We start from the raw sequence: 121,896 nt of genomic DNA, 5'->3' as shown, positions 1-121,896 counted from the left end.
TAGCCTGCTTGTCGCCCCTCCCCTCTCCGTTCCCGCGGGATTGGAGTAGCTCTGGGTCGCTGACGCCATCCTCATGCCCCTGGTTTGCATGGAGCATGCGCCTTCTCCTCACTTCCTCTCCAAGAGCTAGTGGAGTAAAGCTACGCCCAGGCCCGCGTCCTCCCGTGCAGGAACTTCAGCACCCGTGGAGCGGACAGCGCCCGCTGCACCTGCTCACCTGCTCAAGGCGCGCATCCTCTCCAGCCCTGAGCCCAGCTCCTTTCCCTCCCCGAGCCCAGGCTCCGGTCCCTGCCAGCTTCTTACTCCCCTTCTCATTCATAACAAAAGCTACAGCTCAGGGGCCCAGCGCCAGGCTCTTGCCAACAGAGAGCTGAGGAGCACAGAAGAATGGGGTTCCTTTGGACCGGCTCTTGGATACTGGTGTTGGTGCTCAATAGCGGCCCAATTCAAGCTTTCCCCAAACCCGAAGGCAGCCAAGGTAAGTGGACATTTCTCTACTTCTGAGCTCTCTTTCATTTGGCCCAGCAAAGATAAAGCTTGGCGTGACCCATGAGCTCTAAATCACCTTGCCTAGTTTTTCTAACCAGATCTTATCCCTGCGTATTGACAGAATCATTTTGACTTCAGAGAACAAAGATGGATTTTTCTCCTTCACTTTTTAAATAATAGAGCAATAACATGGGCTGTTTATAAGGATCTTATTTTGGAAAAGGGTGCAAGTGCTTGTTCTTAAAGTGATTTGGAATATTTTCCTAAGATATTGTATTCATTACACATGCAGGATATTCTGATCTCTTTTAATGTGCCAGCAATGGTCATCAAATTTTATTATTTCTAATTGAAAAGAGTTAATAAGCCAAGAATTAGAATTATATGTTAAATTTCTGATCAGAAAATGAAAGTGTGATTGCATTTAACTCAGGAAATGCAGTAATATAATAAGCATACCAACATTGATACTCATCATGTATACAACTGATAATCTTTGCTAACATACATTTTATTTCATAACCACCCAGAATTATTTCTCCAAAAGTTTTTTTTACTGTTTATTTTAGCAAGAAACATATCTTACCACCAAGATGTACAATTAAATTTATATTTATGTGTATTTATTCTAGACAAACCTCTGCATAATAGAGAATTAAGTGCAGAAAGACCTTTGAATGAACAGGTAGGTCAGATGTGAAATTATAACTGCTTTGTCATTTTATTCTCATTATCATTTATTGTAATTCTGTTGTGATATTTTGGCCATTTTGAATTTACAAACTCTGGGAGATTAATAAAAATTGACAAAAATTAAGATGAGAAATCTAATTTCAATAATTACATGTTCTCAAAGTTATGTACCTTGAGTTCTGTATAATATATAGAGCGTCCACATGATGATAATCAGTGAGATCAATACTGTACCCATTCATAAGATTGCTTAATTTACTGAAGTGTTGCATGGTTTGTTTTGTTGTTCTGTTTGAGACAAAATCTTGCTGGGTAATCTTGATTGGCCTACAACCCTTGATCTTCCCACCTCATCCTCTTGAGTGCTGGGATTATAGGCACATGCCACCAAGCTTAGTTGAAGATTTATCTTTTGTCAATATTACAAGAGAAAGGAATTAATACTTAAAGTACACCAGCCCTTCGTTTTATCTCATTTAATCCTTGTAGCAGTGCTTTATACCTGCATTTTACTAACAAAGCTAAATCTCATAGAGATTAAATCATTTGGCTTGTTGTATACTTGGTAAGTTGTGAAGCACTGGTTTAAAATGAGGTCTATCTCCTGTTTGTTTCACAGATTGCGGAGGCAGAAGCAGACAAGATTAAAAAGACATACCCTCCAGGTAAAAGGAAATCACACTGCTGTTCAGTTAAATAATGTAGGTCACGGGATTCTGATCTAAAATGGATGTGTTGGGCTTGGAACTTTTCTTCCAGAAAGCAAGCCAAGTGAAAGCAATTATTCTTCTGTCGATAACTTGAACCTGCTAAGGGCAATAACAGAAAAGGAAAAACTTGAGAAAGAAAAACAATCCATAAGAAGGTCCCCGTTTGGTAACAAATTGAATGTGGAAGATGTTGATTCAACTAAAAATCGAAAACTGGTTGATGAGTATGATTCTACTAAGAGTGGACTGGACCATAAATTTCAAGGTAAATAATTTAAAAGATGCTTTGCTACCTTTTTTCCCCTCATTTTGAGTTTTTCATTACATAGTAAGAAAAGGTCACATACTTTCAAAATATATCTAATATGCTCATAACCTTTCACTTGTCAAGTCCAAAGCTGACATAAAGCCAACATTTACTGGTAATATACAAAAAAAAAAAAAAAAAAACCCACACTCTAGAGTCTCAATTTTCCCCTTTACTAAAACACGTGTGGTGGCTCTCACCTGTCATCCCAACACTCAGGATGCTGAAGAACTGTCACAAGATTGAGTCCAGTCTGGGCTACATAAATTACCAGGCCAGCCAGACTCCATAAAAAAAAAAAAAAGCAATAAAAGTGATGATGATGATTAGTTTCCTTACTGATACTTTGAAAAATTTTAAAACCTGGTATCTGTATTTATATTATTAAGTCCATTTTACCATTTCTGTTTATTTTAATAACTAGTACAAGTAAAATATTACTTCTTCAAATAATCAAATGGATCAAATATGCCCCGCATGGTGAGATGTCCACTATTCTCTTTTGACAGTCTTCTCATCCTACCCTTGTTCATCTAGCCATTCTACATCTCAGTTTTAACCCAGACTTCTCTGGGCTATAGACCAATTTCCTCCCTACTTAATATCTTGCCTTAGAAATTTCAGGTTCACAGAAAACTAAATGTATACCAGAGTCAACTCATGACCTCTGTCCTCCTCATAAATCCTCTTCAAAAGATCTTTCCTTTTTGGCTGATATTTATCCTTTTTTGCATGACAAAAATCTAGGATTGAACTAGTTGTCTTTTTTTTCTTACCTCTTCAATCCTAATCTTTCAAAATGTATTCATTTTGCTTCCCAAGTTATCACCCGTATTTTTACAAAAAAAAAAAAAAAAAAAAAAAAAAAAAAAACCTACTGTTGTCAGCTGGCACACGCCTTTAATCCCAGCACTCGGGAGGCAGAGCCAGGCGGATCTCTGTGAGTGCAAGGCCAGCCTGGTCTACAGAGCGAGATCCAGGACAGGCACCAAAACTACACAGAGAGACCCTGTCTCAAAAAAAAAAAAAAAAAAAACTACTGTTCTCAATCTCCACTATCCTCACCCAATACCCAATCGTGTCTCATTTGAACTACAATCAAATCTTTTACAGATCTCCCAGCAACCACTCCAGCTTTATTCAATCTATTTTTGATGTGACAACTGTAGTGGACTTTTTAATTTACAAATATAAAATACTGAAATATATGCATGCTGTTCCTTGCAGGGAGTGCTCAATATCAAACCTGGGGCCTCATGCTAGTCAGTTAATCACTCTGCCATTAAACTACAACCACAGAGCCCTTGAGAGCTTTTTTGTTGTTGTTGTTGTTGTTGTTGTTTTGGAGTTTTGGGGTTTTTTTGTTTTGTTTTTGTTTTTGTTTTTTGAGACAGTATTTCCTATAGAGCCTAAGCTGGTCTTAAATTCATGATCCTCCTGACTCAGTTTTCTGACTGCTGGGATTGCAAACATGTGCCATCATGACCAGCATGCCATTAGGTTTTTGTTTTGTTTTGCTATTTTGGTGTTGTTTGTTTGTTTGTTTGTTTGTTTGTTTGTGTTTGTTTGTTTTAGCCAAAACCTTTCGTATAGCTCAGGCTAGCCTGGATCATGAGGCTCCTGTGCCTCCACCTAGATGCTGGGATTCCAAGTTATGAGCAGAGCATGCCTTCTTTATTTTCCATAAATCTCTTTTAGAGGATTCGCATTTCTCTTAGGATCAAAACCAAAATCCTTCATATAGTTCCTGTCTTCATAGTTACTGTCAAACACTTCCAGGTTTGTCTAGCATCCATGATTGGATAGACACTTTGCCCCTTGCCTTCACTCAACTTCCTGTAGTTTGAACTCTTATATTTGTGACTGTAACCACTTATGATTGTCTTTATCCAAAACTACACCAAAAAGCTCACAGGAACAGAGACATTATAAGCCAGTGCCTGAATAGTTATTAATTCATTGCACGATTCTATAAATAAGTGAAGAAATGAAAGAATGTGTGAGGGAATAAGTGAACTGACGTAAGTAGGCCTTGAGAAAGTGAGACATTTTCAATTCTGCAGACAAGTGCTTAGAAGTGAGTACAGGCTTTCTTCTCTGTCCTTATTTTGTTTCATGGCAACAAGAGAATTATGCTGATTATCTCGGGGTTGGGGGGGTGACTCCCAATTAAATAGGACTTTCACAGAACATCATAGCCTGAGGAGAGTTTAAATGTGTTGAGCGGCTAGAGGCAATGATTTATGTTTTGCTACTTGGGGAATTTAAATCTTGAATCTACTTTTTAACCTAAGGTATGTGGACCAGAAGCAAATAGACACTGGGCATAACTGCATAAAAAATAAATTTAATCACTCTGGTTGAACAGAACATTTGGTTTAATAAAGCAAAAAAGAATGTAATATCTGCCTGATTTGATTAGTCACACTGGTTGGAAGCCCAGCAGAGACACGGATTTTCTTGTGACTTGACCACTAACTCCAGCAGCTACTTTTTAAATTATTCATTTTACTGCCGGCTCGTAGGTTTACAACTGTAGGGCTGGTCCTTGCAGCTTCAGGCTTATCCCAGGATTTACTTTAACTTTACTTGAGATCCTAGGGAGACTGAGTCAAGGGTCTTAGAGAGAATGTTTTATGGATGAAGGTCTAGTTTCCTTTCAGAGTCTACAAATCCTAGAGCCAGAAAGCCAGAGAGTCTGAACCCAATGAGACATCCGAATAGACCATTAGCGATGTGCAGGAGGCAGAATGAGGGAGAGTGTCTTTGGCAGGCTATGCTCTCAGACCCAAAACCGTCTTTAAGGAAGCTCCAAATTCAAAATTTTGTCTTGCCAATTTCTCCTTATGTGATTTATGCTCCTTTGTGTGTTTGGAAGCAGAAATTGATCGTGTAATTCCTACATTGCGGGCTATGAACTAGATAACAAGCTCTGTGCATCCAGAGACCATGCTGAACCCAATCATTACTCGATCAGTGTCTGGCAGATATTAAGACTTGAATTCAATTTGACTGAAGAAATGAATTCTGAGTGTTAAATGAGATACTAGATACAGCCTTCACTCTACCTCTGGTGTCTGGCACATATTAAGACTTGGATTTAATTTTACTGGAGGAATGAATTCTAGGTATTAAATGAGATATTAGGGATACGAACTATAACAGGGAAGATAATGGCAGGGCACAGGCCTTTGATGTCTGTGTATAGAACACCGTGGCTGCCTGAATGTTTAAAATTTGAATCCACGCTGGCTTCTTTCTGAGGCTTCACACAGGGAACATAAAGCACTCCTTTGTGCGCAGCTGGGAAATCAGCGTGAGATATTCTTCTCATTTTCAAAGAGCTTGGGGGAAACCGATGGAAGGTAAGTGCAGTGGCCAAGTGCTTCACTTTTAACTGCAGCTCTCAAAGTTCCATAGTGGGAGATCTGAGTTCCTGGCTAGAGAGCCGGGCGGCGCAGCAGAGGAGGAAGACATTTCTTCCGAGTTACCAGCATTCTCCCCGTTGGGAAGTAAATGAGCTGAAAAACAGTCATCTAGGTCCTTTTCCAGCTTCAGCAGGCAGCCAACATTCTTGCTTCCTCAGATCCTAAGGGAGAAGCGGAGGGGGAAGTAAATTCTTCCACCTCTGCAGAGACGGAAGACGACTCCCCAGGGCCTGACTTGCAACCTACAAATGGAAAATTCAGGCTGAAGTGATAGAGAGGCTGCGCTCCTGAGAAACAGATGAAGAACTCGACTTCCAACCAGACAAGAGGGGAACTAATTTTATGATTCTTGTCACCCTGGCACTTGGGTCTCAAAGGGCTCGCAGCTGAGCAAGAACTCAGCCTTTCATCTTAACAAGGCTGTGTCCAAAAGCAGGAGAAGGTGTCTGCCTGAGGCTGCAGATGCCACCGTCCCCATAGTCTAGAGGAAAGGCCATGCCATGGGAGAAATTCCCTGGCCAAATCCCCGAGGGCCTTAGAAGAAAAGGGCAGAATTGGAATGAAACTAAGTTGTTCTTTCTTTGAGGGAAAGTGATAAAGATTATATTCTCAGTGCTGGGGGTAATGGTACATGCATTTCATCTCAGCACTCTGGAGGCAGAAGCAAGCAGATCTCTGTAAATTCAAAGCCAACCTACACAATGATGCCCTATCTCAAAAAATAAAAGCATTATTCACAACATATCCGGCAAGGAATTCAATTTCCATTTTCTCCGGAAGATAATCACAATTCCTTTTCTTAAAAATCTAAATCCACTATGCATAATTACAATAGCACACTCTTCCATAAACTACTGATAGATTCAAAAGGTGCATTTAACATCTTATTTCATCTGCTCCTTATACTTCATTAAAATCAAACTAAAGATACCCTTATTACTCACATTCGCTTGTTTTATTGTTTTTTTCAGTACTGGGATTCTAACCCAGGGCTTTACAAAGGCTAAGCAAGCACTCTACCACTGAGCTAAGCACAGAGCCCAATACCCTTATTATTTTCCACAGTGATCTAGGGTTGTATAGAGAACAAGAGGTATCACTGGGCTAAACTACCGATCTTTCCCATCTGCATCTATGTGATGGGGAGAGTTACGCTTTGGAAATTGGATCTGCTCGATGCGGTATAGATTTCTGGGATTCTTATATGGCTGGAACAAGGCATCCTTGCCCTCATCCCCTTTCTCCCTCACGGTATTGGATGTCATTGTCATCCTCATTGTTCTTGTTGTTTAGAGTTTGAGTTTGTTTCGTTTCGTCTGAGACAGGGTCTCTCTCTCTCTCTCTCTGTAGTTCAGCCTAGACTCAAACCTATGGCAATCCTCTTGCCTCAGGCTCCCAAGTGCTAGGACTGCAGGAGTGGAACCATCCCACGCAGCCCCGTTTCCTCACTCAGAATGATGTCTTGCTTTAGTCTGAAGTTGTGCTGCCAAATGAATTCCCAGGAAAACTAAGGACATATATTCACAGGCTTCTCTGCAAAATTCGAATGTTGTTTATGCAGATCTCCTGATTTATCTCAATATTTTTATTCCAAGCTCATAAAATAAGTTCCCTGTCTTTTGGAGATGGGGGTTTATTTATTGTTATTAAGCTCTAACATTAAGCTTTGTTACATAGAGGTACTCTAGCAGCCAGTCATGGCACTCCATGCTTGTAATTTCAGCACTGGAGAGGCAGAAGCTGGAGCATTGCTGAAAATTCCAAGTCAGCCAGGGTGACGTAGTAGGACGCTATCTCTAAATAGATGAATGATAAATGAGTAAATGATAAATAAATATAATAAGAAATGTTTAAGTATTTCAAAATGTATAGGCTATAATATGATGCATAGACTGGGTCTGTACTCGCCATGACATGAAGCTGTACTTGCTCTGTCTAGATGACCCAGACGGCCTTCATCAACTGGATGGAACTCCTTTAACTGCTGAAGACATTGTCCACAAAATTGCTACCAGGATTTATGAGGAGAACGACAGAGGAGTGTTTGACAAGATTGTTTCTAAACTGCTGAATCTCGGGCTAGTAAGTTGTTTGCATGAGAGCAAACTGAGTTCTTAGAACCCAGTGTCTTCTTAGTACTTAGACTCTGCAGTGTCTTCGTAATTTAGGTAACCGAATGTTCATGGGGCACCAACTTGGTACTGGACTCCAAAGGATTCCCTTGAGTTCATCAGAAGAACCAGATAAGCACACACACCCATCACACAAGCTGTTTGAGAGTCATATGAGCTTCGCAGCTTGCCAGAGAATGGCATGTGCCCAGTTGGAAGTCAGGACAGGTTTCAGAGGAAGAGGTGTTTAAAATGAGCTGAGAAGAGAAGTCAGGATATAACCAGCAGAGGCAGAGGATGTGTGTGGCAAAGCCAGAAATAACACCAGCAGAGGCTTGCAGGGTGTGTTTGAGGAACTCTGGGCAACTGAATCTCCCCAAGTCTCAACTTGGCTGCTCAGCCCTGACACAGCCAAAGCAGGTTTTACTGAGGTTCTTACTTTGCAGTCACAAGGGTCATGTAACCAACCATGGGACCTGAAGCTGTAGAGCAGCATCCTTCTGGTGTCTCTCTAAGGAAGCATCCATAGGGTTTCAGCAAGTCGCACAGACAGTTTGCATGAATAGCCTACTTCTTCCTGGAGTGCTGGGCGGTCATGGTCACAGCTTGCATAAGAAAGGATTGACTGTTGCAAAGAGAAGTGTCCTCGATTAGGAGTGAAGACTGCACTTATCTGTGGGTGTAAGGACAAATGTCTGGGTTGTTGTTAGAGATTATGCTGGTTTAGTAAAGTTGTGGTTGTAGGTTCTCCTCCAGTATCCATGACTTCACTAGCACTGAATAGATAGCTCGGTTTCCAGCACCAGGTATGGTTTCCCTTTTGCTGAGCAGTCTTAAGTCTGATTAGAGAGCTCTTCGTTACTGTGAAGGCCTGCCTGCCACTACTGCACCCTTAGGGTAAGTGTGCCATGCTGGTCCTTAATGTAGTTCATAGGAGTCCTAGCTGAGTAGGGCAGTTGGAAGCTTGGACTACGGAAGCTTGCATGGTGCCTGTATGTTCAACTGGGGTTTCATTCTATCTTAGCCAAAAGGCCAAGAAGTGATTCAACTCGAGTTCAGGTGTCTGTTTGTTTATGTCTAGGAAGGGGAATAGCAATTATATATGCTTTGTCTCTTTATAACAGATCACTGAAAGTCAGGCACATACTCTGGAAGACGAGGTAGCAGAGGCTTTACAAAAATTGATTTCCAAAGAAGCCAACAATTATGAGGAGGCCCTGGATAAACCCACAAGCAGGACTGAGAATCAGGCTGGAAAAATACCAGAGAAAGTGGTATGTACCAATGTGTTAGGAATGTGTTCATGGCATGGGCATGTGTGTGTATGCTTTTGTATTTCTGTACAATTAGTGTCTTACCTGATGCCAAATAAAATTTGGAAAATGTAGCATTTTTAGCACACTGGAAACATATATCATACGATGTAAGTATTTACACCATCCCAATGTGCTGGAACCAGAATTCCATAGCTTTTTTGATATTCAATTTCCATTTGCAATAAATGTTATCATCTACTCCCAGTGCATGTGTGTGCATGTACATGTACAGAGAGAGAGAGAGCGAGAGAGAGAGAGAGAGAGAGAGAGAGAGAGAGAGAGAGAGAGAGAGAAAGGATAGCTCAATCCTCTGCACAGCAGCCTCACACCCCCAGTCTTATCCTTCCTCTGTTCTAGGCTGTGCTCTTACACCTGCCCCTTCCCCTTTTCATTGGTTCAGAAGCCTGTCTATCACCTTTTATCTGGGCTTGCCATTCATTCTTATCCCCCCCTTCCTGGACTTCTCTCTGCAGTTCCCTCTTGGAATCAACAGAACTACTGTGATCTTTTTCTCCTCCTTCAGTCCTCTTTATAATTCTGGAGAGATGGAGCATAGGAGGGTGTCAGATCCCTTGCCTTGCTTTTGATTTTCCTCCCCCAGAGTGCCCAGACCCGAAGCTCCCTCCCTAGCACCTCCAGCCCCCTCTGCAACACAAAGCAAGGCTATCTAGAATGTGACACTTCTGTTGTTTGCTTTGGGTTTAGTTTTTCTCAGAAGGTGGTTGTTTGCTGGGTCTCACATGATATGTAAGCTGGCCTCAGATCAGTGGCAAATATGCCTTCTGACCCCCTAAGTACTAGGCTATAGGCATGAACCACCACATGCGATGTGGTAATGTTTGTGTGGGGTTATGTTTTGTTTTGGTGTGTATTTGTGTTTCTCTCATGTAGTCCAAGCTGGCCTTGAACTTTCTGTGTACCCCAGGTTGTCTTTGAACTCTAAATTAAATCCTTCTGCCTCCACTTCCCAAGTTCCCAAATGCTTGGATTACAGATGTGTCCCACCAGGCCCTGCCTGCAGTGACTCTATTTTAGAAGGGCCAGAAAGTAAGATTGGTTCTGTACTACTCCAACAAGGCCACACCTCCTAATAGTGTCACTCTCTGGTGACCAAGCATTCAAATCTATGAGCCTGTGGTGGCCACTCCTATTCAAACCACCACACTTTCCCTATTCATGATGGAACAGATGTACAGTTGTGATTTTTCACAACCCTTCGCTTGTTACATTTATTCATTTCTAAAATGTCCATATGCTTGGCTTGTTACTCATGTCGTCTAAATACACTAATGCAAATAAAATATTCTTTCACAGTCCTGAATGGGGTGCTAAGAATGCCATGCTAATTTTAAAAGACACACTCTCCCCTCCCACAAGGGTTAAGTTGCAGTGAAGACGTAGACTGTCTTCAAACAGTGGTCATTTTCATGGCAACTGCATCGAGTGCTTGGAGAAAAGGCACCTGCTCTGCACTTAGGCTGAAAGACGGCTTCCCTAAGGAAGCAATTTGAGCTGAGAACTTAAAAGTCAAATAGGATTAACTTGTAAACAGGAGAGGTCACATGTGTGGAGTATCCAGGCAACAAAAACAAGGCCTTGTAGCTGACACAGAAAGAGAGTTGTGATGTGAGATGGGGGAGTAGACCAGACCATGCAAAGCTTCCAGAGCCATATATGGAGTCTGGTGCCTACTGTAAAAGTCAGGGGAAAATGCTGAAGGGCTCTGCCTTCATCCACTTGCCATTGCTACCAAAGAACACCTGGGACTGGGTAACTTATTAAGAAAAGAAACGGGGGCTGGAGAGATGGCTCATCAGTTAAGAGCATTGGCTTCTCTTCCAGAAGACCCAGGTTCAATTCCCAACACCCACATGGTGACTCACAACCTTCTGAAACTCCAGCCTCCGGGGATCCAATGTCCTCTTCTGGCCTCCACTTTCCCAGGCACACACATAGTGCACAGAGATACATGCAAGCAAAACACGCATACACATAAAAATAAATAAATCTTTTTTTTATAAGGAAAATAAATGTATTTAGCTCACAGCTTGGAGAAAAAAGCCCAAGATGTGACAGTTTCTGGTCAGCTTCTGGTGAGGCCATGTGCTGCTCATCTGTGAGACAGGAAAGGGGAAGGACAAGCAGATGTATGTGTAAGAGGCAGAGGGGCGCCAGTCACCTTTTAACAACCCACTCTCTCTCACAGTAGCTAGACTGCTACAACTAGCCCAGTCTTGTCAACGGTGGAGAGACACAGCCTAGCACAGCCACCAGCAACCCAAGGAGCACCCTTTCACCTAGGGACTCCACTCCAGGTCAAGTCAGGACCCTTGATGACAGCTCAGGAAAGAATCCCAGAACAAGCCAGAGTGAAGCAAAGGGAGCAAATGTAGTAACTGTTTAGACAGAAAATCACAGGGCAAAAAGACAGCACACACCTAAGGTATGAGTGCAGGCTCCCTGAGAGTCACGTTCGTGTGTCTTTACCATGGTAAATGTGTCTATGGCCCTGTGCCTTTTTAACTTAGAGTGCAAAAAGGATGCAGTTTTCATGTTTAAAATATTAAGCAAGCTGGGGCCCTAAGATGGCCCAGCAGATAAAGACACCTACTACCAAGCCTGGTGACCTAAGTCATCACGTGGTACGTGGTGGAAGCAGAGTGTCTAAAGTTGTCCTCACTCACATGACTGGACACACACACACACTCATACACACACACACACATACACACATGCGCCCATACACACACACACACACACACACACACACACACACACAATAAATAAATAAAAGTTTTAAAAGACTACGCAAGCTTACCATTAAGTGAAGTTTAAAAATACAGTAAAATATGTAAATTGGTTTTCTTTTGTAAAATGAACTGCAAGGTGGGTTTTTTGTTTGTTTGTTTGGTTGGTTGGTTGGTTTTTTTTGTCAGAGCTGAGGACCGAACCCAGGGCCTTGCGCTTGCTAGGCAAGTGTTCTACCACTGAGCTAAATCCCCAACCCCGCAAGGTGGTTTTATGGGGTGTGTTGCTTAGATTTAGAGATGAGAGAAGAATGCCAATTTGACAAAATTCTAGCCCTAGGCAAATGCCGAATTTGTTGCTTTTAACCCCCTGTTTGACAGGCCATTAACAGGCCATTATCTCTGTAGGCAGTTGGGGCTTCATCTGTTATGCTCAAGCTTCTTGACTCTGTCGGCCAGAAAGCCAAAGTAGATCCCAGAGTGAGCGAGGGCTTTCCTTCCCTTCTCATGGCCTCTTAATTGACCCTGTCTTCTGGCCTGCCTCAGTCTCTCAAGAAAGACATTGTACCAGTTACTTTTCTGTCTTTGTGATAAAAGCACTGCGATCAAGGCTGTTTACAAAGGGTTGATTGGGGCTCACAGTTCCAGAGTGAGAGGAGTCCATCACATTTCAATGAGGAAGCAAGCCAGCACGGGGCGGAGGCTGGAGCAGCAACCTGAGAGGTCATGTCTTAAACTGTAAGCAGGAAGGGAAGAGAAAAGTGGGAATGGTATGTAGCTTTGAAACCTCAAACCCCCAGTGACACACTTCCTCCAATAAGGGCCATACCTCCTAACCCTCCCCAGAAGGCACCATCACCTGGGAAACCAGGTATCCAAATGTCCAAGACTATGGGAAACATCTCATTCAGACCAACAGAAACATTAATCCATTCCTGAGGGTGGAGCCTACATGAACTTGCTACATCTCAAAGGTCCTACCTTCAACACCTTTTCGTTAGCAATTCAAGTTTCTTTTTTTTTTTTAATTTATTTCTTTTTATTTTATGGCATTGGCGTTTTGCCTGCATGTATGTCTGTGTGAGGGTGTCAGATCTCCTAGAACTGGAGTTACAGATAGTTGTGAACTGCCACGTGGGTGCTGGAATTGAACTGGGGTCCTCTAGAAGAGCAACAATGTTCTTAACCAATGAGCCACCTCTCCAGCCCCAGCAAATTAAATTTCAATGTGTTTTGAAATGTATAAACCATATTCAAACCATAGCAGGGGTGTGTGTGTGTGTGGTGTGTGTGTGTGTGTGTGTGTACAGGTGCATGTGCATGTGTACATGTGGGTATGTTGACATGTAGGCATGTGTACATGTCAGCATGCAGTCATGTGAAAGTCAGAGGACAACTTACGGTGCTATTCATCAGGCACCATCCCCCGAGTGTTTTGAAATAGGGTCTCCCACTGACTGGGAACTCACTAAGCAAATTAAGTTAGCTGTCATCAAGCCAAAGAAGTCTGCCTATTTCCACCTTCTTGGCACTACAATTACAAGCAGGTGCCACTGTGCTCAACTTTTATTTTTAATGTGGGTTCAGGCATCAAACTCGGGCACTTATGCTCATAAAGCAAGCACTTTACCAACCCAGCTTAGTCTCTGGCCTCCTTGTGGCAGATTTTAAGCAAAGGCTCCATAAGATCAAATTGATAGAAAGATACCTCGGTCCACGGAGTATAAGATACTGAACTGAGAAGACATTTGAGATGGATGGTATGCCAGTTAGAAAGTGGGGGGTGAAGGGCTGTGTGGACTAACATGGGTTACGGGAGAAAGAGATGCAAAAATTGCCGTAAGATTTGAAAGTAGAGCCAACAAGGATACTGATGGATCAGATGGGGGGGGGGGGGGAAATAAAGAAAAAAAATAAAGTAAGAAAATCTCTTAGATTTTTGTCTAGTCTACTGAATGGCAAATGAGCTTTCACCAAAATAGGAACAAAGATCAAGTCTGGAAAGGGAAAAAATATTATGTAACATCCAGACACAAAAGTCTCCTGGAAGTTCCAAGGTGTAAGTACAGTTATTGATGGACAGTCTGAAAAGCTTTCCTGGTCCACCCCACTCCACCCCTATGCACTGCGTGAATCCAAACTCTCTCCTCCTCAGTGAAAGGCACATGAAGGGGAACTTGGCCAAAGTGTAGACATCCTCAGTCTAGTCTCTCCTGAGCCACACCAAGATATTTTCTCAAGGTAGCTCATACCTAGAGCCTGCAGGATCTTGTGAAGGAGGAAGAACCCTGAGACTTCACATTCAAGGTCACCAGAAAGGAGAGAGCAGAATTGGAATTACATTAGTCCTAAACCATCTTTATTTATTTCTGCTGTAATTTTCCCCTCACTGAAGACTCCAGTGGCGGCAATTCAAGATGGCTTTGCTAGCAGGGAAAATGACGAAACAGTGTCTAACACCTTGACCTTGTCGAATGGCTTGGAAAGGAGAACTAACCCCCACAGTGAAGATGACTTTGAGGAACTCCAGTATTTCCCCAACTTCTATGCATTACTGACAAGCATCGATTCAGGTAACTGCCACTTTATGACCGTGAGGAAGGGAAGTGAGACAGTAATTCTTGGAAATGTGTGGGTGGTTTTCTTCCTGTTCGTGGTTCCCAAGTGCGGCTCCCTATGACATACACTGTTGGCTGGGAAAAGCATTTCACATCATTTTTTTTTTCTCAAAAGCAGTGTACTAGTCATGGAAAGAGTAATCAGGAAATATGGAGTTTCTGGATAATTTAATCTTGTTAACAGACAGTTCATTTATTTGTTCAATAAACAGTTATGGAACATCTGCTGTGTACAAGTACCCAAATCTGTCACAGGCTGAGATGAATCACCAGCCTGCCCTGACCCCGCTCAGCTTTCACTCTTAGTATAGCTGCTTTTTTGTTATCAGCCCTTTTTATTTTAATTATTTATTCATTCATTTTGTGTGTGGGCACGCATGCCACAGGGCACATATAAAAACTGGAGGACTGTTTTCTGGAATCAATTTTTTCTCTCTACTGCAGTGGGTCCTAGGGATGGGACTCAGGTCATCAGGCTTGGCAGCAGGTGCTCTGGCACCCATGCTGTCTCTCTGGCCCTTCACCTTTCCCTAATGTTCTTCTCAGCTTTAATGAGGTGTAATTAATGTGTATACCCCTATAATGCTAGCTCTTGGGAGGCTGAGGTAGAAGGATGACCATGAGCATGGGTCCAGCCTGGTCTGTATCATGAGCTTTAGGCCAGCTTTAGCTACATGGCAAGATCCTATCTCACACAGATACACACACACATAATTGTATACAATAGGCATAAACATGGAGTTTTGGTGCTCATCTGCACTGTGAAATGAACATCATGGTCAGGCCAATGGCTGTGTGTCTGTCACCCACACATGTAATTGCCACAGTCTCTTTTCTTATTCTTGTTATTGTAAGAATATGGCCTCCTAGCAAATTTCAAGTGTGTAATCCAGTGTTGTCAGCCATACTGACCAAGCTGCACAGACTCCAGATTTATTCACATTGTAGAACAGAAACTTGATACCTTGGACCAGCATCTCCCAGTTTTACCTAGTCCTGGGCAATGACATTCTACTCTCTACCTCTATGATTTAGCTATTTTAAATTCCACATACAGTTGTCTTTCTGTAAGCACAGAGGAGGTGTCAGGACCTCCTTTCGATACCAAAATCCACACGTACTCAAGTCCTTTATATAGAATAGTACAAAGACTGGGGCTGAAGCTCAGAGGTAGAGGGCTGGCCTAGCGTGTCCAAGGCTTGGTTTTAATTACCTGTAACACACGGGAACACACACACACACACACACACACACACACACACACGCACGCACACACTCACACATGCACATGCACATACATACAGAGGTAGGAGAGAGAGAGGTGGGGTAGGATATAGTATTTTCATATAATCATCTCACATCCTTCCGTGGACTTTAGACCATCTCTGAATTACATACAATGCCTACCACAAAGGAAGTGCTATGCCCATGGTTGTTATACTGTATTGCTTGGAGAATAATGGAAGAAAATGACCCTCAGGAAACGTGCAGTTATATTTTTTCTTTAATATTTTTGATCCTCGGTAAGTTGAATCCATGGATAATGAAGCTTCAGGGTTCGGAACCGAGAGAACGCTGTATCTGCCTTTGTGTCTGACTTGTTTTACCTCGTGTGTTTTCTAGGCACATTATCAAAAACAAAGCATCAAGACAAAATCCTGCCCATTGTATTAAATCTTTTTGCAAAGCTTTCATTTTCTCCCCTTAGTGGGAACTTTACTTGTACTCCTCTAAATTATTCAAGACATTGCTTACTAGACATTTTCTGCTTTGGTTTTTCCCGTGAGTTCACATGAGCATTGGGTGAAGGGAAGCCAGAGCCCAAACACATTTGGGAAATTGTTCTTTTTTAAATGAGTCCTCTCCAAACTCATCAGTCATGTGTGTACTGAGCTGTCTGTAGGATTTGGCTCCTGTTTGTCTCTGGTTAATCTGCCAATGATGAGTGGTCTTAAACTCTTCTGTTCCTGTTCAGGCAGATGCCCCGCACTGCCCCAAAGGCTTTTGCTGTCTCTATTGCAACCCCCAAGTGAACAATGGTGTAAAAATTTCTGGAGTTGTAATCTGTTTCCTCATAAAGGGATCATAGGATGAACTTCCATCCCTGGAGAATTCTGTTTGTCCTTCAGGTCCAGACACCGGCCAGATGGCACAGGCCTCTCTGCCTGAATCTGCAAGGCTGTGTCTGGGGGATTGGTTCTGAGCCGTCCTGCCCCATTGGCTGGCAAATGACCAGCTCAGAACCTGTGCCATTCTGGTGAGTCACTTCTCATCAGTGAAGGGCATCAGCATAATGCTAAATATACAGGTGCACCCTTGATCAAGGGACGGCCAAAGTCACTCATCATGCCTTTTCTAGGATCTCCCTAACTCAGCTTCCTCCCAACCTGTGAGTTTTATGGTATTTTTCAAATTCCATTGTGTGGAATGTTCTTTCTTTGTTTATCTTTCAGGTTGGTTTGTTTGTTTGTTTGTTTGTTTGTTTGTTTGAAGACACTGTCTCTTATATTCCAGGCTGACCTCAAACTCTGTATCAAGGATGACCTTGAACTTCTAACCCACCTGCCTCTAGTTCCCAAACGCTGGGACTGTAGGCATGTATCACCACATCTGGTTTATTCAGTGCTGGAATTTAAACCTCAGGGCCTTGAACATGCTAGGCAGGCACTGTACCAACTGAGCTATAATCTCAGCCCCAGAAGTAATCTCTTTTCTATTTTATTACTACAATATTTCAGATGAAATTAAAGCCCCATGGGGAAGTTAAAATGTACTCATTTCTAAAGTAGTTTTATACAGCTATAAACTGTCCTATATTCCCAATTGTGTCTTAGTTTTTGTTTTTGCAAGTTAAATGTTTGTGAGATTCGTTATAAATGAAGAGGGAGATATTTCAATAATTATGCTTTACTTCATAAATTGACAATGAAAGTTAAAACAATTCTCTATTAGTTGTCTTTAAATTATTTTTATTCCCATGGGGGCTGGAGAGATGGCTCAGCAGTTCAGAGCACGGACTGCTCTTTCAGAGGACCCAGGTTCAATTCCCAGCAACCAGTCACTGTGGTCACAAACAACCCTTTATAACTTCAGTTCCAGGGGATCTGCCACCCTCTTCTGGCCTCTGCAGGTACTGCGTGCCTGTGGTACACAAACATGCGGGTAAAGCACCTATGCACACATAAAGAAATATAAATATTTTTTAATTAACTCTTTTGTTCTTTTAACACAGAAAAAGAAGCAAAAGAGAAAGAAACGCTGATCACTATCATGAAGACGCTGATTGATTTTGTAAAAATGATGGTCAAATACGGCACCATATCTCCAGAAGAAGGCGTTTCCTACCTCGGTGAGAAGTCTGCTTATTTTTAATCATGGCCGTTTTCATTGTTCAAAACAAATTAAGGATCTGGCAATAATCACCACACTAATTTGATGATTTATGCCAGAGCAGCCCAGATCTCCGGGGTAACAGAATTGCTCGGCTTAGTGATGCATACAAATAAAATTCATTAGACATTTTCTACTTTTCATCTTAATAAATACAGCTTGAAGAAAAATCTTCTACATTTTTTATATTAAATCTTATTAGTGCTTTAAAATATTCTCCAGGGAGCAATTTTATTACAATTTAACTCATTAACTTTTTTTTTTTTTAAACTCGTGTTTGGTAGTCTGGATTAAATCCTGATTTTCCCCTCTGAGTACTGTATGGGGCAAAAAGAAAGAGTATTGGCTAGGAAAGCAGGAGCCTCACGCTGCTCTGCTGGAAGGTCCTGCTCCTTGCAAGGCTTCACTTCTTATATCTGTAAAATGAAGGATAAAACAACTCTCGGGTCACACTCCATCACTGAGGGAAGTCGGGGCAGGAACTCAAGGCAGGAACCTGGAGGAAGGAACTGATCCAGAGGCCATGGAGGGATGCTGCTTACTGGCTTGCTCTTTCTGACTTGCTCAGCCTGCTTTCTTAGAGCACCCAGGACCATTAACTCAGGCCTGAGACCATTCACAGTGAACTGGGCACTTCCATATCAATCATTTGTCAAGAAAATGCACCACAAGGCCAATCTGTTGGGGACATCTTTGCAATTGAGGTTCCCTCTGGCTAAATGACTCTAGCTTGTGTCAAGCTGACATAAAACTAGCCAGCACACACATGAGGCACATACAGGCAAAATATTCATACACATACACTAAAAGAGTTAAAATGTGGTTTCTCGGTTATGTATTGCAAGTGCTCAATTGATTGATTATTTTTAAGGGCTTTTGTTTCCCTGAGTACTTGTCACCACCCATGTGCTTTTGGGCAAGGTGACCTCATAGCCTCTTACTTGCCTGGGGCAAAGAGAAACAGATAGATGAAGAAATGCCACTGGTCAGCATGATCCAAAATCATTCAGCAGGAACCCATGATTTTCTACATAAAAACAGTTTTGCTGGTTTTATTTGGATTATTTAAAAAAGGCATATTGCTTGTAAAAAAAAAACATTCAAGGCAAAAAAAAAAGAAGAAGAAAGAAAGAAAAAGAAATGTAAAAGAAAGTTAAAATCACTCCTGATACCAATCCCCTCATAACATTTTGATTTACAGTCTTCCAGGTATCTTGTCTATAGGTATATATGTATACATACCTACGCTCTTTTGTCTTAAAAAGAAATATGTTCATGCTACAATTGGTGCTGTCCAGGCAACTCTATTCCTCTAACACAGTGGTTCTCAACCTTCCCAACACTACACCCCTTTAATACAGTTCCTCACATTGTGGTGACCCTCAACCATAATATTATTTTGTTGTAATTTTGCTACTGTTATGAATTGTAATGTAAATATCTATGTTTTCCGATGCTCTTAGGAGACCCCTGTGAAAGGGGTCACGATCCACAGGTTGAGAACCACTGCTGTACAGTAGAGTAGACATTGGTCAGGACAATGTCAACCATGTGACTTTGGGAATTCTGTGCTTTGTCATTTCTCCTGTGGAAACAGGTTCAAATATCGCAGAGACTTATGCATAAACAGCTGTTCCTGCTTCTACCTAAAGCGAAGTGTCCAACATGGTAACCACTAACCACAAGTTACTACTTAAGTGAAAAGTCATTAAAATTAAGTGCTTATTAGCTAAGCCAGTTGGCCAGGCACGGTGGCCCAAGCCTGTAATAATCCCAGCACTAGGGAAGCTAGGGTTAGGAGGATTAAAAAGGAGTTGGAAACCAACCTTGGCTGCAGGGAAAATGTCAGGTCAGCCTAGGGTAGAATGGGACTCGGCTTTGAAGGAAATGAAAAATAAAAATGAATAAATAAATAAAATCTAAGACAGGAGTGGTGAGGCACACTTGTGGGTGTGAACTTTAATATTCGTTTCTCAGGAAATTAAAGCATATTTCTGCTCCTCTTCTTCCTAGAAAACTTGGATGAAACAATTGCTCTGCAGACCAAGAACAAGCTAGAGAAAAATACTACTGACAGCAAAGGCAAGCTCTACCCAGGTAGGATTTCCTTAACTGGGGTAGGTTTTATTTTTCCTAGCCGTTAAAAAGAATAACTGGTTTTAGTGGTAAATAATGAGCCTCAGTAAACATTAATAAAGCATGACAGATTTTATAACATTTTAAAATCCTCAAATTCAACCATAGGAATAACCCCATGTAACTTTGGCTACTTTATAGCCCATCCTGGCAGAGAATTCATATTGCCACAAGCATGGAAAAGTTCTTTTGTGTTGGGGTGTTCTTTGTTGTTGTTGTTTTGTTTTTTTTGTTTTTGTTTTTGTTTTTTTTTTGTTTTTTTTTTTTTTTTTTTTTTTGCTAGGCTGGGAATTGAACACAGAGCCTCGGTGGGGAAGGCAGCATTCTACCACAAAGCCATACCTCTGGCGCTGCACTAGGAAATAACGTGGATTTGTAACAAAGACTCCTTGGGGGTGGCTGGTCACTAAACAGAGCAAATCCTCCATAAAGCCTCCATTCGGGTCGCTTTCTTAGCGACCACCATCCCAGGCCATCTGTCATCCCCCACTGCCCCCACATCTCCTCTCTCTCCTCCGGATTATCCCTCTGGGATGCTCTGCGCTCCTCCACAATGTGCCCCTTTCCAGCGTTTCTCTTCCACTCACAGGCCTGCTCTGCCCAGCAAACAGCACAGAGCTGAGCTGTGTGAAGAATCTTCCTCCCGAGGGAGGGAGGAACAAAAAGAGAAAAGATTGCCGGCTGTGGATTCGTATGTTTTAACCATTCTGCCCCCAGCACAGAAATTACACACATGTTGGTGATGCTGTAGTGTGCCCTTCAGAGTGATACTTTCATGCAGTTTTTTTTGTTTTTGTTTTTGGTTTTTTGTTTTGTTTTGTTTTTTTAATCTAGTTTTAATGCTAGGGCTCAAAGGCAGACCTTTATGCTTGCTGGTGGGCATTCTATCACATAGCTCCATGTTTAGCCTTTAAACAGGTTTTTTCTTTTGTATTTATTTGTCTTATGTATATGAGTGTGCGTGAGTGTGCATGTGTGTGTGTACAGATCAGACGTCAACATCAAGTGGCATCCTTACTGCTTCCCTCCTTGTTTTTTGAGATACAATCATTAACTGAACCTGGAGCTCATACATTTGGCTACATTAACTGGCCAGCAAGTCCAGAAATCCCCCTGTAGTTGCCTCTCCAGTGCCAGGAACTCAAGAGGTCAGAAGGTGGCAGCAAGAGGATTGGTAGTTCAAAGCCAAACTAGGCTACATGAGAACTTATCTCAATATATATATATATATATATATATATATATTCTTATTTGTAACCAAGACCTATATAGCACATCCCAAGTTGTCAACACTAACTAAATTAAGATAAATAGGGCTGAATGTAGTTGGTTGTCTTTACTCTTTTGCTCTTTTGGGGGCCCACCACCCAGCTCCCAAATAAATCACACACAGAAGCTTATTATTTCTTATAAATGCTCAGCCCTACCTTGACTTGTTTCTAGCCAGCTTTTCTTAAATTATCCCATCTACCTTTTGCCTCTAGGTTTTTACCTTTCTCTATTTCTGTATATCTTTCTTTACTTCTTTCTCTGTGGCTTCCTATATAGCTGGGGGGGGGGGGCTGGCCTTTGGAGTCTTCCTCCTTCTCTTGCTCCTCAATCTTTCTTGCCAGATTTCTCTTCCTATTTATTCTCTTTGCCTGCTAGACCTGCCTATCCTTTCCTGCCAAGCTATTGGCCATTCAACTCTTTATTAGACCAATCAGGTGTTTTAGACAGTCAAAGTAACACAGCTTCACAGAGTTAAACAAATGCAACATAAAAGAATGCAACACATCATTGCATCATTAAGCAAATGTTCCACAGCATAAATAAATGTAACACATCTTAAAATAATATTCTACAACAGCTGAGGGTATAACTCAGTGGTAGATCACTTGCCTAGCATACATGAGGCTCTGGGTTTGATCACCAGCCTAGGCTCTCCTTGGAGAGGGAGGGAAGGAAGGAGGAAGGGAAGTAAGACAAATATTCAGTTTTGATTGTACATGCCAGCTACTCTGAAGGCTGAGGCAGGAGGATTGCTTGAGCTAGTAATTCAAGGATAATATAGTGAAAAAAGCCAATCTCTAATATGTTAATAACAAAGCAAGACAAACAGTTGCTCTCTAATGACAATGTGGTCGAAGGAAGAGTACCCATGAAGAATTTGGAGTGCTGGGAGTCTGGGCCCAGCTTCTTATTAATTCGGGGGGCGGGGGGCACCGGCGACCATAAGCATCTCTTTCTTCTTGGGGCCTCTGTTTCCTCTTCTGTGAAATGAAGGTAGAGGGTTGGATTAGATAACCACTGAGATCCCTTTCAGTTCAAAAACTATAGTGTGACCTCAAACTGTATCTTTTCAATAAAGTTTGTTCTGTATTGAGAATTAAGGAAGGTAGGAAATGGTGTTATAACCACAGTGCACTATCTGATCACAGTGCCATCAGAGAAGAGTCACGAAGAAACAGACAGCACCAAGGAAGAAGCCGCCAAGATGGAAAAGGAATATGGAACCCTGAAGGATTCTACGAAGGATGATAACTCCAACGTAGGAGGAAAGCCAGATGGAGCCAAAGGTCTGGATCTAACAGCTCTGGGTTGGTGATGAAGTTGGGGAGGTAGAAGGTTTCAACACTCAAGTAGGGCGGTCCAAAACAAAGCCCCTTTCCCCACAGCACGATCTGCACAGTTAAGATTCACGGTGCAGGGTGATCCAACATCAAGCCCACACAGTGCAGTCTGCATAGTTAAGATCAGCATGTGGCACCTTTGCTTAAATAACAGTGTGTTTTTATGGTCTTCAGTCTTCTGGGATGACAAGTTGGTTTCATTCTTTAGTTGTGCTTGGGAAGGGATATTCATGGTTGAGGGAATATCTGCAGTCATTTATATATTTGTTTTAATGTTCAGTTTATAATCCTAATTTATTGAGCAATATTTATTTATTTATCTAGAGAAGAAAGGATTTATTGGGCTTACAGTTCCACATTTTGTTTAGTTGGTTTGGCTTAGTGTTTTGAGACACGTTAGTCCAGACTGATCTAGAACTCTATGTAACCCAGGCTGGCCTCAAACTTATGGCAACCCTCCTGCCTCAGCCTCCTGTGCACTAGAATTACGGGCATGAGCAATATTTCTTCAAGTTGTTTAATGGTTTTCAAAATAATCACAATACAACTTACTCAGGCAGGTTGTTCAAGTGTACAGGTTTAACAAAGCAAACTCCTTACTTACTCAAGAAGTGATGCGGCATGGAAATACCTTTAAGAACTTGATAAAAATCATAAATTCAATGCATCGATTTGCCTTATAAAAATAAATGTATTCATGGCCTACAAAATTCACATCTTCTTAGAATTTTCCAAGCTTTCCCAGAAACCACCCACCCTCCAGGAAAATGACTTGATGGAGCTTTAAATTCTAAATTGTTAAATCTTTTGGTTGGGGCAGGATGTGGATCCTGTGGTATACTCATGGTTTGAACCCCTTTTATTACAAGTTTCATTGTTACTTCATAGAAAAATTATATCCCCGTGCGTCAAGACCCCTCTTTTGAAACATTGCATCTTTATCAGAAGCTGCACAGAGATGTTGGCTCCTGCTTTACCTTCTATCCTTAGGAAATGTTGACCTCTTTGATATAATTGGAGCCCGCTAGTTCTTACCAGTGTCTCGTTAGTAGGTTCATTTGGGCATTTTATTCCTTGGGAAGAGAGGAGGGTGGAAGTGGGTCAGTTCTCTCTCCTGGAGGAGGGGAATTGGCACTCAGCTAAGTAGTCATCTGAGAACACAGCACTGGACTCTACATTGGCTTTGTGTAACTTTCCATGGTAATGAGTGGATGGGCTTTGCTTCTCCTTCCTATACTATGAGGTAATATGATTACCTGACCCCTCATGCTTAAGCCATAACTCTTTAACATTTTTTACATTTATTTATATATTTACCTATTTATTTATTGTGTGTGCACACAGGAACTCTAACACTCATGAGCACATATGCACATTACAGCACACATGGGTAGCCAGAGGACAGCTTGGTCTCTCCTCCTACCATGTGACATCCAAGGATGGAACTCATAGGCTTGACAGAAGTGCCCTTTACCTACTGAGCCATCTCATTGGCCCTGGGTTTGCTAACATGTTTTCAAGTTTTTTGAGACAGAATCTAACTATGTAACCTTAGCTGGCCTGGAACTCACTGCTCAGACCAGGCTGCCCTCAAACTCGCAAAGATCCACCTGTCTCTACCTCTCCAGTGCTGAGATTAAAGGCATGTGCCACCATGCCTGGCTATTACAGTTTTCTATTGTCCTTCCATTCTTGTCCATTAGTGATGACAATTTTATGGGAAAATTGGCACAGTGTGGCTGTCGGAACCCCTTATTATTCCACGGTTATCTTTTCAGCCCCCCATCTTTGCTATCTGCTAACAAGACATCCTAGAGCCACTCCAGATTTTCTTTTCACAAGACTTGAGACCAGTTCCCTCAAGGAATTCCATTTCCTCCCTCCCTCCCTTCTTTCCTTCTCTTATTTCTTCATGTGCAAAAGTCATATTCCCTAGGAGCACAGCAATCACACAGTAAGTCCTTTAACCTGTTTGGGTGCTGAGGATGACACCCTGTATTGCGGTGCAAGCATCCCCAGGCATGGGTGTAACATATCTCTGCTTTCCTATTTGTAAAGAAAACACTGTGAATAACGGAGCATGAAGGAAGTGATGGTACTGACTATGTAGAATGGGAGTGCGTGTTAGTCACCTTTCTCTCATCATAATAAAACAGCTGAGACTCATAAAGAGAAGGGTTGGTTTTTGGCTCACAGTTTGAAAGGATCCAGTCCATCATCTGTGGGTCTCGTTGCTTTGGGCCTGTGGTAGGTGGGACATTGTAGGAGGGCACTGGCAGAGCAAAATCACTCACTTCAAGGGGGAAGAACAAGGTAGAGGCTGGAGTCCCACCCTCCCCATTGAGTGTGCCCCCCACCACCACCACAACCACCTCTTAAAGTTTCCACAGCCCGCTATGGTGCCGCCCTGGGAACCTGCTCTGTAGCAGAGCATCTTCAGACTGGTGCTGGTGAGAGATCTCATCCTTTGTGGGCTTTCCATCTGATAGTGATGCAGGGAGAAGAGAGTAAAACTCCATCCATCTAGTGTTACTCTTCATATTCACTCTCCTGGGTCTTTAGGAAGGTGGTAGAAATTTAGGGTTTAAATTAGCTTCCTGCTCCACACAACCCTTGACTACATTACTCTAGGGTAAGAACAAACAAGTCCAGCATAGCTTAGAAAACACCAAATTAAACAACGAGTTAAGGACCAACGTTCACCTTTGTCTTACAATTGCTTGTTTGCGCTGTTTTTCAATGGTTATTTGGCTTCTGTTATAAAATCCAGTGAGGAACACCCACTGGCTGTATGCAAAAGTACATGCCTGGATGTGGTTGAAGACAAGACTGATGGGTTGCTACTTCTTTTTCTTTCTCTCTTTTTTCTTTTTCTTTCTTTCTTTAAATATAAGGTCTTTAACCCTGGTTGGCTTGGAACTCACTCTGTAGCCCAGTCTGGCCTTGTATTTGTAACAGTCCTCTTGGGTCAGTCTTCTGTGTGTTGGGACTAAAGACCTGAGCCACCACGCCTGGCAGAGATAGTTTCCCCCCTCTACATAGGCAAGCACAAGCCATACACATGCACATACATCCTACTTTTTGGTGAGCAGGCGTGTGGAGCACAGGCTTTTCTCAGGAGACAACATTGGAGGCACTGCAGAGTAGAACATAGACTAAGGTAATGGCCCAGCTAAAGGAAATAATTGTAAGGAGGACACACTGGCAAGAATGTTTGCGGATAGTCTCTTTTGGTTTGGGAGTATGAGGTGATGGTCCCATGTAATCACAGTAAATGTTTCTTAACCATGCCAAGCAGACTGTGGACCTCTGAGCAATATATATAGGACTAATAGTAACAACAACAATATCCTAGGTTTTTTTTTTTTTTTTTTGGTTTTTCGAGACAGGGTTTCTCTGTGTAGCTTTGCGCCTTTCCTGGGACTCACTTGGTAGTCCAGGCTGGCCTCGAACTCACAGAGATCTGCCTGCCTCTGCCTCCCGAGTGCTGGGATTAAAGGCATGCGCCACCACCGCCCGGCAATATCCTAGGTTTTTATCACTTCACTTTACAAAATATATCTACATGCATTTAGTTTCATGAAAATCCAGTATAGTGACTGCAGAGCCGGCTCTGTAGTGAAGAGCACTGGCTGCTCTTGCAGAGGACCAGGGTCTGGTTCCCAGCACCCACATCAGTGGTTCACCACCACCCATAACTACAGCTCCAGATGATCCAATGCCTTCTTCTGAGCTCCTCAGGCACAAGCACACTTGTGATATACCTTCACACAGACATACATAAACAAAAATTAAAACTTTAAGTAAAATTGAATTTTTACCACAAAAAAATAACACATTTTATTTATCAATGAATGAAAAATAATTCATTTTACTTTTGAATATAATTTAGACTGTTAAAACTATTGCTTTCTACGAGGACTCATATTTTCTTATTTATTTATTTATTTATTTATTTATTTATTTATTTATTTTGTATTTATTTATTTTGGCTTTTTAAGACAGGGTCTCAGCAAGTCCAGACTGAACTTGAATTTACTATGTAACCAAAGCTGACCTTGAAGTCCTAACCCTCCTGTCTCTACCTCCCCAATGTTGAGAACACAAATTTGAGTCACCACACCTGGCACAGATTAACGATATTTTTTCACATAATGATTTTTGATTGGTAAAGTATGATTCAATAGTTATTCCTAAATTTAGGAATATGCCAATAATGAAAATTTTATTCTAATTCTAACCATATCCAGAGAGTTGCTTAATTTTTCTCTAAAGACCAAAGGAATGCAGTTTAAAATGTTCCATTATCTAAGTGTTACCCTTCTGCCAGCTGGATGTGTACTTACTCACTTTCGATGTGTGAGTCACTGAAAGTATTTTTTTAATGAATTAGTTTATTTTTTATAAAATAACAGGGTGTTTTGCTTGTGTGTGTGTGTGTGTGTGTGTGTGTGTGTGTGTGTGTGTGTGTGTGTATGTGTGTGTGTGCAGTGCCCATAGAGGTCAGAGGTGGTTGTGAATCACCACCTGGGTGCTGGCAATGGAACCTGAGTCCTCTGGAAGAGCAACCAGTGCTCTCAACCACTGGGAAACCTCTCTGGCCCTTGAAAATCCTTTGAAAACTCATCCAAGGGATGAGCTAAGCATTGTAGCACCATAGGCTCATTCCAGCACTACCATTTGTCATGTTGCTAACCAGATAATGGAATTAAGCTGGAAAAGGTGGCCTCTGAAGTGATTTTCACCTAAATGTCTTCTCATTCCCTTCCCTTTTTTATAGAAGCCAGAAGAGTCAGATACTTAATTCATTAACTGACAACTGATGTGAATCCTCTTTCTTAAGCAACGTAAGAACATGCCTCCATTCAGGTCCCAAATCACTCTGTTAGACATGTGCAAAACAGAGAGTCTGGTCTTCTCCTCTGAGCCAGCAAGTGAGATGGGAGCTCAGACAAACCTGGGAGGCTTGTATCAACCCACGTTTCCGAAGGACATCAAAGGAAGTGTCTCCTCCTATGTAAAACCATAAATTGCCTTCCAGAACCCACCCCCAATTAACAAACCAGTAAAGCAACATGCAAGAAATGAATTGATTAATATAAGTGCTCATGCCCAGAGAGTAGTAAAACTGGGCCTTGAACCCATGACCCCTGACTCCTAACCCAGGCCTTCCAGTGTTTATAACATCATCTTGTGGGCATTCAAAATATTATCCCTGTGGAGAAGTAATGTTCTTCTTCCTTCTCCCCCTTCTTCTTTCTTCTTCACTCTTTATTCCTCCTTCTTTTCTCAAGATAATGTCTCACATAACCCTAGCTGGCCTCAGACTCCCTAGCTGAGGATGACCTTGAACTCCTGAGTGCTGGGAATACAGCAATGCATCACCATTTCCATGTATGTGGTGCTAGGCATCAAACCCCGGCTTCACGCCTCCTAGGCACAAACTCAACCAACTGAGTCACATTCTCACGGAGTGGCTCTGTGACCCTTTCGGCTGTTCGTGCCCGATGTGCAATCCAAAACCATAGTCATGTAATATTGACATGGTTTTAAGCATTACATAAAACAAGTCTTTATTAACACTTGGTTTCTTTTTGTCGCTGATTTTTTTTATTTGATGGGGGGGAGCACACACCCGAGCAGGCACACAGAGGTCAAAGGACAGTTTTCAGGAGTCAGTTCTCTCTTTGCACCGTGTGGATCTGGGGAATTGAACTCGGGTCATTAGACTTGGCAGCAAGTTCATTTATTTGCTGGCCCACTTTTTTGGGGGGGAGGGAGGGGCGTCTTTCTATTGTTGTTTGTGTTGTAAATGTTCTTGGAGCTCTAATGTCTGTAGGGTCTGCTGTACTCAGTAGATTAACCATATGGATTTCTACGCTTTTGTCCTGGGCAGGAAGAGGTCAGGATAGTGTATCAGGGCCAACAAAGCCATGTGTAAGAAGGGGTATTTCTCTTCAAGCGCTGAGGACCAGAACAGCCAGAGAGGCAGGCCTGCGTCTTGACTCTGGCTCTCGTCCACCTACTTCAGCACGTGTTTTAAGGCTCATGCCATATTACCTCAGCCATGAGCTATTTTTTTCCAAAGACTGCTGAAACAAATTGGAAAAAAAAAAAATAGCCCAACGTTCCTAAGTGGACTCTCATGGGCTTTCAGTGCACACTGCATAAATAAAAGATTTACTTTAGAGCTCAGAGAAGAGAACATGTAAATAAAAGCCAGCTGCTCCTCTCCGAGATCAGAGGACACCTGACTTCATTTCCGCTTTTACCCATGCCCCAGTAAATGTGTGGAGGGCTCAGTACCAATGGCATTGGCTGCCAGACTTTGCCACACATTAGAATCACCTCAGGTTTATTTGTTAAAAAGGCTGATGCTTGCTTACCCCTAGATATGTGTTCATTTTCAGGGTTCGTCAGTGGGCAGCAAAGACTTAAACCCACTGAGGATACCGTGACTATGCCTGAGGAACCAGGAGGCCAAAGGCTGACCTGTCGTTTTATTTTCTATCAGTTGAGAGCTGCCCTGTTATTATAGGTGAATAAAGAGAGGCTGGGGGCTCAGTCGTGAAGGGCACTGGCTGCTCTTCCCAAATACCCAGGTTCCATTCCCAGACCCCACATGGCAGTTCATAGCCATCATGTAACTCCAATTCTAATGAATCCCACACCCTCTCTAGCCTCCAGGGGCACCAGGCCCACAGTGCACTTACATACATGCAGAAGAAAAAAAAAAAAACACTCATACACATAAAATAAAAAATAAATCGCCAGACAGTGGTGGCACACGCCTTTAATCCCAGCACTCGGGAGGCAGAGGCAGGCGGATCTCTGTGAGTTCGAGGCCAGCCTGGTCTACAAAGTGAGTTCCAGGAAAAGGGCAAAACTACAGAGAAACCCTGTCTCGAAAAACCAAAAAAAAAAAAAAAAAAAAAAAATGTGAGCCTCTACCCCCTCCAGGCTTAAGTTTTTCAGGCTGCTTTTGAACATCCTAGGTAGCTGAGGATGACCTTGAACTCCAGACCCTCCTGCCTCTACCTCCCAAGTGCTGAGATTACAGGCATGAATTACCAAGCCTGGTTTGTGTGTTGCTGGGGATAGAACCTGGAGCTTTGTCCATGCTAGGCAAACACTCTGAACTGAACTACATTCTATTTTCAGGTCCTCAAAATTAACCTTCTTAATTCAACACTTTTAATGTAGTATTTAAATAATGAGGAAGCACTGATTTTCTTTTTCTCACATAAGATTTCCACATTGTAATATGATATCAAAGAATAGATTTTCAAAAGAATGCTTCGAATTATTTTTAAAAATTATTTAAAGAATTTATTAAGATATACTCAAAAGTTTCAGAAACCCTAATTATCTAATATGCTAATGATAAATTGTTATCTATTTATTAAAATAAATCATATGAAGATCACTAACTTGATTTAAACTCTTTATAAGAAAAATTAAGTCTGAAGTACTCTAAACTTCAGTAAGATTTATTTTCTTCTTCAAAATGCCTCATCTAACTAAATTATTTTGAAATAGAAATCACTGTATTACTAAATCTGGAAGGAGACATGGTGGCTCCCACCATACTCCTCCCAATACTCAGAAGGCAGAGGCAAGAGGGTATCACAAGTTGGAGACCAGCCTGGTCTATGTAGAAAGTTCCAGACCAATCAGGAATCATGGAGAGACCTTGTCTCAAATAAATTAATAAGCAAATTTACCAAATCTTGTTGGTCAATTCACCAGCAAGTAACAAACAGTGACAAAATACATGTTGCTTATACTGAATTATTAACACGAACCAGGGACATTGTTTTGTACATGTTCTGGTTCTTTTTATTTGTTTAAATGTGTTATTATTTATGAGAGGGGGTGTGGGCATGTGTGTGGAAATCAGAGAACAATTCTCAAGCACCAGTTCTCTCCTTCACATGGGTTCTTGGTATCAAACTTGGGTCATCAGATTTCTGAAGCAAGTGCTGATAACCCACTGAGCCATTTTGCCAGCCCCATCCTCTGACATCCATGAAAACAAGCCACTGAAACCAAAGCCACTCCTCACAGGCGAAGACAGTGAATAGGGCCGAAAATTATGGCAAATCACTTTGATTGGCCATTTATCCTCTTTCCATCGAAGTTTCTCAGCACTTCGTTGGGAACCTGATAGCATGAGGTCATAATGATGAAGTCTGCAAGGGCTTTGAGCCAGGAAGAGAGCTGTCCAGAGAGCCCTCTTAAAGGCGGCTGTGGAAACTAGAACCCTGGCAGATCTAAGGGCAGTGATACACTGCACAGAGACTGTTGTCACATTCCTCAAGCTCAGTCCTGGCTCTGCGACTAACTGGATGTGTATATGTGATATTGCTTTGCTCTCTCTGTGCCCAGCTTCTTCATCTGTGAGATAAGGGATGACAATAGGGTTGCCTCAAAAAGTTGTTGAGCGAGTAGAGTAGATGAGAATACATTCTGGAGCAGAAAGAATAGACCGCGGCACTTGGTAAGTGCACAGCCCAGCTCGACCAGACAGAGCTCTAGGCAGTCACGAGTGGCATCAGGGCTCAAAGTGGCCTCAGATTGATGTCACTGCCACACTGCCATTGGGCAGCCTGGGCCTGTTCCACAGAGGCTCTGGACTTTGAAGGCCTCTACTGTTAGATGAAACGGGGAGGAGCTACCTGGTGTCTTGCTGTATACACTTTGAACATGGAGAATTCATCTGGTTAGAGATGATTGACTTCTTCCGTGTAGGACGAGCTCTATCACTCTCTGTGTCTGGAGGTGGGATCTGGTCTTTCAGATGATGCACATATGAGAAACCAAGTGGGTCACCACCCAAATTCCAATGCTATTATTTCTTGGCCTTAGCCAAAATACTCAGATTCCTCATTCTTAAGGTAATAATACCTACTTCCAGACACCGACGCCAATGGTATCCTGGAATACCCGGTATCCCAGGGCTCAGTTATGCTGAGAAACTCAACCAAGAGTTGTATATATAGTTTTATATTCATATATCAGTATATCTGAAGGAGCTTTATTAGAGCTGGTTCAGAAGTTCACCATCCTGACAGAACCAAAGGCCTGGTCCCACCTTCCCACCTGAGTGTTGACTTAGACCCTCTCAAAACTGGGCTTAAAGTCATAAGAGATACTTACTACAGCCAGAGATTTGGGACCTTCAACAGATGGAGGTGGTAAATATCTGCCAGTCTAACTCATTCCTTGACTTGAGACTGCTCCTTGGAAGCACCACCCCTAACCTGAAATTGCCCAGTCTAAGCATCATGGGGGTCCATCGATCTGGTAAATGGAATGGAAATGTCTATGCAGAGGCTGGAGAGGTGGCCAGCAGTTAAGAGCACACAGTGTTCTTGCAGAGAACCTGAGTTCAGTTCCCAGCACTCATATCAGATGGCTCAGAACTGCCTGTAAGTCCACCCTCAGAGAATCTGATGCCTTCTTCTGGACTCCATGGACACTTGAATTCACACATGCATACACACACACACACACACACACACACACACACACACACACACACACAAATGCACACAATTAAAAATAAAAAAAATCATTTTTTAAAAAAACCTAAGCAGACATCAAACTAAATTTGTGTGCAGTATAACTAACTATCCTTGATACTTACCAACATGGTCTGTGTCTGGAATCTTACCCACAAGTGTTCTCTTTGAAAACTCCCTAGACACTGGGCAGTGGTGGCACACGCCTTTAATCCCAACACTCAGGAGGCAGAGGCAGGTGGATCTCTGTGTGTTTGAGGCCAGCCTGGTCTACAGAGTGAGTTCCAGGACAGTCAAGGCTGTTATACAAAGAAACTTTGTCTCAAAAAAAAAAAAAAAGAAAGAAAGAAAGAAAAAGAAAAGAAAAGAAAAGAAAAAAAAACCTCCCTACACATGAGCACGTGTGTGCACACATGTATAGAACCATAAACGCTACTCAGCTGTTAGTCCACCTACCAGTTGCTCTCCAAGTTCAGTATTTATGGTTTTGAACATGGCTGTGGCTTTGAAGAAGAGGTATGGTGGCGATTTATGTTTGATCTGACTCTCTTGCCTTTTCCAGGCAAAACAGAAGCCTATTTGGAAGCCATCAGGAAAAACATCGAATGGTTGAAGAAACACAACAAAAAAGGCAACAAAGAAGGTAGGCGCTTGCTGTGGCCGCACCTCACAAACTCACCCACTCCCCGGGGGCTTTTCACACTGCGACCCTTGGAGTCCAACTGACTGAGTTAACGTCTCCTCTCAGACTCAGACTCTCAGATGTCGGGGGGATATGCCCCCCACTCCTCTTTGGCTTTTTTAAAGTTATCATAGAGAAGAATGGTTTTGTTTGCTTGTTTGTTTTATTTTTGGTTTTGTTTGCTTGTTTGTTTTATTTTTGAGACAAGGTCTCACTGTGTAGCCTAGGCTAGCCTGGAAGTTTCCATGTAGACCAGGCTGGCTTCAAACTCACAGAGTTTCACCTGCCTCTGCATCCCTAGTTCTAAGATTAAAAGTGTGCAACACTACACCACACCAAGCCCGAGTAATGGGTTTTATTACGGCATTTTCCTAATACTTTGTTCTTATTGGTCTTCTCCCTACCTCCCCCAGCTCTTTGCCCCCCTCCTGCTGGCCCCCCACCCCCCACCTCCCACCCCCCACCCCCACCCCGCCTTCAGTAGCTCCAATCCTGCTCCCTTGTCGCATATATTTTATTACCCTTGTCTCCCATAAGATCTCTTCTTGACCTTTCACGGTCTCCTTTCTAGTTTCCTGTCTTATGCCCTTACACACACACACACACACACACACACACACACACACACACACACAAAAGATACATACAAGAGTTAAAATCCAGAATCTGCATCTACAAGAAAAACATGCTGCTTATCTTTCTGGGTCTGGTTTATTTCACTTAGCATAGTTTTCTCCAGTTCCCTTCACTTCCCTGCAATTCTCATAATTCCATTTTTCTTTACAGCTGAAAAAAAAATGTCGTCATCGTCGTGTAGATGAACCACATTTCTCTATCCACTCACCTATTGATGAGCATCTAGACTGATTATACTTTTTAGCTGCTATGAATGATGCAGCACTAAACATGGGTGTACACATAACCCTGTGACCTAGGACCACCACATGATCCATCTGTACCACTCTTGGGTTTATATTCAAAGGACTTTATTTGCGGTTTTTTTTTTTTTTTTTTTTTTTGAGAAAGCACTGTACTGATTTCTGTAGTGATGCAGCAGTTTATGTCCCCATAAGGACCTGCTTCCTTAACATCCTCAACATTTGTTGTTTTCACTCTTAGCCACTCTGAGTGGGGTGAGATAGCTAAGAATGTAAAACGTATTGTCAAGCATTCATTGGCCATTTGTGCTTCTCTCAAAAACTGCCTGTTTGGATCTCTGTGAGTTCGAGTCCAACCAGGTCTAAGTAGTGAGTTCAGGGATAGCAGAGCTAAATAGTGGGACACTTTTTCCAAAAACAACAACAAAAAAAAAATCCTGCCTGTCAGTCCACTTGCCCATTTATTGATTGGATGATTTCGATTTGTGTGGGTGCATGTACACAGGTGTACATGTGTATGTATGTGGGTGCATGTACACAGGTGTACATGTGTATGTATGTGGGTGCATGTACACAGGTGTACATGTGTACGTATGTAGGAGGCCAGAGGTCGCGTCAAGTGTCTTCCTCAATGGCTTTTCACTTTGTTTTTATTACATTGGGGGAGGGGGTACACACATGCCATGGCAGGTCTCTAGAAATCAGAGGACAACTTGCAGGAGTCAGCTTTCTCCTTCCACCACGGAGTCCTGGTGATCAAATTCAAGTCGCCAAGCTTGTCAGCAAGCACCTTTACCTGCTGAGCCGTCTCCCTGGCCCTCTATATCATTTTTTCAGATAGAGTCTCTCACTGGACCTGAAGCTAGCCATTGGCAAGACTGGCTGGCCAGTGAGCTTCAAGAATCTGCCTGTCTTAGCCAGGTATGGTGATGCACAACTTTAATCCCAGGACTTGGGAGGCAGAGGCAGGCGGATCTCTGTGAGTTCGAGGCCAGCCTGGTCTACCAAGTGAGTTCCAGGAAAGGCACAAAGCTACACAGAGAAACCCTGTCTCAAAAAAAAAAAAAAAAAAAAAAAAAAAAAAAAAAAAAACCTTCCTATCTCTACCTCCCCAGCACTGGAGTACAGATGTGCTCCACCACACCCAGCTTTTCACAGTGGTGCTGGAGCTTTGAACTCAGGTCCCTACACTTGCATGGCAAGCACTTTACCAACTGATCCATTTCCAGCTGCCATGATTTGGATTTTTGATGTTTAACTTTGGAAGCTCTTTATATAGTCTAGGTATTAACTTCCTGTCTGGTGTAAAGTTGACCAAGACTTCCTCCCGTTCTTCCTCTTCACTCTAGTGATAACTTTTTGATTCCATGTGATCCCACTTGTCATGTCCTGGAGGTATTTCCTGTAGCATTGGAATCCTTCCAGAAAGTTCTTGCACATGCCTATATCTGGAAATGCTTTTGCCTCTCTCTAGCAGTTTCAATGCTTTAGGTCTTATATCACGATCTTTGATCTGGGGCTAAAGTTAAGAGTACGTGCTGCTCTTGCAGAGGACCCAGGTTCAATTCCCAGCATCCCCTGCTTTCTCCCAATTATCTATAACTCCGATCCAGAAGAGCCAGTGACCTCCAGTGGCACAGACCTACATGCAGGCTAAGCAGCCATACACTGTTTATACACATAAAATTGTTATAGTCAAAGTATTTTTTTAAAGATTTATTTATTATGTATATAATATTCAGCCTGCATATATGCCTGCAGCCCAGAAGAGGGCAACAGAGGGAATTGAACTCAGGACCTCTTGAAGAGCAGCCAGTGCTCTTAACTACTGAGCCATCTCTCCAGCCCCCAAAGTTTTTTTTTTAAAGTTATTTGATCACTTTGATTTTTGTGCAAGGTTAGAGGTATACATGCAATTTCATTCTTCTGGGGAAATCCAGTTTTTTCCAGCACTATTTGTTGAAGAGATTATGTTTTCCTCCCCAATGTATGCTTTGAATGCCTGTCAAAATTAGATGAGATTTATATCTGGTCCCCTATTCTATTATTTGTCTACATTTCTCTTTTTTTTTTTCTTTTTTTTTTCTTTTTTATTGGTACCACACTGTGTGTGTCAGCATGGCTCTGTAGTATAATTTGAGGTCTGGTTTTACACTTTCAACATTGGTCTTTCTGCTTGTTATTCAGGGTCTTTGGAGTTTCCACGTGAGGTTTAAGATTTTTTTTCTCTAGTTCTGTGAAGAATGTCATTGGAATACGATAGGGATTACATTGAATCTGTATACCACTTTTAGTAATATAGTCATTTTCACAATATTAATTCTTCCAGTCCATGAGCATGGGACATCGTTCCATCTAATTTCTTTCACTTCCTTAGGTAAAGGATCCAGGGCTGGCCTGAAACCCATGTAGACCAGGCTGCCCTTGAACTTACCAAGATCTGCTTGCTCTGCCCCCACGGTGCTGAGATTGAAGGTGTGCACCACCACACCTCGCTTGGTGGCTTTTTTGTTCGTTGGTCTTCTGAAGCTGTTATGAATGGGGTACTTTTCTCATTCCCTTCTCAGTGGGTTTGTTATTATTTTGTAGAAAGTCTACTGCTGTCTGCGGGTTGATTTTGTACCCCGCTGCTTTGCCAATGTGTTTACCAGATCCAAGAGGGACAGCAGAGTCTTTAAGGTCTTTTCAATGTACGGCCGTGTCATCTGAAATGGGGACAATTTCACTTCTATCTTTTCTATTTTTGTTGCTTTTCTTTCTTTATCCTGATTTATTGCTCTCACTATGCCTTTAAACACTATACTGAATAAAAGTGGACAGTGTTCACCTATCTCACGATAGGTGTTACAAGTGTTAGAAGAAATGTTTTCAGGTTTTCTCTATTTAGTATAAGGTTGGCTGTAGGTTTGATATGTATGTATCATGTATGTTTTTGTTGTTTTCATTGAAATATGAAACCTCATTTCTTTTTTTAATCAGATTTTCAAAGCATTTTCTTTTTTATTTTATTATGAAAAATGTCAAGTAAAGACAAAGTGAACAATATAATATTCCCATGTTTCTAGCACCCGTCTTGAATAAGGATCAGATTTTTGACATTTTGTCTATCCTGTCTTACCTACCCCAGCTTTCTTCGAGGTTTATTATTATCATTGTCATTTGTTTTTGTTTGTTATGAGACAGGGTCTCACTCTATATACCAGGTTGTTGTCCAAATCACAGCAATCCTCCTGCCTCAGCCTCCTCAGTGCTGGAATGACAGGTGTGAGGCACCTCACCTGGCTCTTAGAGCATTTTCTGGGCACATATTGGGTATATTCTGTAGCCACAAAGGCAGTCCCTCACTTACATAAAACAAACTTAAAAACCAGACCCTGTTCAGAGTTCCAGAGATGTAAAGGACAAATAGATTCAGCAAACACACACACACACACACACACACACACACACACACACACACACACACAGCTTACCATATTCTGGGACCCTGGTTGGACTACTCAGTATTGTCCTCCTTAGGCATAGGAGCACTAAGGAGCTGAGCTGAGAGGGTCGGGTGGGTCGTCTTGGCAACACAGACAGTTGGGGAAAGGGCTGCAGGAAGGTAGAATCTCTTGCTTTGGGAGAAATGATAGCTACAATTAATAAGTGTGCAAGGAGATTAGTGTGTTCCGGGAACTGGAGCTGTTTATTTCCCCCAGGAACCTGTGTGTCTGTGGGGAGGGGCAGCAGTCAGGTATAGGAAGTGATGGCAGCCAGGCCAGGTAAGGAGCTTGTATACTCCATAGTGGAGGGTAAGTTTTAGCCACAGGAGCCTAAGCTGGAAGCTAATGTGTCTTTAAAAGAAAAGCATCCAGCAGTAGTGTGGTTACAGACTGAAAATAAGGCCCTGGAGAGCAAGTGGGGGCCAAGAACTGAAGCAGAACCATGAGGCAAGAAAAGATGAGGCAGAAACACAAGCAAGCAGAGGAAATGAAGAGAGAAGAGAGGCTCATGGGCTGGGAGGAGTGTGAGCAGTACAGACTGACTCCAGGTGTTCAGCCAGGACAGCTGCAGAGCAGTGCCCCCAAGCTCTGGAATCATTTAGATCACAAAAGATCTTCTAAGCAACGGTGTGCCACCCTGAATATGAGAAATGTGCTAACGGGATTTTGCCATTGTGGGACATCATAGATGAAACAAACACAAAGTTAGTACAGATCACACTCCATGTGACCTCTGATGCAATCAGGTGATGCACTAAGTCTGGTACAGCAGCTCACAACACGTCATGCCAGCACCTGAGAGTCCGAGGCAGGAGGATCACCATGAGTTCGAGGCCAGATAAGGCTCCATAGTGAGTTTAAGACCAGTCCTGGCTACAATATGTGACCCTGTCTCAAAACAAGAAAAAAACTAGCTGGGGATATAGCTTAGTGCTAGCCTCCTGGCCTATAGAAGGTTTAATCACTATTACCACAAAATAGATAAATAAGTGATAAACAAATTAAGGAGCAGGTCAAAGGAAGTGCTCATTTGAAAGACAGACAGACAGAAAGAAGCCAGCCGACATCAACCTCTGGCCTCCACATGCATACACATATGCACACCCACACAGGTATTTCCGCACACATGCAAGCATGCATATACATACGGACACATACAAAACAATTTACACAAACCTTATTTCATCAACCCTGACACTGTTTTAAAATGCAAATTTTCTATATCACTAAAGCTATCAAGGACTTCAGATACTCAAAAATTAAAATGTTCCTTTGTTTTGGTTTATTGAGACAGGGTTTCTCTGTGTCGCCATGGCTGTCCTGGAACTCCCTCTCTAGAGCAGGCTGGCCTCGAACTCAGAGATCCGCCTGCCTCTGCCTCCCCAGTGCTGGGATTAAAGGCGTGTGCCACCACTGCTTGGCAAATGTTCCTCTGAGTATCAAAGAAATTCATCATGCACCAAACTGCATTCGAAAGCAGGCAAATCGCGGACACACCAATGTGGAGTGTTCACTTCTGATTCACACTTGCATCTGACTTCTGGTCACAGCCAGCACTGTGCTGTTCCCATCCAGTCCCATTCCAGAGTGAGCCACCCAGTGCAGCCTCGAACCCTGTGTTTGAAGAAGGAAGGGACTGTGAGAAAACTTCGCCATGAGGGTATTGTCTCTGCTTTCTTTTGCCTCCAAGAAGCAAGGACACCATGTGGTGAATAGTGAGCTCTGCCTCCTCAGCTTCCCTATGAGCTCTGCTTGGCGTGCACAGGGTGACTCTCGTGCACAGGGTGACTCTCATGCACAGGGTGACTCTCGATGCCTGTGGAGGTCTAGGTGCTAGGGTCCTGCCTTGACTGCAGCTGTGTAGACAGGACTACTAACGGTGAACTCTGACCTTTAGCCTCTGTCATTTTCCTGTTTGTCAGGGGGCCTGGGTGACCTGAATCTCATTCTAAAACCCAGGGAAGAAAAATCTGTGTGGTTACAAGGAAGCTGACAAGCTCTTTGTATTGTTTACTCTCTGTTGCCGTGTTAAAATGCCATGGCCAAGGGCCGCCAATAGAAGAAGGAGTTGATATGGGCTTACAGCTCCAGAGAAGGGGTCCACACAGCAAGAGACGCATGGCAGCAGACAGCCAGAGCAGGAAACTGGCTATCACAGTTGATTGATTCACAGACAGTAGAGAATGAATAAGAGCCCCACATAGGGTAAGGCTATAAACACTTAAAGCCTATTCCCAGGGACATACTCCCTCTAGCAAGACTACATCTCCTAAGAGTTTGATCATCTAAGCATGACCAACTGGGAACCAAGTGTTGAACGTGATCTTCGGGTGGACATTTATCGTCCAAACCACAAGCCTCTTGGTTTTTGTTTTTCAAAACAGGGTCCCAGGTAGCCAAGGATGGCCTTGAACTTGCTAGACAGTAGAAAATGACCTTGAACTTCTGATCCTCCTGCCTCCACCTTCCAGGTACAGAGATATACAGTGTGCTTTTTAAAAAGTAAATTGCAAACTGGGCATGCTGTCACATACGTGTAATTCTAAGACTAGGAAGGCTGAGGCTGGAGAATTGCCTCAAGTTCAAATCTATGGTCTTCATAGTGAGTTCCAAACCAGTCTAAACTACAGAGTAAAACCCTGTTTCAAACAAAGAAACAAAAATTAATACTTGAAGAACCAAAGAGATGTGAGAAGGGTGTGGGGGTCTTTAGAAAGATGGTGTGGTCTTCCTTGAGGACCTCTTTATTTTGGGTGCATGGTTTGATGATTTGCCTAGATTTTTTAAGATGGACATAGGAAGCAGGAAAGGTTTGACTTTTTAATCCGTGTACAGAACTCAGACAGCCATGAAATGAACACAGAAATTCTTAACTTGGAAAAACAAAGGAAAAAACCTGATGTGTTATCATACCAACAAGGGCATAAGCTGAAATCATAAACTCAGGAGGTTGGAATAGCTGCTTCTAACCATAATTTTGCTACGTGTGTGAAAGCAGCAGTTTTGGGACCATTCTTGATTCAGCAGCAGCACCTTCTGGGAGTTTGTTTAAAATGCAAAGACCGGGTCCTCACCCCAGACCTGAGTGTGGATCTGCTACTCTCCAAGAGCCCCATGCACACAATCACACACATGAACATTAAAATTTACAAAGCCCTGGTCTATGAAGCTGTTTCCTTGTTGGCCAGAGGGATGATGGTATATTCCCCTGGGTTGTAATAGAGAGATAATATGGTACCCAAAAACACTTTAAACAGCTCACACAGTACAGCCCAAACCCAGAACATCATGTCTTCCATTATGAAGGTCAAGGCTGGAAATTTACTTTATACACAAAATGTCTCTTAATGCTAAACACTGTGATGGGTTTTCTCTTTCCCTGATCTTTGCTCACAATATTCTAATCATATTTTCTAGGCTATGACCTTTCAAAGATGAGGGACTTTATCAACCAGCAAGCTGATGCTTACGTGGAGAAAGGCATCTTGGATAAGGATGAAGCCAATGCTATCAAGCGCATCTACAGCAGCCTGTGAAAATGGCAAGCAACCTGAGCCTTTCAGCCGTTCCAGCAAAAACAATATAGCTTCAAAACTAATTCAGCGGCGGCTAGAGATTTACCAGCCCAGGAGTATTAGAATGTGCTGAATTTATAGTAGTTAACCCCTTAGAAATGGGTAAAATAGAGCTCTCTTGCCATAAATACCTTATGAAAAGTAAAGTGTACGTAAGCTGAGGTTTTTGTATATAGAATCCGTATTCCCTCTTGGATTTACATTTTATAATCAGAGATGTGCTGCTCTGGAAAAGCCTCTAATGGGTTGAACATAAATCTGAACCTTCTTCCCACTGTCTTAAGCTCCCGGAAGATCTGAGCGGTCCTGTCTCAAGGCATGCTGGACACCTGAGCACCTTGTTGGATGTTTGTTAAATGATGTTTCCACTAGCAGTTCTCTGTTGGGCACTGGAATAAATCCACATTTCTTCATAGCCTTGATGTTCTGAAAAACAGCAGCTTCTTTAAAAAAAAAGGTTTTAATCAAAATAGAATTATATCATTTTTCCTCCCTCTAGCCCAGTGGTTCTCAGTCTCCCTAGTACTTTGACCCTTTAACACAGTTCCTCATGTTGTGGTGACCCCCAACATAAAATTATTTTCGATGCTACTTCATAACTGCAATTCTGTTACTGTTACAAATCATGATGTAAATATCTGTTTTCCTACTGGTCTTAGGTGAGCCCTATTGAAAGGGTCACTCAACCCCCCCAACAGGTCAAGATCCACAGATTGTAAACTGCTGCTCTAGCTGTCCCAACTACTCTCCTTCCAGCCCCTTCCGGGTCCCCAACATACAAACAACAAAACATCTACTTTGGGGGATGCCCTTCTTTTTTTGTTTTGTTTTGTTTTGTTTTGTTTTGTTTTGTTTTGTTTTGTTTTGTTTTGTTTTGTTTTTCAAGACAGGGTTTCTCTGTGTAGTTTTGGTGCTTGTCCTGGATCTCACTCTGTAGACCAGGCTGGACTCAAACTCAGAGATCCGCCTGGTTCTGCCTCCCAAGTGCTGGGATTAAAGGTGTGCGCCACCACTGCCCAGCAGGGACGCCCTTCTTAATCAGCTCTCTGTTAGACCCAAGGACACAAAAAGGAGGTTGAATATGGGTACAAGAACCAGTGAGTACAGCAGTGGGAGTATAGCCTGGGAGTATAGCAGTGACAGAATGCTTGTGTAAAGGCCTGGATTTAATCCTCAGCACCACACACACACACACACACACACACACACACACATAAATGCACACCTATATGAACACATACATGCACACAGTCACACACAGTCACACAGTCACACACATGAACACATAAATGACATGCACATAAATACACACACAAAATTGAATTTATCAACAATTTACTCCCTATCTGTATTTCCCAGTTTTGTTTTGCTTTTTTACTTCTTTGAGTTTTCAGACACTTATTACTCACTCCATAGAGATGAACATTTACGTCGACAAGAAGCCAAATGAGGTCACACACTGTTCAAAAGCAACGTCAACATTTCTGCTCCATTCCAGTCATCTAACCTGGATTTGACGCAAGCCATGCTATCTCCCCAGCGAGCAAAGGAGCAGGCAGCCTGGGCAGCAGCAGAGATAAAAATCACCGGAAAGAAAAGATTGTAAACTTTAGGTTCCTGCAACTTGTGTGTTCGCCGCCACCACAAACACAGGACTGAAAAACAACCACACAGCCCAGTGGTCCTCCCTGGACGCCGGTGCTCCCAAATCAAAGGTGGCGCTGGAATACACCGCTCAGTGTAAGATAATTGCGTAAGTACACTATATATGCTTGCCAGGAACCAAACATAACAGGCTTTGAGAATTAGCTGCACTTACTTCCAGGGACCTGCTGGTGCCTATGCTGCCGTTCTGAAGCCAGTCACACTGGGTTTTCATACCTAAGATAGCTACAGAGGCAAACAAAACACAAAGCCTGTCAGGAACACAAATTAATTCTCCTGGCATTCCGAAGAAGCCAGTACCCAGCTGCAGGTGAGTGTGGAGAGGGAGGTTCAAAACGCCTTTGCCCAAACTGCATTTCCCGAGGCACAATGACTCAAACGATTTAATGAATCATCTGTGTCAACTGACTCCATTTTAGCCAAGGCACACATCTGCTCCTACCTCAGATAGGAAACCGGTTCAGGCTGGATCATCTTAGCCTCTCACTTTTCCAAAGCGTACCTAAGTATCTATGCAGGGTTTTTTCAGTAAGAAATTTCTTTTTATTGTAATCTTCTTAGTGCCTCTTGGTAACCAAGACAGAAGGGGCACACTTGATCCTATTTTATAAACAAGCACATCCTTTCACAAAGGGATCAAGGACACTGGATAAGCTCACATTCATGAGGTCAACAGGTGGAGTCCCTGGAGCAGAAGTCAGGTTTGAGAATCTAGAGCCTCTCTACAGTGATTCTATGCCAAGGTACTTCTGTCCATGAGGCAGCAGCAGGAAGGGCTCAAGTTTGAGGGAAAACTGAGCTACACCAGCAAGACCCTGTCACAGGAGAAAAACAAACAGAAATGGCCAACCCTGGTGACAAAAGCCTGTAGTCCCACTCTAAGAGAGTGAGGCAGGAGGATTGGGAATTGAAGGCTGCCTAGGATACTTAACAACTTGCAGTTCCAGGCAGCCTGGCCTGAGTGGCATACCTCAGGAGGCTAAGCAGGACTGCTGTGCGTTTGGGGCCAGGCAGGGCTACATAGTAAGTTCGAAGTCAGCCTGGGCTAGATAACAAGATCCTGTCAGAACAACAAACAAAATATCCCTCTAGTCCAGTACAGTTAAATCATAGCTACAAAATTACTCAAAGTTTGAAGACAAGATAATTTTAGCTAGAAATTGCTGACAGGAAAAAAAAAAAAACACTTGAGAAATATATTTGAGCCTATGGTCATAATTTCAAATTTGAGCTTCTGTGATTTCATCAATCTTGGCCAAATTAAATACGTTTCTGCAGGACATAACTATATTTTTATTATTCCTATATCCACAGTAGCTTGCTTAGGCCTCTTCTATCTTCCTTTTTGTTTTCTCCTTTTCCAGTTAAAGCTCCACAGCTCAAGTAGTAACAACAACAACAACAACAAAACCCAGCAGCAACGCACTGCCGAGAGACTAGCCCAACTCTGAGCTGGGGAGATGGCCTCACGTGCAAGCCACACGTGAGGCTTTTCATGAGTCCAGATCTCTTGTACACATGAAAAGGGCATGGGGGCTGGAAGGGTGGCTCAGGGGACAAATCTCTTCTTACTAAGCAACCTGGGGCAAACTGGATAGCTACACTAGCTGGAATTGGTGAGTTCCAAGTTCAGAGAGCGAGCCTGAGTCAATAAATAAAATGTAAAGCGATAGAGGAAGACACCTGATGTCATCTTCCAGAAACACACACACACACACACACACACACACACACACACACACACACACACACAGACAGAGACAGAGAGACAGCAAGAGAGAGAGAGAGAGAAACACCCCATTTCAAGGGTGCTATGAGCAACAAAGAACAAAACACAAAGGATTATGTTAAGTGAGAAACAAACAAATCAGCAAGACAAAAACAGCTTCCACTTCCTATCATGGCACCTACGGGTCCTCCCAAGGCTGAGTCTGGTAGTTTGAATGAGAATGGCCCCCCAGAGGCTCACCTATTTGAGTCTGTGGTCACCAGACCAGACGGTGGAACTGTTTGGGGAGGATTAGGAAGGTGTGGCCTTGATGGAGGAGGTGTGTCTAGGGGAGGGCTCTGAGGTTTCAGAAGCCCAGGCCATCCCCAGTTAGTTCTCTCTGTCTCATGTTTGTGGATGAACACGTAGCCCTCAGCACTGGTTCAGCACCCCGTCTGCCTGCCTGCTGCCGTGCTCCCCATCATAATGGTCATGGACTCAACCATCTCAAACTGTGAACCCCCAAAAGCTCTTCTTTCTAGACGTTGTCTTGGCCATGATGTCTTAGCACAGCAACTGAAAAGTTACTAAGACCAGGACCTGGGACTGCAGGATCCACTAATAAATACCCCAGGGCACCTGTTCCTGATGAGCAAAAGAGAGAGGCGCAAAACAAGAGGGAAAAAAATAATAGAGCAGAAGAAAGGGGACAATGGGAGCAGGCAAACAGAAGTCGCTTTTACTCCCCAGACATCAGGGCTCTTTAGGGGATGCTGGGGAGGGGTAACGATGGGAAATTCCTGCGGAAGCCTCGTTAAACCTCATTAAACTTAAACTAGTAACCGAGTAGATGTCAAGACTAAAAAAATCTATCCGCTGTCAACAGTATGTAGCTGAAAGTTTGCTGCTGTAACCTATATACATAATAAAGGCAAGATGGATTAACTGAAACAAAAAACTAACTTTTAATTCAAACGAGCGGTGATGGATGACACATAAGTGTAAAGAGTCTGAAGTGACACAGAGATAAACTCTAAATGGAATGCAGTATGTCTCACACGGCTGTAGTTTTATCTGTCCTTCTGCAATCCCAGCATGTAGAGGGTAGGGACAAATGAATCAGGAGTTCAAGGTCAGCCTAGGCTAGTAGATCCCTATCTTTTGAACAAAAAAAAAAAAAACAACTTTGTTTCCCCATTTTGAAAAGAAGAAATGAAGGCTCCTATGTGAAAACATAGTTTATTCTCTCATCCAGACATCTGTATTTTACTTTTACAAAATAGCAGACAAAATTTGGTTCTTTACAGTAGTACAGAATATACGATATTGAAATATATATTATAGCACTTGAGTTATAAACACACAGCAAAGGCATTATCACTTGACAGCCACCATGTTTTTCATACACTTGGGATCTCACTGGGAAATAAACATTGCTTTTGGCTTAAATATATAAATAGTCTTGGATGCTTTTTGTAGCTACAAAAGCCAGTCTAAAACTACCTCCGTCTACAAAAGTGATAGGCTTTAGAGTACAGTTTTGCTATCATGCCATAAGAAGACGTAACTACAGGAAGCCAGAGGAACTGATCACTTCAGTGCAGCTGCAGTTGCTCTACCTATCTGTGGCTCGAGGGTGCGCGCTATGGGAGTCCAGAAGCGGCGTTGCTTCCGAACTCCCAGTCAGTGGATTCTTTAGGGTCCAGCCATTTTGTGATGTGAGTTAAAGCGATGTCCACCAGTCACTAACTATGATAGAGCGAAGCAGCATAGGGGCTTTCTTCATCCCTGAAAAAGATAAATACAGCAGAAATCAGTGTTTACAACTGTACTCAGAAACACACACATACGACTTACTATCCAGTTGTCAAAGAAGAGCAGAAATAGACTGATGAAGCATTATATGTGCCTTGGAAGCCCAGTGATGGTCATGTTCAGGTGAACTTTCTTCCCTCTTCTTTCTAAGGGAAACTCAGTTATCAGAATAACAGCATTTGCTTATATAATATTTGAATATATTAATGATATTCTAAATTATATTTGTTGTCTATATTCCTCTTCTTTCTCAAAACGATTTAAAAGCCAGGAGTGGTAGCTCATGCCAGTTGGAAGGCTGAGACAGAGGATAGCCAAGACTTCGAGGCCAACTGAACTACAATGAGACACTGTATTTATTCAAAAATAAATGAATAAATGAAAATAAAAAGGATTTGAAGTCTATACAACAACTGATATGTATTATAAAATAGAAATTTTAAAGCCGGGCGGTGGTGGCGCACGCCTTTAATCCCAGCACTCGGGAGGCAGAGCCGGGCGGATCTCTGTGAGTTCGAGGCTAGCCTGGGCTACCAAGTGAGTTCCAGGAAAGGCGCAAAGCTACACAGAGAAACCCTGTCTCGAAAAACCAAAAAAAAAGAAAAAAAAAAGAAAAAAGAAAAAAAACAGAAATTTTAAAACAAGGACTAAGAAATCAATATATTAACCATAAAAAAAGACATAGTAGTTGAACCTTGGTATCAAATTTACTTAAAAAAAAAAAAAAAGGAAACAGTAGTTTGTGTCCCTTCATGAAATCATACAGAAAGAAAAAACCCAATTATACATAAAGAGAAAGGTTTGCCCTAGGGTCAAATTTAAACTGCTCAGAAGGAATCTTAGGGGAATCTTGGTAAACAGCAGCAATGTCTTGACCAGCATTATAAGAATCAGTATTTTGGGGCTGGAGAGGTAGCTCAGCAGTTAAGAGAACCAGCTGCTCTTCCAGAGGACCCAGGTTCAATTCCCAACACCTAAATGGCAGCTGACAGCTGTCTATAGCTCCAGTTCCAGGGGATCCAGCACCCTCACACACACATGTAGGCCAAACACCAATGCACATAAAATAAAAATAAATAAATAATAAAAACAAAACCAGGCATCAGTATTTTATGTCTTCTCCAGGGCACTGCTTCCCTTGGAGGTGTCATGAGATGCTCTAGTTCCAGTTGCTACCTCAGACAGCTAGCTGGACAGCAGCACTAGGCAGAGAAGCAAACTTTATATGCAAAAATAACAGAGACAGAGGTAGGACAACAGACTCAGCCCATGGAGTGGGTAGCAGCTCCACTTAGACTTCATAAAGATGCTTTTCTAGGGCCGAGGAGACAGATGGCTGTCTGTCCATAAAGTGCTTGCTGCACAAGCGTGAGGCCCTGAGTTCAATCCCCAGAACCCACAGAAAACACCAGGCATGGTGGCAGATTCATAATAATCCCGGTGCTAGAGAGGCAGGGCCAGGGGGGTTCCCCAAACGGCCAACCTAGCCTATTTAGTCACTTCCAAAAGATGCAGTCTCAAAAATACAAGGTAGACCGGATCCTGAAGAAAGGCATCCAAAGTTGACCTCTGACCATCACACTCTTGTGCATACACACACCTGCACACACATGCACCTGTATACACACACTACACACACACACACACACACACACACACACACACACACACACACACACATTCTACCACTAAGATAGATTTTTTTCAAACAAGAACATCATAGAGTATTGGTCCAGACTCTGACACCTCTACCAGGAATCTTCACCTGGTCTCTTCTTTGAGTTTCCTGGCTGCCTGTGTTGATAGCTTAATCTGTAAGTCAAGTCTCTGCAGGAAATCTCTGGCAGATACTTCCTCAGGCTGCGCAGGTTTGGGGTCTGGGTCCTGAGGGCTGGGAGGGGGCAGTTCTTCCCCAGCCAACACGGGCTCCTCCTCATGGCAAAAACTGCTGTCAACAGTTTCCTTTTCTGGAGAATCAATGGAGTTAAGTCCATTAAAGAGCAGAGGCTTCTCTGATAGAATCGGGATGCTCAAGGTCTTCTTCAGAAATATACAGTCATTGGTAAACAGTTTATTGGCCCTTTTAATCTGTTCCATCTAAAACACACAAAAAGAAAAAGAAACACAGAGTTACATACAACTAAGTTCCAGAGTTGAAATTAATATAAACATGGGACTGTACATACTCAGAAACAACTGTGTGCAATGCTGTGCTGGCTAGTTTTACGGCAACTTGACACAGGCTAGAGTCATTTGGGAAGAGGGACTCTCAATCGACAAAACGCTTCCATCAGACTTTCCCGTAGACAGTCTGTAGTACATTTTCTTGATTAGTGATGGATGTAGGTGAGCCCATCCCACAGGGGTAGTGCCGCCCCTAGGCAGGTGGTCCTGGATGGCAGAAGCAGGGCTGAGGCAGCCATGAGGAACAAGCCAGTAAGCAGCGCTCCTCCGTGGCTTCTGATCAGTTCCTGCCCCCAGTTCCTGGCCTGTCTTCCTTTGATGATGGAGCATAACCTGAAATCGACCAAGTTGCTCTTGATCATGGTGTTTATCACAGCAATAAAAACTCTTCGGCAAATGCTTTCTCTGCATTCTAGAATCTTTCCCTCTGCAGGGAACTCCTGTTATTTCAAAAATAACATGAAAGTCATTTCCTCCTTTACAAGCAGATTTGTTTGTGTTGCTAGGGGTTTTTTGTTGTTTGTTTAGTTGGGGTTGGGGGGGGTTGTTTGTCTGTTTGAGATGGGAATCTCATGTCACCCAGGTTGGCCTTGAACTCACTATGAAGCTGAGCATGACTGAACTGAACTTCTGACTCTGTCCCCACCTCCCTAGTGCTAACATCAGGTGACACCTTAGCTGGTTTATATAACGCTGGGGATCAGACCTGGAGCTTCACAAATGCTAGACAAGCACTCTACCAACTGAGCCGCATCCCCTGCCCTCTACAGGCAGCTTCTAACACATACTATTTCCTCTATTAGACACCTTTTACTATCAGCGGCCCTTAACCACTGAAACATAAAGATGGAGAATTTTTATCACTTATTTGTTCATTCAAAACACGCTTTTTATTATTTTGTGTGTATGGATGTTTTTTTGCCTGTGTGTATGTATATCTGTGTACCACATGCATGCAGTTCCCTTAGAGGCCAGAAGAGGGCATGAGATCCTGTGAAACTACCATTACAGAAGGCTGTGAGCCACTATGTGGGTGCTGGGGAACCAAACCTAGGTCCTCTGGAAGAATTAACTGCTAAGCCATCTCTCCAGCCCCTTTAGGACTAACTTAATTTTTTTTTTAAGATTTATTTATTTATTATGTATACAGTGTTCTGCCTGCATGTATCCCTGCAGGCCATAAGAGGGCACCAGATCTCATTAAAGATAGTTGTGAGCCACCATGTGGTTGCTGGGAATTGAACTCAGGACCTCTGGAAGAGTAGGCTGTGCTCTTAACCCCTGAGCCCCTAACTTAATTCTTATTTGAACATTTCTGTTACCAGGCTTTTTAAAATCTTTCTATTGATACGCTCTTACTTGTAGAGGGATCCCTATATCTCTGGAATTCTGCTTGGTAAATTAATAGACCCAGGAAGCGGTAGAGACATGTGTCTGAGCAGAATGTCAAAGAATGTTGTAGGTTAGAGCTATAACCATGGAGAAGTCCTTCTGACTTCAAATGGGCCTTAAAGAATTAGTACCTGAAGGTCTGCAGAGATGGCTCAGTGGTTAAGAGCACTGATTGTTCTTCCAGAAGTCCTGAGTTCAATTCCCAGTACCCACATGGCAGCTCACAACCATCTAAAACTCCAAGATCCAACACCCTCACACATGCAGGCAAAACACCAGTGCACATAAAATAAAAATAAATAAACTACTTTTTAAAAAAAAAATGCCGGGCGGTAGTGGCGCACGCCTTTAATCCCAGCACTCGGGAGGCAAAGCCAGGTGGATCTCTGTGAGTTTGAGGCCAGCCTGGTCTACAGAGTGAGTTCCAGGAAAGGCACAAAGCTACACAGAGAAACCCTGTCTTGAAACCCCCCCCCCCAAAAAAAAAAAGAACTAGTACCTGAAGGTCAGGTAAGAAAAGGAGATAGGGGACATTATACAAATAGTGTATCATTCTTTTACCCTACAGAGTTTAGTGTGAGTACTCACAATAGCCAAGTTATGTAACTGGTATAAGACCATCAATAGATGAATGGCTAGGATACAGAAATGTGGTACTTACGCACAATGGAGTTTTATTCAACCATAAGGAAAAAAGAATCATGTCATTTGCAGGAAAATGAATGGAACTTGGAGGTCCTCACGTAAAGAGAAATAAGCCATACTCAGAAAGACAAATACCTTGTGCAGATTCAAAAGGAGAAAGACATGGAAACAGAAGAGGGGAGAAAAGACCCAGCAGGAGAGAACAGGGGACAGGAGAGGGGAATGAGAAGGGAATATGATCAAAGTACGCTGTATGAGTGCATGAAAATGTCAGAGGAAACCCATGGTTTTTGTACCATTAGCATATGATCATAAAACTGAGATTAAAAGGGTTTTCAAAAAGTAACGCTCTTGACTGTATTCTTGATGAGCAATGGCCTGCACCAACAGCACTGTCTCCAGACTCGGTTTACCTAATGTCAAAGTGTGGCACCAGGCACGCAAAGAGCACCAGTTCTGCTGCAGAGCAGAGAAAGTGGCACAGCTTGGGAACAACAAGCATCCAGCCATGGTAAAGAAACTGGAATTCACTGCATCCTGCCGCTCCGCTAAGGTCAAGTGCAGAAGCTGGAGTTTATTTGGAATGTGCTAAGAAGCCCTTGGACAGGTGTGGTGATACAAAACCTGTAATCTCAATGCTGGGGGCCAAGGAAGGAAGAACCCTGCAACTTCAAGGCTAGCCCTGGCTACATACATTGTGGGTTTGAGGCTAGCCTATGATACACAGTGAAACTCTGTCTCAAAAAAGTGGGAGTGGGGCAGGAGGGGGAGGGTATAGTTCAGTTGATAGAGTTTTTTTAACATGCTTGAGTCCTAGGTTCAGTCTCCGGCGATGTTTCTACTAGGCATGGTGGCACATGTCTGTAACCCTAGAACCTGTGTATCTGTAACCTCAACACTTGGCAGGTGAAGGAATGGAAGTTCAAGCCCACACTAGCTCCATAAACCACAGTTGAGTTTGAGCCTGGGATACATGAGACCCTGTCTCAACAATCCAACAAAACAAAACAAAAAGATAGTTCCTGAGGGGTGAAAGAGGGAGAGATGTGATCTAATGATAGTTAAAGATCATCAGTTATAAACAAAAAAAAAAAAACAAAAATCAACCACTCTGGAGTTGTGGGGACCTTCACAGCAGCCGCTGCGTAACTGGATAATCCAGGCCACAGAAGATGCTCTACCTTGTGAGGAATGCTTTCTATTTCCATCTGAATACAGGTCTGGAAATTTCACCTCACAGCAAAGTAAGACAGCTCAAGATCCAGCCGAGGAAGAGCTGGAAATCTCATTTCCACGGGTCCCTGCTCCTCCTCACGGCCACTCAATCCTGGGAACAGAAAGTGTGACCTTTCAAAGTGACACAGAATGAGTTTCTGTTTCTCAGGAATGAGAGGTTTAGCAATGGTTCGAACACTTTCACTTTCATCGTCTCCTAGCCAGGTGTGAGCAGTGTGACCCAATGAGACCAGCCTACCACCTGGTCACTAAGAAACAGACTGGAAAAAGTCATGCAATGATTATCTCTGTAAATAGTAAATGATTATCTGTGACATGTTCCATTCCGGGTGTTGATTCCTTCCCATCACCTTGTTTCCATGGAGGAAAAGGTAGCTTGTTTGTCCTTCCTCATTCTCAAAAGAATATATGAAATCCACTTACAGGAAATGCCCCCAAAATTAAATATATGTCAGAATATATATTATCCATCTCCTGGAACTGGAGAATGGTGAGTGAGTGAAATGGGTCTGGAGCTATCTTTGGGGTGAAAGAACTTTCTGAAATTGAACGGTGTCAACGACTTCACAATTGTAAACTTATTAAACATAACTGGGTGAATTTTGTGCTCTGTAATTATACCTCAGGGACAGTGCTTGTGGGGGAAAAAAACCCATGAAAAACTATTAAAACCCCAAATTACAGGTTACCTCGCCATCCCTTTCACTCTGGGTACCACTATGACAGTCGACCACCTGGACCACATAGTTAAACCTGACTCCCAGGACTCCTCTTCCTGACCACACCACATTCTCCTAGCCAGGGAACTTTTACATGGGGACATGCAGAGCAACTCAGCTGAGCAGCTAAATGGACCAGAGGGATGACCTGGGGCTAAATCTGATTGAAGGTGGACACAGTGGCGTATTATCGCCGCACTCAGGCAGCAGAAGCAGGAAGATCAAGTGGAGCATTTCTCTGACACAGAGTGAGTTCTAGACTGTCAAAGAAGGAAGGGGCCATATGCAAATACATCTCCTTTGCTGCCTCCTTCCTACTTGCAGTTCCTATGCTGTCCTCTAGTTTTTCCAAGGTTTCCAAATAAAATACTCTAAGTGGTAACTTAGAGCTCTGACCAGTTTCCCCTGGAGGCTTAGATACAGCAGGGAGGGGCCGGGATGCTGGAAAAAAACAAACAATAGCTAAATCGAGAGCCAGAACAAAGGAAGGGGACTGCCTGTCTCGGTAGAAACAAACACAGCCAGGGACATTCCAGCCCCAGCAAGCTTATGTCTGAGGCTCAGACAGCAGTTAATGGTTTTCTCAAGCAGCCCCCCAATGGTTTCGGTTTCCCAGAACCACTTCCTCAAACTCTAGGAGAGATGCCTAAATGAGTGTAACACTCACCACTGGAGGAGGGGAGAGCACACACCAACAGCGCACCCCAGCAGCTGCAGCTGGGAGACAGAACTGCTCTTTCCTCTGGAATGGCTCATGCCTACAACCCCAAGTGCCGAAATGGAGGCAGGAGGATCGGGAGTTCAAGGCCAGTGTGGGCCACGTAGTAATTTCAAAAATAGCTGGGGCTACCTGACATCTTATCTCAAAAGAAAAAAAAAAAAAAAAAAAGAGGGTCTACGAGATGGCTCAGTAGTTAAAGGCACTTGCCACCAAGTAAGACCACCTCAAATGGATCTCTGGGACCCACGCGATGGAAAGAGAGAACTGACTCCTGTAAGTTGAACTCTGACTTCCACTCACACACAGAGGTGCATGTCATACCTCTCCCCACAACCCAAAGAAGTAAATGCCACTTGATATTTATTTATTTTATGTGTATTGCCTGCATGTATACGTGTGCACCATGTGCATGCCTGATGCCCAAGGAGGTCAGAAGACGGTATCAGATCCCCTAGAACTACATAGAGATGGTTGTGAGTCATCAAGTGTGTGCTGACAACCAAACCCGGGTCCTCTGCAAGAGCAACAAGTGTTCTTAACCACTGGGCCATCTCTCCAGCCCCACTAATCAATTCTTGCAGTCCACATCTTCAGCAGGCTGTGTGTCCTCTCGTAGTCCCAACCCAGGATCCTACCTTCCAGGGCCCGCTTAACTCCTGGGGCAAAAATCTCATTCCAGTCCAACTTTCTGTGGATTGGGTCCCCGTGCATGTGGAAGACCCATCACGTGCCCAGGTGTCTAGCATGGGTCTCAAATAATCCAGGTCCAATACAAGTAAAGAGCCACTAATGAGTTATTAGTGGCTCGTTGAAGAAAGGTGACTGTGGAAATAAATGTCATATTTTCTAACTCACTGGAGGAAGAACTGGGCCCAATCGACCTGGCTCAAGTCTTGAACAGAATTCTTCTTTCTTACAGAGAGGCCTCCTGTGGTGATATTGTGTTCCCCAAAATATTGTGCATGCTAATAAACTTATCTGGGGTCAGAGAAGAGAACAGCCACGATATTAAACATAGAGTATAGGCAGTGGTAGCACACCCCTTTAATCCTAGCATTCCAGAGGCAGAAATCCCTCTGGATCTCTGTGAGTTCAAGGCCACATTGGAAACAGCCAGGCATGGTGACCCACGCCTTTAATCCCAGGAAGTGATGGCAGAGAGCAGAAAGATATATAAGGCATGAGGACCAGAAACTAGAAGCTTTTAGCTGGTTAAGCTTTAGGCTTTTGAGCAGCAGTTCAGCTGAGAGCCATTGGGATGAGGACACAGAAGCTTCCAGTCTGAAGAAACAGGATCAGCTGAGGAACTGGCGAGGTGAGGTGGCTGTGGCTTGTTCTGCTTCTCTGATCTTCCAGCATTCACCTCAATACCTGGCTCTAGGTTTGTTTTTATTAATAAGAACTTTTAAGATTCCTGCTACAGCCTTCAGGGCCTCCAGGCAAATGTCTAGGTCAGATATACTCAAGAGAAACAGTAAACAAGTCAGAACACACAAACATGGCCATCTTTCTGACATTATGACTAATGCTGGATCAATAAAGTTCACACTCAAGAACCATGCCATCAGGTTTCCGAAAGACAAATCCATAATGTTTTAAGTCAGTTTATAGTTTTACACTAAGTCACATTCGTAGCTGGTTTGCATGTGGCCCTGGGCTACAGTTTGGACACACTTGACAGCCTATCAACAGATCACCCAGAACCTGGCCACTTCTCACCTCACCCGTCCTTTTTCACTGCTTTGATCCAAGTTACCGGTCCAGTACATCTGTATCACTGCAGAAGCCTTCATCCTATCCGGTCTCTCCTCGGTCCTGGTCCATAGACTCTATTATCAGAGCAGCAGCCAGAATGACCCTTTACAGTCAGGCCTGCTGGCACATACCACCACTCCAGAGGCTGAGGCAGGATGACAGATGCAAGGTCAGACTGGGATCACACAGGGAAACCTTCTCTCCAAACAAAACCCACCTGTGTTGGTGAGTTCTACGTCAACTTGACACAAGCTAGAGTCACTAGGAAAAGGGACTCCAGATTGAGAAAATGTCTCCTCTAAGATTGGCCTATAGGAGCCAGGCGGTGGTGTCGCATTCCTTTAATCCAAGCACTCAGGAGGCAGAGGCAGGGGGAATCTCTGGGTTTGAGGCCAGCCTGGTGTACAGAGTAAGTTCCAGGACAGTCAGGGCTACACAGAAAAACTCTGTCTCAAAAAACAAAACAACAACAACAAAAAAAAATCCGGGCGGCGGCGGCGGCGGCGGCAGCGGCGGCGGCGGCGGTGGTGGCGCACGCCTTTTAATCCCAGTACTCGGGAGTCAGAGCCAGGCAGATCTCTGTAAGTTCAAGGCCAGCCTGGTCTATAGCGCGAGATCCAGGACAGGCACCAAAACTACACAAGAAACCCTGTCTCAAAAAAGCAAAAACAAAAAACAAAACAAAACAAAATTTAATTAAATTAAAAATAAGAAAAAAAATAATAAGAAAAAAATTAAAAAACCAGGGGTGAGTTTGCCTTTAAGAGAACATCTAGCAATGTATGAATGAGAGCAGGAAGGTCAGTATCTGGTGGGTAAAGCACAGAGGTGCTGCTAAATATCCAACACTGCACAGGACCGCCTCCTGAAACATGGAGTCTCGCCATCTGTATCAACAGAGTTTAGCATACTGATGCACACCTGTACTCTAGCAGGTCAAAGATCAGGAGTTCAAAGTCATCATCACCTACATAGGGAGTTTGAGGACAACCTGGACTACATGAGACCCTGGCTTGAAAAAAAAATAAATAAATGAAAATAAAAAACATATTAACAATGGTGCTGAGGTTGAGAAGTCACGATCTAGACTTCTTGTAACCATAGATGGAGTGCCTGATTCACTATACCTGACTCTACCACATTAGAACCAGAAGTTGGGGGCTGGAGAGACACTGCAGCAGTTAAGAGCACTCTAAGGCTGCTCTACCCTGGACCAGGTTTTTTATTCTCAGCACCCACGTGGTGGCTCACAACAGGCTGTGACTCCAGTCCCAGGGGTATCCAAGGCCCTCTTCTGGCTGCCACAGGCACCAAGCATGCATGTGGTACACAGACATACATGCAGGCAAAACACCCCTGCACGTAAAATAAATAGCATTTTAAAAAATATAAAATCAGAAACCTTTATAAAAGTAATGAAGATCTGCGTTAGACTTGAATGGGAAAGGGTAATAAGGTTAAAAGTAACAGGGCCTACATTAGACAAATCGTAGGTTAGAAGGCATTTAAACAAAGAAAAAAAAGGGGGGGGGTTGGGGATTTAGCTCAGTGGTTGAGTGCTTGCTTAGCAAGCGCAAGGCCCTGGGTTCAGTCCTCAGCTCCGAATTTAAAAAAAAGAAGGCATTTGAACAAAAGTGGAGAACTAGGCAAATGTCTAGCAGATGCAAGCAATTCTAGAAGAACATGGGTCTCAGAAGAACTGTCAATGGGAAGAGACCACAGGAAATGCAACTCTCTTGGATATCGCAGACTCGGAAGTATACACATACTAGCCTAGTAGCCAAGACGCACAGAAACCAGACAAAATGACCTTCCTTCTTCAGTGAGCAGGATGCTGAGAGCTCTTGCTAAGATCAGAAGTAATATCTAGAGCAAAGAAAATAACTTTTCCCTGTGTTACTTCAAGCCGGTCTAGATGATAACTATACTTGGAAATACCCTGCCCTCTTACCTCTCTTCTCATCTGTAAGAAGATGAACCACACCTGTCTCCCCTAGGCTTCTTATGAAAGTCAAATTAAATAAGATCAATATGAGAACAAACAGAGGCTAGCTGGAGAGGTGGCCCTCAGAGTTCTTCCAGAGAACCAGGGTTCAATTCCCAGCACACACACAAGATGGCTTACAACCCTCTGTAACTCCATTTCCAGGACGCCCTCTTCTGGCCTCTGTGGGCACCAGGCACACAGGTGCTGCACATACATGCATGAAGGCAAAACGCTCACTCACAAAAAATAAATAAATAAATCATTTTCCTACAAATGAAAACAGGCGAATGTGATGCCTGGCACACAGCGGGTATTCAGCAAAGAGCAGCCACTGAGATTTCTCAGTTCTGCTTTTCGTTGGCTCTGACCCAAACCAGACCCCAAGGATGTGCATGAAGGCAGCTGTACATGTATGTTCACATTAGAACTGCCAAAAAGGGTCTCCAAATGGGGTGCTAATGCTCTCGGTGCGCTTGAATGATAGAAAGGCTTGCTGGTAAACAAACACCTGGTTAAATATGCAAAATAGGTTACTCTGAAGATGCAGACGGGATCATCTTTCTTCCGAAGCTTGCTGCCCACGAAGCTTCAGGAAAGAGCCCTGAAAACGGATACTGAGCTCCAATGTGAAAAGGCTATCACACAGCTCACAGTTAATTATAAGTAATTTTAATGAAAGAACTTCTTCCCTCAGGTTTCCATGATCTTCCCTGAGGTGTAACGCAATATACCCAAGATGCAAACCCTTATAAATTTGTAAAAACATAGCCCTCTAGCTCACCTAGACCTCAGTTCCTGGCTGCTCTTTAGCGACAGGTGTCACGTTCAGGGTTGCCAGTGAGCCCAGGGGTGTAATTTCACTTCTAAATAAAGAAGCAGAATCGATAGAACCAGAACCATCCCTGGGAAGAACTGGACATCCTGACTCATCACAGCTTGTTTACACAGCGCAGCATTCGCATCGGTTTGGTTTGAGTAAATATGTAGTGAGCCCCGGGTAGCAGAACGAGTAAAGGTAGCTATGGGTCATGCCAAAAACGCGGGCCTCCTTTAGTATTTTCTCACACGACAGACACGATCTGAGACTGGCAGAAGACCGTCCCTCTTGCAGCAGCAGCAGCAGCAGCAGCAGCAGCAGCAGCAGCAGCTTAGACTCCCATTGCAGTTGCAGCAGCGCGCGCCGGGATGCGGCGCGGGGACGCACGGCCTGCTCCCCCCACCCTCCCTCCGCTCCCCGTCCCCAACCCCGCCCGGAGGCCGCAGACCCGGGCCGCGGAGGCGCGCTCGGCTCACCGTGACTCCGTACTTGAGCGCGATGCCCTGCAGCGTGTCTCCGGCGCGGACCCGGTGCTCCACATGGCGCTCGATGACGCCGGCGCTCAGCGGCGCCCGCACGCTGGCCGTGCTGCCGTACGAGCGGGTCTTGGTGCGGGCCAGGCTCAGCGACAGCTCGGCCTCCTCCGGCTCCGAGCCGGAGCGAGAGCGCGGCGGCGGGGAGGGCGCCGAGGCCCGGTGCGCGCGGAGGCCGCCTTCCCGCGGGGCCGGCGCAGGCGAGAGATCCGCCATGGGTCCTGCCAAGGCCGCCCGGGCGCCGAGCTCGCCAAGGGGGCGGCGCCTCCTCCTCCGCCTCTTCCTCCTCACTGGGGCCGCCGCCGCCGCTGCTGCTGCTGCTGCTGCTGGCCGTGCCGCGGGGGCGGCAGGCGCGAGGCCGAGGCGGGGAGCTGTGGGTCCCGCATGGCGTGCGCCGCCCTCTGAGGCCCGCTTCTCCCGGCACCCGCGCTCCCCGTGCGCCGGGGAGGGGAAAAAGGGAGCCGAGGCCACGCCGCAGTGTGCGGGTCCTGCGGGAGGAGGCCCCGCGGAAGCGGGAGCGTTCTGAGGCCTCTGGGCCTCAGGTGGACCCCAGAACCAACCGTGCAGACAGGAAAGAGCCCGACTGCAGCCTTTGCTGGCCACAGTAGACACCCCCCACTACCGATGGTGCAGCTGGGCCAGCTTGCCCAGAGGTACCTGCTTCGTGACATCAAAGTCTTGGTGGGAGGAAACCTTGGTGGGAGGATCACTGAACAGAGCTTCCAAGGGTCCCTCTCCACCCTGGGGGTACGGTTCTTCTGACACCCTCTTCTCAACACACACACACACACACACACACACACACTTGCTTGGTACTGGGGATTGACCTCAGTCTTGCGCATGCTAGGCAAGCGCTCTATCACTGACCTATAATGCCCACGTACACCAATTCTTTCTGTTTAGTTTTTAGGCCTGCTGGGTAGCCGCGGTCTAACCCTTCAGTTGTTTGGCGTTCCTTCTTCTTTGCCAAGCAGTGCCAGTTTAAGGCCTAGACTGTCTTGAGAACCTACCACTATGGTTCATTCTCCTGGCACACTGTTTGTAATTTGCTGCCTGTGTCACTGTTACCGGCTTCCTCTTTGACACCCTGAAATCATAACTCCCCTGATGTTATCATTAAACCACCAAAGTCTCTTGTCTATCGTCTCCATCACAGCACCCTCTCCTCAATGCTGGCTCAGAGGGCTTGTGCAGAGCGGAATTAACCAGAACCTTCTGCCCTGAGTTTTGAGAGACACACCCTGGCCACACCCATACCCAGTGCCCCAGGTAGAAGAGGAGAATGAGGTGTCATTGGTTGTCTAAAGTTTTGGTATGTTGCTGTGCTGACAGACACAGAAGAAACAGGAAACACGAGAAGAGGAGCAGTGGTCCCCACATCACCGCTCAGGGGAGCAGTGGTCCCCACATCGCCACTCAGAGGAGCAGTAGTCCCCACATCACTCAGAGGAGCAGTGGTCCCCACATCACCATTCAGAGGAGCAGTGGTCCCCACATCACCACTCAGAGGAGCAGTGGTCTCCACATCACTCAGAGGAGCAGTGGTCCCCACATCACTCAGAGGAGCAGTGGTCCCCACATCACCACTCAGAGGAGCAGTGGTCCCCACATCACCACTCAGAGGAGCAGTGGTCCCCACATCACCACTCAGAGGAGCAGTGGTCTCCACATCACTCAGAGGAGCAGTGGTCCCCACATCGCCACTCAGAGGAGCAGTGGTCCCCACATCGCCACTCAGGGGAGCAGTGGTCCCCACATCACCACTCAGGGGAGCAGTGGTCTCCACATCACCACTCAGGGAAGCAGTGGTCCTCACATCACTCAGAGGAGCAGTGGTCCCCACATCGCCACTCAGAGGAGCAGTGGTCTCCACATCACCACTCAGGGAAGCAGTGGTCCTCACATCACTCAGGGGAGCAGTGGTCCCCACATCACCACTCAGGGGAGCAGTGGTCTCCACATCACCACTCAGGGGAGCAGTGGTCCTCACATCACTCAGGGGAGCAGTGGTCTCCACATCACCACTCAGGGGAGCAGTGGTCCTCACATCACTCAGGGGAGCAGTGGTCCTCACATCACTCAGGGGAGCAGTGGTCTCCACATCACCACTCGAGCTTCTTCTCTTGCTCCCTGAGAATAACAGCATCAGTACAAACCCACATGAGCACCCAAGTTAGTTGTTTTTATTTTTAGCCTCTACCCCATCTACAATTCATCCTGGACAAAGCCACTTAAACTCCTTCCTGATTCCCACCTTCATGTTTTGCATATTTGTTCCCTCCATTGGCGACGGTATTCTCCCAATATCCTGTCTACTGTTCGTTTGTTGTTCTTTTTTTTTTTTTTCAGACTTAATGTGTGTGTGTGTGCGCGCTCCATGTGCATTCAGGTGCTCGTGGAGGCCACCCCCTGGAGCTGGGTTTACAGATGGTTGTGAGCTACCCAATGTGGGTGCTGAGAACTAAACTCATGTCTTCTGGATGATCAACATTCTCTCTGAACTGCTGAGCCATCTCTCCAGCCACATTAGTTTGTTTTTGAGAAAAGGTCTCCCCTAGCCCAGGCTAGCCTAGATCTGATTCTCCTGCCTCCACTTCCTATGGACTGGAATTGCAGGCATGTACCATCCCAAATGGTTTATGCAGTGCTGTGGATTGAACCTGTGGATTGGTAGGCAAGCAGTCTACCAAGTGAGCTACATCTCCAGCCCCAGCATTTGGGGGATTTTTCGGGGACAACGTCTCCCTATATTTTCAAGGCTGGCCCATGTAGGCCAGGCTGGCCTTAAACTCAAAATCCTCCTGCCTCAGCCTCCAAAGTACTGGGATCACAGGTGTGTCTCACCACATCCCGTTTGTTTGTGTATGTTACCTGGGTCTCGTTATGTTGCCAAAGCCGGTCTAAAGCTCTTGAACTCAAGTAATCCTCCAGTTTTAGGCACAACAAATGCTGGGACCCACTGTACCCAGATTTCTTAAATCTTTAAGGTCCTTTTTCACACAGTATATTCTCAGAGCTCTGAGGAAGTATATATGCTAGAATCAAGTGATATATTCTCCATGGGATTTTTTTTTTTCTGATTCTCTCCCAGTTGTCTCTAGCCCTAGCCTGCCTAGTTGTTATTGTTTCCCCTTGGAACCTCCAGGGTAGTTTGTACATCTTGTTCAGCTTTAAACTCCCTGTGTTTTGTTTGAAACATTTGTGTATTTACCTTATCTCCTCCACCAGATGCATGCTCCTGGAAGGCATAATTGGTTCTTCCCTCAACCAACACCCTCCCCCCCCTTTTTTTAATCTCAAGCCGTGCCTACCTCAGTAAAATAAAAAATACAGAGTATTACATGTAGCTGAAGTACAGTAGAAAATACTAAGGTCTGAATTGGTTTAGCATGTACTTCCTGCTGTGGTATATCTCTGCTATAAGAGCAAAGACAAGAAGGCCCACTGAGTGTAGGCTGAGGCCTCTGAAGTTGTAAACTAAAACTAACTTCCCACGTTTTAGGCTGATTACCTCAGACATTTTGTTATGGTGACAGGAAGATGTTGGAGTCTAGTGTTGGGGTTCAGCCCTGACCTATCGAAGGGTCCCTTGAAGCGGGGAGTGAGGAATTGAGAAATGCTAGATAGGAAACAGAAGTAAACAAAGGAAAAAATAGAGACACAGGATAGCTTCGGGAGGGCCCTGGGTCAATACTCAACAGCCTTGAGTTTATTTCTAATGGACTTTTTATACACTAGCAAGGGGAGAGGCAAAAGATCTCCCCCTTTCAAGATCAAAGCACAACATACAAGCAAGTGTAGACCCTTCAAAACACCTGGTAACCATGTCCCACAGCAAAACATCTTGTGGTAAGACCTTGAAGTAGAACACACCTGGTAACCATGCCTTTGCATCCTATTATGTGGTTGGAGAGCAAGATAAACTCTGACTCTCTGACCTTGAGTCAAACCACAAGTTGGAATCTTTGTGGGCTCCCACAGGAAGATGACTAACAGATCAGGCAATTCTGAAACAATTACAAGCAACACCGATAATAGCTACAGTAGAACTGTTCAAACTAGTAAGAGTTCATCAAGATTTGGGTCAGTGGGCTAGGCACTGTGGTGCACTCCTTAACAAGCACTTAGAAGGCAGAAGCAAGAACATTGCTTCAAGTTTGAAGGTAGACTGGTCTATAAAGCAAGTTCTAGATCTATATCAACTATATAGTGAGAGAGAGTCTGTTTCAATAAAACAAACAATACATTTTTTTTTCAAAAGATATGGCTTAATGGTATTTTCTAAGATTCTTTTGTTAGTGTTTTTTTTTTGTTGTTTTTTTTTTTTTTTAAAGATTTATTTATTTATTATGTATACAGAAGAGGGCGCCAGATCTCATTACAGATGGTTGTGAGCCACCATGTGGTTGCTGGGGATTGAACTCAGGACCTCTGGAAGAGCAGTCAGTGCTCTTAACCTCTGAGCCATCTCTCCAGCCCTTGTTAGTGTTTTTATCTTAGTTCATTGGGATTGTGCTGACAAACTAGCACATACTGAGTTTATTCTTCACAATTGAAGGACTTGAGGACTCTAAGATGGGGAGGGCTTATCCAGTGTCTGGTGAACCTGTGTCCTTGTTCATAGACAGTACCTTCATGTTGTATTCTTAGATGGTGGTAGATGGTGGAGAGTGACAATGAGCGCCCTTGGGTCTGTTTTATAAGGACACTAACCCATTACACACACACACACACACACACACACACACACACACACACACAAAACAAGCTATGCTGGAAGACTCAACGTCATAAAAATGGCAAGACTCTATAATTAGCCTCTAAAATCTAGGCAATAGTAATTGGCATCCCGACGGGGGGGGGGGGGGGAGGGGGGATAGAGGAAGACGACAAGCTAGTTCTAAAGGGATCTGAACTGCTGGAATACTGTTCCCTTCAGAGCTGTAACAGTTGACATGGGGAAACCTCTCCTCTTGGAGCTGTTACACGGGCACTGGGGATTTCCTCTCAGAGCTGCAAGGCTTGTATAGGGGGAAACTTTCCCCTCTGAGCTGTAGCACTTACACTGCACAAGGCCAGCGTCCTGAGTTCTTTCCCCAGAAACCATATAAAGGTGGAAGGAGAGAATCCAGTCCACAAAGTTGTCCTCTAGCCTCCACATGTGTGCAGTGGCACTGGTGTACTACAGACAAACATACACCTTATGTATACACACACACACACACACACACACACACAATTATAATCTTGCAGCTCATTTCCTCTCACTATTTGACCATGTTTTATTGTTTATCTGTTCACTTTCTGAAAGACCTCTCTGTTGCTTCCAATTTTGGGCAACTGAGAACTTTTATGTATAGGTTGATGTGTGGTCTTAAATTTGAACTCCTATAGGAGCACGGTTGCTAGACCTAGGCTAAGGCTGTGTTTGGCTCTCTGAGAGACTGCCAGACTGACTTCTGGGGTGTCAGTGATGTTTGCATCCACAGCTGCACTGAGAGTTGGGGCAGCCCCGGGTTCGAATTTTAGCCTGAACTTTGAGGAAATCCTCTTGCTTCTGACCCCACCCTACCCCAACCTTGCCATCTATACCCAGTCCCCCACCCCACCCCTTTTTTTAAAAAATCTTATTGCCTCAGCTAGCACCGTGATGTTGATTAGGAATACTTGGGGGAGGCAATCCTTGCCTTGTTTATGCAGCCAGAGGAAAACATAGTTACTCACCAGTGTGTTATGCTAGCTGGAGAGTTGTTGTTTTTTAATAGGCTCTCTTTATCAAATCAAGGAAGCATCCTTTTATTCCAAGTTTGCTGGGAGCGTTCTAACATGAATATACATTAAGTTTTGTCAAAAGCTTTACAAACGCATGTATAGGTGTGGTCACCTTTTCTTTCCTCTGTTGATGTAATCAATCAAACTGTTTCTGACTATCGAGCCACTTCATCATGCTGTGCAGTTCATTTTCTATATGGTCTCATCTGATTCGCTAAGACTCTAGGATTTTTGTGTTTGTATCCATGGGAGGCACTTACTTACCTGGGATTCTCATGGACCGTAGTGTTTGGAATTAAGGCAATGTTGGCCTCACGGGATGGAGTCAAGTATTGTGTGAAGACTGTATAAAACTGATAGAATTTCTCCATACATGTGTGGACGAATTCACCCTGAAATCACAATTAACCTATCAAATGTTAGAGTAAAATCAAATAAAAAGAGATTAGAAAAATGTGGGCTAATCAACAAAACCAAAAGATAGTTCTTTGATAGATGAGCAAAACTCATCAACTTTTACATGGGCTGACCAAGGGGAAAAAGAGAGAACTCACACTGAAGTGCTTAAAATTGGGACTAAAACAACATCAATACTTATTGAAATAAAAGGAATAATGATAGCACATTGTAAACAACTACACTAATAAATGAGATAACTTAAATGAAGTGAAGAATTATCAGAAAGACACAAACTAATGGCACTAACCCAAGAAGAGGCATAAAATCCAAGCTGGTCATCACCCCAGCACTCAGAAGATAGACGGAAGGATGAGGTGTTCAAAGCCAGCCTCAGTGAGTTTCCAGGACAGTCTGGGCTACATGATATCCTGTCTTAGAGAGAGAGAGAGAGAGAGAGAGAGAGAGAGAGAGAGAGAGAGAGAGAGAGAGAGAGCTGGGTGGTGGTGGCACACACCTTTAATCCCAGCACTCTGGGAGGCAGAGCCAGGTGGATCTCTGTGAGTTTGAGGCCAGCCTGGTCTACAGAGTGAGTTCCAGGACAGGCACCAAAACTACACAGAGAAACCCATCTGGGGGGGCGGGGGAGACCAATTTAGTCATTTTAAAACTCTGAATAGAGAAAAGCCAAAGCAGAATAGTGCATGCCTACAGTCTGCACCCCTGGAAGAACTGACACTGGAAGATTACAAGTCAGTAGCCTTGCTAGACTGTGGTGATATTCTGTGTACCCTAATAAATTTGCCTGAAGATCAGAGAGCAGAACAAGCCACTAGACTAAACATAGAGGCCATGCAGTGGGGGCACACACCTTTAATCCTAGCACTCGGGAGGCAGAGATCTGTCTGGATCTCTGTGAGTTCAAAGCCACCCTGGACTACATGAGATTGACTCAGTCTAGGAAAGAAACAGAGCCAGGCAGTGGTGGCACATACCTTTAATCCCAGTACTGGGAAGCACACACGCCTCTAATCCCAGGAAGTGATGGCTGGGTGGAGAAATGTGTATAAGGCGTGAGGAGACAAGAACTAAAGGCTTTTCGGCAGAAGCATCCCTTTCAGCTAGAGGCTTTTTTGGCGGGAGCCTTTCTCAGAGGATTTCAGCCAGAGGATTCATGGAGTTGGTGAGGTGAGACGTGGCAGTGACTTGTTCCTTTGTCATTCTAATCTTTCAGCATTTACCCCAATATCAGGCTCTGGGTTTCTTATTAAAAGACTATATTAGAATTCGTGTTACACTGGACTGCATAGTGACATCCTGCCTCAAAATAAGTACAAAGAACAGCAACAAAAGGCAGGAATCCTAGCTCATGCCTTTATGCCAGCATTCAGGAATGTTGAGTCGGGATCGTAAACTTGAAGCTAGCCTGGGCTACATAGTGAGCTCCTTGCTTAGAAACAAAACAACTCTACCAAGACCCAGATAGCTTCACCAGCAAATTCTACTGAACATTTAGAGAAAAATTAATGCCATGCTTTCACAAACATTTGCAAAGGACAGAAGACAAGAAAACACTAACATCATTCTCTAAAGCTAATGCTATCCGAATGCCGAAAGAGTCAAAGACATGAAAAGAAAACTGAAGACTAATACAACTGGAGATGCATAGTGGAAATTTGTCTCAAAAAAAAAAAAAAAAAAAACCTGGGCATGACAGTTCACCTCTGCAATCCTAGCACTTGGGAGGTAGAAGCAGGAGGGTTAGAAGTTCAAGGCTACCTTCAACTAGATAGTGAGTTGGAGGACAGCCTGGCCTATTTGAGACCCTGTTTTAAAACAAAACATCCTAAGCCAGAAGACACTATTTACGGGGGTTTCTACAATCATCAACTCACAGACAAACCTATTTCATCTATACCTGTACTTTGCTCCTATACACACACACACACACACACACACACACACACACACACACACGAGTATTTTAAAAGCAAAGCCCAGAAACCATTTCTTCTGTAACTATTGGTTTTTTTTAAATATTTTTATTTATTTACTTGTGTGTACATTTTTCTGTGTGAGGGTATCAGATCCCCTGCAAGTAGATTACAGACAGTTGTGATCTGCTATGTGGGTGTTGGGAATTGAACCCAGGTCCTCTGGAAAAGCAGCCAGTGCTGTTAACCACTGCGCCATCTCTCCAGCCCCCCATAAATATTGTTTATTACTCCAAAAGATAAGCATTCTACAAAAGCATGATTCTGATCCCATTATTACCACCCCTAATCTTTAAATAATACCTTAATATAATCAAATATCCTGTGTTTGCATCTTGGTGCTGGGTGGTATACATGCTATGCAAGCATTCTATATCCCCAGCCCTGGATTTACATTTTCCCTGGTTGTCTCGTGTGTGTGTGTGTGTGTGTGTGTGTGTGTGTGTGTGTGTGCATGTGTGTGTGTACAGTACTCCCAATCTTCCCTTGAATTTGCTCTATAGCTGAGGATAACCTTGAACTCTTGACCCTCCTGCTTCCACTTCCCAAATAGAGGGGGTTACAGTGTGTACCACATGGCCAGATACTGCTGTAACTTTTTAATAGCTATTTTGTTCAAACCAGTATCTACACATTCTACTCAGTTACCTATTGAATTTCCACATAGTTTCAAGCTTTCCTTCACTCTTTTGTTTTTCTTCCAGTTTTCTGAAGAAATGCTACAATGTTAGGCATGTAGCTTGCTACATGAAGAAATGCTGAGATGTTAGGCATGCAGCCTGCTACATTCTGGATTCTGCTGGTGGAATTATAGTGGTGTGATTTAACATGTTCACTATTATACAGTGACTCAATTTTAGGTGATTGCTGCCAATTCTGCTATAAATATGATTTAATCCATCTGTCATCAACATGCTGTTGCTCTTGTAGTCCTTAATAATGGCTGCACCCTTTGTAGCATTCTTGAAGCTAGTGATCTCATCCAATCTTCCTAACAACAACCCCATATGGTTCTTATTATTATCCCTAATCTAGAGATGAAGAACACAAAGCTTAAAGAGGTTAAGGAATTTTGACTACAGTTAATTCACCAGTAAATACCTGGGCTCAAACTCTATCTGATGTTAAAAACCCATCTTGTTATCCATTGTATGATAATGTCCCCTCACATCCCTTTGCCTGAGGCTCATGATGGTTGGTTGTTTTAAGACTCTAGGAAGTAGTCTTTCAGTCTATCTAAAAAAACTTCCACATTTCATATCCTAAATTACACTTGGGATGCTTTCAGCTCCAAGTAATAGAAAACCTGCCAGCCCACTCCCAAATAACCACACAGAGAATTATCATTAATTATAAAAGCTTGGCCAACAGCTTAGGCTTGTTACTACCTAGCTCTTACAACTTAAATTAACCCACATTTTTTTATCTATGTACTACCACATGTCTCAGTACCTTTTTCAGCACAGGGCAAGTTCATCTTGCTTCTCCCTGCGTCTCCTGCAACTCTGCCCTTCTTCATCCCCATACTTTTCCTCTGTCCACAAGTTCCACCTAACCTCTTCCTGCCTAGCTATTGGCCATTTAGCCCTTTATTAAACCAATGAGAGCAACACATCTTCACAGCGTACAAAAAGACTATGCCATAACACTCAACAATAAGGATATTTATTTTCTCACACAACAAGAGAGCTAGAAGTAGGACAACACCAGGGGTGGTTAACAACAGCATTGCAGATCCCAGGCCATTCTGTCTCTTCTCTTGGACACCATCAGTGTGTTTTTTGCCCTTCAGCTAGAACCTCTGATGGTTATAAGATGGCCATTCCAATAGCCCCATGGAACCACTTCCTTCATGCATGTTTCTCTCTGCATTTCTGTGTAAGGGCAAGAAGCTCCTTGACATGGGAAAGGAGACAGGAGCCATGCTAAGAGCCAGAGAGTGGGAAAGAGTGCTGGGAAATGCTGTCTTCTGGACATAGCTGTTGCTCTCATGAACCCCCTGTAGTTATTGTTTCCTGTGAGATCAAGCCAACAAAATCAGTATTTCCGCACACAGCACTAATTGGATGCAATGAGGGGGTACATAATAGTGATAGGGGGACATATTGGGAGGTATCTGGAAGGAGTAGAAGGAGAAAGTTGAGATGGATAAACATATTAAAAATTCACATCATGCCGGGTGATGGTGGCGCACGCCTTTAATCCCAGCACTCGGGAGGCAGAGGCAGGTGGATCTCTGTGAGTTTGAGGCCAAGCTGGTCTACAAAGCTACACAGAGAAACCCTGTCTCAAAAAACGAGAGAGAGAGAGAGAGAGAGAGAGAGAGAGAGAGAGAGAGAGAGAGAGAGAGACTCAAAAAACCAAAGAAGGAGGAGGAGGGGGAGGGGAGGGAGAAAGAGGAGAAGAGGAAAAAAATAGAATGGATGTGGAACAGGCAACCAATAATACTGCTACCCACTCCCACGGGGGTGTGCTACATGTTCCTTCATAAATAATTAAAACGCTTCCTTGTAACTACTGCATTTTTATTTTCTGCTGTCTGACATTTTCTGCCGTGTGTCCACTTCTTCATCTGCAGGAAGAGGCTACACCGGATGATCTGCCATCTAGCAGTTCTACTTTATTCTACATCTGCACAGTCCGGAAAGCAGTTGAGGTGCCGGAGAATTGACTCCATTGGTGAAATGTTTGCTGCACAAGCCTGAGGATCTGGGCTTGATCCTCAGCACCCACGTAAAATGACAGCTGTGGCAGTGAGTACCTGTGACCCCAAGGCTAGGAAGGCAGAAACAGGGGCTCACTGACCCGCCCCAGTCCCAAAAGAGAATCTGTTTCAAGAAGAAGAAAAAAAAAAAAGATAGATGGTGTTAATGTGCTGACCCGCCCCTTGAAATCCCGCCCCTTGGCGCTCCCCTGCGTCCTGACATAAAAGCCTCATTTTAAGAAAAACCTCTTCCCCTTCCTCTCTCTTCTGCTTGCCCCCCCCCCGCCTCTTCCCCGCCATGAGGTGTGCACACCTCCGCTTTCCCTTCTCTCTTCCTCTCTCCCTCTTTCCCTATCTTTCTTCTTGTAATGAACTCCACATGAATGAAGCGCCCAGGTTGTAAATAAATGGCCACCGCCACCGCATGGCGCGTCTTGCCCGCCGCCCTCCCCTGCATCTGCCCTGCATGTGAGCGTGTTTTCCCTTATACATGGGATACCCTAACCCAGCCAGCTGGGGGTCCACCGCATGATACATCATAACAGATGGCACCTGAGGAATGACACCCAAGGTTGACCTCTGGCCTCCACATACACATACAGATATGTGCATGCACACCTGCACACATGCGCACACACATAGAGAAAGTTAACGTTTAAGGGCAAAACTAACATAGTGATACAGGCCTGTAATACCAGAACTTGGAAGGTTGAGGCAAGATCAGGAGTTCGAGGTCACCTTCAGCTAGATACCAAGTTGGAGGCCAGCCTGAGCTATGTTAGACCTTGTCTCAAAAGAAAATCATTTTTAACTATGGTCTAGAAATGCTGGCAGGTTCAAACTAAGTCATAGGTATGACTGTGTCCTTTCTTAAAAAAAAAAAAACCTAGAACATGGCCGTTAGATTTGAAGACCTGCAAAGACTGGAACCGGTACTATCTTCCCATCTTCCCATTAATTTATTTTGTTTGTTTGCTTGCTTGGTTTTTTTATTGTTGCCTCTCCCATAGACAAGGCTGGCCTGAATACCTGACCCTCCTGCCTCCACCTCCCAAGTGCTCAAACTGAAGGTCTGCACCATCATACCCACTATTTGTTTTGTTTGGAATTGTAGCTGTTTTTGTTTGTTTGTTTTTTGAGATAGGGTCTCACTAGGTAGCCTAGCTTTCTGGGAACTCACTATGTAGACTAGGCTGGCTTTGGACTCACAGGTATCCTCCTGCCTCTGCCTCCTCAGTATTGGGATTAAAGGTGTGTGCCACCACACTCAGCTGGTATTTTGCTTTTTGAACTAGCATCTCACACTGTAACGAAGGCTGTCTTGTACCTTACTGTGTAGCCCGGGTTAACCTTAATATCTCAGCAATCCTCCTGCATCAACTACCAAGTGCTAGAATTACAGAATTCCACTACCTGGCCCTGTTGTAGAATATTACTTTAACTATGTGAAGGTGTGTTACATTTGTTTATGTTGTGGAATATTGCTTTAACTAGGTGAAGGTGTGTTACATTTGTTTAATTATGTAAAGATTTGTTACATTTGTTTACGTTGCGGAATGTTACTTTATGTGAAAGTGTGTTACATTTGTTTGTACTGCATTTGTTTAATTATGTAAAGATGTATTGCATTTGGTTCACCTTGCCTGCCTAAGGCACCTGATTGGTTTAATGAAAAGCTAAACAGCCACTAGCAAGGCAGGAGAGGGGTAGGCAGGGCTGGCGGGCAGAGAGAGTAAGTAGGAGGAAAAACCTAGGCTCGAGAGAGAAGAGAACGAGGGAGAAAGAGAGGGACATGCCCGGGGCCAGAAGCCAGGCAGCCACCAGCCAGACATGGAGACAGAAAGAAAGTAAGGTATACAGAAAGAAAGAAAGGTAGAAAATCCCAAGGCAAAACATAAAGAGAAACAGATTAAAATAAGCTAAGGACGAGCATACAAAACTAATAATAAGTATCTGTGGCATGATTTGGGAGCTGGTTGGTAGCCAAAAGAAAAACCCTGCTACACAGCCCAGCTTCTTATCAATGTTAGTTTGTTTGTTTGTTCGGAGACAAACTCTTTGTAGCCAGATGACCTTAAACTTACAATGTAGCTGAGGATGACTTTGAACTTGTGATCCTCTTGCTTCCATCTCCCAAACACTAGAATTATAAGTGCGAGGTGTGTGTCACCATGCCTAGCTTATTGATTGCTAATGTTAAAAATAGGAAAGTTAAGTATCCTGCCTGCCTTATTTGTGTAGCCACTGACATCTACTTGCTTCTAACCCTCATGGGACAGACAGAGGTTGACTAGATGTTCTTTTTTCTCAGGCATCTTTAGTGTGACTTCAACATCTTCCCAGAGCCCACACATGGCTTGCTATCTCTGCTTGGGCTGCCAACTATGACTACAGTGTAAAAAATCACTTCTGTGTCTGCTTCATTTCATAGACTGCTTCTGAAGTAATGCTCCATTCACTGTATCACATGCATCCATTTCTTCATGGAGAACCATGAGATCGCCACAAAAGAAGACAGTCTGCAACCAGCTACCTTGGCTACTCTTACCTCCAGTCTGAACAAAGGAGCTCCACTACCTTTAGTTTATGCCTACAACACCTTTCTCTAGTAAAACTGATTTGATCTGTAAACAGCCCCGTTTTTACTTAGTAAAAGGCTGTGATTTGTAATGAGTGTAATGACATATCTGGATAGATATATCAGACATCCTGTCTGTTATACAGATCATTTGGCATAATAAATGCAAAAGAAAATTTGAGAACCTTATTTAAGCTGGTTTGGTCACACCTTCCATTTCATTTTATTCTTTTCAGAGCACAGTCTTTTCATCCTGACAAGGGGTACAGGGTTATAACTGACCATAGAAACACAGATATCTCTCAGCAGCCATGGTATACCTGCGTTCACCACCCTAGTTTCCAGGGCCTTCAAAGATCAGTTTTATTTTCTGACTTGACCCTACTGGCCTGTTTTTTGTTTGTTTTTAATGTATATGTTATACGGGTGAGGGTGATCTAGGAGACCAGAAAAGGGCAGGGGATACCCCAAAATTGGAGTCACAGCTGTTGTGCTGTCTCTTGTAGGTGCTGGGAACTGAAGTTGTATCCTCTGGAAGAGTAGCAAGTTCTGTTAGTGACTGAGTCATATCTCCAGCCACCCCTGTTTTGAAATGTACAAAGGGAAATGCTGATGCAGCCAGGGGAGAAGGGGAGAAGATGTCCATAATTACTGGCTAAGCTGGATGAGCCGGAGTAAGTACTACTACCTCTTTGCCTTGAATGACTCTGAATGGATAAAAACTCCCTCTGCCCATCTCATGGGGCAGTTACAAAAATAAACACAGGAATGGGAAAGCGGATTTCTGAACAAATGCGAAGTTGCTGTTATTATTTTCAACTATAGAATTTCCTCTCCCGCATTTTTTTTAACCACATGACTATTGCATACCTCACTCCAGACAGCATCCACTGAAGTTCACGTTCATTCGTCCTTTATCTGATGTAGATTCCATCAGCCCTGCTGCATCCATCTCTTTAGTTCATGTACCTACACTATGTTTCTAAACACAAATCCCGCCATACGATGGAATACTGCATGGAGCAACTTGGAAAAACCTCAACACAGCTGTAAAGGTCAAGTACCCTAGCAAAGGTTATATACTCAAAGTACCCAACAAGAAGTCAAAAGGAGAGAGACCTAATCAAATTAGAAAATGCCTCTATTGTGCGTGTGGTGGTACAGGCCTGTAATCCCAAGCCTCAGGAAACAATCAGGAGGATTATGAGTTCAAGACCAGCTTAGGCTACATTATAAGACCCTGCTCACCTTCAAAAATAAGTTTCTGGAAGGAACCCAAATACTATGTACTCCCATAACCAGGGATTTGTCCCATCCTACTCTCATGCTTTAGAAACAAGATAATATTCTATGGTTCCTAAGAACAAGGCAGAGAGAAAAGGGCATTCCAGTACATACTCAAGGGAGAAAGTGAGACAACTAAAAGATCCATGGTAATAAACTCAGGGAGTTTGAATGTCTACCCAGTGAGTCGCAGGCCAATGAGACGCAGCTATCTTTTGCATGGCATTTTTTTATAGGGCCTTCCCATCAGGAGACTGCATCCAAAAACCATCTCTTGTAACCATGGTGAAGGAATCTTTATTGTGTGTGCTCTTAGTACCAACAGGCCTGAGGTCATTGATTCCAACCTTGTACCTTTAAGCTGTAAACATTTTACAGATGAGGACCCTGAGTCTCGAGTCCTGTGCCCAGAGTCGTATCTTGTGAAGCCAGCATGTAAGTTCCCCAACACTCTCAAACCAAAACTTTTATCAAGCTCCCTAAACCTCAGCTTGTTTTCCCCTCCTCTTCCCTAAGTAATTAACCCATTTAGTCCTTTCCACACCCACGCCAGCCAGTAAATCCTAGGTCAGGCCTGGTCTGTTCCTGAGCTGGCCTTCACAAGGCAGCACAGAAGGATGCTCACTTGTCCACAATCTTGCCAAGCCTCTGCCACCCACCGCTGTCAGTGATCCTGACCAGCTCCAAAGAACCTACCCAGCTCCCCCAAGCCCAGGCTCCACCTGCCCCGCTGCGCACTTGCAAATCTAGCTCCAGACTCTAGGGGAGGACCCAGCGAGACCAGCGCATCGGAAAGAGAGCCAGCCGCAGCCTGGGCCAGGGTCCTGCTTCGGCGTGGCCACCGCGCGCCGCCGGAACTACGCTTCCCAGGCTGCCCCGCTGCAGCCGCGCGCCCCGCGCCGCGCCCGGCCCCGAGCCGCCTGTTGATCCCAGTGCAAGCTCGGGGCCACGGCGCCGCCCCTACTGGTCGGACCCGAGCACTCGGGGCTCTAACGGCTGTTGCTCAGCACCTTCTGCTTCGGGATGGGTGCAAGCAAGGGTGAGAACCTGGGACGGGAGGGGACTGTCGGGGCAGCCTGTCTGCAGCGCCCGGGTCCGCAGCTCAGCGGCCGCCGCACCCTGCGTGTCCGCGGGAGGATGCTCCATGGCGTGGCACGCGGCCAAGCGCAGCCCGCAGCAGCTTGCACCCGAGTGGCGGGTGCGCGGGAGGCGGGGATGGCGAGGGGCGGCCGGGGACGCGTGTGGGTACCGGCTGCATGGTGCCCTGAAGCCCCGCAGCCCCATAGCACCGCACTCGACACGCAGATGCAGAGAGGGCGCGGTCTCCCATCGCCCGGGGCTGCGGAGCTTGGGTTTTCCAGGTTAGGCTTTGTTTCCCATTTTCTCCTCTCCCGCGAACGTGTGATAAGCTCCCGGAGTCTGGAGCATCTCGCGGCCTCATTTGAGCAGGAGCCTGGGAAGGGAGGACTCCGGTCGGCTTCTTTCCTGAGGTCCCCAGAGCTGTCACAGGACGCTTCAGCCTTCACAAAGCCGCCCTTTGCAGGTCCTAGAGAATCTTTTTCCTATTCTTCCTGGTTAAAATCATGCTGGTTCGTGCCTTCCCCGGGGCTTCCTTGCCTTAACCTGTTGACCTGCAAAAAAATGAAGGTCGGTTTAAAATAGCAATAGTAAAGGTTTGGGGAATTTTTACTTTAAAATGTCAGAAGGTGGGAAGGTGATGCGGCTAAAATGCAAATTGCAATAAAGAGGCCGAGAACGCCACCGCTTCTTCGGCTCCTATTAAATATCTGATTCACCATGCGCTTGGGAAAGGAGAAAAAAGAACATCAGAGGAGGTATTACAAAAGCATGGTTTCCGTAGCATCTCCACCATTGAGGAACTGCGGGATCCTGGGCCAGACTCTTCACCTCTCTGAGCTGCGTTCTCCGTGTAAAATGGGGTATTTGGTGAAATGGTTTCTGGACCTCTTTTCTTGGATACTGAAATGGCAAGAGTGTTCAGCACTTTTACAGAAAGCTTGATGGGGGCAGAAAGAACAGTTTTCCCGAAGGAAGCTGGAAGATTTTCAGGGCTTAGTTAATCGAGGTTTTTTGTTTGTTGTTTGTTTTTCCCTGATTCCCTCTATCCTCTTCAGTCTCGCTCACTATCACAAAGGTTTTGGATTTTATGTTAACCGGTAAATCGGCAGGCCACAGTGTGGTGGTTTTGTTTGCAGGTGCGATCAGCTGATAAAGGTCTGCTGCTCCCTAGGGCTGGGCCTGAGCTGTCAAATGTGCTCTTCGAGAAGGCGCGGGGGAGGGGTGGGGGACGGGACTCCCGCAAGAAATAACCAGAGAGAATATACAGTGAGGAAAGAAAAATGGTACGGATGGGTTATTGTGTGAAAAGTGAATGCACAATAGAAGGTCTGAGAGAGGCACTGTACCAACACTGACCTAACCCATCAACTGGTACAAAAGCTTTGAGTGAAAGAAGGGATAGAGCAGGATTTTCATATTATGTCAGAGTGTCTTACTCAGGGAGAACACATCTTTACAATGCAGAGATTAGGAAGTTCCCATCATCCCCCAAAGGTCAAGATGAGCCTCCTGCTGGTGAGCCTCCTGTTCTAATAAAAAGACCATAATTTCACCCACGTAGTATTCCAGACAAGATGATGCAGGGGTAGGGGAACAGCTGTCATAGATGGCAATCTGAGTAACTGTGGATTGGTATATATGGACGCTGACTCTGGATTAGAAAGTGATAGCTGTAAAAGATCATTTTGGGGTCAGGACATGGTGGTGCCGGCCTTAATGCCAGCAGGTAGATGCCTGTGAGTTTGAGGTCAGCCTGGTCTACGTAGTGAGTTCTAGGCCAACTTCAGCAACATATAGTGAGACCCTGTCTCAACCTTGCATCCAAAATAAAGAAGTAGAGATACTTTGGAGATACTCAAGATACCTGAATATGGGCTGTATACTACACAATGTGAAATTACTGTTCTTAGGTGCAGTAATAGTATGGTAGTATATATGAGAATGTTCTGTATTTTTAAAATTTTAAATCTTTAAAAAAATACCTTTACTTATTACTTGATACAATGTATCTTGAGCTTATCCATCCCTCCTTAATCCCCAATACATCCCCTTCCCACCTTCATGCCTGTGGTGGTGGTTGTGGTTGTAGTGGTAATGGTGGTAACTGTGGTAACCTACTAAATCCAAAGTAAAATGGTCTTGTTGGCTTGATGTGAAGATCTTGCCTTAGTGACCACAGCTGCTGTGAGTTCATGAGTGCAACAGCTGTGTCATGTCTAGAGGCCAGCATTTCACTGGACTACTCCCATCCTCTGGCTCTAAGGTTCTTTCCACTCCCTCTTAAGTGATGCTCCCTGAGCTTTGAGGTGGTTGATACAGGGATGAGCACTCCATAGTCCCTTATTCTCTGCATTAACTACGGCCCACTGCTGAAGAATCTCCCCTGGCCAAAGTTGAGAGCAAGCACTAATGTAGGGGCATAGCCATAAGTATTGAGAAGACAGTTTGATGGCGTGACCATTTAGCAAAAACGTCAGTAGTAGGCTCCCCCTACAATAGGGCCTATAACCTCCCAAGCCAGGGTCTTTTGAGCAGGTGTGAATTCCCTCCTGTGGAGCAGGCCTCAAATTCAGTCAGAAACTGGTTGGTTGCACCCATAACTTCGTGCCACTGTTGTCCCGTGAGCACATCTTGCCTGACGGACGGGTCAGTGTTGAAGCACTCAGGGTTCACTGTTTGGGTGATCCATTGATGACTCTTCTCCCCCAGCAGCATACAAAGCACCTTCTGTCACAATGAAAGCTTAGGATTTTGGAGGTGAAGCTCACTGACGTCTACAATACGCTCAGCAGGTTGAGGGAAGAGCCATCCATGGTGGTAGGGCACGTTCAGGAGCACAGCAGAAAGACAGCGGTGAGAGCCAGTTGAGTCCAGAAGAGTGGTGTGCAGCTGGATTTTGCTCTGCTCTTGTGTAGGGCTGAACTTTTTAAATGAGAAATTGAAGGCGAATTTTAAAACAATAAGCAAACAAACAGAAAGGCCCATAGAGGGCCGCATGGTTACTGATAGACCACTGTGGTGAGTCTGAGAGAAAATTCTTAACTCCATACTCCCAAGCAAGACATAAATCTTCTCAGAGAGGTTCATGGAGTCAGGAAATATTCACTTCTCTTGGTTCTTCTTGGCTACTATTGATCATTTATGCTTAAGAGATGAATCCGCTAGCTCTAACTAACTCCAAGTGTCATAATATCCTTGGTACCCAGGGGAAATTTGTCATAGCAAAACACCCCCCATCTGCAGATTTTAAGTCCTTTTTATAAACTATCGTAGTATTTACATGTAACCAAATGTATTCTCCCCAGATATTTAAAGCCTTTCTCAATTACTTATACTTAATATAGTGTAATTATAGAATGTTCTGTGCTGTTTTTATGGAATGACAAGAAAAAGGTATCCACAAATAGAGATTGCTCTAGGAATAAACTCCAGCTTCCTTGGAAAGCCGTCTAGCACTCACGCATATCTTCAGCCCTCATTGTTTGTTTGTTTGTTTGTTTGAATGATTTGACCTGCAATTGATTAAAGTAGTAGATGCGGAGTTCACAGTTATTAGTGGAGCCAACTGTGTTAATAATTACCAATTATTCTTGCCCTAGCTAAGAACTACCCTGAAAGAACTGTCCACCCTAGTCATATTGGGGATTGAAGATGAGGCTCACACATGCTAGGCAAGCACTCTACCACTGAGCCATACCCTCAGCCTTCTTTTGTTTGTTTGTGTTTTCTGTTTGTGGTGATGGTGATGTTTTTTGTTAGTTTGTTTGAGACAGGATTTCTCCGTGTAGCCCTGGCTGTCCTGGAACTTGCTCTGTAGACAACGCTAGCCTCAAACTCGGTAATCTGCCTGCCTCTGCCTCCCGAGGGCTGGGATTAAAGATGCGTGTCATTACACCCAGCCTCAGCCTTCTTTTGTTTTTTATTTTGAGTCGGGGTCTCAACAAGTTGTTCAGGCAAGCCTTGAACTCATGATCTTTCTGTCTCAGCTTCCTGAGTAGCTGAGTGACTGGACTGCTCCACCAGGACCAGCTGTTTTTTTCCTTTCTACATCTGAGATCTGTGTCAGTATGTAAGGGAATCTGAGAAAGTAAGTTCTAGCTAGGATTGAAGGTAGTTCTTTTTCCCTTCCACATCTGAGGTCTGTGACAGTATGTAAGGAAGTTTGAGAACATATACTAGTATCAAATGGTCTTTTGTTTTACCCTGGTTGAGAAAATGCTAGTGAAATAACTGGTCTAGTGTCTGACAGAACATAAATAATGAAATTCCCTCTTAGTCCTTTTGTGTGTCAGTCACATGTAACCTTGTGTAAAAAAAACCTTCTCTATATCTTGTTCAGAGAAATTTCTAGAAGGCATGTGCAGAAGACTTCCTACTACAGAATAAAAGAACAGAGTCACCTCTCATCAGGTGTGATGGCTCATGCCCCTTAATCCTAGCACTCAGGAGGCAGAGATAGGAGGCTTATCAAAAGTTCCAGGCTAGCCTGCTTCACATCATGAGTGAGTTCCAGGCTAGCCTGGTCTACAGAGTGAGTTCCAGACCAATGAAGGCTACAGGGTGAGACCCTGTGTAAACATACATACATACATACATACATACATACATACATACATACAGCATTTAATCTCTTATACAGACCCCTTTTGTTCCAGGTTAATTTTTCTATAACTAGGTGTTGTATTTATGAAAATGGCCATTTAAAGCATTCACATTTACTCAGATATGTGTCTGTAGTGATATACGTGTGTGTGTGTGTGTGTGTGTGTGTGTGTGTGTGTGTGTGTGTGTGTGTGTTCTCTGATTCCCTCAGCTGTTATGCTTCTAAACATTTAGAATGTTGTTGGTGTTACAAGAAAAAAAAAACTACCTAATCAGATCCAGGAAAGCTGGTTTATTCTTTGTGGTCATAGCTTTTCATGGGTTACAGTTCTTGGATCTGTAGAATATTGTTTACAATGTTTTCCAAGCTATGTGCAAAATATTATACATTATATAATGTATATATGTACTTCATCTACTATATATACTCTATATATACACACATATATGGACATTTTGAAAAACTAGCTAGCATTGACTGGAATCAACTTTTGGAAATCCTACCTTCAGTGTATTATTGAGTGAGTGGCCAGAGCACCCTCATAAGTATGTAGATCATAAATATTGTCATTTGTGTTTCTCATTGCCTGGCAGGTTAGAATTCAAATTTCAGATTCTAGTTTTCATGGATCATTTAACCCCAGTCTAATTTCCTCTGTTTCTTCCTAGAAAATCTTTTTTATCATCAATAATTTTTATTTTTAGTACACCAGAAAGTCAATTATAGTGCTAGACATGTTGGCCCACGCCTTTAAACCCAGCATTCAGGAGGCAGAGGATGGTGGATCTGTGAGTTTGAGCCCAGCCTGGTCTACAGAGTGAATTCCAGGCCAGCCAGAGCTACACAGTGAGACCCCGTCTCTGAAACAGCACTCAGTTACGTATAACGTTGAAGACTTTGAGGCTGTGTAAAGGGAGAGGCATTTACTGCACTGGCTCTTCTCCCTCCAAAGCCAGTCTGAGTTCTTTGAACTAGGTTCTGTATTTCAGCACATTCCTCCTGAGAGCTATGACCGATTAGTATTTTTGCTCTTACATTTTCAACCTTCCTGTTTGAGTATCAGGATTCCCCTGTCAGTCAGGTATAGTGGCACATGGTTGTAATCTCAGCCCCTCGGGAAGCTGATACAGGAGGATCACAATTTCAAGGTCTGCCTGGGCTGAATAGCAAGTTCCAGGCCAGCCTCTACATAGTGAGAGCCTGTTTTAAGTCTGCCATTCACCCTGCAAAAAGAGAAAGGGGTAGATGGAGGAAGGGAGGGAGGGAGGGAAGGGGAGGGAGGGAGGGAGGAGAGAGAGAGAGAGAGAGAGAGAGAGAGAGAGAGAGAGAGAGAGAGAGAGAGAGAGGAAGAAAAGAAAGAAAGAAAGACTTTCCTACTAATTTTTCCTTTCATGTGCATTACCAGGTTCCCTGGTTCCCTTAGTGGCAGCTAGGTTGGCGAAAGGTTGATTCTAGGACTGTGAGTGACAGGAGTTCCTGGACCAGCTGTCCCAAGCCTGGCCATGACAATACCACACAACTGGGGCACCAGCATTAAGGAAGAACCAAGAGGCCTCTTATGAGAGCACTTGGAGGACTCTGGAGCCACATGAGCATGGCTGTCATGTAGTCGATGTGGATGGAGCCAGACAGCACCCTTGTTTATAGACAGCCGTTCTGATTGGCAGTGCCATTGCACACCAGTTGCTGTATGGCTTACCTATCATCCTGAGTCAGTTTGTAAGCAATCCTGCGTCAAGTTGCACAGAGCACCCACAGATCATAACAAGGCAGAAATCAAAACTAAGCTAATCAGTGCCAAAGAAAAGGTAGATCAAAGAGTCCAAGAGCAGGCGGAAGCCAGGAAAAGAGATGCATCCAAGGACAAAAACAGGAAACCCGTGCTGTCAGGAAGTTAGAAGTCTTTAAATTCCCACTGTCAGGATGAGGGACATTAAAACCAGCATGAAACCGGGGCTGGTGGCCCACACCTGTAATCTCAGCCTTGGGAGGTGAGGCAAGAGGATCAGGCATTCAAGGCCAGCAAGAGCTACATGAGACACTCTTCCCCCCCACCCCCCACCCATCCCCGATTGATGATGATGATGATGATGATGATGATGGTGGGGCTGGAGAAGTGGCCCAGCAGTTAAGAGCACTTTTTGCTCTTGCAGAGGACCTGGGTTAGATTTCTAGTACCCACATGGCGGCTAACAACTGTAACTTCATTTCCAGAGGATCCAACACCTTCTGGTGTCCTCAGACACTGTACACACACATGGCCCACAAATATACATGCAGGCAAAAATACCAACACACAAAATAAAAATGAATTAATTTTTAAAGTAATAACAACAACAAAACAAAACACCATCAGCAGCAGACAGTTAAAAACCAGAAAGAGCCGGGCGGTGGTGGCGCACGCCTTTAATCCCAGCACTCGGGAGGCAGAGCCAGGCGGATCTCTGTGAGTTCGAGGCCAGCCTGGGCTACCAAGTGAGTCCCAGGAAAGGCGCAAAGCTACATAGAGAAACCCTGTCTCGAAAAAACAAACAAAAAACAAAACAAAACAAAACAAAACAAAACAAAAAAACCAGAAAGTCCAAAATACAAGGCAAAGTGGTAAATACAGAAATGGGAATTCATTGAGGCATGGTTGTGGTTCACCCCATGGTGGTTCACCCCACTAGGACCAACAAAGAAAAGGCTAACCTGGTCCCTCGTGAGCTCCAGGCCTTCCAGGACTACATGGCAAAACCATGTCTCAGTAGGGGAAAAGAGGGGCACAATGGGAAAAAGAAATGGAAATTCCTCAGAAAATAGAGCCTAACCACAAGGGACACGAAGCAGCGGGACATAGGATCCACCAAGAAAATTAGGAAGCAAGAGGTAGCATGGGAAAGCCATAAGACCTCCACGTGAAAGAGCTTTGCCAGGCGGTGGTGGCGCACACCTTTAATCCCAGCACTTGGGAGATCCAGAGCCACGCGGATCTCTGTAAGTTCAAGGCCAGCCTGGTCTACAGAGTGTGTTCCAGGACAGGCACCAAAACTACATGGAGAAACTCTGTCTTGAAAAACCAAAAAAAAGAAAGAAAGAGCTTCTGCCCCAGCTCAGAAGTCTCGGTTACTGCCCAGGTGGAAGTCTACATCAGTTTGGACAGCCACTAACCACTGAGGCTCGTTACACTTGACAGTGCTAGTTCGAGACCCTTGTATGATGCTGCTTCTCTGTATTTAATCTTAATAAGGAAAACAGGGGGGAGAATACTTCCAAAAGAGGACTGCTCTCAGACCAAAGACAAGAGAGAATTAACTGTGAGGGCTTGTGTGAACTAGGCACCGCACCTCACAGTACAATAATGACCCAAGTATCACCCGCATCTCACAAGATAAATACAGCCATGTGATGATGTCTCGGTCAGCAGTGGAGCACATGCATGACAGGGATTCTATGAATTACCTCACCCGATTTGTTGTAGCTATCTTCAGACTATGTATGACGGTATAATGTTAGCACAATGCAAAATTGCCCGATGATGGGTTTCTCTGAATACTGCCCTGCCCCACTGGGTTTTTTTTGCCTGTTTTCCAGAGGACAGGTCATCAGTTTCATGTGTGTCTGCCTCGTGAGGCTTTGGGCTGGTTACCTTCAAGGCTTGCGTTCAGTCTTCTGTGCTTTTGAGTCCATCGCTTTAAGCTCTCAGCCAATGCTACAAGGCCTTCTGTGCTCTCCAAGCTAGAAAGGAACCTTCTTTTGCGGGTACATTGTTATAAAAGGGGACTGTTTTCAAGCTGAAAAAAAAAAATCTGACAGTTTTTGTGCTATAAAATTATGCAATAAGAATGAACCGTCTCGGCTAGAAAACACTGTGAATCTGGTAGGGTCACGTCCTCACTGCCCTTTTGCCCTTTCTGCCCTCTGCCTTGCTGTCAGTTTTTGCCAGAAAATTTCCCTGTCTTGTGTTCTGTGTCTTTCATCTTCTGATAGTTATTTCTCGGAGAAAGAGTCTCACGTAGCCCAAGTTGTCCTTCAACTCACTGTGTCTAGCCTTGAACTCCTCATCTTCCGGCCTCCACCTCTGAATGCTGGGATTTCAGGCCTGCACCTCCATGCCTGCCTTCTTGGCAGTTTGAAACGAAGAAAAAGATTTTGCTGTCCTGTCTTCAAATAGCTAGGTTTCAGAACACAGGCTCTAAATGTCACATCTTTATATCTGCCCAGCATCCAGAGATGTATTAAAGACTAAGTGTGGTGGCCCTTGCCTTTAGTCCCAGCACTCTGGAGGCAGAGGCAGGAAGATCACTGTGAGATTGGGGCCAGCCTGGTCTACAGTGTGAGTTCCAAAGGCCAGCCAAGGCTATATAGTGAGAGCCTGTCTCATCCCAACCCAGAAAAAAATATAGAGATGAATTAATTGCAGGACCAGTGTACGCTTTGTTGGAGGGCCTATGATAAACTGATGTTGTTCTGTTGGTTAGTTTTAGGAAATGAGGTTTGACTCTTGTGCAAATCTCAAGTATGGTGAAATAATGAAGGTATATTAAACAAATGAAGATTAATATCATTTACTGACTCAGAAATAAGTCAGCAGCAGCAGTCTGGAGTTTGGTCTGTCTTTGTGTAGAGTAAAAGGCTGGGCCCTTCATGTTGTAGCTGATTTCCCTCTTTCTCAGCATAGTTATGTTAACAAGACACTGGAAAAAAGAAGCACAGAACACCATGCTCTTAACTCTCCTTCCCAAGGCTGGGTTTCTGGGTAACAGGAAGAGACTCTTCCTTCAGCTCACTGCTGAGCCTATTTTCTGTTTGGCCAATAGGCTCTGTGTTTGCCCACCTGGGCTTCTGGAAGCCTCAGAGGCACAGGCTCCATTCCGGTGTGTACATTCGTATCCTGTTGCGTGTTGAATGTTTGCCATGGGACAGACACCCGGCTGGAGGCGAGGCTGTGGCAGCACTTTGCAAACTTTCCACTGCCTCATCACTCCCGGGAGGGGAAACAAATGTGAACCCAGCAGGGCCTGGGTGGGGTACAGCAGGCCAGCCAAGCCCTGGGAAATCAGAGATTTGACTTTAGAGGCTATGAGAAGGCTGGATTCTTCCCTACAGCACACCTGCATTTGTTTTAAGGGGTTTGGTTTGGTTTTGAGATGGGACTCTTACTATGTAGACCAGGCTGGCCTCAAACTTGCGTCAATCCTCCTGCCTCTGTCTCAAAAATAATGAAATAATAATAATAAATAATGAAAAATAGCTGGGCTTGGTTATATATGCCTATAGTCACAACACTTAGAAGGCTGAAGAAGGATTGCAATACATTTGAGGCCAGCCCTAGGCTAAACAGTGAATTCCCGACTAGCCTAGGCTACAGTGTGAGACCCTGCCTTAAACAAACAAACAAGAAAAAAACCCAAAAAAAACGAAAACTCCACCATAACAGTAGTAACAGCTAGGCTCTCCTTGGATCTTCAGGTCATACTGCTTTCTTTCCTCCTCTGGCTCTGAGACCCCCTGGCCCCGTGCTTTAGAATGTGAACTTGGCTTTGACAGGCACGATTGGTGGTTAAATTATTACTTAATGCTCTTTCCCTTGTGAATTATAGGCTCAGTTAGCACCCAGAGAACCATCTTTTTGTCCACGGCTATGTCTCAGCAGTGTTTGGAAAAGGCAGGCTTTCAACAGACATTTGTGGAATGACCGTGCCTGAGTTTGAGAAACCCAGGAGCGTCGAGAATTAGAATATGGTCCTTGTTTTCTGGGGGGAGGCGGGTTGTGGTAGCTGAAGAGAGAACTGTGTAGTAACATATGTGAAAGATAACAAGTAATGAATGTTAAACGGGTAACTTCAAAGCCTACCCCTCGCTGACTCTGCCACACTGGTCTTCCAGGCTCAATGTGAGCATCATTACAGACAAAGTCAGTTCAGGGAGCGGAGCAACTTCTGTGGGCTCAGGTGATCTCAGCAGGCTCCAGGAGGGGTGGGGGTGATGGGGAAAATAACTGCAGGGAAAAGTTCTCTGGACCCATGGCCACCTCACTACTCTGAGCTCATGTCCTTCCTTTGACGTCAGTAATTATTGGGTGTCTGCTGTGGGTCAAGATCTGTGCTGGGAGCCAAGATTTTATTGGTGAATAAAAGTTATATAGTCCCCGCCTTCACCGAGATCAGCAAGTAATTGTGCTGAAGCCAAGTTGCAGTCAGAGGAGTACGGGGGGGGGGGGGGGGGGGGGGGGGGGGGGGGGCACGACCAGCACATGACCCAGATTTTGACTCAGGGTCTGAGCTGATGGAGGAAATGGAGCTCACATAGAGACTGGAAGATGAGTCTGTGGCAGAGTCAGCAGGGGTGGGCTTGGAGTAAGGCCTCTTAGGCTTTGAGCAAAGGGCACATAAACGAGCCAGGAATTGGGAATGGTCCAGGAGGACATTGGGAATGCAGTACAGAAAGAAAAATGGCACTACAGAGGCCAGAGTGTGAATTTGAACTTTATCTTTGGGACAATGAGAAGCCACTGGGGGATCTTGAAAGAGTGAAATAAAGTTGGTACAAAAAAAAAAAAAATATCCTTGGGAGGCAGAGCCAGGCGGATCTCTGTGAGTTCAAGGCCAGCCTGGGCTACCAAGTGAGTTCCAGGAAAAGCGCAAAGCTACACAGAGAAACCCTGTCTCGAAAAACCAAAAAAAAAAAAAAATCACTGCCAGGTGGCAGTGGCGCAAGCCTTTAATCCCAGCACTCGAGAGGCAGAGCCAGGCAGATCTCTGTGAGTTCGAGGTCAGCCTGGTCTACAGAGTGAGTTCCAGGACAGGCACCAAAACAACACAGGTCAAGGGCTGGGCGTAAATGAGGAAGTAGATGAGTTCTCCTCATCACTCTGCAAGGATAGGATTTGGTGATTCGTAGGTAGAAAGGAGGTGAAGGGAAAATGTCAAGGAGGACACCCTGGTTTCTGAAACAACCTCTTGAAATTCTAGAGGAGGAACAGACAGGCAAGAGCTCTTCTCGTATTTTAAGGGTTTGAGGGAAGATTTTAAGAATCTAGCCAAGGGAGGGTTTTTGGTTAGGTAACTCTGATCTGGTCCTCAGGATCCAGATACAGATTTTTAGAGTTAGCAGAATATAGAGAAAAATTAAAATTACAAATCTAATTAAAAAAATAGAAAAAAAAAACTAAAATAATTAAAATTTCAAGGTAAGTAAGAACCCTTGGTGAGGGATGAGAAAATAATTTCTAAGACAAGACTTTGAAGAATGCCAGTATTTAAGACGAAGGAAGAGAACCTGAAAAGAGACCAAGAGGAGAGTGATGAGGGAAACGCAAGAGCCGGGCTGAATGGCCAAAGGCCTCCCTTCACTCTGAAGTCCTGTGGTCCTGCAGAGCTTGGGATCTTAGCCAGGCCTCAGAAACAGAGCACAAAGAGAAAGGGACATTCCAAGCAATGGTGCCACATCTGCCAAGTTCCCGACAAGAAACAGAGGGTGGGCTCAGACCGAATAGCTTGAGAAGGTTTCGATAAAGAGGCTATTTACAAGGACGTAGGAAGCTTTAGAGAAACAAGGAGGCAGAAATCCGGCAAGAGTCATAACAGAGACCCTTTCCCACCCCAAGGCCCAAAGCCAGCAAAAGAGGGTGGCCTGTGGGGTGACATGCTCTTCTGGAACGCCCCCTCCACACACCCCCTCCTCCCATGCCACTATGTCCCCTGCTTTGCCGCTGGTTGCCTCCTGTGGGTCAAACAGGAGCCAGGAAGGACAGGAGCCAGGAAGGACAGGAGCCCAGGTGCAGTCTAGGTAGACAACACTTCCTGGGCCACAGCAGAGTGGAGAACAGAAATGGAAGGATGAGCGGACTATTCTAGAACAGTTACCCTGGACATGAGAGTGTTTGGGGAGAGTATATTAGTTTCTGTGTTGTTGTAACAAAGAGCAAACTCAGTTGCTTAAAACAGTATGAATGTGTTGCCGCTTCAGAAGTTAGAGACCCAAATGGCTCTCGCTGGTGTCAGTGGGACCTTGCTGCTCTCTAAAGGCTGCAGGGGGAAAGTCCAACTTCCAGAGTCCCCACAGTCCTCTTCTCGTGGCCTTTCCTGCATCTCCAAAGTCAAAAATCATGATGTTCTGACCTTCTGTCCCTGCCGTGGCCACTTGCCTTCCTCGTCTGTCACCTTACTACTTTGGAATAAATTGTGCCCACTCGGACAATTCAGAATGCTTTCCCTATGATAGGCCCTTAATTTAGGGATTGGGGATGTAGGTCGGTAAGATCCAGGTCCCTTAGTGCAGCCCATAAAGAAGCCCCTTCACAGATGTCCCATTTCCCCACTCCACAAATCCTTCTCCAACCCATCACATGCTTTCCTCTCCTGTCTCTCTGCTTATGCTCTTCTCTATGCTAGATGGCCTTTTCACGCCCATGTCCTCCTTAGGACCTCTTCCTTCAAGGGTCAATGACAGTCTCTCTTTGAAGTGACTCCCACTTCAGACATTATTGTAACTTATTACATGGTATTATTGCCATTTGCGTGACTGTCTCGGTGAACTAGGACCTTCCTGAGGGAACTTTTCTAGAACTGCCCTTGGCAATGGCAGGTAGACAGCTGACACTTACTGTCTTGAAAGAGCTGGCTGGACTAAATGCAGAGTTGTCTTGCTAGGGAAGATCTGTAGAATTTTCTGCAAGAGACTGAGTAAAACTTGCATTTGGTGTGAAAGTTTAAGAATGAAGCATTTCGGGGTTGGGGATTTAGCTCAGTGGTAGAGCGCTTGCCTAGCAAGCGCAAGGCCCTGGGTTCGGTCCTCAGCTCCAGAAAAAAAAAAAAAAAAAGAATGAAGCATTTCAAAGCCAGGTGGTAGTGGCGCACACCTTTAATCCCAGCACTCAGGAGGCAGAGGCAGGTGGATCTCTGTGAGTTCGAGGCCAGCCTGGTCTACAGAGTGAGTTCCAGGACAGGCTCCAAAGCTACACAGAGAAACCCTGTTTTGAAAAAGAAAAAGAGGGGTTGGGGATTTAGCTCAGTGGTAGAGCGCTTGCCCAGCAAGGGCAAGGCCCTGGGTTTGGTCCTCGGCTCTGAAAAAAAAAAAAAAAAAGAATGAAGCATTTCAGAGGGATGGGGGACTAAAAGAGAATGTTTTAGGGATGTAGAGAAAGAAAAATTAGGGAGAATGACTACATAAGCAGTAACAACCATAATAGAAAGGTAACATTAAGCTGGGAGGGAGATGGGGTACAGGGCACAGAAAGTGTTGGAGGGTTATAGTAGTGGATGGATATGATCAAAAGACATTATTTGAAGGTGAGAACTTTCAAATAACAAAATATACTATTAAAATACTCTCAAAGACATCATTTTAAAAAAATAGAAGTTGATAAAGAAGGAGAAAGAGAAGTAGAGAGAGTAACTATGGGGTCAGGGCTTGAGAACGTCTCTTGGTTTCATTGCACAAGTTATGGGACAATGTGTTCTCACACCAAGCCTCTAAACTCTTCCCTGAATGAATCCCATTCTGTGTTCTTCACAGCGCTCTCAACCCTGAAAGGGCACAAGTATGCTGCTTACAACTGCCATACAATTAGTCATTGTTCTTCACTGGTTTTCAATGGGAAGCTGGGAGAAGTCTTATAGTAGAATGGAAAAGCACTCACTCCCCTGGGAACCAGAAGCCAGGCACACATCCCATAGCTAGGTCTCTGCCACCTTCAACTCAGTCATAGTCTGTAAAATTGAGTGATGATGGTATCTTGCAGGCTTCCTTACAGGGTTGCCCTAAAGGGAAAAAAATAACTGAAATACGGCTGTGTGTGCAAATATCGCGGGCTGTACTCTGCTCTGGAAGTGAAGGGAATGCTGCCTTCTCGAGGAAGCGTTTGTGCGGTAGAATCCATTGCCAGCATAGCACAATCTATTACTAGTTTTACAGTTTACGGTAAGGAGATGACAGTATTGCTCTTTTAACAGTGGTAGTGTGAAGTCCCGGGGAAGCTGGCCCACTTGAACGTGCCCGAGGAAGGTGCCTCTCCGAAGCCATGGCGCTCCCCTTTCAAAAGGAGCTGGAGAAATACAAGAACATCGATGAGGACGAGCTTCTTGGCAAGCTCTCAGAAGAGGAACTGAAACAGTTGGAAAATGTTCTAGATGACCTAGATCCCGAGGTTTGTGGTGTGGAACTGGAGTGGGGTGCTTAATGAGAGCACGGGAGAAAGGGGGGCAGCCATCGCCGCCAGAGTGCCTGCAGCCCCCGTTCAGAATTCTGGGCTCTGCCCCATGGCTGCTGAGCCACTGTTACAAGTCCATGGCGAGCCCCAGGGCCACCACAGTGAGAAATGACAAGTGTGTTTCTCAAAAACTAGTTCACTGTAGATGGTGAAAAGTGTTTTCCATTGGGAAAGAATGGTCTGGTTTATCGTAGGACTTGGGGGAGCGATGAGAACAAACCTCACCAGGTATTTTCCAAGTGTCAGATCCTTGGCTGGGCCCAAGAGTCCTTGGGGGAAATGAATGGTATTAGCTCCTTTTCATAACTAGAAGGGCACACTTACGAGAGTGACCCGCACAAGATCCCACACTGGTAATGTCCGAGGTGCTGTTGAAAACACCTCTGTAGTAATAGTTTCTTTTGGTTTTGGTTTTTATCATTGTTTTTATTTTGTATTTATTTTTTTAAAAGATTTATTTATTTATTATGTACACAGAAGAGAGTGCCAGATCTCATTACAGATGGTTGTGAGCCACCATGTGGGTGCTGGGAATTGAACTCAGGACCTCTGGAAGAGCAGTCGGTACTCTTAACCTCTGAGCCATCTCTCCAGCCCTTTTTTTTTTAATAAATTTTTTTTTTGAGCTGAAGATCGAACCCAGGGCCTTGCGCTTGCTAAACAAGCACTCTATCACTGAGCTAAATCCCCAACCCCTGATTTTATTTTTTGAGATAGGATCTCACGCACTCCAGGCTGTCCGGAACTCACTGTGTAGCTGAGGACGACCTTGCACTCCTGATCTTCCTGCCTCCACTTCCCCATGGTGGGATTACAGATATCAGTGTGTTAACACTTTAACTTTAACGCTGGGATTTTATGTAGCTGAAGCAAGCCCTCCACCAGCTAAGCTACAGCCCTAGACTCTTTTGTTGTTGTTTATTGAGACAGGGTCTTGTAGCCTAGGGGGGCTGCAAACTCACTACATAGCTGAGGGTGACCTTGAATCCCTCCTGTCTTTACCTCCCAACCTCCCAAGTGTTGGAATTACAGGCATGAACCACCACACTAGCCAGACTTTTTTTTTTTAAGGCAGGTCTCGCTGTGTAGTCTTGTGTGGTCTGAAACTCACTATGTAGCCCAGGCTAGTCTCAAACTCATAGAGATCCGCCCTCCTCTGCCTCCCAAGTTGCTGAGATTAAATATATGTGACATCACAACCAGCCCAGAATTTTTTTTTTTAAAGATGGAGTCTCACTATATAGCTGAGTCTGGCTGGAATATAGTATGTAACCCAAGCTGGCCTCCTGTGTGTTAACTATAAGCATGCAGCACCATACCTGGCTTTATATCATATTTTTCTCTTCATGGTTTTATGTTTTTGTGTTTTGAGACAGGGTCTCGAGTAGCAGGGACTGGCTTCAAATTCATTGTGTATGCAAGGATAACCTTGAATTTCTGATTGTTCTACCTCTACCTCCAACATATTGGGATTGCATGTGCTACCACAACTGATACTGTTTTTGTTCAAATATCCAAATAACTTGAAATTCTATGACAGTGTGTAGATGATTATCCTCATAACACCAAGTAAATATGGGGAGGTTTTTTTAAAATATTTTTGTCAGTTTTTAAAAAGCTCGGTAGTTCATTATGGTGTTTCTTTAGCAAGTATTTTCTTCAGCCCTAATGACATTATCTTAAACTTAAAATTGGAGGAATCCAAAATAGTGATTTAACTCTAAAGATGTAAGTAAATAAAACTATATGACATTCTGCTGTACCAGACACTTCAGATATTTAATTTATTTTTTTATTTTATTATAATATTTTTATACATATAAGGAAAGAACTTGGGGCTTAATCAGAGCAGGTGGGGCATATAATGCCACATGTCAATCATCCCAGCACTTGGGAGGCTGAGGAAGATTGTGAGTTAAGGTCAAGCCTCAGCAACATAGTGAGTTCTAAGGCAGCATGGGCTACAAAGTGAGACCTTGACTTAAAAAATGTAAAATAAAGCCAAGCATAGTGGCACACTCCTTTAATCCCAATACTTGGGAGGCAGAGGCAGGTGAAGCTCTGAGAGTTCAAGGCTAGCCTGGTCTACATAGTGAGTTCCAGAATAGCCAGTGCTAGGTGGTGAGACTTTATTGGGCAAAAACCAAAAAAAGGAAAAAAGTAACTAGAACAAGAACCGGGCATGTTGATAATGTTGATACATGTTCTTAATCCCAGCACTTAGGAGTAGAGGCAGGAGCATCAGGAGTCCAGGCCAGCCTCGGTAACATAGCGAGGTTGAGGCCAGCCAGAGCTACATGAGACTGTGTCTCCAAAAGACAAATAAATGAATCTTACTCAGGCAGATACGGCATATACTATAATATTTCCTTACCTCTTAGTTGTGTTTGGAGGAGATAGTTTAGAAGAAAGTGAGTGTAGCCATCCAGACTCCTGCCTTAAGAGCCCTTGTATGCATACCTGACCAACACTGATCATGATGGACACAGAAAGACCTTCTCCTCCGTATTCTAGAAGGCGGCTGCAGAAGGTCCAGAGGCTGTGCCCCTTGAGCTGGTTGGGTTTCCTCCCTTTAACAAAGGAGGTTAGAATAACACGTCCCTAGAGCTGCCCTAGAGACCCCAGCCCTCTGCTGGTATGGGTGCCCCTCCCCCAACACTTTCCCACTTAACAGCAAGTGCAAAAGAGTAAAGAAATAACAAAACCGGCCCAGCACACGTCTTCCCTTCATCTCATATCTGTCTTGTCAGAGTGCAATGCTACCAGCTGGGTTCCGACAGAAAGACCAGACCCAGAAAGCAGCCACTGGCCCGTTTGACCGAGAGCACCTCCTCATGTACCTGGAAAAGGAGGCTTTGGAACAGAAGGACAGGGAGGACTTTGTGCCCTTCACAGGAGAAAAGAAAGGTAAGGCCCACAGGCTGCACCTCTTGAGACAAAGTACCCTTAACATATTATGGAGCAGCCGGGTGATGGTGGCACACGCCTTCAATCCCAGCACTCGGGAGGCAAGAGCCAGGTGGATCTCTGTGAGTTCGAGGCCAGCCTGGCCTATGGAGCTCAAGTTCCAGGACAGGCACCAAAACTACAAAGAGAAACCCTGTCTCGAAAAAAAAAAACAAAAACAACAACAACAAAAAAACCAGAAAGTATATTTATTATGGAACATCAATCAAAGGAAGCTGACCTGGGAATAGGAAATAATCGTACAAACTACACATGGTATTTTAGAACCCTGTGGTGGGTAGCCACAACACCCAGAGTGAACCCTAGGTGGTGACAGTGGGCTTTACAGGTTTGTTGGTTGTCACAAGTGCCCACACTATAGTGTGGGATGCTAGTGGGGAGGTTTGGGGGTGGTGGGGGTGATACATGAGAATTTTCTGCTTAATTGGGATATGAACCTAATGCTACTCTCAAAATTAAAGTCCATTAGTTTTAAAAATAAAAAAGCATGGTGGGATAGGTGATTAATTAAATGAATACATGGGATGTAATGGTTCTGAAATTAATTCTGTTTAAAAGAATATTTCAAAGTCTCCAGGGAAAGCTTTGAAAATGTAAAGCAATGCCCTACCTGAGTGAGCTACACAGGCAATGATGTGTCCCTCAGCCTTCTGTGCCATCAACTCAGAAGTCTAGGCAAGGCCTGTCTGCTCTGTCTGGAGTGGTTAGAGCCCCACTCCCTAGCCTCAGATGCTATGATGAAAAGCCTGTCTGTCTTCCATTCACCTTGCATTTGCTAAGAACCGATGTGCAGAACTCTATGACAGACCCTGGACCCACAGGTCTATAAGACCTTGATCTTCCCTCAAAAGGCTTGTCATCTAGTAAAAGAAGCACAGGGCTGTAACTGGGCAGGCTGCAGAGAGCAAGTCCATGCTAGAACCCCTCCCCCTTCCCTCCTCTCCTCTCTTCTCTTTCCCTGTTATTGTTTGGTTTTTTACTTTTTTTTTGGGGGGGGGGGAGGACTGCCACTCAGCTCCCAAATAAATCACCACAGAAGCTTATTTTTAATTATGAATGCCTGGCCTTAGCTTGGCTTGTTTCTAGCCAGCTTTCCTTGTCTTAAATTATCCCAACTGCCTTCTACCTCTGGGCTTTTCCCATTCTCTTACTTCTGTAAATCTTACTCTTACTCTGTGGCTTGCTGTGTAGCTGGGTGGCTGGCCCCTGGAGTCCTCCTCCTCTGGCTGCTAGATCTTAGATATTTCTCCACCCAGATTTCTCACTCTGTATATTTTTTCTGCCTGCCAGCCCTGCCTGTCCTTTCTCCTGCCTTGCTATTGGCCAGTTCTTTATTAGACCATCACGTGTTTTAGACAGGCACAATAACACAACTTCAGAGTTAAACAAAGGCCACATAAGCAAAAGTAACACCCCTTCAAATAATGTTCTACTACATTTCCCTCCCCTCTCCTCCCTTCTCCTTACCTCCCTTTCCTCAGTCTCCTTCCCCCTTCCTCCTCCCACCTCCCTCCCCCTCTCTCCTGCCTAAATAGGCTCCTAATTCATGCTGTTCCTGACTTTACCTCCCTTCCATGCTGAAACTTGAGGCATGCTTCCTACATAATGTCTCCAATTCTTGCTGCAACCTCAGCATTGGTCTAGCCTCTTGACCTCAGCAAGGGTCTAGCCTCTTGACCTCAGCATTGATCTAGCCTCTTGACCTCAGCAAGGGTCTAGCCTCTTGACCTCAGCAAGGGTCTAGCCTCTTGACCTCAGCATGGGTCTAGCCTCTTGACCTCAGCATGGGTCTAGCCTCCACTGCCTCTTGACCACAGCTCTCCTTTCCTTGCTGAGCCTCAGTCTGTTGTGTCTTTCTTCATTTCCCCGAACTTGTCCAAGTCAAGTTAATTTTCTCATCGGCTCTTCTCTCTGACCCATATCAGCCCCCCCCCCTTTTTTTTAAATCAGGAGACGCTCAGTTTAAATACTAGGGCCTCGGATTTTTCCCGACCCCTCTCTGTGTTCACCCCTTTTTCCTACCATGGCACCCGGGCATTGCTTTCATAGCCCTGTGACCATGTTCATCATTTGCTGTTTACTTTGGTGGTTGTGTAGCCCTATATGAGTCTGAGAACCCCGCAGTGGAACTGCGTGACATGGAGGACGTACTCCTCCCTCTGAGCTCCAGTGAGGTGGCCTTTAAGCCTGGACTCAGAGGCAAGGAAAAAAGAGCACTGAGCATGAGCCATCCCCGTCGCTCCCTCTGTGCTGTGCACATCTGACAGGTCACATGCCCCCGAGAAGGAAATTAAGAAAGTAGAGCTGATTGATGATGAGTCAGGTAAACAGCCGTGGGTGACTGTGGAATCTGAGCTGTTTCTATGGTAACACAGTGGCTGTTGGACTTAACCAGATTGTGACGAGCATAAACTAAATGATAAAAAAAAAAAAAACACTTCAATAAAATCCCCCCAAATCCTGTGTTAGATAATGAATGACAGAATATTAATGGGAAAGTATTTGTCCTTTCTTCTCTGCAAAGAGGAGTAGCCTTGGCAAATTACCCACTGGATCCAGGTTCATCTGCAGGAGGCTTGTGACGATGGGGTTAGGATGGAAGGCTGGAGCTATCTGAGTGTAGAGAGTGTACACGGTCACATCCTATAGCTTGGCAGATGGCTGGTGGATGAGTGACTCTATCCTTGCTTGGACAAAATGCCTGACAAAGCACTTAAGGGATGATGGGTCTGTTTGACCCACAGTTCAAGAGTGTAGCCCACTGTGGCCGAGAAGGCATGGCAGCAGAAGCCTAAGGCAGAGGCTCATTTGCATCTGCAAGTGGGAATCAGAGAGATGGAGGCTGGCGCTCAGCTCGAATTCTCCTTTTCTGGGATCCCAGCCCACGCATTGGAGCCACCCACATTTAGGGTGGGTCTTCCCAATTAGCCCAGTCCAGAAACTCCCTCATAAACATGCCTGGAGACTTTCTAGATCCTGTCAAGTTGAGGATACTATCACCATTAGGAAGAAGCTTAACTGCTAAAATGAGTGTAGCTCAGGGGAGTTCTGTATGGTAAGAGGCAGGATTCCTCTTACCACAAAGGATCAGCTCCATCCCAGCAGTCCAGGAACCTCAAACAATATGGAACAGCTCAAAGATACATGTCTTTCATGCCAACGCTGCTTCTTCTGTTTAGTCTGGCAGCCCTACCCATAAGGCAGTATAGCACTGTTGTAAACAGACAGTTCTCTCCCACCCACCAGTTCCCGAATAACCACTCAGAGGCTTAATGTTACTTACAAATGCTTGGCCGGTGCTGCGACCCACATGGCCAGAGACCGAGAACTGACGAGGTTAAGCAGCACTCAGGACACACCATGATTCATCATCCAAAAAGAGCTCTTTTATTGGCTTATGTACCCTGCTACTTCCTACTCTCCATGGGGTCAGGGTACGGTCCTCAGGTTCCCATCCGCGTCCCAGCAGCTCACCCAAACAGGAAAACTGCAAGCAAATCAGCAGAGAGCTGATTCTCGAAACAATGTTCCAGCAATAGCTATATTATAAACATCCTGTGACTTACTGACCACAGGAAAAGAGGAAGAACAAAAGGGCACCTTAAGGCACCTTAGGGCAAGCAAACAGGCTATGCAAAAGGCCTGTTCAGTGTCTGCTGCCAACATGTCCTCTCCTTTTCTTTTTTAAAGCACACAGATAGCCCCTGTCTTAGGTCACCTGTAGCACCCTGTCTGACTTACCCGTCCTCGGGGAGGCCCTTCTATCCCCTGTCTTAGGTCGTCAGCATGGCACAGGAGTTGCCCGTCTTTGGGTACTATCTTTCCAACATATGTAACTACACCTGAGCAGATTCAGGGGGCTGCATAGCTAATAAAGCTTGCTTGGTTGCCCATTGGCCTTGACTAAACTGGAGACGCCATCAGTACACCATGAAGAATCCGAGCCCAAGACCCAATACACACAGGATAAGTAGGGAAACGGACCCTGACCACCTAGTAACCCATCCAGCAATTTTTGACATAGCTTGCCACCAAACATTTTCATCAATAGGAGTGACTCTAGTTTCATTAATACGAACAATGACATGAACTAATTGCAAAGTAAAATTTACAAAAGTTGCATTCCATGGCCCTCTTAAGTAATCATTCAATTCTTTAACCTTAGCAGATGCATTCACAACAATATGAGGGGTTATACATATTTCAGAAAACCCATAGGCACATAACATATGTTGTCTAATTGTCCATTTAAAGTCTGTTGGATGTCCAAAGCAACAGCCACTCTTTCCGACAGGGCATTAATAGTAGTAGCCTGTTGCACTCCCTGGGAAATAGCCAATCCAGCTGCAGTGGCTGCAACAGCCGAAGTTGCAATGGCAGCAATTACAGCAGCAGTTATGCCAAGGTCCCATCTGCTGCAATAGAGTTGCAAGGGAAATTCTGCTGCATTCTGTTCCAGCGGCATCATGACAAAGGCGGGAATTCTCACCACCACAGCATGTGTGACATTAGGACTGCAATTCAAAGTTGAACAATTTAACTCCTCCCTTCCCACACCCGAGCCATTCCAGAGAATAAAGAAAAAAAAATTGGTATTATTGAATCCTGCAGTAACGTTTCGAGCAAAGCATAGGGAATTACATAAATTCATGGTGACATTTATGCTTTGCACATCATGTTTAACATTACTAGCTGCAGTTCCAATAGTCCAATTAGAGGGAAAGACAGCAGGAAACACAGCGCTTTCAATACTTACCGGCAACAAAACTGGAGGATTCTTAACCAGGCTCCATGAAGGCTCTGTGTAGACCCAAGGGCCAAGGACCATCAGCACCATCGGAATCATGAGGTTCTTCATGTTGAGATTTCTGTGTCTGTTCTACAGGCCGAACACACGGTTCTGGTATCCAGATTGGTTTCTCAGCACCTGGAGGGTATACACAAACTGCTCCCCTCACCCTAGCCAATAGCGGCGCCGGGGACTGCCGTGTGCCTGTGGAAAGATCCTTCCACCTGACCAGAACCTCAGAGGGATAGAGGCCCGAAAAAATGCCCGTTGAGCAGCAGTACGCCCGTGAACATCCACAAGCAAAAAAAAATTTTTTTTTTTGTTTTTGTTTTTTCGAGACAGAGTTTCTCTGTGTAGCTTTGCGCCTCTCCTGGAACTCACTTGGTAGCCCAGGCTGGCCTTGAACTCACAGAGATCCGCCCGTCTCTGCCTCCCAAGTGCTGGGATTAAAGGCGTGCGCCACCACCGCCCAGCATCAAGCAAAAAATTTAAAATAAAGTAATGGAAAGGAGTAATTGTGGTCCCTGTACATCCCTGTACATCTCACCTTCTTTTGTTTTTTGCAAATAAGTCTTTAAATGTTTATGCGCTCATTCAGTTATCGCTTGTCCTTAAGGGTTATAGGGAATGCCAGTTTTATGAATTATATTCCATTGTGAACAAAATTTCTGAAAACTTTGGCTGGCATAGCTGGCCCATTATCTGTTTTATTACACTGTGGAACTCCCATATAAGAGAAAGCAGTCAAAAGATGTTTAATTACATCTTGTGCATGCTCCCCCTTGTGAAGGGTGGCTACTATATAATGAGAATACGTGTCCACAGACATATGTACATATTTCCAAAACTTGAAATATGCGTGACATCCATTTGCCAGATATCGTTGGGATGTAGGCCACAAGGATTAACACCTAATGATGGTACATGAATAAAAGGAGCACAAGTGGCACAAGTAGATTTTTAAGGCCTCAGTGTGAGTACAGCCAGTACGATGCTGTAAAGTTTGCACATTGAGATGGAATTTCTGATGTAATTGAAATGCCTGATCAAAGGTGTGACTACACAAGTGAAATGAGTAGCTACGTCTGCAGCGGCGCTGCCAGAGTGCCCTCGAATATGGCCCACAAACAGAAGATGTTTTCTAGCCCAAATTAACCTTTGCATGATCTGTAATTGAGAATATACTGCAGACTGTTTTCCAATGTATGGAGTGGTTTCAATGCTATGCATCATTTTGGCCACATAGCAACTATCAGTATAGACATTTATAGGTACTAAAGAGTAAACTTGCAAAGCCAATTGTAAAGCTATAATCTCAGCTTGTTGTGCAGACATGGAGGGCACTGCCACCCGTGTTACCTCATCCCCACTGATGGCCACAGCAAAACCTCCTTTAGATGCATCAGTAAAAATTAAACGAGCACCCTTAATGGGTTCCTGTTTTACAATATGGGGAAAAATAAAACTACACACTTTAAAGCTTTCTATAAGTTTATGTTTTGGATAATGATTATCTGTATAGCCTGTGAAAGTACACAAGAAAAGGCACCAAGCTTCATGTTCTCTTTACAAATAAGTTGACATTTCTTGTGTATAAGGGAGTACAATGCACTCAGGAGACTTTCCAAACAAGGATTCCCTCATATATTTAGCTTTCCATAGGAGTTGAATTACTAATTCATAATGTGCATTCAAAGTTTTAGATGGGGATGCAGACAAATGCACCCAAAATATGGGCCCTGTTTGCCAAAATACTCCAGTAGGTGAAAATTCAGAAGGAAGAATTAGCAATAATAAGGGTTTGGTATAATCTGTTTGTTGCACTTGGAGTTCTTGTAGTGCTTGTTCTACCTTTCCTAAAGCGGCCTTGGCTTCCACTGATAGGGTCCTTAAGGAAGTCAGAGAAGAATCTCCTTTTAAAACATCATAGAGAGGCTTAAGTTCTCCGGTGGGTATTTGGAATGAGGGACGGAGCCATTGAATTTCCCCTAAAAACCTCTGCCAATGATGCAATGTCTTTAATTCTGCAATATGAAATTGTAATTTCTGTGGAAATATCCCTACAGAATTTATAGTATATCCCAAATATTGATAAGGAGCCATATTTTGTACCTTTTCTGGGGCAATCACTAATCCTGCAGCTGCAAGTGCTTGTTGCAAATCTGCATAAACTTGTAATACACAGTCTTGGGTGGGTGCTGCCAATAATATATCATCCATATAATGTATAATATATACATAGGGAAACTTTGCTCTAGTGAGTTGTATGGCTTCTGCAACATACATTTGACACATAGTAGGGCTATTAGCCGTTCCTTGAGGTAAAACAACCCAATGATACCGCTTATATGGTTCTTTATAATTAATAGAAGGAACAGAAAATGCAAAACGCTGGCTGGCAATCTTGCTGAGCCAAAGGAATAGTAAAAAAGCAATCTTTCAAATCTAGCACTATCATATGCCAATCTTTGGGAATAGCAACTGGACTGGGAAGGCCTGGCTGAAGAGCCCCCATTAACTGCATAGTGGCATTTACTGCACGTAAATCTTGTAAAAGTCTCCATTTTCCAGACCTTTTCTTGATAACAAAAATAGGAGTATTCCAGGGGGACGTGGAAGGGACAATATGCCCTGCCAACAATTGTTCCTGCACTAACTCATGGGCAGCCCTCAATTTTTCTGGTGGTAAGGGCCACTGATCTACCCACACAGGCTCATTAGACAACCAAGTAATAGGTGTGGGAGAAGGCCGCACACCAGTGACCCATACTAAAAATGCCCTAAGCCTCTCCGATCTCCAGGTAGTCTGTTGACCTCCTCGGCAGCAGTAAGAGCAGCAATACAACCCTGCTCTGCCTTTCCCAGCCCTTTTCTTGGTGTCCATCCCATATCCATCATTATGTTATTAACGAACGGATTTTCTCCCTTTAGAGCTTGAGTAGTGAGAACCACTCCCATGGTTTTTAACACATCTCTTCCCCACAGGTTAGTAGGTAAACCTAATACAACATAAGGTTGAAAATGTCCTTCATGCCCCTCCTGATCACTCCACTTCAATATTCAGGCACTTTTCTGTGGTCTGGTCTGTCCTATGCCCTGTAACACTGCTGTAGAATCCTCCAGAGGCCATCGTGCAGGCCAGTATTCTTTGGATATAACAGATACATCTGCCCCAGTATCAAGAATCCCCACAAAAGATTTACCTTGAATTTTTAATTCTAATTTAGGCCTAGAGTCTAGGTGGGCTACCCAGAACGCTTGAGGAGTACCAGTGAACCCGAAACCTCCCTTTCCCCGGGATACACATAAACTTTTATTTTTTGTAGAAACAATAGGAAGCAGAAGTAGCTGAGCTATACACTCCCCTTGTGGGATCATTAAGACCCCCTGTGTTGCCTCTGCCATGATTTTTATCTCTCCCTTATAGTCATTATCTATCACTCCAGGCAAAATCCTTATGCCCTTCATATACACACTACTTCTACCCAAAAGCAGTCCCACAGATCCTTTTGGTAAGGTAAGTTTATGACCCTTTGGTCATAAACTCCAGTGGGTAGTGCTTGAGGTCCCATTTGAGGGGTTAAGATTGCTCTGGCGGCGGAACTGAGGTCCAGTCCTGCACTTTCTGGTGTTCCTTGACTGAGTTGGTCAATTAAAAGGGATTGTTTTGTGGAATGAAACGGAGGCAACCACTGCCTGGGATTACTGTTTGGGTCTGCATAGCTCCATACACTCTGGCTTTCGGGACCCAGAGCGGGCCCCGTCCCCCGTTTCCCGAAGGTAGTGGGTTACCCTGTGCGTCAAACTTAGATCTACATTCACTACTCCAGTGCCGACCCTTTTTACATTTGGGACATATTCCAGGTGACTGGTTTGGATTGTTTTGTGGGCAATCGTGTTTCAAATGGCCTTCCTGCCCGCACTGGAAACATCCTTTAGGTCGAGCACCTCGGTCATTCATGCCTTGCAAGCCATGTCTTATGGCAGCAGCTAAAACTTGTCCAGTAATATGATTACCATCTATGTCTTTGCAGACACGAAGCATGTCATTCAAACTCTTGCCTTTGCTCCCTCTTAATGCTTCTTTGCAATACTTATTTGCATTCTCATATGCCAACTGTTTAACTACTGGCATTGCCTGATCAGAATCTCCAAAGATCTTTCCTGCCAATTGCAAAAGTCGTGACACAAAATTTGCATAGGGTTCTGAAGGACCTTGCAAGATCTTTGAAATTTTTTCTCCCGCAGCAAGGTTTGGCAGAGATTTCCAGGCTCAGACCGCTGTATTAGCTATTTGAGCATAAGTGCCAGGGTCATACAATATTTGCTGTTGAATATCAGCATATTGCCCTGCGCCTGCCAGCATGTCATAATTCCTCTGGGGTTGACCAGCCCGCGCATTAATGTGTGCCAGCTCTAAGCATCTTTCGTGATTCTCACTTTTCCACAAGAGATAATCTCCTCCAGACAGGGCAGCACGGCATAATTGCTGCCAATCGCTAGGTGTTAAATAACTAGCTGAAGCCGGGCGGTGGTGGCGCACGCCTTTAATCCCAGCACTTGGGAGGCAGAGCCAGGCGGATCTCTGTGAGTTCGAGGCCAGCCTGGGCTACCAAGTGAGTCCCAGGAAAGGCGCAAAGCTACACAGAGAAACCCTGTCTCGAAAAAAAAAAAAAAAAAAAAAAAAAAAAAAAAAAAAAAAAACTAGCTGAAAAGGACTCAAAAAGTGTCACAGTGAATGGAGCCTGCGGACCATAACTGCTCACTGCTTCTTTTAATTGTTTCATTTCTTTACATGTCAAAGGTACATGATTCCTGACGGCTTGTCCGGCAGCATTAACAGTTTCGGAAACGGGATAAGCCTGCACAGTATCCTGCCAGATAACTCCCCTCCGTTTCCCTTCCTCCTTATCACCCTGATTGTCCCTATCCAACCAGTATGGATTATGAGGAGGCGGACGACAGCAGATCGGAGCCGAAGGCTCTTTGTGTTTTGCTTTTGTTTTCTGCAGCCGCCGTTATAATTCTTCGATCTCTTTCTCTAACTGCTCCTCCTCATCCAACAACTCATACATAGACTCCAGGTCACGCTCATCATCCCGAACTGCAAGTTTCTTGTGGGCTTTCATAGCCTTCTCTTCCTCTTTTTGCCCTTTTAAAGATTCATTAGTTTCAGCTTCCTGGGCAGTGGCAAAAGCCTGCTCACATTCTGCTAATCACGTCCACCTTGTCAGTTAATAACGCATCCTTTACCAGCCTCCAAAGAGAAAAGGCTGCAATAGGAAACTCCTCTGGTCCCTTATCCTGCAATACCTTCTGTAGATCACGTTTCACCTGTTCCCAATCAGGGATATTCAACCCTCCTCCTGTCAGAAACCACAGGCTTGCTTCAGCTATAGTGTCCACAAATGTGAGTGCGGTACTAGACTTAATTCCTGTTCCTTGCTTACTAGACTTAATTCCTGTTCCTTGCTTACTAGACTTAATTCCTGTTCCTTGCTTACTTAACAATTCCCTTACCTCAGTGGCCAACTGAACTTTTGCAGTAGAATTACCCATGGTACGTACCAATGTTTCAATCCTCCACCCCTCCTTTTAGGGTGAGCCTCGTTCGCTTACCCCTCTTTCCAGGTCTCGATGGAACCTCCACTTGCTGTGACCGGAGACCGAGAACTGACGAGGTTAAGCAGCACTCAGGACACACCGTGATTCATCATCCAAAAAGAGCTCCTTTATTGATTATCCATCAGCCTTATATACCCTGCTACTTCCTACTCTCTATGGGGTCAGGGTACGGTCCTCAGGTTCCCATCCGCATCCCAGCAGCTCACCCAAACAGGAAAACTGCAAGCGAATCAGCAGAGAGCTGATTCTTGAAACAATGTTCCAGCAATAGCTATATCGTAAACATCCTGTGACTTACTGACCACAGGAAAAGAGGAAGAACAAAAGGGCACCTTAAGGCACCTTAGGGCAAGCAAACAGGCTATGCACAAGGCCTGTTCAGCGTCTGCTGCCAACAGGCTGGTAGCTCAGGCAGATTACTAACTAGCTCTTACACTTAAATTAACCCGTAACTCTTATCTGTGTTTAGCCACGTGGCTTGGTACCTTTTCTCAATACAGCATTCTTGTCTGGCTTTCTCTGCCTCTGGCTGGTGACTCCTGACTCCACCCTTCTCCCTTATTTAGTTTGGTTGTCCCGCCCATACTTCCTACCCAGCTACCAGCCAATCAGCTTTATTACTAACAATGAGAATAATACATATTCATAGTGTACAAAAAGATTGTTCCACAGCACGAGGTTGTCTTTGTTTGTCTTCTAATTTAAAGGGAGAGTGTTTATCCCCAAAGAAAAGCCAGTAGAAGCTCCTAAAGAAGAGAAAGTGACTCTGGACCCAGAACTAGAGGAAGCCTTGGCCAGCGCCTCTGACTCTGACCTCTACGATCTTGCAGGTTAGTTCTTGGGGCTGTCTGGTGACCTCCAGGTGTGCACTCACTCCCCTGGTGCAAACCTCGGAGCTTCTGGTAGCTGGTGAGTACTGTGCTGCCGGGGTAGCAGCAGCCCTGTTTTATCAAGACTAGATCCTGTGGCTGAGCAATGTTTTAACCCATTCTCATGTTCATATGATGCCCATCCTACAAAACTCCTGTAATAAATGGAGGAGAACAGATTTGAAATAGTATTGAGAGCTTAAAGAAATAAAATTGCACACTAGGGATGGTGACCCATGCCTGAAATGGTAGCACTAGCACTCTAAAGACTGAGACAGGAGGATTATTGTGAGTTTGAGCCCAGCCTGAGCTACAGAATTAAGATCCTATCTCAAAAGAAAACAAAATTTAAAATGAATGAAATAATATCCCCATATGCTCTCCCAGGAGCTTCCACATGAAAATGCACTTATAGACTTCACATTTCATAGTCATGTTTCTTTCTGTTTGGTTGTTTTAGTTTCTGTTTTTTGAAAGAGTTGCTCTGTGTAGCCCTGGCTGTCCTAGAACTCTCTCTGTAGACCAGGCTGGCTTCTAACTCCTGAGTGCTGGAATTAAAGACGTGCGCCATCACCAGCTGGCCTCATGGTCACATTTCTGTGGAGTTCTTGGTCTCCCTCATAATTGATGTTACAAACTGATTTGTGCCAGCAGGTCAGCTAGCCTTCTAGTTTCCTGAGCAAACCCAAACATGAGGATTGTTATTTTAATTGATTTTTACATGTAGATTGTATTAGTTATTTTCTGTTGCTGTGACAAAACACCATGACCAAGGCAACTCATAAAAGAAAGTATAATTGAGCTTTTGGTTTTAGAAGGTTAGAGTCTGTGGTTGGTGAAGCAAAGACATGGCAGCAGGAACAGCTGAGAGCTCACATCTTGATCCGAAAGCAGGAGGCAGAGAGACAGCACACTGGCAATGAGTCTTTGAAACCTCACAGCCTACCCCAGTGACACACCTTTTCTGACAAGGCCACACCTCCTAACCCTTCCCAAACAGTTCCACCAACTCAGGACCAAGTATTCAAACATATGAGTCAATAGTGACCGTTAGCATTCAAACAACCATGTCACTATAAAAAGCTCAAATGATGGGGTTGGGGATTTAGCTCAGTGGTAGAGCACTTGCCTAGCAAGTGCAAGGCCCTGGGTTCGATCCTCATTTCCAAAAAAAAAAAAAAAAAAGCTCAAATGATACAAAAGAAATGAAAACCAAGTCTTTCCCCCAAACTAAGTCCTTTCTAAAAAAATAAACCAAAAAAAAAAAAAAAAAAAAAAAAAGAACAGTATAAGAACAGTATGTGATGTGTGATGTGGATGGGTGAGCAACATAGGTGATTTGCTAGAGTAGCACGGGCTACATAGTGAGTCCCTGACTTAAAAAAACCTCTAACCGAGCTAGGTGTGGTGGTGTGTGTTCTTATTCCCAACACTCAGGAAGTGGAGGCAGGAGGATCAGGAGTCATGGCTAGTCTCAGTATGTCTATGAAGTTCACGGGACAACTTTATGAAGCTGAGTCCCTCGTTCGCCTGCCTGTGGGTTCTGAGGATCAAACTCAGGCCAGCTTGCACTCTAGGGTGGCAGGAGCCTTGACTTGTTGAGCCCCAAGCCTGGCTCTACTTCCACAGCATTGAGAGCACACATGCACACCACCACACCCGATACGCACCTGTTTCTTACGCAAGTTCTGGGGTTCTAACCCAAGTCCTTGTGCTTTCAAGTGAAGTTTGTTCATCGGTTTAGCTGCTTCCCAGCCCCAGAAGGCTGGTTCTTATTCCACTAGAAGATGGATGTAGAAAGCTCTTTCCGGGGGGGGGGGGGGGGGGGGGGGGCAGGGGGGGGGTTCCTGCTCTGCCTTATTCTACGCGGCTGCCATCTCCTCACATTTCCATTCTTCTTTGAGGATAGCAGTAGGTGACATCAGGTTCACATGTCCGTATGTCTGTCAGAGGTCTCTGTAGCATCCCAGTCACCTGGTGAGGAAGGTGTTTTGCAGCGACTGGGTATCTTGGCCCTGTGGTTACTGTGGAGAGATCCCTCCATAGTTACTGCTTTTCCCAAGGGTTGCCTCACAGGCTTTACTGGAATTGCCCAAAAAAAGAATGGAGGGTGAGACTTGATTCCCAGAAAACACCTGAGAAAGGAGGGGGGGAAGAGCAATCATTCTGAAGATGCCTGAGCCTGGAATCCAGGTAATAAATCCAGGGAGATAATGCAGCTAGAAACTGCTTTGTTTCCCCTCACTGAGTGCCCTCCCTGCTCAGACACTCCCTAGAACTCAGTGGAAAGCCTTCTTGCGGTGTCTTCTCTCCAGTGGATTTTTCTAGAAGACTGAAAATAACCTGTGGGTGGAAGGGTTCACAGCCACTCGGGGAGAGAGAAGGAGGATGGAAACGTTGCCTGTGCTGGTGTGGAAGGCAGCAAGCAGAAAAGCAAGCAGTTTGCCTTTCTTCCTTCCCCTCATGGGGTGGTGCCAGGTACATTCAGAGCAAGGCTTCTCCCCTTAGTGAACCCCCTCGGGAAGCATGCTCACAGAAAACCCTGAGTGTGCCTTACTAACCTAGCCATTAATCAAGTTAACAGTCGGTTGGGGTTAATGAGGAGGCAGACTCCGTGGGCCTTCAGTGGCTTCCCAGATCACACAGTTAGGGTGTGGCAGTCAGAGTTCAAACTCTGTGTGCTCCAGGCCCCGCCCCCTGAACTCCATGATCATCGTGGTTGTTGTTACTCTGTTTGCAGTGCGAAGGATTGAACCCAGGGCCTTGGGCATGCCAGACAGGTGCTCCACCACCGAGCTGTAGCCCCAGCCCCTGTTTTTTCAAATCGGGCTATGGACCATGTAGTGTAGGCTGTCCAGGCTGGCCTTGAATCTCTCTATAGCCCCATACCGACTCCCAGAATCCTTTGGCTTCTCAAATGCAGATGTGGGCCATCACACACCTTCCTCTTACTCCTGTTCTTACTGGCTTAACCCCTGGCCCTTCTTTGTACCTTGCTGGCTGCCTCCCTTCTAAAGTGTAGCTTATAGTAGATCCAGTCAAGAGTCTCAGAGGCTCATGCCTCTCCCCAGCAATTTCACTAGAAGGGAAATCTGTTTCAACCTGCCCAGCACCTCCCTGCATGGCCATAGTGTGGCTCCCTGAATGCCTGCCTCCTGGTGCCAGTTCCGATCTAACATCAGGGACTGAGACCTTGTTCTGCTCAGCTGACCGTTTGTTCCTGAAAGCCTTCCTCTTCTTTCCTAAAGGCAAAGGAAGGACAGCTCCCTTTTTCTGCTGAAAGAAGACCATAACCTTTCTGCTTTTGCCTCTGAGGGAGGAAAAAGAACCCATAATAATCTACATCGCAGCAGATCTTTAAAATCCTTAGACTCAGTCAGGCTTGTTGGTACAGTATTTGTTAATCTCAATACTCAGGAGGCAGAAGCAGGAGGATTACCGCCAGTATAAGGCCAGCCTGGTCTATGTGATGAGCTCCAAGCTAGCCTGCGTTACATAGTAAGACTTTAAATAAAGCAAAATCCTTAGATTGAATCCCACCTTTTTTATTTTACAGATAAGGAAACTAAATGGAGGTGGGGCTGGTGGTACCTATGGGTAATCACAGCATTTGGGAACAGAGGCAGGAGGATCACACTGAGTTTGAGGTCAGCCTAGCCCACAAGTGAGTTCCAGGCTATCCAGGGGAATAAGAGACCCTGAAAACAGAATCTCACACACACACACACACACACACACACACACACACCCCAAACAAACAGCTGAACATTGGGTCTACTTAACTAGGAGAATATTCTAGTTTCATTTCTTTCGTTACAATAAAACACCCTGATCAAAAGCAATTCAGAGGCAGAAAGGATTTATTCTGCTTACATTTCCAGGTTACAGTCCATCATTGAGGGGGAAGTCAAAACGGGAAAGTAAGGCCCGAGTTGCGTCACATCCACAGCCAAGAGCAGAGAGAAACAAACACATAGATGCTGCTGCCTCTGTGCAGCTGGCTTTCTTCAGTCTGGCACAGTTCCGGGCCCAGCCCAAGAAGTTGTGGTGCACACAGTGGGCTGGGTCTTTCTACACCAACAGTAATCCAGACAAGCCCCCAAAGACATGACTGCCAGCCAGTTAATCTAGATAATCCCTCATTAAGACTCTTTCCAGGTGACTTTAGATGGTGTCAAATTGACAGTTAAGACTGACGGGCACAGGGACTGAGCAGTGTGTCGGAGGTTGGAAGATGTGGCTGCATCATTGTTCCTGCCCGTTTAAACACGCACAGAGGCATGTAGAGTTTACTGATGGTCTTGGGAGGTTTTAGCAGCAAGTTTATTGAATGCTGTATACACAGCACACACTGTGCCAGGAAAGGGAACCTGGAGACTCCGTGCTGAATAACGGATCGTTCGCCGAGGTGCAGATTAACTTGTGGCCATCCTAATGTGTGTTTCTGAACTTCGTGCCTGTTTTCGTTGCCTGTGTTTCCAGCTGTCCTTGGAGTCCACAATTTGCTCAACAATCCGAAGTTTGATGAAGAAACGACCAATGGCAAAGGTCACAAGGGGCCTATCAGGAGTAAGTCCATCAGGAATCTGGGGGTGTGGGGAACTTCAGAGTCTCTGTCTGTGCCTAGAGGAGAGACACATTGCTTCTAGAAGCAATCATTGGGCTCTGAGCAATCAAACCCGGGGGAGAAGCTGATGGTGGGCACTCTGCCTGGCAGTGTGGCTAGAACCACGGAACACACATTTCGTGGCAGGTAGTCCAGTGCAAGGGGGCGTGGGGTGGGGAGGATCCTGATAAGTTCGAAGTCAGCTCAGGATGCAGATAGTTTCAGGTTCCAAAGGATATTTTAATCAACAAGGGAAGCTTGGCTGTGTTCCCTTTGAATTCCAGTGTCTTTTTGTGTTGATAATGGATGCTGGTCACTTGACTCTAAATACCTACTTCCCCCAGAAAGCATGAAGGATACCCTGGCCTTTAATCCCAGCACTAGGGAGGCCAAGGCAGGCAGATCTCTGAGTTCGAGTCTAGCCTGGTCTACAGATTGAGTTCCAGGATAGTCAGGGCTACTCAGAGAAACCCTGTCTTGGGATGGGGGTGGGGGAGCTCTCTGTACATTAGAATATTAATCCTTTGTATGTTACATGCATTCCAAATATTTTCTGATAAATTGGTGTGTGTTGTTGTTTGGTTTCTGTTTGTTTATTTTGAGACAGGCCTGAAATTCACTGTGCAGGCTGGCCTCAAACTCATGATACTCCTGCCTCAGTTTCCCAAATTCTGGTATTACAGGTATGTAATTACTGGCTATATCTGGCTCAAGTAATTTCTTTTATTTAATTATTTATCATTTATTTTTATAAGTGTTGTGTGTGTGTGTGTGTGTGTGTGTGTATGTGTGTATGTGTGTATGTGTACACTACATGTATATCCGTGGCCCAAGGAAACCAGAAGAGGGTTTCAGGTCCCTGAAACTGGACTAACTGATGCTTGTGAGCCACCTTGAGGGTGATTGGAACTGAACCCCAGTCCTCTGTAAGAGTAGCAAGTGCTCTTGCCTGCTGAGCCATGTCTCCAGCCCCCAATAATTGCTTTTAAGATGGTTTTCATTCTTCCTTTCCATCCCTTGGTCTTTCCGTACCTTTCTCAAAGCTAAAGCTGCAAAATGGAAATTGGAGGAGGGCAGTGGTCAAGAAGCTAGAGGGGATTAATTAATATTCGGGCGCTAGGGACAGAGGCTAGCTCAGCAGTAGAACATGTGCTTTGAGCAGGTCCTGGGTTCAAGTCTCAGCATCACACAAAAATTCTAGAAAGGACTTGGGAAATGAAGAGACTCATTCTGGTGCCCATTTTTGCATCTCAGAGCCTATGGTCCGGTGAAGATAGTGTGGAGAAAGTCCACATGGTGCAGTAGTAGCTGCCAGTGGATGTCTTGGGAGGTGGAGTTTGCTCCAGGGTCTTCTGTAGTTTCACTTCATGCAGTGTTAGCCACTGAGTTGCCTCATGGGGGCTGAAAAGCATCTTCCTTGAACACTAACCCAGAGACACACCACTGCCCTGCCTGCTCAGTGAGCATCAACTTACTGTGGTGGATATTGGAGTGTCAGACTACACATGAAAGAACCGTGCGTTCTGAGGAAATCATCTCCAGTTTTTTTTTTTTTTTGAGTAAAACCAAAATTTATTATAAGCCACAGTCATCCTAGGGTCCCCCATGCTATATATATATAGCCTGCATGGTTCTGTGGGTTGTAGTCTGATTGTTCTTTATTTTGTATCTAGAATCCACTTATGAGTGAGTACATACCATGTTTGTCTTTCTGGGTTTGGGTTACCTCACTCAGGATGATTTTTTCTAGTTCCATCCATTTGCCTGCAAATTTCATGCTTTCATTGTTTTTCTCTGCTGAGTAGTACTCCATTGTGTATATGTACCACATTTTCTTAATCCATTCTTCAGTTGAAGGGCATCTGGGTTGTTTCCAGGTTCTGGCTATTACAAATAGTGCTGCTATGAACATAGTTGAGCATGTATCTTTGTAGTATGAATCAGCATTCCTTGGGTTTATGCCCAAGAGTGGTATGGTCTTGAGGTAGTTCGATTCCTAATTTTCTGAGAAACCACCATACTGATTTCCATAGTGGTTGTACAAGTTTGCATTCCCACCAACAGTGGAGTAGTGTTCCCTTTGCTCCACATCCTCTCCAACATAGACTGTCATTAGTGTTTTTGATCATAACCATTCTGACAGGTGTAAGGTGGTATCTCAGAGTCGTTTTGATTTGCATTTCTCTGATTAAGGATGTTGAGCAATTCCTTAAATGTCTTTCAGCCATTTGTGATTCTTGTTTTGTGAATTCTCTGTTTAGCTCTTTAGCCCATTTTTAATTGGATTGTTTAGTATTTTGATGTCTAGTTTCTTGAGTGCTTTATATACTGTGGAGATCAATCCTCTGTCAGATGTGGGGTTGGTGAAGATCTTTTCCCATTCTGTTGGCTGTCTTTTTGTCTTATTGACCCTGTCTTTTGCCCTGCAAAAGCTTCTCAGTTTCAAGAGGTCCCATTTATTAATTGTTATGCTCAGGGTCTGTGCTGTTGGTGTTATATATAGGAATATATATATGGGGCTGGGGAGATGGCTCAGAGGTTAAGAGCACTGCTTGTTCTTCCAAAGGTCCTGAGTTCAATTCCCAGCAACCACATGGTGGCTCACAACCATCTGTAATGAGATCTGGTGCTCTCTTCTGGCCTGCAGGGATACGTGCAGACAGAACACTGTATAATAATAAATAAATCTTTAAAAAAAAAAAAGGAATAGATATATGATCTTCAGTGCCAATGCATTTGAGAGTACTTCCTACTTTCTTTTCTATTAAGTTTAGTGTAACTGGATTTATGTTGAGGTCTTTGATCCACTTGGACTTGAGTTTTGTGCACGGTGACAGATATGGATCTATTTGTAATCTTTTACATGTTGACATCCAGTTATGCCAGCACCATTTGTTGAAGATACTTTCTTTTTTCCATTGTATAGTTTTGGCTTCTTTGTCAAAAATCAGGTGTTCATATGTGCATGGATTAATGTCAGGGTCTTCAATTCGATTCCATTGGTCCATATGTCGGTTTTTATATCAGTACCAAGCTGTTTTTTTATTACTATAGCTCTATAGTAGAGCTTGAGATCAGGTATGGTGATGCCTCCAAAGGTTACTTTATCATATAGGATTCTTTTAGCTATCCTGGATCTTTTGTTTTTCCATATGAAGTTGAGTATTTTTCTTTCCAAGTCTGTGAAGAATTGTGTTGGTATTTTGATGGGGATTGCATTGAATCTGTAGATTGCTTCTGGTAAGATTGCCATTTTTACTATGTTAATCCTACCTATCCATGAGCATGGGAGATCCTTCCATTTTCTGATATCTTCTTCAATTTCTTTCTTTAGAGATTTCAAAGTTCTTATCAAAAAGGTCCTTCACTTGTTTAGTTAGTGTTATCCCAAGGTATTTTATATTATTTGTGGCTATTGTAAAGGGTGATGTTTCTCTGACTTCTTTCTCAGCCCTTTTATCATTTGTGTATAGGAGGGCTACTGATTTTTTTGAGTTGATCTTGTATCCTGCCACTTTACTGAAGGAGTTTATCAGCTGTAGGAGTTCCCTGGTAGAATTTTTGGGGTCACTTATGTATACTATCATATCATCTGCAAATAGTGAAAGTTTGACTTCTTCCTTTCCAGTTTGTATCCCTTTGATGTCCTTTTGTTGTCTTATTGCTCTAGCTAGAACTTCTAGTACTATATTGAATAAATATGGGGAGAGTGGACAGCCTTGTCTTGTTCCTGATTTTAGTGGTATCGCCTTGAGTTTCTCTCCATTTAATTTGATGTTGGCTGTTGGCTTTCTATAAATTGCCTTTATTGTGTTTAGGAATGTTCCTTGTATTCCTGATCTCTCTAAGACCTTGATTATGAAGGGGTGTTGGATTTTGTCAAAGGCTTTTTCAGCATCTAATGATCATCTCCAGTTTTATAGAAGACCTCTTGCACTAATTAAAACTTATGTTGTAGACGTTGTCAAGGGTGAAAAAGCCAAACCAGTATTTGAGGAGCCCCCGAACCCCACAAATGTGGAAGCAAGTCTGCAGCAGATGAAGGCCAATGACCCCAGCCTGCAAGAGGTCAACCTCAACAACATCAAGGTACGTCACTGCCCTTCCCCCCTGGCTTATCCTGGCATCACAGAGCTGGTTAGAGAGCGTCGGCTGCCTGCTCTTACACTGGCTTGCAGTTCTTCCAAGTCACTGACTTCAGACAGAATAACTAATCAAAAGAAATGGGTCTACAGGAAGAAGAATTTCTAGAACTCACTGAAAAGACTCACAGTACCTGGGCCAAAGGAACCACATTGTGCCTGCTGCTAAATCAGCCCTTCAGCTTTTTTTTTTTTTCTTTTCAGTGCTAGGAGTCAAACCCAAGGCCCTGTGTGTGTGCATGCGTGTGTGCGTGCGTGCGTGCGTGCGTGCGTGCGTGCGTGTATGTGGTGTGACCCAGCAATCCTACTCCTGAGTATGTGTTCATCAGAAATGCACACTTATTTCTTTTAAAAAAAAAAGTGTGTGTGTGTGTGTGTGTGCGCGCGCGCGCATGCATGCATGCATGCATGCATGCGCACTCTACAGCACTTTGCCACTTAGCTGTGTCCCCAGCCTCTTCACATCGTTTCAAATGCAAGAAAAGCGTAACAGTATTTTCCATGCCCTGGTGTCTGAAGTCACAGACTGTCATTGTCATTTCTACCTTACTCTTTTTGGTGATAAGTCATAGCTGTTGCCACTCTAGATGGCAATGTGAACCTGGGAGGGCGGGGCCTAAAAATGAGCCTGACTGAAGTCTCAAGCAATAGCCAACTTTATTCAGAGCATCAGACAATTTGTACCCTGAGGGTTAAGAAGAATCACCTGAGTAAAGTGTACCATCACAAGGACAAGCCACATGTGGCAAAAACATGCCCTTTTTTTTTTTTTCTATAGAGGCATATAAACAAATAACAATAGCCCGTTGTAATGAATAATCTGAAGTAAAGTCACTCCTGTGCCCCCCACCTGGGAGGGGCAAGGAAGCACATTCCAAGAAGAACCCATGTTATGGAGGAACAGAGATGATAAGACTCTTGTCTTCTTTACTTGGAGTTTTCTCATAAAGTCTCAGGAATCTCCTCCCACAGCTTCCTTCATGGACCGTGTTGGACATCATGCTGCTGTTGAAGGAAGGGAAGGGGAGAGGGAACATGAACAAATATGAGATGCCTGAGACCTGCTTTATTCATTCTCTTCAGTTGGCTGGCTGGTTCATTAGTTGCTGGGCTCATTTGAGACGAGGTTTCACTGTGTTGCCAAGACTGGCTTTAAACTCTTTGAACTTACGATAAATCCTCCATCCTCCTGCCTCTACCTCCCTAAAGATATCACAGACATGTGCCATCAGCCTGGCTTGTTTTGTTCGTTCTCATTGGACTGATCCCTAACACTTACTATTGTTTCTAAAGATTTATTTTTAACTCTGTGTATAGGTGTCTGTGGGTGGGTGTGTGCACTTGAGTGAAGTTGCCTGTAGAGGCCAGAAGGGAGCATTGCATCCCCTGGAGCTGGAATTACAGGCAGTTGTGAGCCACCCAACATGGATGCTGGGAACTGAACTCAGGTCCTCTGCAAGAACAGCAAGTGCTCTTCACCACTGAACCATCTCTCCAGCTCCAGTAATATTGTTTTTATGGAGCGTTCACTGTGTTATATCCTTGGCTACTTAAAATTCATTATCTTATTTCATCTTCAGGGAGACTTGAAGAGATTACTCACTTGTTCATAAGGCAGCCAGGCGCCTGTCCATTGCTGCCCTTTGCTGCCTGCTGCTTACCTCCACAGTGATCAGTACTGTAGTGTGTGATCTGTAAGAAAGAGTGCAGGAACACATCCATCTGTGCATGCAAAACACTCATACAATACAATGAATAAATCTAAAAAAAAGAAAGGATTGCAAACAAATGTGCTTGCTCACACCTTGTATCTAAAGGATCTCCTTCCAACATGGCACGCCCATGTGGCTGTGGGCAAGAGACCTCACTTTGTAAAGACTCCACCTTGTAGAGGTAGAGGCAAGGGAATCACCATGAGTTCAAAGGAGCATTAGCCATGTAGGGAAATTGAGGCCAGACTGAAGCTAACCTGGGTTCCAGGAGACCCAGTTAAGATCCATCCAGTCTTTACTTAGGAAAGTTATAGTAGGAGAAAAACACTAACCAAGTGTTGGCGGCATGATGTGGTCAGCCCAAAATGTTATGGAACTGTAAGAAAGGAAAAGTTTGAAGTAGGAGAACTCATAAAACAAAAGAGGAAGTATTTCAGCAGGATCTTCAGATGTTTGTAGATAATAATTAGAGGAAAGGTAACAGGAATTTTCAGGCCAAAAATAAAAGCATATCTAAGGGTATGTATATATATATATACAGTTGTTAACCTGTCCTAGAATATGATCTATAATGAGAAGAAAGAAGAAAACTCTTTTGGGTTACATTCCTTTAACGAGCACTAGGAGGCGCTATTCACTCAGAATAGCTTAGGTATCACACCTGACCAATAAAACTTATAGAGAGGCTATGTAATCAGCCGCCTAAATATAGGTGATAGTTAAAAGTTACCGGGGTGGGGGATGGGGGCTTGTCACATGTGAGACTCTGGGTCCAATCAAAAATGAAAAAAAGTATTTTCAAGTTGAGGGTGAGTGTGCTGTGAGTGGTGTGTAACTAGCCCTGTCTTCTGTGCTCTAGAACATTCCAATTCCAACCCTGAAGGAATTTGCGAAGGCCCTGGAGACCAACACCCATGTGAAGAAGTTCAGCCTGGCTGCAACCCGCAGCAATGACCCTGTGGCTCTTGTAAGTAAGACTTGAAACACAATATGAAGTCATTTAATTCCCTGGAGACTCTATTTTTAGTTTTTTCTTATTGTTTAAAATTAGCTAACTTTGCTCTTAGTTGTCTTGAGACAGGGTCTGCTATGTGACCTGGGTTTGAACTTACTATATATCTTGGACTGGCCTTGAATTCTCAGGAATGCTCCTGCCTCAGCTTGCCTAGTGCTGAGATTTTAGGCATGAAATCACTCTTCCTGGCTCTTAGAGAATCTTTTTAATTTATTCTATCACTTGAAAGTCTTAGATCTGGTCAACTTAATCTAAAGAACTTACAGTTCTTGGCGCCTGTATACACTGCAAGCATGTTGAATTGACTGGATTCTTGTCTGTGCTGCACATTCCAAAAGAGAAACAAGACAAGCGTTTGGCATTTAGCTAAATAAATATTTAGAGTTTGTTCTGTGTTGAGAAAGGCCGTTCAGAAACGTCTGCTTCTACAGTGACTTTCTGTAATGGTCAATGGATATTATGACCCCAAAAGCCTACTTGAACTTGGCACATATAAAAAAAAAGTCAGAGTATATTTTACCTTAATCTTTATGTGCATTAATTTTCCAAGCACACTTTAAACAATCAAAATACATTGTTTGACATCCAGTTAATTAGACTATGGGAAGGAAAATAGCAAAGCTCCTGGTCCTTTTATGTATTTTCAGTAATTCAGCCAAACAGGAAAGCTGCTTAGCTCAGTAAATGCTGTTACTGCCGGAACCACCACTGCTCTTCTTCTTGTTTACATTCCCTAGTCCAAGCCGCTTTCCTGTGGACTCAGTGACTGCAGCACAGGTCACTCAGGTTTGCGTGTGTACTGCCTCACCCGGACATGGCTGCAGAGCTCTAAGTGTGTGCTGTCGTTAGTTCCCACTGTAACAAAAGAGAGGGTAGATGATCCCAGGTGTCCCAAGGAGTGACAGAGCCAAGAGTCACCACCAGGTTTTTCTGGTGCCACTCTGCCACATTTGCACACAGAGCCCTTCTGTGGTACATCGGCTAAAATCTGTGGTTGATAGGGATTCTGGGAATCAGCCTGAGAGTCTACAACATCCGTCACTCGGCTCTCAAGTCAAACTAGAAAAAACGAAGTTGCCCTGGCATGATGATTGGAGATGTGGAGCAACACATCTTAGGCTGGAGAGATGGCTCAGCCATTACGAGTGCTTGTGGCTTTTCCAGAGGACCTGCGTTGATTCAGAGCACCCACTCCAGACAACTCAGAAGCACTTGTAACTCCAGGGGATCCGGTGTCCTCCTCTTCTGGCATCCTTGGGTACCTCATGCACATGGTGCACAGACATGCTTTCAGGCAAAACACCCATATGTATAAAATAAAAATAAATGTTAAAAATATAAGTATATATAGATATGTGTAGGAGTGTAGATATAATTTGGAGCTATAATAAGATATTCCACGTTCTTTTATTCATATTTCATCTTTGAAATCCACAGTGTAAAACACTTATAGCACATCAGTTCAAACTGGCTATTTTTCAAAGGCTTAGTAGCTATATGTAGCTAGAGCTTTTCTGGTCCTGCCTGACCCACAGTCAGGACAAATCTCTTTCACCTCTCACCCACCAGTCCTGCAGCCACTCAGACCCAACCAAGTAAACACACAGAGACTTATATTACTTATAAACTGTATGGCTGTGGCAGGCTTCTTGCTAACTGTTCTTTTTTTTTTTTTTTTTTTTTTTTGGTTTCTCGAGACAGGGTCTCTCTTTGTAGCTTTGCGCCTTTCCTGAAACTTACTTGGTAGCCCAGGCTGGCCTCGAACTCACAGAGATCCGCCTGGCTCTGCCTCCCGAGTGCTGGGATTAAAGGCGTCCGCCACCACTGCCCGGCACTAACTGTTCTTATATCTTAAACCATTTTTATTAATCTATAAGTTGCTACATGGCTCGTGGCTTACCAGTATCTTACATGTTGGTACTCATGGCGGCAGCTGGCAGCTGGCAGCGTCTCTCTGCCTCAGCCTTCCACTTCCCAGAATTCTCCTCTCTGCCTGGCCTGCCTATACTTCCTGCCTGGCTACTAGCCAATCAGCATAAATATACAGAGCGATATCCACAGCACCTATATTTCTTGTGGCTACCATTTGGTCAGCAGGGAAGCTATGTACTCTGGTTTCTGTTAGATTTAAAAGATTTATTTTAATTTTTAATTAAACTGTGCATTCGTGTATATGTGTGCTTGTGTGAGATCAGGTGTCCTTGAAGTCTAGAAGAGGGTACCTGGACTCTTGGAGCTGAGTTACAGGTGATTATAATCAGCCTGACGTGAGTGCTGGGAACTGAACTTGGGTCCTCACCAAGAACAGCATGTGCTCCGGACTGCTGAGCCGTCTTTCTAGCCCCAGGAAATGGTATTTTTGTATAATCCCACAGAGTACAGAAACAAATCTTTTTCTGAGACATGTATTTCTACTCTAATTATTTATATAACATTTAAGAAATCATATCCATGTTTCCCTGACATTATTATCCCAGTACATGAAGTAGATGTTCAGATAGTTGCTGAACTGAAGTGAACTTGGGTGTCATAACTCCAAGTTATGTTTGGCTGCATGTGCTCCATTTTGTTCAGTTGGAGAAAAAGTGTTTTCTCAAGTTTAAGATAAAGCAACATGATCGTGGCTGGCAGCCAGGAGGTCCTGCAAGTTCTTGTAAAGAACTAATTGCTCTGACATTTCATTATTCTGGAACTGGAAGTTAATGCCAGAGCTTGGTGTGTCTCGTAAGGAAAGGCTTGCCAAACTCCCCTCTCATGCTCTGATTAGAATGTGTACATTTAATTTTAAGATCAAGTATTAAGCTGGGTATGGTGATACATGCCTCTAATCCCATCACTTGTGGGGAGAGGCAGGCAAATCATTGAGTTCAAGGCCAGCCAGGTCTACAGAGTGAGTTCCAGGACAGACAGGGCTGCACAGGGAAACCCTGTCTCAATAAATCAAAATCAAAACAGAGAGAGAAAGAGAGTGGGGAGGGAGAGAAAGAGAGAGGGAAGGAGAGAGAGAGAGACACAGAGGGAGAGAGGGAGGAGGGAGGGAGAGAGAGACAGAGAGACAGAAAGAGAATTGGATAAATGTACCTTGAATTGTATAGTGTGCCATTCCATCTCATATCCCTGGGCTTTCCGTTCAAATAACTGTCAGCACACAGGATTTTATTTTTTTTATTTATTTATTTTTTATTATTTTTTATTTATTTATTTATTTATTTATTTATTTATTTATTTATTTATTTATTTATTTAGAGCTGAGGATTGAACCCAGTGCTCTACCACTGAGCTAAATCCCCAACCCCGGCACACAGGATTTTAATTCTGTCCTAGTTATTCTCAGCTCAAGAGCTGTGTTGCTCCCAGGGCACACTGGCAGTGGTGGCAGGAGATGTTTGGGGTTGTTGTCGTGAGGACAGGACTACTGGCATGTGTTAGGTGTCAGAAGCCAGAAGGCTGCCAACCAGCCTAGCACACAGGACACCCATAGCAAAGAACTCTCCCAGCCCAGATCTTAGTCAAGGTTGAGAAATTCCACTTCATGCGGAATTCCTTCTCTTCCTTCTTCCTGTCCTGACTGACAACAAGGTAATTAAAATAGTTTAGGACTGCCTTGGTCTACTCCCTAGAAGCAATCACTATTAGCAATTTGTTTTTCATTCTTCTAGTTATTGCTTCTATGACTTAAATTAAAGTGGCTGCCAATCAACTGTTTATTCACCTGAGGAGCAGAAGGCCAGGCCACAGCCTTAGAGATCCTGACTCAGTCCCTGTTCATCTGGGTGGGGCCCAAATATACTTGAAATTACATATATATATATATATATATATATATATATATTTAAATTTATTTAGATGTTATCTATGTATGCATGTGTCTATGTGCACCTGCATATATGTGTCTACATAAGTGTATGCACACATGAACGTGGGGCGTACCCATGGAGGCCAGAAGAGGGCGTTGGATCCCTTGGAGCTGGACTTACAGGTGTTTGGGAGCCCTCAATGCTCGGATCTGGACACCTGTTTTCATAATTGAGCGGCAAGCACTCTGAACCGTCTCTCTAGCCCCAGTTATATGTGTATTTTTGAATTTCACTGTACTCAGACACTTTAAACTAGTATTAAAATGTGTTTGTTTAGTGAGTATGTAGTCTCAGCTCTTGAGAGGTGGAAACAGGAAGATAAGCACTTTATGGCCAACCTCAGTTACATACACAAACACACACATACACACACACATAGGGTGTGGGGCGGGGGCTGGCTATTCATCCAGTGGCTTTGTTCCCAGCACCCACATGGTGCTCACAACTGTCTGCAACTCCAGGTGATCCAACACCCTCTTCTGGTCTCTGCTGGGTCAAGCACAGACATGGTACACAGACTTACATGCAAGCAAAACACCCATACATAAAAAAATAAACGGGGTTGGAGAGATGGCTCAGAGGTTAAGAGCACTGACTGCTCTTCCAGAGGTCCTGAGTTCAATTCCCAGCAACCACATGGTGGCTCACAACCATCTGTAATGAGATCTAGTGCCCTCTTCTGGCCTGCAGGCAAACATGCTGTATACGTAATAAATAAATAAATCTTTAAAAAAAAAAAAAAAAAAGACTTAAAAAAAATAAACAGTTAAAACTAAGAGAAAACATATGCTCACTCACACCATGTGGGTGCTGGAAATTCAACCTAGGTTCTTCAAAAGAGCAGCCAGTGCTTGTAACCACTAAGCCTGCTCTCCAGCCTCTACTGAGCTGTATTAAGTTTTCTTTTCTTTTGTTTGAGACAGGGTTTCTCTGTGTAGCTATGGCTGTCCTGGAACTCACTCTGTAGACCAGGCTGGCCTCGAACTCACAGAGATCTGCCTACCTCTGCCTCTCGAGTGCTGGGATTAAAGGTGTGTACCACCACCACCACCCGGCTGCTATTTTCATTTTTAATTGTAGTTCTAAATTTTAATTTTACTTGGAGATGAAAGTATTTCTGACTTAACAAAGGTTTTCTTTAAGTGCTGTAAAACTATGGTTTTTATTCGGGAGAGATGTTCATGAAGCCCATCATTAGAAAGCCTAATGACTGTTTCTGTACACTAAGGCTTTTGCAGACATGCTGAAAGTCAACAAGACCTTGAAAAGTCTAAACATAGAATCCAATTTTGTCACTGGAACTGGAATCCTGGCCCTGGTGGAAGCCCTGCGGGAGAATGACACCTTGACAGAGATCAAGATTGACAACCAGGTACAGAAGCGGGGCGGGGCTAAGCTAGCTTCCATCTTAGACAGTTGAGGGACGACCCCCGGGGAGTGGGCTAAAGCTCAAAGCTCTGTGTGGACTCGATGTGGTCTTCTGGCTGCCCTACAAATCTTCCCAGCTTCTGAGCCCTGGAGGGAACCTATATTCAATCTCTCTCTGTCTCTGTGTGTATGTGTGTGTGTGTGTGTGTGTGTGTGTGTGCACATAGAGTCCAGGGACAACCTCAGCTACCTTTCTCAGATGACGACCACCCTTTTTTGAGACAGGCTATGCTGGCTGGGAGCCCCAGGGATCCCCTTGTCTCTGTCTCCCCAGTGCTAGGATTACAAACACACAACCCCACACCAACTTTTTGAACATGGGTCCCAGGGACTGAACTCAGATCCCCGTGCTGTGTGACAAGCACTTTACTGACTAAGTGTTCTCCCCAGCCCCAGAGCATGTTCTTTTTTTTTTTTTTTTGGTTTTTCGAGACAGGATTTCTCTGTATAGCTTTGCGCCTTTCCTGGGACTCACTTGGTACCCCAGGCTGGCCTCGAACTCACAGAGATCCGCCTGGCTCTGCCTCCCAAGTGCTGGGATTAAAGGCATGTGCCACCACCGCCCGGCCCAGAGCATGTTCTTAAGTGAACTTCTCAGCGGGCCAGCGGACCCATAAAGAGCCAGCTACCCTTACCCTAAGGCAGCAGGGGTATTACCAGCAGCTTTGTTCATTCTCTTACCCTGTAGCCTGAATCAAAGCCCGATGCTGCCCCAGCCTTGAAAGAAAGTGGGGTGGCCCTGCCCAGACACTGAAGCTCGCTCTTGTTTTAGAGGCCATTGATCAGTGGTTTTTAACTTATTATTTTTTTTTTTTTTGAGACAGGGTTTTTCTGTGTAGCTTTACGCCTTTCCAGGAACTCACTTGGTAGCCCAGGCTGGCCTCGAACTCACAGAGATCTGCCTGGTTCTGCCTCCTGAGTGCTGGGATTAAAGGCATTTAATGGTGTGTGTGCCAGAGGTCAGAGACATCTGATTCTAGGGTTACAGGAGGTCGAGAGCTGCCCAATGTAGGTGCTGGGATTCAAATACAGGTCTTCTGAAAGATCTCTCAACCACTGAGCCATCTCTCCAGCCTAGATCTTTAATTATTTTTGGATATGGATTCCAAGATAGAAAATTCAGTATTTGGATTGATGGCTGTCACACTTTCCCACTCCTTAAGAAACATCCCTGCTTTAATCCCATTAGCACTAAGTGACTTGGAAGCACAATATTAGTTTTGCTTAAACTCACTCAGGAATTACCTTCTCTTTCTTTTTGTTTTGTGTTGTGTATCTGTTTTTGAGACCATCCCATGGGTCAGCACAGGCTAGCCTTGAACTAAAGATCTTCATGCCTGAGTCTCCCGGAGACTACGATTATAGTCATACACCCAGTTCATCTTTTCTTCAGAAAGGATTTCTTGTTTTCTGTTGGGATTTTTGTTGTTGTTGTTGTTGTTGTTTTGTGTTTGTTTGTTTGTTTTTGCTTATGTGTATGTTCATATGCATGTGAGTGTGTAAAAATGTGTGTATGCATGTGAAGGCCAGAGGTTGATGTCAGGGTCATCTTGTCACATCCCACCATAGACTTAGTTTTTGTAACAGGGTCCACCACCTGGAGCTCTCTGATTAGCTAGCCTGGTTGACCAGTGACCTCTGGGATTTACCTATCTCTGCACCCCCAGCTATGGAGTTATAGGTTCCTGACAGCATACCTGACTTTATAACATAGGTCTGGGATCCAAATTCAGGTCCTTATGCTTGCACAGAAACATCTTTTCCCACTGAGCCATCTCCCCAGCCTGACTTCTTGTTTTGGTTGCTTTTGGTTGGTTGATTGGTTGGTTGCTTAATTGATTGGTTGGTTTTCATTTTTGAGTACCAGCAGATTGGGCTGTCTGCATTTTGTTTCTAGACGAAGAGCCAGACCCAATGACTGCATGGGAGGGAACTTCTCAGGGGGCTTGTTCCCTTTCAGTTTGAACCTTTTTGTGGAAGTAGTCATGAGTTTCCCCCTGTAAGTAACTATTTCCTTTCCCTTCCTGTTTATCCCATGTCTATGTGTGTGCATCCACAACCAGAGGCAGCAGCTGGGGACAGCGGTGGAGATGGAGATAGCCCAGATGCTGGAGGAGAACTCAAGGATCCTCAAGTTCGGGTACCAGTTTACCAAGCAAGGGCCACGGACAAGAGTGGCAGCTGCCATCACAAAAAATAATGACCTGGGTAAGGCAGATGTGCTCTGTGCTGGTGGCAGTCAGAGAAGGGCTGGGACATTCATCTTCCAGTTCAGAGGCCACATCTCAGACACCGTGCCGCTGGGCTCAGTGGCCACCTTATTAGGCGGTCGTGGCAGTCCTCTGGCCTTCGAGATGCTTAAACTTCAACACAACATTCTTTTAGAACTGTTTACTGTAGCTTAG

The 121,896-nt window shown here is 44.3% G+C and overlaps 3 protein-coding genes across 4 annotated transcripts in view; 2 read left to right on the top strand and 1 right to left on the bottom strand.

Moving 5' to 3' along the window:
• Nucleotides 1–387: 387 nt before the first annotated feature.
• Nucleotides 388–41,116, top strand: Scg3 (secretogranin III). Of its 2 annotated transcripts, none has more exons than XM_059267014.1 (12): nucleotides 388–478; nucleotides 1,122–1,174; nucleotides 1,802–1,847; nucleotides 1,942–2,157; nucleotides 7,567–7,709; nucleotides 8,863–9,012; nucleotides 14,197–14,374; nucleotides 17,652–17,768; nucleotides 19,823–19,891; nucleotides 22,366–22,503; nucleotides 32,644–32,724; nucleotides 40,544–41,116. In XM_059267014.1, the coding sequence occupies exons 1-12, from the start codon at nucleotides 388–390 to the stop codon at nucleotides 40,660–40,662; spliced, it is 1,401 nt and encodes a 466-aa protein (XP_059122997.1). In that variant the 3' UTR covers nucleotides 40,663–41,116. The 2 variants fall into 2 exon arrangements, with proteins under 2 accessions (XP_059122997.1, XP_059122996.1); XM_059267013.1 differs by having other exon boundaries at nucleotides 19,823–19,906.
• Nucleotides 41,117–45,299: 4,183 nt separating this feature from the next.
• On the bottom strand, nucleotides 45,300–58,094 carry Lysmd2 (LysM domain containing 2). Its single transcript, XM_059267012.1, has 3 exons — nucleotides 57,822–58,094; nucleotides 47,655–47,986; nucleotides 45,300–45,862 (listed from the first exon to the last, which is right to left on the bottom strand). Exons 1-3 carry the CDS (start codon nucleotides 58,092–58,094, stop codon nucleotides 45,820–45,822), a joined length of 648 nt encoding a protein of 215 aa, XP_059122995.1. The 3' UTR covers nucleotides 45,300–45,819.
• A 14,838-nt stretch (nucleotides 58,095–72,932) lies between these two features.
• Tmod2 (tropomodulin 2) overlaps nucleotides 72,933–121,896 on the top strand; it is a 53,154-nt gene continuing 4,190 nt past the window's right edge. Inside the window, exons 1-9 of the mRNA XM_059267011.1 lie at nucleotides 72,933–73,041; nucleotides 88,225–88,418; nucleotides 91,232–91,388; nucleotides 102,570–102,692; nucleotides 107,214–107,300; nucleotides 111,296–111,426; nucleotides 114,051–114,158; nucleotides 119,292–119,435; nucleotides 121,555–121,699. Of these exons, the coding sequence (XP_059122994.1) occupies nucleotides 88,293–88,418; nucleotides 91,232–91,388; nucleotides 102,570–102,692; nucleotides 107,214–107,300; nucleotides 111,296–111,426; nucleotides 114,051–114,158; nucleotides 119,292–119,435; nucleotides 121,555–121,699 (1,021 nt within the window). The 5' untranslated portion in view covers nucleotides 72,933–73,041; nucleotides 88,225–88,292. The remainder of the gene's footprint in view (nucleotides 73,042–88,224; nucleotides 88,419–91,231; nucleotides 91,389–102,569; nucleotides 102,693–107,213; nucleotides 107,301–111,295; nucleotides 111,427–114,050; nucleotides 114,159–119,291; nucleotides 119,436–121,554; nucleotides 121,700–121,896) is intronic.

Source organism: Peromyscus eremicus, chromosome 7, assembly GCF_949786415.1.
Source record: "Peromyscus eremicus chromosome 7, PerEre_H2_v1, whole genome shotgun sequence".
Classification (NCBI taxonomy): Eukaryota; Metazoa; Chordata; class Mammalia; order Rodentia; family Cricetidae; genus Peromyscus; species Peromyscus eremicus.
This window is presented reverse-complemented; position numbering and strand designations above follow the sequence as displayed.

Bases quoted from the DNA above. Each gene is read 5' to 3' on its own strand.
- Lysmd2 (XM_059267012.1), bottom strand. From the start codon at position 58,094: ATGGCGGATCTCTCGCCTGCGCCGGCCCCGCGGGAAGGCGGCCTCCGC. The intron at 47,987-57,821 runs GTGAGCCGAGCG...TGTGTGTTTTAG, and splicing joins CGCTCAAGTACGGAGTCACG to ATGGAACAGATTAAAAGGGC. The intron at 45,863-47,654 runs GTGAAGATTCCT...TATCTTTTTCAG, and splicing joins AAACTCAAAGAAGAGACCAG to GGATGAAGAAAGCCCCTATG.
- Scg3 (XM_059267013.1), top strand. From the start codon at position 388: ATGGGGTTCCTTTGGACCGGCTCTTGGATACTGGTGTTGGTGCTCAAT. The intron at 9,013-14,196 runs GTATGTACCAAT...CCCTCACTGAAG, and splicing joins GAAAAATACCAGAGAAAGTG to ACTCCAGTGGCGGCAATTCA. The intron at 17,769-19,822 runs GTGAGAAGTCTG...TCTTCTTCCTAG, and splicing joins AGAAGGCGTTTCCTACCTCG to AAAACTTGGATGAAACAATT.